The following is a 129395-nucleotide window of genomic DNA, read 5'->3' as shown; positions in this document are numbered from 1 at the left end:
CGTTCCCTTCATCCCACTGCCGAGGTGCTGGAGGGTTTGGGAGAGGGCAGGGGACCTGCAGAGTCAACACAATTTTATTGGCAGGGATTTGGGGACATGATTTTACTGCGTGGATGTCAAAACAAGACAGGCAGTTGGGGATGTTTTTCTTCTAACTAGGGTTCTGTGTGGACTGGTCTTTAACTGTTCCAAGCGTTTCTAAATAAGAGCAATAGGAAAAACAGGAACCAGCCTAACTTAAAGATTTAGGTTCTAAAGTATTTTTAAGCAAACACAGCTGTTTGTTTAAAATCCTCATACAGAGCACCGTGGTGGAACTGCATGGACTTGGAAGTCAGGTTTAAACCTTAACTTGACTGCTTCATGTTAAGCCAGAGCATGTCCCCTAACCTCTCTGAGAACGTGTCCTCGCCTGGACAGTGATAGTCCAGCCCCCTAGGCTATCTGGAGTGGGTGAGGTAACGCCCTCCGTACATGGCCGGGCCCACGGGAGGTGCCGCATACGTGGATGGTGTGAGTAAAGTGAGGTGTGTGGACGAAAAGAGACTGAACCGTGGGCACCTAGTGCTCTGCTAGTGCTCTGATCTGGGAGGAACTGTGGACCCAGAATTTGCAGGTGTTAATTTTTTGAGCACAACTTTTGAAAAGCCATCAACCTAGAGTCAGATCTTTCTGGTGGACTGATTACTGTGTTTGAATGACACCACCCTTAGGGCAGAAAGTGAAGAGGAACTAAAAAGCCTCTTGATGAAAGCGGAAGAGGAGAGTGAAAAAGTTGGCTTAAAGCTCAACATTCAGAAAACGAAGATCATGGCATCCCATCACTTCATGGGAAATAGATGGGGAAATAGTGGAAACAGTGGTAGAATTTATTTTCTTGGGCTCCAAAATCACTGCAGATGGTGATTGCAGCGATGAAATTAAAAGACGCTTACTCCTTGGAAGGAAAGTTACGACCAACCTAGATAGCATATTGAAAAGCAGAGACATTACTTTGCCAACAAAGGTCTGTCTAGTCAAGGCTATGGTTTTTCCATTGGTCAGGTATGGATGTGAGAGTTGGACTGTGAAGAAAGCTGAGCACTGAAGAATTGATGCTTTTGAACTGTGGTGTTGGAGAAGAGACTTGAGAGTCCCTTGGACTGCAGGGAGATCCAACCAATACATCCTAAAGGAGATCAGTCCTGGGTGTTCTTTGGAAGGACTGATGCTGAAGCTGAAACTCCAATACTTTGGCCACCTGATGCGAAGAATTGACTCATTGGAAAAGACGATGCTGGGAGGCATTGGGGGCAGGAGGAGAAGGGGACGACAGAGGATGAGATGGCTGGATGGCATCACTGACTCGATGGACGTGAGTCTGAGTGAACTCCGGGAGTTTGTGATGGACAGGGAGGCCTGGTGTGCTGTGATTCATGGGGTCGCAAAGTCGGACACGACTGAGCGACTGAACTGAACTGAAACACTGAAAGAGAGGCACGTAAGCACATGGACGGGTCTTCACTGTGCCTGGGCTGGACAGCAGTCCTGTCATTGCTGAAGCAGGAGAGGCTGGGAGCCAGCTCCTGTTTTATGAGGAGAAATGCTGGACTGGATGAGTTATAAGCTGGAATTAAGACAGGAGGGAGAAACATCAACCTCAGATGTGCAGATGATACCACTCTAATGGCAGAAAGCAAAGAGGAACTAAAGAGTTTCTTGATGAGGGTGAAGGAACAGAGTGAAAGAGCCAGCTTAAAACTAAATATTAAAAAAATTAAGATCATGGCATGTGGCCCCATTGATGGCAAATAGAAGGGGGAAAGGTAGGAAGTAGTGACAAGATTTCCTCTCCTTGGGCTCTAAAATCATTGCAGATGGTGACTGCAGCCATGAAGTCAAGAAACAAGTGCTTCTTGGCAGGAAAGCTATGACCTAGACTGTGTTGAAAAGCAGAGACGTTACTTTGCCAACGAAGGTCCATGTAGTCAGGGCTGTGTTCTCCCCAGTGGTCACGTATGGTTGTGAGAGCTGGACCATAAAGAAGGCAGAGCACCAAAGAATTGATGCCTTTGAACTGTGGTGCTGGAGAAGACTCCTGAAAGTCCCTTGGACAGCAAGGAGATCAGTCAATCTTAAGGGAAAGCAACTCTAAATACTCATTGGAAGGACTGATGCTGAAGCTGAAACTCCAGTATTTTGGTCATCTGATTCGCACAGACAACTCACTGGAAAGGTCCCTGATGCTGGGAAAGATCGAGGGCAGAAGAGGCGTCAGAATGAGATGGTTGGATGGCATCACCGATGCAATGAACATGAACTTGGGCAAACTTCAGGAGATGGTGAGAACAGGGAGGCCTGGCATGCTGCAGTCCATAGAGTTGCAAAGAGTCAGCCACGACTGGACGACTGAATGACAGAACTGAGGTGGGGAAGGAAGGGAGCGTCTCTTAAGGTCATGTGGCCAGTTGGCTGCAGAACTGGAAAAGCAAACCCACATTTCTTGATACTGTGGTCACCAAGCTCGGGGCCATACTATAAAAATACTTTTGGAAGGCAAATTTAACAAACGAGTCAAGTTCTTGGCATGTGGTTCTGTGGAGTGACTGGGTTCACTTTTTAGAAGAGGTGGAGCCCCGTTGTTTCACTGGGTGGTTCTGAGCTGCTAGGAGGGTTCCCTGCAGGCTGCCCCAGTGGAAGGAAAGTGTTGATACTAACAAAGCTTAGGAAACTGGAAAAACTAGTCCAAAGATTATCAGCTCAGTGGGATTTCTCGGTGAGATTCCTGAGTGTGTCTGCATGGAAACACCAGTTCACTTTGAGCTTCTCAGAGAGTTGGTTGAGATGGCAGCTGGGTCACAAACTACCATTTAGACTCTCATAAAGAAGGGAAGTGGGACGCTTGGGGTACTGCAGTATTTAACACAGTGTTTCTCAAATATTTCAGCCCCAAGACTCCTTTACATTGTGAAAAATGGTGGCAGACCCCAAAGAACTCTTGCTTATATGCAACTTGCCTACTGATACTTAACCATCTTAGCAAAACTGGTCAACTTTAGAAGCTCCATTAATTCACCTGAAATAAATCTATTACATATTAGCATAGATAACCCTATAACAAGTGTTAAGTCTGAGGAGAGCAGCACTGCTTTGCATTTTTGCACACCTCTGCATTTCTGGATTCTCACGTCTGCTTCTGCATTCAGTCGACTGTGATGTCCCATGTTGTGCGGCCCTGGGAGACTCCACCATGCACTCTTGAATGAGTGGAAAAGGCAAATGACATCAGTTTTGTGAGAGTGTTTCAGCTTCACAAATCCTTTGAGTCTCATAGGGAGCCTTGGTGTCTCTAGACTGCAGTTAGAAAATTCTGATTGAATCTTGAAGATGGGAGAAAAATCCTACTTATAATGGGAAGGGGCCTGACCCTGAGTTACAATGAGAGACCCCAAATTTGGCCCACACCTCACAGAAAGCAAACTCAAGAAAGTTCAGTCAGGTTATTTCTGAGACTCCTAACTGTAAATTCTAGGTGTGGCTGCACTTTAACTGAATGGAAACCAAGTGCCCGCCATGTCCAGGTCCCAGTGGGTATCAGGATGGTCCCTGCAATCTAGGGACTTCATGTCCACTTGATGGGGAAGAGGGGTGACCAAAGGGCAGGGCCAAGTCTCTTGATCGGATTCGGCCTGCAGTGTGCAGGTGGGGAGTCAGGGGCCAGTTCTCAGGCCCATCAGAGGAGAGACCACGGTTCCGTTTATTCCCTCCCTCCTGGACCAGCGTGTTGGGTGGTGCTGCCCTCTGTTCTTATCTGCACCCACTTCCCGTTACCTGATTGCAGCAATTGCTTCTTCCCTCAACACGGAGTTCAGCAAGTTCAGACTCCACTGCTGACCGGCCTGAACTGTGGATTTCCCAGGCCCTCCCCAGCCTCTGCTGCACTAGCCCTCATCTGTCCTCCCACCCTGGGCACTGCTGGCTCTGAACCCAGGCCTCCGGCTCGGGGGTCCCTCCCCTTTCCCCTCAGCTTCCATAGCACTCGACTCTCCTCTGCAGTTGAGCTTTTTAAAGTGCTCTTAACCCACCTTCCTCCCATTCTTACTACTCTATCCTTACTGTTCACTGGCTGCCAATCCTCTACCTACGCTATCCTGGAAAATACTTTATTCACCCCACTGTTCTCAGCAGCCCCTTCATTTCTGTTCATTCACAACCAGCCTTACTGAATGAACAGTATATACCCACTGCCTTCAGGGCATCACTGTATGTCCTGTAAACCTCTGTGTACTCTGTCCCTCTTACTCCTTGGTTTTTCCTTTTAACATGTATTTGCATTTTCTATCAGAATGTGGGTTCCATAGAAGCAGGGACTTGAAAGCTTTATTTCCTGCCACCTCTCCAGCTCCTCCATCACTGCCTGGCAGCTGTGAGCCCTCAGATGTTCACTGCCTCGTCTTCCCCAGTCGTACCGTGAATTCCTGAGGATGGAGTTTTGTTTCGCTCCTGTTAGGTCCTCAGTGCTGGCACCCAGTAGGTGCACAATACCTACCTTAGTAGTAAAGGAATCCAGGTGTCAGGCTAATTGTTTTCTAAAAGTTTGGTAGATATTGTTTGCATACCATCTTTAGGACCTGGTCCTTCTTGCTGTTACTTCACACCTGGGCTTCGGCCGTAGCCTTTGTTAAAGCTCTGCAGCTGAAAATCCCTCCTGCGTGCCTGCACCAGATAACTCCCCCCCCCCCCCCCCCACACACACACACAACATTCTGATACTGTTTCTCTGCTCAGGAACTTTCAATGGCTCCCCACTGTAGTGGCTGTAAGGTCTGAACAGGTGGTGTTGCAAAGCTCATCATCACTAAGCTGGCCCTTCAGAACAGTGGAACAAAGTTTCCCGTTGGCAGCACATACTGCTTCTTACCTCCTGGGGCACAAAAGTTTATGTTGTTCTCAATAGAGACTTTATCTACTATAACATAGCTCCAGTCATTGCACTGTAGTTTAGATCATGTATAACAATGTTTCTAGAGGAAAATATGCTCAGATTTTCCCTCTGGGGAGCCAGGCACACACCCTGTCTCATGGTGAATTCTCCCTCAAGGCTAACACCCATCATCCTCAGGGGTGTGACAGCAGCTATTAAAACCCACCTGCCATTCCCAGCTCTCTCAATTCCAATTCCACCATGAAACCTCTAGGATGAAATCCTTTCCCCCCATTCTAACCCAAAGTGACAGCTCTCCTCTGAAGTCTAGTCTGCTAATCTGACAGCTATTTCATCCTGTATTTTTTTATTCCTCACAAGTGTGTCTTTGATGAGACTGAAAGCTCCTGGATGGGAAAAACTATCCTAGAGTCTGTGGCACAGGAATTAACACCCATTGCTTCCTAGAAGGCACATGGAGGCAAGTCAGAGGAGTCTGGGCTTCATAACGGCTGATTCTGCTCCACTTCTTCAAAGTATCCTACAGCCGTGCTCTCAAGAGGCCTCCCTGGGCATGTGTGCTAAGGTCTGCAACAGCAAATGGCCCAAAGCAGGAATGAGTCAGTGCAAAATGACCTCAGGTTTGACAGCATTACTGTTACTGTTTATCATATACCTGTAGGAGCCGGGTGATTTGCAAACATCTCTTTCATCCTCACAACTATTAAGAGGAAACTGGGGGCTCTGAGACACTGTGATGTGATTTTTCCAGACTCTCAAAAGCTTTTAAGGGGTGGTGCCAGGGTTTCAAAGCTAGCAATTGAACCAAAGCCTGTCTGATTCCAGAGCAGGTTGAGAAGGTGATCCAGAGCAACCTTCTGCCTCACCAGGCAGGCAGGGTGGACTGTGCCTGCCTGGGGGGAAACTGAGGCTTCTTTCTTCTCATGTATTTTCTAAAACTGCTAGATCAAAGGGATCCCACTAATCTTTCCCAGAGCGAGAAGGCCCGTTTTGTCTCAGTGATCACGTGAAGAGCCCCCCTCCCAGATGGTGCCTTCAGATCCTAAGCCCACGTTCTCTGGTCATCACCAGGCCGGTTTCCAGCTCCTGGAAAAACAACTTAAAGCTTGAGTCAGACACCCCATGTGCTACTCAAGGATCTTCCCTGCAACACTTTATAATAAGAGATAGTAAACGTGAATGCCTATCAACAGCAGAGTGGTCAAATTATAGTATGCCAGTGATGGAGTGCTCCGTGGTTGTGAAATGACAGAAGATCTAAGTATGCTGTTAAGAGAGAAAAGGCAATTTACATACATGTGTGTTCCACAGGCAAAGACAATTCACTGAAAGACATTTATTCATTCAACAAATATTTGTTAACCATTTTAAGGTATCAAGAAACTTAGTAACCTGTAAGGGGTGGGTCTGAGGGGGGAAATGGTAACTTGTACTTTCTGGCAAGCTTCTGTGCATTAAAAAAACCCCACAAAACTCCACAGGCATTACTTTGTATAAAGTCAAAATAAGTTTGGGAAAACAAGAAGAAATATCTAACAGGTACTTGACTAGAAAGGGACAGAGCTATACAGAACTCACCAGTAACTTACATTTCCCCCCTGCAGTTCTACAAAGGAGGATGGCAGTAGGTGCAACCTATTTTTAGTGCAGGTAGGAATTTACTCTAAACCCGGAAAAAAAAAAAAACCAACCCACCCTAGGGCTGATGATAAACTGAATACCGCTTAACGTCGGCGGCCCAGGTCTTCCTACCACACAATCTGCAGAAGTTTTATCTGTAGGTGGGGTGCAACTGAAGCTGAGGGCGCTGCTGCTATCGATCTTAAGGGTGCATCTTACACACACGGGGACATTCATCTCGCAGGCCAGGGTCAAGCTGGAAAGCGACCTGGAATCTGGAACCTCTCGGCCCGCTTTACCAACGGGGCATCTCAGGCCCCAAGAGGTCGCGGGGCTCGGCTGTGATTGCCCCAGCGCTGCCGTCGAAGGCTACACTGCTCACACGGTAAACTTACACGGCTAAAACGTCCGGTTAAACTCCCACAGCCTCCAGCCGCCCTGGGCGTCCAGTCCACGGGCCCCGGGACACGGTGGGGGGCCCGGAGCCAGCACCTCGTAGGAGGTTGTCCAGGCAGATGGGGGCGGAGTGTCCCGGGTCCCCAGTCCCGAGACGCCTGGAGCTCGGCGTAAGCCCCGCCCCGCCCGGTCACTGCGTGCCAGTCGGTCCCTCTCCGCAGCGCTTGCGGGTCTTGAAGATGAAGCGGCAGCAGCAGGTCCACCCCGGGCCACGGCCGGTCTTGCCCGGCACTCCGGCATTCTTGCAGCTAAGGCCTGGCCGCAGCTGCGCTCTCGGAGCCCCCAGCGCAGCAGGCCGCGGACGGCGGGCGGGCGGCGGCGGTGGCGGCGACGGTCGCTAAAGAGACACCAGCAAGACGAGCCCGCGCCCGCGGTACCCCGACAGGGCGCAGGCGCCGTGCGCGAGCGCGGAGAGGGCGCGGCCGGCCGCCACTGCGGCTGCGCGGAGGCGGGACCAGGCGCTGCGCCTGCGCAGTGGCGGGGCGGGGCGTGAAGGAGCGAGGCGGCGGCAGCGGCGGCCGCTGCCGAGGAGGAGGAGGAGGAGGAGGAGGAGGAGGAGGGGGAGGAGGAGGAGGAGGAGGGGGAGCGGAGGGAGGTGTTTCTGTCAGTTCCGGCTGTTTGTTCGGGAAGTGGATCCGCCGCTGCCGGAGCAGCCCGGAGGGAGCCGCGGATCCCGAGGCCAGCACCGACCCCGCCCGCCCGCCCTCGCGCGCGCGCGCGCGCGCCTCCCCCGCCGCCATGGCCCGGGACTACGACCACCTCTTCAAGCTGCTCATCATCGGCGACAGCGGTGAGGGCCGCTGCGGCCGGAGGCGGCGTGGGCCCTGCCGGGCGCGGCCCGCAGGGGCCTCGGGGAGGGCAGGCGGCTGGGCGGGCGGGGAGGTGCCGGCCCGCGCCGGGCGGCCGGGCGGGGCGGCCGGGCGGCCCCAGGGACGCGCGGAGGGGCTCCGTGGCGCGCCGGGGTGAGGCCGGGGCGCGGGGCCGCGGTGTGGAGGGGCCGGGTGCGCGGGGCTCGGGTCCGGGCTCCCGATCCGCTCGCCGCGCCGACCCCTCTGCCCCACGTGTGACCTTGGTCCAGTCGCGCGATCCTCTGGAGTTGGAAGGAGCCGGGTTCGAGTCTCGGGACTACCAGCTTCCTCACCCTGACCTTGGGCGAGTTGTTTCGCCTTTCCGAACCTGGGTTCTCTCTTCTGAGAGGTGGGGACTTGCCTCGCTGGGTAGTGCATGAGTCTTGGGTGAGATGAAGCTGGAAAAGTGCTTCGTACAGGACCTGGCGGAAAGGGAGCTCCTGGTGTGTGGTTGTCAGTAGTGTTTGTAAGCCTGGGTTTCTTCCTGGGGAAAGTCGGGCGGGGGTTGGGGGGGTTAATCTCAGAACCTGCCTCATGGGATTCCTGTGAAGTTTAAATGAAGTAAGACAGGTAAAGCACTTCGCGCCGGGTCTGGCACATTCTTGCTGAATTATTCTCTCTGTGGGATTCCCTGTCTTCATCTGTAAAATGGAGCAGCAGTGGGATCCGCCTCGCTGGGCTGATGGAGTGTTGTTCAAGATAATACGCGCGCAGTGTGCAACCGGGCACATAGCGCTCCCTGTGTGTTTGCTGTTGCACACTGCTGGACAGAGCTGGAGGTGGGTCAGCCAACATTACAAAAAAGCGGACCCTCCTTTAGAGCTCCTAAGTCCCTCTCCAGTGCCTGGCACCCTGTCGGTGCCTAATATGTATGTATTGAATGAATGGATATCCAACATCTTCAGAAAAGATAGGCTTGTTTCTGAGAAAGGGTGGAGGGTTGTAGAGGTGTTTGGAGTGTGGCAAGTAAGCAGGTTTATGGGGTGACCAAGAGGTCAGGGAGGCAGGCCCTGGGAGGTTTATAGGAGCATAGCTGAGGTGCTGGGGTTTTACGATGGGGAAGGAGGCTTGGGAACGTGCCAGATTTACAGACCAAACCTGAGTTGAGTGCTGACAACGGTATCATGTGACTGGAGGCAGAGGCCAGGTTGGTGGTGGAGCCCATGGATTGTTAGGGAAAGCGGGGACCAAATGGAGGGGTTGTTAGGCCTTGAAGTGGGACCGTTGTGTCAGAGGCCAGGCAGAAGCAGGCAAGTGGCTGGGTTGTGGTCTCACAGTGGAGATGGATTGCGACGTGTCTGGTGATTTGGATCAGGTGAAGGATGGCTGAGGTTTCTGTGGTTGCCCATGGGAGGGAAAAAAGTTTAAGGGCTAATGAGGGAGATGAAGAGTAGCTGTGGCCAGGGGAGCATGGATTCATCCTGGTGTGAATGAGAGAAACCCAGACCAGCTGTGTAGCCTCGAGACCAGCACGGCCTTGGGCGTTTCCCAGGGTCCTGGCACGCTTATGCCTTTCGTGCTTCGTTCTCAGCCCTCACCTCGGTTCTGGAGGAGCTGGCACCAGGGTGATTTTCTGCCCTTTTGGAGTTAAGGTCAGCTTACCACGCTCAAGGTCCCTATCCCTTTGCAAGAGGCCTGGGGCCTGTGTGCAGCCCCACAAAAATGGAAGGCATAAGCTTAGCCAGAAGATGCACCTTCTCCCAGTGAAACCCAGGCCGTGGTTTGGGCCTTCTTTCTCACCATACATTCTTCCTGATGTGTTGATTTTTCACTCTGAAGTTAGTTGTGGGAGAAGATTCCCTGGGTCAAGATTTATGGATCTGGCTTCCTGGTTAGTCAGAGCCTATAGGGTGTGTTGACTAGAGGAGATGTAGGCTTTGCAGTTTAACGTTCCCTGACAGTGGGCTGACACTCAAAGCCCAGTGGTTATGAGGCTGGGAGCTGGTAGCCTTGGAAGTTCAGGCTAAGCTCTGGCAGCTGAGCAAGGTAGACTGGCGTCTCGCCCTCCCCTGAATATGGTTTCTTATGTGATGCTTCCTTAAGGGTTTTCAAATGATTTCATAGACACTCTCTCATTTGGTTCTTACCCATTGCTTGTGTGGTTTGTCAAATAAGGAAACTGAGGCTCAGAGTAGCTGACTAGTCGACTTGCCCCAAGTTGCACAGCTCCTCAGAGGTAAAGCCAGGAGGTTTTTTTGTTTTTTGTCAACAGAGACCAAAATAGTTTAATAATAAACTTGTTGTTGTTTAGTTGCTAAGTGTCCGACTCTGCTACCCCATGGACTGTAGCCCACCAGGCTTCTCTGACCATGGGATTCTCCAGGCAAGAACACTGGAGTGGGCTGCCATGCCCTCCTCCAGGGCAAAGCCAGGAGGTAATGCACATGGTGCGTTATAAACAGCTGGTGTCAGGCCTGGCAGACAGTAGGCCCTCGATGAATGCTAGTCCCTTTCTGTAGAAATCCAGAGCTCTTCTTCCCACTCTGCCACATTGTACTTGCTTCTGGAATACAGCCCCTCAGCTTTTGCATCTCTTCTGTGCCTAAGGTTGTACACAGCCTCTCAGGGGCTTCTGACATTGGCTCTATAACAGCATTTCGTCCGGTCCAGGGGGCCGACCAAACTCATTCTTAGAACCTGCAGGCTGTGTTGAAGATCAAGTTAAAGCCTCTGATTCCACAGCTGAGTGAACTATGGCTCAGAGAGGGAAGTGATTTGTCTGAGGTTGTACAGTGAGTTAGCCACTGAGCCAGGATTCAAGCTGAGCACGCTTTACTCAAAGATCTTGGGGTCTTCAACAGTAGAGAACTGGAGCGAGGAGGAGTGAAGGAGCTGGAGCACATGGGAGGAGCACGGCCAAGGTGGGGCCTGTGGTGGAGGCTTTGAGGACAGAGCATCTGTGCAGGGCGAGGGGCAGAAGCGGGGAGGGCTGGGGTTTGGTGGAGACGGAGAGTGGTGGGTCCGTTTTTTACAGAATGAGTCTGTGTCTCCCCGCTTCCAGAAGGCATCAAGGGCCGGGCTTATACTCCCTGTGGGGTCGAGGGTGATGGGCTGGGGTGGCCGTGGGGAGGTTGTTGACTTCGGCTGAGGTGAAGGCCAATAGGCACCCTGCACTTTCCTGCTTCTGTGGATGCTGCGTGTGTTCCCAAGGCTGCCTCTTCAGGGACATTTAGGAAACGCGTTTCTCAGGGTGGGTTTCCCTTCCTTCCAGAGGGACCAGCCAGGCCAGAGGTGGGTGTTGGCCTGAAGCAGCAGTTGACGGGGTGACTGTAGTGGTTTTGAGCAGCTCTGCAGATGAGCTTGGGGTGAATGAAGCCCCACCCTTTCCCCTCCCCCACCCCCCAAGGCCAGGCTGGGGGGGACGCTGCTGCTTTCTTGCTTCGTGCAGAGGGTGTACCCCGATCCCTTAGGCCTTTGCTCCCACTTCCCCCCCCAGAGTTTGAACACCCGCGCCTGGGCTCCTCTTCCTGCTGCAGCCGTAGCGTCAGGTGGCATGGCTGTCTGTGATCGGCCCTGGTTTAGTCACAAGTTCACTGAACAGTGTTCTGTTGGTGCCTACTAAATGCTGGGCCCGGCTTCAGCCCCAGAGCCATGCAGGGCGAATGAGGTGGGATCCCCTTCCTGGAGGAACTCGTGGCCTAGACACAAGGTTTTCGCTGAGTAAGCGGACCAGGAGGCTCCGGGAGGAAGCAGGGAGCCCGTAGGGTGGTGGCTGGGGGCAGAGCGCTGCCGCGAGGGGCCGGCCCGGGATCTGCTCCCCCCCCTCCCCCCGCCCCGGCCCAGCCGACAGGAAGCCTCGCGGGGGCAGCGATGAGGAAGTGGGCCCGGAGTGCACAGGCGCTGAGTGGTGGGCCTGGGGCTGAAGCACCTGTCTGCTCAGAGCAGCGCTGGCCTGCCTCCTGGACAGTCCAAGCCTGGTTTGCTCCGTGAGGCCGACCGGTTCTTCTGGGCATCCCTGGGCGACTCACCCACTGGAAGAGGTCCCCAGAGGAGATGGTCAGAGAGGATGCCTAGGTCAGCTGGGGAAGGGGCAGAGGCCACACCTTCTGCGGGTTTGGGGAGCACACACACACACACATATGCACAGTTAGCTCTGAACTGGACGTGCAGGGGCACTGTCTGAGACTCCGGGTGAGGAGCTTTTCACGTCTAGCTTTCAGCAGTGCTGCTAAAACTCCTTAACAGGAGTGAGACAGAGGAGCCACTTTGGGTCTCTTTATTTATTTAAAATATTATTTACTTGGCTGCGCCGGATCTTAGTTGGGGCATGTGGGATCCCCTACTAGGGATCGAACCTGTGGCCCCTGTATTGGGATTGCGGAGTGTTAGCCCCTGGGCCACCAGGGAAATTCCCAGGTCTTTTTATTATTCCACTTCCTGAAGCAGACGCAGGAAGACTCCCAGAGCAGCATGTATCTGCAGGACTCAGATCCAGCACCGCCCCCCAGCCCTGCCAAGGCACTGAGACCCGTGTGTAGGTCTTGGAGCCTCGGGTGCCTCGTCTTCAGAGATGCAGCCGGGCTCGCGGGCATGTGTGCGCAGGCTTCCTTTTGTGCTTGGCTGACCCCGCGGGCCTCGAGGGCGGGACAGGTGTACCTGGGGGCTCATGCTGCCGGCTGTGGGTGTTGATGGGATTTCAACAATCCTGCCCATCCTTGGAATAGGAGAGGCTGTGGTAAGTGAAACGGTGTGAGTACTGTGAGCTGCCAGACTGAGGAGTGTCAGGCGGATGCCCCCTCCCCACCAGTGGCATTGGCCAGCGGGAGAGTGGCCAGCAGTGGCTTTGAGTTGTCTGGGCCTCCCTTTCCTCGCCTGCAAACCAGCCCTGATGGTCTCCAGGGTGCTTTGCAGCCGTGCAGCCCCCGTCTCACCAAGCTGAAGCGCTGCATGTGATGTGTTCTCCGGACGGTGTTCTGGACACACCTTGGGGACAGGAGCACTGGGTCGGCCTTCCTCAGCCTCATTCCTGTTGTTGGGTCTCCTTGAGGGGTTGCTGGAGCCGGGCGTGGACCCCTTCCTCGTCTCTGGCTTGGGGGCAGCTTGGGGCTCACCCTGAGTTGGAGGGCAAGGTCAGAGGTGGAGAGGGAGGGGTGTTCCAGTGGGAGGCTGGCTGGCTGGGGAGGGAGGTGGGCGCTGTCATGCGTCTGGAGAGCCGGGCCCCGGGCTGTCTCCCTGAATCGGGGACCCAGGCCGCCTCTCACCCCCTGCCCTCTCCCCTGCAGGTGTCGGCAAGAGCAGCTTACTGTTACGTTTCGCAGACAACACTTTCTCAGGTGAGTGTGCCCCTGGGGTGCTGCTGGGTGTTTTGGTTTTAAATCCTTTCCCCTGGTGCCGGTATACCCTGGTCTCTGCCTCAGCAGATTTAAGGGGGGAGTGGTGAGTAGCTTAGAAATCTCTCTAGTCAGTCTGTCTCCAGCTATCTTCTTGAAAAACAAAAAAAGCAGTTGCAGACGCATCATTTTTCTACTCAGGGTCTTTTTTTGTGCCCCAACATTGAAAAAAGAAAGAAAAAAAAACCCTGACGCTTAGCACATGCCCATATAAAGAGTCGAACAGCAAGATTGAATGGCAAGAAGAGAGAAAGCTGCTCCCGGCCTGCCCCGCACTGACGCTCAGGGTCTCCCCTCACCCCACCTGCAGTGGGCGGCCGCTGGCCTCCTCCCAGCACGTTGGGGATCGTCCTTGCACGTCGACTCGCAGCCTGTGGTTCTTTCGAGTGGCTGTGCAGCTTCCTGGGCCGTGCAGGGGTGCACGTGCTTGATCAACACTGTTCTTGACGCACGCTTGCTTGCTTTCTGGTAGCCTCTCTCAAATGGTGCCGTGTTTTTCGGGACACTGTGTTTATTCCTGTGTAGAAGCGGAGTTACAAGGTCAGGGGGTACGTGCTTTTCAGGTTTTCACAGGTCTTGCCAGTTGGCCTTTCACACCTGCGCGAAGCTGAAGGGCTCAGAAGAGCCCCTTGTCAGTGCAGATCGCCGCTGGGTCTCAGTGGTCTTCATGTTTGCTCAGCTGATGGGCGGAAAGTGCTGCCCGCTTGATCTTGCTTCCCCGATCCCGGTGGGCCGCGTTTTCTTTGCTGGAGCTCATCGGTTCGGTGCAGAGGCTTCAGGTTGGCCTGGCCTCTCTGACCGCGGACTGAAGGAATGCCCTGCGATGCCGTGGAGGGAAGTGGTTACCTGGCAGGCACCTCTCTCTCGGGGGAGAGGTGGGTTTCTCCTGACAGCAGTGGTGTGACATTGGAAAGAGTTGGCTTCTTTGCATCACTGTGAGCGTGATGCTCCTCCTCTTTAAAAGAGGAGCTGACGACCATCCCTGCCATGCAGAGTTATTGAGAGGAGGGCCCGGGACTAAGTGGCCTCTCAGGAGACATCGCTGGTTTGTGCTTGCTGTTCAGGAATGGCAGCCACTGGGCACTTGCCATTGTGCTGGGAAACCTCCCCTCTGCCCTGTCAGCTCGGCGCTTTCAAAGGGCTCTCTGCTGCAGCCTGTCTCCTCTTCTCCACTCTTATTACCAGCTCAGACCATGGTTGGTTCTCACCTGAGGCATCCCAGCAGCTCCTGCCCACCCATGCCAGGCTGCTGAACTCCTCTCGTCTCTAGCAGGGTCTCTTCTGTTTAAAAACCTCAGTGGACTTCTCTTAAGCGAGCCGAGCTCATAGCAAGGTCTCTCTGCTTTAGGACCACGGACACTCTGGGCCCTGCAGTTCTTTGTTGGGGAGGCTGTTCTGTGCCCCCGTCCTCCACCCCCGGCCCAGCTGTGACATGTGATGTTTCCAGGCATTACCAGGCATCCCGGGGGGCGGGGAGGGGAGGCCTGAACCACCGCCTGCTGAAAACCGCTGGCCTTCACACTGTCCCTAGCCCCCTCTCCAGCTTCCTTCCTCCTGCTGTCTCGTCCTCCTTTGTGTCTTCGCCAGCTCGCTCGCTTGCTCAGCGGTCAGCCGTGTTTCACAGGCCCACGGCGCTGGGTACTGGGCCGCTCTCGGCGGAACCCGGTCCCCGCAGAACCAGAGGCCGCCTTGGTCTCTGTGCTTCTGCCTCCGCCCTTTCCTCTGTGAGGATGTCCTTCCCCGGCCTGGTCGCAGCCTTGGAAATTGTACCTGTTCTTTCAGGCCAGGCCCAAATGTGACTTCTGCCCCAGAGCCTTCCTTGAGCTCCGTCCGACTCAGCTTTGGCCTTTCCTGGCCACTGTCCACTCTTGATGCAGTCTGTGTGTGTGTCTTGTCTGCGGCCCCGGGTGAGCATGTGGGCTCCTCCTAGCAGCGGTCCTCAGTGTTTTGGGCACCAGGGACCAGTCTTATGGAAGACGGTTTTCCCACAGGCTGGGCGGGGTGGGGCTTAGGGTTTCAGGATGATTCAAGCGCATTACCTATATTGTGCACTTTCATTCTATTATTATGACATCAACTCCACCTCAGATCATCGGGCATTAGATGTTGGAGGCTGGGGACACCTGCTTCCTAGCATTCGGGCCTTTGAAAGCCTGGATGAGACTGTTCTGTTGCCAGAAATTCTCTCTGGCACCATCTTTCACACAGATGCCCCTGGAGAGCTATTTACAATGCCGCTCATGCTTGGGTTAAACCCTTCAATGCCTCCCTGTCACACACAAGAGTAAGTCCAAGCTCTTGAAAACGGCGCAAAAGCCGAGAGCTGGCCTGGAACCCCCACCCCAACCTGCCTCCCAACGTGTGCTCAACCTCACATCATCTCCACCCCGCCCCCGACACACACACCCACCACACACACACACACACACATTCATTGCAAAAGCCGAGAGCTGGCCTGGAACCCCCACCCCAACCTGCCTCCCGACGTGTGCTCAACCTCACATCATCCCCCCCCACACACCCATTGCAAAAGCTGAGAGCTGACCTGGAACACCCCCCCCCAGCCCCCGCCTCCTGACGTGTGCTCAACCTCACATCACCCCCACCCCCACACACGCACACACACCGCACACATACACACACACACACACATATGCACCATTGCTATTTCTGCTGCTGTCTCTTCTGCCTGGAGCAGTTTTTCAAATTGCAGGTCATGACTTGTCTGTGTGTGTTTTTTAAATCGGGGTATAGTTGATTGCCTTTGCTGTGTTTCAGGTGTCCAGCAGCATGAATCAGCCACACATACACATAGATCACTCTTTAGGCTCTTTTCTAGGCTGTTGCAGAGTACTGAGTGGAATTCCTGTGCTATACAGTAGGTTCTTGTTAGTCATCTATTTTGTATATAACAGGGAGTGTATGACTTGTTTATGTTTTAGAAAGTTAATTTTGTGGGTTGTTTAAAATGTTTGGAATGGAGTAGGAAAGAGAAACCCAGAGTGTGTCGTGGTCCCCCACGGTCCCCGGGCAACTCTGGTGGAGCGTTTCCCGCCACAGTCATGGCCCCTCTCTCATTTCCTCTTGGAGGAAATGGTGGGTTCATTGCTCTTGAAACTGTCTTCTGTATCACTTTGTTTCATTGTAGCCTGTCTCCTGCCCTCACCTTGGGGCTCAGACTGTTTTGTCCAGGGCTGTGTCCTCCAGGCACTTGGAGTGAGCTGGGCGGGGTGGAGCCCAGGGTCACCTGGGCTGTCGAGGATGCAGTCTGACCGGGGTGGCCCTGGGTCGTGCTAACGTCCCTGTGTGTGCAGGCAGTTACATCACCACTATCGGAGTGGATTTCAAGATTCGCACTGTGGAGATCAACGGGGAGAAAGTGAAGCTGCAGATCTGGGACACGGCTGGGCAGGAGCGCTTCCGCACCATCACCTCCACGTGAGTCAGGCTGGCCCAGCCCGCTCTGACCCCCTGCCCCCTCTTAGACCACCCCCCCCGGCAGGCCCCCCACCTCCACATAGATCCCCGGTCCCCACTCAGACCCCTGGCCCCCGACATTGGGAAATGGCTCTGGGCGCCCCCAAGGCTGTGGGGAGGTGCGCTCCTGGCCGAGTGCGGCTCTTCCCCTTGAAGACCCGAGAAGCAGACGGGGCGCGTGCAGTCCCGCCCGTGGTGGGCAGTAGCCTCACTCCTCCCTCTGGGGCTGGCAGGGCCGCGTGCGTCAGTCAGTGGAGCCTCTGGTTCCTTTGTCTTTATTTTTATTTTTTAAAGATTTATGTATTTATTGATTTATTTTGCCTGCGCTGGGTCTTGGTTGCGGTATGTGGACTTCGCCTTCTGTGGAGCACGGGCTCAGTGCTTGGGGCTTCGTGGACCATGGGATCGAACCCGTGTCCCTGAGATTGGAAGGCAGAGCCTTAACCAGTGGACCCCCAGGGAAGTCCCTCCTTTGTCTTTAAAATGGGGTCGCAGAGCTGGCGCTGGCCTCGCCAGGCGCTCAGACACTCAGGCAGAGAGGGTACTCTGGTTCAGCGGCAGCGTGCCTGCTGGAGGGGCCAGCTCTGTCACCACCCTGACGTGGAGGGGGCGTCTCTCTGTTGGGGGTCTGGAAGGAGCACTGGTAGGTGGGAGGCTGTTGGGCGGCCCTCTCCTTTGCCTCCCAAAGCTGTTGACTGGGGACCCGGCGCACCCTGGAGTCTTCCCTGCTGGCTCAGATGGTAAAGAATCCGCCTGCAGTGAAGGAGACCTGGGTTCATGCAGTCCCTGGTCAGGAAGATGCCCTGGAGGAGGAAATGGCAACCCACTCCTGTATTCTTGCCTGGGAAATGCCAGGCACAGAGGAGCCTGGTGGGTTACAGTCCATGGGGTTGCAAGAGCCGGACATGACTGAGCGACAAACAGACCCAGCTCGCCCTGAGGGTCGCCCTCCTTTGTTGCCGCAGGACCTTTGTGTCTCCGCTGTAAACGGGCGGAAAGCTGGCTGGAGCCCCCGATTGTGTACTGGGTCCTGCGGAGTGGCTCTCGGTTCTTGGGCTGTTACTGGAACAGGTTCTGGGGAAGAACAGGACTTTGAAGGCAGGCGGTTCGGAATTTACATTTCTGCCCCCTGTGTGACCTTGGGCAAGTTGCCTAAAGTCTCCGTTGTTTAGTTTCCTGGGGGGCTTGTCTTTGGGGTTTGCATTAATGCGAGGTCCCATGTGCTTGGGCTTCATGTAGAAGATTCCGTGGAGCTCCCTGCGGTTGGTGTTCTCATCACCCGAGTTATATGGATGGGGGAGCTTCTGAGGGGTGTGTGCAGAGTAGGAGCCGGGCCCAGCCCGGAGTGGCTGCTGCTCCTCTTGGCCTCTCCTCTGCCTCCCCCAGCGGGTCCCGTGGTGGGGGGCTCTCGGGGAGGCACCACCAAGTTTCCTCTCCTCCCTGCGAGGTGGAGGCGGGCGGCCCCCAGGCTGGCCGCCCATCGGGGCTGCTGAGCATCCCAGGGGTGCTAAGTGTGGGGGTGAAGAGCCCCCAGGGTGGTGGCTGGGAGTACGGGGGATCCCGGGGGTGCCAGCTGGGGGTGTGGGGGTGACAGACCGGTGGGTGGGTGGCCCTGGGGGCTTGGGGGCTGGAGCCTGAGCTGCCCTGGAGCAGGAGGGGGTCCGGTCACTGGGCCAGCCCTGAGATGAGCACACGCGCCATGGACCATGCCTCCCTGAGAGCCTGGGGGGTCCCCAGTCCTGGGGGCTTCGCAGGGCAGGTCTATGCAGCCTCCTCCCGATGAGCTCGTGAGCCCCCTTGTGTCAGCGGCTGCTAGCAAGGTCCGAGCTGAGGGGCAGCTGGAGTCAAGGCTCCCAGGGTAGTTGGACGACGTGCGCCTGGGCCGCCCGAGCTTCCAGGCCTGAATGAGACCAGGACCTCTTGTCGGTGTCGCGAGGTATGGGCACTGACCAGGAGTCCTCCTCTAGGCCGGGACTGTCGCCAAGGACTGTGGCTGCTTCATCTCGTTTAATCCTAGTAAAGAGTCTTGTGGTTCTCTCCAATGCACGGACAAGAAAAGTGAGTCCCGCAGAGGGTGGAGGGACCTGGCTTGGTCAGTTAGGCAGGAGTTGAATTGAGGTCTGCCCGATGCCAAGTCTCTTGCCTTTAACTCAGCTGTCCCCCAGCCGTTTTGGCCCCAGCAACCAACTTCATGGAAGGTGGTTCTTCCTCGGTCTGGGGGTAGGGGGGTGGCCTGGGGACGGTTCGAGCACGTGACGTATGTTTTTTAAGTTTATTCATTTATTTGGCCGGGTCAGGTCTTCACTGCGGCATTCGAACTCTCAGTTGTGGCATGTGAGATCTAGTTCCCTGACCAGGGATCGAACCCGGGCCTCCTGCATTGGGAGCACAGGCTCAGCCACTGGACCAGCAGGGACGTGCGGCACGTGACATTTACTGTGCTTTATTTCTAATCTAATGCCGCCGCTGATCTGACAGGAGGTGCTGGTCTGTGACCCAGAGGTTGGGGACCCGCGCTTTAATGGATCCATGGCCCCGCCCTCTGCTGGCCCCCCACCCTCAGGGACCAGGGCTGAGCCAGCGGCAGATGCTGTGGTGGCTCCTATGGGTTAAAACCAGCCGAGAACGCTGGGCCTGTGGCTACAAGAGATGCTCCAGGCCAGGCAGCGGGCTGGGGTCAGCTCCCTCCAGGGCAGCAGGAAGGGGCTGAACTGCCTCCTTCATCCTTTGGGGGGACTGGAATTCCTCGGCCACCTGAGGGCAAGCTGGGTTTGTCCCAGGAGGCTGGAGGAGGGGTGTGCTGCACTCGGGAGGCTGCGGGGTGTTGCTGAGGGAAGGAGCTGGGAAGAGGTCAGGGGTGGGGCAGTCTGGGGGCAATAGCGTGGCCCTTGCTGATTCAGGGCTCTAAAAGAGAAACTAAAACTGCATCCTGTCTGCCCACTGAGAATGAACGCCGTTGTCCCCTCACCGATTCTTGCCTGTGGCGGCTGGGGTTCGCTGACCCTGAGCGGTGTGGCTGGGGGCGCGGGTCGGGTGGTGGTGGGAGAGGCCAAGGCAGGGAAGGCCCGGCCCGGGTCATGGCTGCCGGCAGCCCCTTCACCAAGCCTCCTGTCCTAGCGGGGATGTGGTGGCTGCCTGTCTGTGGTAGCGGGTGAGCGGAGAGCATCGCGGTCGTGTTGGCACAGAGCCAAGCTGTGGCACGTGGACATGGTGCCTGATGGTGGGGGAGTGACAGGCCCAGCGGCCCGGCACCTGAGCTCCACGACCCAGGCTGGTCTCCCTCCGCCGTTTCTTGGCATCCTGGGTTGTCTCAACAGAGGAGGGTTGGGAAGCACGGTCCACTGTTCCCATGTCCGTTGCTGGCGGGAGACAGTTGTCGCCCTCCTCTCCCTGTTTCCTGGCTTGCTCTCCTGCACCTGCTCAGGTGGGCGACCCCCAGGTGGACCCAGGTGATGATCTGGGAGGAAGGGGGGCAGGGTGTGGATGGCTTGATTGTTCGGGCTGCCCAGGGCAGGGCTTTGTCCCCAGGAAGGCAGAGCTGTGGGCGGACGAAGCCCCAGCGGATGTCAGCCAGGGTCCCAGAGTGGAGAGCGGGTGGCTCTCCCGCCCTGGTGGCCAGCCCAGGGGAGCTGCCCTCACTGCCCTTGGTTTTCTTCTGCCCGCTTCTGGGGCCCAGAGTGTCACTGAAGGACTGTTAATGGTGATGATAAAGAGCTGGTCCTTGTGAAAACATGTATTGTCACCTTAGTCATACAGCCACCCCCAGAGTTACCTCCTGGTACCCCCATTTTACAGTTGAGGGAACCAAGGTGCCATGAGGTGTGTGCAGTAACCTTCCCAGGTCCACACCGCCTTCCAGAGGCGGAGCTTGGTTAACTTTGTCATGTGATGGGGCTGTGAGGAGTGTGCCAGAGCGCTGCTGGGCGCGGCTGAAAACGCAGGGCACGTGCGGCCTGGCCGGCTCCGTCTTCACGGGGCCTGTGTTGCTTCAGGACCGCCACCGGGGAGGGCCTGCTGTCCTGCGGGCCCAGGAGGTGGAGGCGCTTCGGGCTGGCCCAGGGAGGCCACTGTCCACCCGTGAGCCCGTCTCTTATGGGCAGGGGGTCTTCCCCTCCCTCTCAGAGGCTCCTGTGAGTGAGTGTCTCCGTGTGCCAGGTGAGGCGACGTGTTGGCCGCTGGGTCGGAGCTGGCTCTCTGGAGGACCATGAGGCCTGTGCTCCCCGCCTGTCCCCCTGAACTTTTGAGGCAGCCCCTCCTGCCTGAAGCCCTTCCCGCTGACCTCAGACCCAGCCTGGACGCGCCTGGAGTGGCAGGAGGGCAGGTGCCTGCCCATCCCCTGGGGTGTGAACAGACCTTGGCAGGCCTCACAAGTGGCACCTGTCCTTGAAATAGCATTTTAGTAAGACAGGTTTGAGGACAGAAAAACTTTCTTGGATGTCAAAGAGCACGGTGATAATATGCTGTCGAATGTAAACCTTGCCTGAGTATTCTCTTTTTGTGTTTATTTACCTGGCTATGCCAGGTCTTGGTTGCGGCGCAGGAGACCTTTAGTTGTAGCAGTCGGGTCGTAGTTGCTGCTGGTGGGATCTAGTTCCCTGACCAGGGATCGAACCCTGGTCCCCTGCACTGGGAGCTCCGAGTCTCAGGCGCTGAACCATCAGGGAACGCCCCACTGCCTGAACTTGAAAAAGGAAACAACTTAAGTTTCATGCCGTCAGCTGCCTCTGAACAATCTGGCTGACCCCGCAGGGCGGGGCGCTCCTTACGCACTGCGCCCGGGGAGCAGGGTGAGCGGCAGTGCTGACCAGGCCCCGAAGTCCAGCTTGAGGCCTCTGGGCCTGGGGTGATGGGCCCTTGCCTTCCCCACCCGCTGTCCGGGTGCAGGCCGGCGGGTCCTGCGAAGGGGCTGCCCTTATTTACGCCGTAGCTCTGACGCCGACCCTGGTCCCACAGGTATTATCGGGGGACCCATGGGGTCATCGTGGTCTACGACGTCACCAGCGCTGAATCCTTCGTCAACGTGAAGCGGTGGCTTCATGAAATCAACCAAAACTGTGATGACGTGTGCCGGATCCTAGGTGAGGCCGGGTGGCCAGTGGGCGGGGCGGGGTGGCCAGTGGGCGGGGAGGGGGCGGGGTGGCCAGTGGGCGGGGCAGCCCGGGGCGGTGGGCTGACTCTGCCTTGCCTTCCAGTGGGGAATAAGAACGACGACCCCGAGCGCAAGGTGGTGGAGACGGAAGACGCCTACAAGTTCGCTGGGCAGATGGGGATCCAGTTGTTTGAGACCAGCGCCAAGGAGAATGTCAACGTGGAAGAGGTGAGGCCCGCGCCGGAAGGGCTGGGAGCGCAGGCACGCTCCCCCCCACCGCCCCGACTCTGCCTTGGCCGCCAGGGCGGGTAGCCCACAGCATCATCGTAGTGGCCACTGATCGAGTGCCCTCTGTGTGCACCAGGCTCCGTGCCCGGGCATCCCCCTGCCGGGGCTACCTCGCACCTTAGCAGTCCTGAGGGAGAGGCTGCCTCAGATATGGGCCTGCCCCCACAGCCGGGCGCACGTCCACTCAGTCCTCCCCGCCCTGCAGTGTCCCCTCTCCCCACTCTCTGGCTTTCTTTCCCTGGGCCTTGGCCTGCAGAGCAGCTTGCTTTGCTGTGGCCTCCAGAGCTGGTGAGTGTCCAGGCCGGCCCCGGGTACACCCCAGGCAGGCTGAGCGCCACATATGCCGGGGCTGCTGGAAGCGCTTGAGAGCGTTTGGGAAGGTCCTGCCTGTGGGGTTGGAGCCCAGGGGTCCAGGGGGCTGATCCCCCCTGCGTCCTGGGACACAAGCCGCCCAGCAGTGGGGACCCTGGGCCCCTGTGTCCGGCTGGGGTCACACTGTGGGCTTTTCCCCCGGGGGCCTGCAGCGGGGCCCTGAGCCTTTTCCAGGCTCCCCGTTCTCGTGTAGGTTGGGGTGGGGTGAGGCCTGCCTCCTAGGTTGTACTTGATTCCTTCCCCAGGAGTGGAGGGAGCTGGGGGGGAGGTTCTCAGTGGGATGTGCGGTGAGGTGGTGTGGAGTGGGCAGACTCTGGTTCGACACCAGTGCAGGGGCACCTTTATCTGTGTTGTCCGAGGTGTCAGCTGAAGGAAAGGAGCTCTGTCCTTTCACAGAAAGGCTGGAAAATCCCTGAGGCTGACTTCCCTGAGACACAGCTCAGAGGTCTTTGATGCTTTTCCTTTCTGACCTCTGTAGTTCACCGCCTTCTAGATGGGGCTTGAAGACAGATGTGCAGAAACAGCCCCCAGTGGACTGGAAGGCTGGGCCCGGGGAGGTGGGAGGGGCTGCGTTGACCAGCATGAGGGGGGCGCAGCTGTGACAGGGCCTCCTCCCCAGTCTGAGGCCGCCCTGCCTTCTTCACCCTCATAGATGTTCAACTGCATCACAGAGCTGGTCCTCCGGGCAAAGAAGGACAACCTAGCAAAACAGCAGCAGCAACAACAGAATGACGTGGTGAAGCTCACGAAGAACAGTAAACGGAAGAAACGCTGCTGCTAATGCCCCCAGCCCATTGCAGAGACTGCGCTGCTGCCGTGCCCCCCGCCCCGGGCCGGGGGCTCCTCTCCTGGGGGACAGTCTCAGTTCCGTGCCGTTATTTAAAGAATTCTCTCCACGTTTTTGTACTGGGAGGCGCCGTCGGGACTTCCTCTCCCCCGAGTGCCAAGAAGGTGTGGGACGGCCTGCTCTTCCCTTCCGGCGCCCCTGTCCCCCGGCTGAGCGCCCGGGCTGGCGGGGACGCTGCCAGCCAAGCGGACTGATTAACCGGAGTCTGTACATAGTGTATATCGCTTTAACCAGCGCGCCACCCTCGTCCCGCTCCGGCTTTTGCCTCCTTCGTGCCAGCCTGCTGCGACACCCCCTCCCCTCCCCACCCTACCCCGACTTACCGCCAGCAGCTTCCGGAGAGGACAGGATCACGTTCTAGAACAAGTACCTTTTGCCAACCTGGGGTGGTGCCGTGGGCTCCACGGGACTCGTTCTCTCTCACTGGCATCAGCGTCTCCATCCCCGCTTGGAGGGCTGGCCCCCACCCCTCCCCATCCCGCCTCGTCACCGCTCCGGCAGCTGGGGGATCCCGCCTTGAGGTGGGCCCCGGGATCCCCCTGGAGGTCTGGCCCTTCGCTTCCAGAGGAGGGATCACTCCTGCCCTCTGGCCCACAGATTTCTTGTCCTGCCTTCCAGACGCCTCAGCTACAACCCGGGGGAGCCATGGCTTCTGACTTATTTATACCAACCTGTTTGGGTTCCAACAGAAAGGTAGGGGTGTGTTTGTGCACAGATGGGCTTGCCATTGGGCGTCTGCTAAGGAGCGTCATTTTAACAGATAAAAGTGAAGCCAAATCAAATGAATTAAGTTCCTCATACTTTTTTCTCTCTTCCTGAGGCTTGGTTGCACAGCAGCAAAAGTTGCAGCCGCCTTACTCTGGGTCCAGTGTTTTTAGAAAAAATGGCTTCCTGTTGCCACGGAGCTGGGCTCCTGGCCATTTGTTGGTGGGAAAGGAGGGGCCTCCCTTGGAGTCACGGGTCTCCAGTGAGCACCCGGCACCCCTCAGTGTGGGGGAGCGGGTGTCGGGCCGCTGGGTCCTGGGGATGGTGCCTCTGAGCTGGATGTAGGCGGCCTTGGGGTGCTCTGGGCCTGGGGAGGCGGGGCTGGGGGTTGGCAGCACAAAGGCAGCATGAGAACTTCTTGGCGGGTGGCAGGGAATGGCCGCCTGGGCTGGGCGCCAGCCATGACTCGCGCTGGTGCCCTTGGAGGAACCCCCAGGGTCTTTTGCACTTGGTTATGGTCAGCCTATCTCCCCTTCGAGGCACTTCATTCACCTTTCCCCTAAAAGATCATGTAACCTGGGAATAATTTATTTCAGCACCATGATGTGTTCTATTAGATTTCCTTTCCTAGGAGATTTCCAGGTCAAGCCCTGATTGGACAATCACATCACAGATTCACTGCAGATTTCCCATGTCACTGTTGGTGGGTTTTTAATCAGTAAAAACTGGGGGTTTCGTCTGACCTGCCTCCACTTCCCCCAAGACTGCTGAAAGCCCGCGGTTCTGGGTGACCGGCCTTCCTCACTCTGGAGCCACGGGACGAGGTGGGGGTGCTCCGGGCCTGGGGAGGTGGGGCTGGGGGCTGGCAGTAGGCAGCCGTCGGGTTGGGTGCTCGGGGCCATAGCGCGGTCTCAGTCTTCAGGACTGTCCCAGCCACCCCGGGTCCCTGGAGGGTGTGGAGAATCGGGGCTCGGCCCTGAGCGTTCCGGTGACGCTGGTGTGGCAGAGCTCGCAGATTTAGGCAATAAGGGGTGGGGGGTCCTACAAGTTTCCAGCGCAGGCGAGAAGCCTCCGTGGCTTCCGGCTGCTGGACACCCAGACCCAGGTTGGGGGGAAGATTCGGTGATGGCAGCGTGCCCGTCCGCAGAGTGTCTCACGCATGAATGGGGGGTGGGGGTGGGGGTGGGGGGGAACTCAGGGCTGGACCAGCGTTCTGGTGGACCTGATGTGAACTTCCTGTCAAACAACAACACTTTTAAATGGTTTGCTAGGATTATTTCTGTATTGAAAGTTTCTAATTATGCTTTTTAAAAAAAATACTAAAAATAAAGGTTCAAGCTGCCAAATTTTCTTGCAGGGTCTGTTTGCTCTCCTCCAGCTGTGCCCCGGGTGGGCCTGGCTGCTCCCCACCTGTTGTGTCCAGCCCTTGTCTGTTCTGGTCTGAGTCCCGCACAGGTGTCCATCGAGGCCCAAGGACACTTTCAGAAGCCAGGGTGGCTCTGTACGTGAAAGGTGGGGCCAGGTTGAGCTCCCCGCTCTGACTGCAGCACACACGGTAAGACGCCAGGGAGCTGTAGTGCTGGCCGGGACCCCAGGGCCAGGGTGGATGTGGCACCTTGGGTCACAGCTCACGAAATAGCTGTCACTGATGCCTGCCTTCACCCTCCAGGTGGGGTGTGTGTGTGTGTGCCCCTTCCTGGCTGAATCCACTGACTTGGTACCAATGTATGAGGTTACCTCCCAGGGGCGTGGGGGACTCTGCCTTTGCATAACCAGCCAGTGGATCGAAACTGTACTCTGCCTTCTGCCCAGACACTGCCCCAGGTACCCAGTGACTGAGGCAGGAAGCTCTGTAGAAATTCATTTTATTCTTAGACTATTTTCAAAAGAAGCAGTGGTGTGCTGTTTTTCTAAAAATATGCCTTTATAGATTCATATATAATATGTATATTATAAAATCCATACATGTATTTACATGGTTGCTACATACAAAATTACAGCACTGTGTCTGTACAGCACTGTGTCTGTACATATCTGTAGGTACATTCTTTCCACTCATCCCTGCTGTGCTTTCCCCGTGAGGGAGGGAGATGATCCTTGTAAAGCAGCTTGAGGGCGGCCTCAGCCCGGTGCCTCTGAGTCCGAGTCGGGGCCTCAGCAGAGAAGGTGAAGCGGTTGCTGAGGACTAGCAGGAGTCGGAGGTCGCTGGGGTGACCTTCCGTGGGCCTGGTGGGCAGTTTCTAGAGGCGTCCACCCTGTGGAGCCAACGCTGCCTGGCGGCATGGCTGAGCGCAGACCCCTTTGGAGCCGTCCTGTGGCCTGTGGCGGAGCCAAGAACTTAGGTATGCGGGGGGCCGGGGGCTGGAGCTCCACCTTCTGCCTGGCACCGGGAAGGGGAGAGGGCTGAGCCCGCAGAGTGCCCTGCCGAGGAGGAAGGCCTGCAGCAACACGCGGGGAGGCAGGCCTTGCTTCCTCTGAGGCTGGGGACGGCCTCAGCCGTGGCTGGGCCCGCTATGGCCAGAAGAGCCAGCTGTCAGGCCCACAGGCCGGGGCTCCAGGCCCGGGGGTGCATGCACACGGGTGAGGGGCTGCCTCCTGGGCCGGGGCTGTGGGAAGAGGGGTCCAGGCCCGGGCCTGGTGCCCAGCAGGACGAGGCCCCCGTGGTGGGCAGCCGGGGCCTCAGGGGCACGCAGAGTGGGTCTCCGCTTCTCTCCCCGATCCAGAGCAGAAGGGCAGCGGTGCCTGGAGCCGGGCACAGCAGCCGCTCTGAAAGCCTGAGCCCCGCCCCGCGGCAGTGGACCCCAGGACGGGCCCGGCAGTGGGGACATGCCCCGGTGAGAGCCGCCTTCAGAGGCGGCGGGGCCTCTTGAGGACGCGGCCCCCGGGCGAGTGGGCAGTGCGGCCACTGAGCCCGGCCCAGCGCGGCGGGCACATGTGCTGCCCTGGGCCCCGGCCCACGCCCCCATTTGAGTCGGTGTCAGTGTGCCCGTCCTCGCTGGCCTGACTCCTCCCAGTTTAAATCTTCCTGAAGAACGAGAAGAGCCGTTTGCCTTCGGTGGTGCTGGGCTCGTCCCCACGCCCCAGGCCCGGGGCCCGGGAGAGGGTGGCAGGAGGCCGGCTGCGTTCCTTCAGGTGCGTGTCCATCAGCTGCCGGTCAATGACCCTGTGCATGTCATCCTGCGGGCAGACGGGTGGGGTGAGGATGCTGACCCGGCGCGGGACAGGCTAGGGAGGTGGTGGAGCGGGGCAGCACGAGAGGAGAGGATGGCAGGGACGTGAGCGAGCGGCTGCAGCCACAGCTGCCCTGACTCGAGACCAAGAAGCACCGCGCGGCTGCGCAGCCCGCCCTCCCGGCCTCCCAGGGCCTGGCTGGCTGCGCGGTGTCACTCCAGGGCCGACCCGGGACCAGCTGTGTCCCTGTGGCCCCGGGAGCAGCCGCCACTGGTGTCTGGCCGTCGCCCCCAGCCCTGCTCAGCCTGCGGGCAGCCCCCTCGACCCTGCTCCCTGTGTGTCTCGGGGCCAAGTGCTCCTCTCTCACCTGGTCCCCCTCCCGCAGCCCCAGGGTGGCCTCGGCCACCACCAGCCCTCCAGCCTCACAGCCTGGCCTTGGGGCTTTTCTTGCCCCTCTGCCCCCTTCAGACTCCTGCCAGCCCGAGCTGCCGGCGCCCATGCGCCCCTGGCAGGCCCGCGTGCAAGATTGAGGCTCCCTGGTGTGTCCTTGCCGACCACCATCCACGCTCAGCCCCCACGGATGGGCCCCTGTTTGGTGGAGGCTGGGGCGTCGCCACGTTCAAGGCTTGTCGTGCTCCAGCCTCAGTGCTTCCTCAGTGAGGCCGCCGCACCTCTCCCTACGGCGAGCTAACTACAGAGGAGATGTTCCCTCCACCCAGACTTCGCCTCACAGAACCAGCTCTTACCCCACGGCAGCTGCTGGACAGAGCAGCTCTGCTCTCCTCGCTGGACTGAGTCTGTGCAGGACAGAGCCACTAACAGACCATGAAAAGTCCTGGTTTAGAAACAAGCAGCCCAGTCTAGTAACATCAGCCAGAAACACAAGCATCTGCCCAGCTGCTTTACCCTAAAGGCGGGGGGTGGGCTCCGGGATGTCCTAGTGAAAAGACCGAGCCGCGGGCTGAACGCTGGAGCGAGTCAGCTGCCGCATCTGCGGGCACACACGCGGAGGCCGCGCAGGGCGGTTGTTCCTGAGGCCGGAGCAGCCGGTCCCTTGGTGAGCACAGGAAGTGGGCTGGCGGGGCCGCTGGCTGACCAGCTTGTCCATCACCTCCCACACACTCGCCCAAGCTCGCGGTCACTCAGACGTCTCGGCAAGTTTCCTGAGCGTGTCACCAGGCGGCGGCGGGCAGACCCCTCGCTCACGGCCCGCTCTCCTGCCTTCCTCCCCGCCCCTTCTTTCTTCACATACAACTTCCCTCCTACACCCACTCCTCGTCAAGTGCCACGGTCCTCACTTCGAAGGTCCCAGTGTCAAATCCTCGGCCCAGTGCTCTGTTCTTGGGACGCTGCCATAAGATCTACATTAAATGCAACTTTAGGAATGTCACAGGGTCCTTCAGAGATAAACCCTTTCAAAGCTGCCAGTGTTTTTTCTGGTACACTGCAAACTGCATTTTTTTAGACTGTAAGATTCAGCAAAGGAATTCCATGAAATCTATCACGTCAAAACTTGATACACACACAAGATGCTAGTAACTCCATGCTAGGTCACGTCTATAAAACAGCCCACTTGTGAGGAGGTGGAACCAAGAAACCAGCGTCAGCCGGGTCACCCTGTCAGGCCTGGGCCACGTGCTGCTGCGCTCGCGCTCACGGACGTGCCGGTGGAGGGAGGGGGAGGCCAGGGCGCGATGGCATGGCACACTGGACGAGATGACGCTGGCACCGACACGACATGGTGACCACAAGGGAGGTGGCGGGGCGGGACCATGATGGCGGGAGAGGAGAGGGGAGGGGATGAGGGCTTGAGCTCACCTCAAAGGCAGGAGGGGTGTACAACTAAAGCTGTTGATACGGGAACTGAGAAAGGCCACTAGATCAGAAACCAAAGGAGCCAGATAGTAAAAAGCCCTGAGGAAGCAAACTGTAGCCGAGAGAAAAGAGAAGAACAGACGCAGTGAGCCAGGACACGGTGCGCTGGGAGGCGGGGAGCAGCTCTTGGGGTGGGGGGACCCCGGCGCACCTGCAGCCAGCCGGGCAGGGCCCTGCCTGGGAAAGCTGCAGGGGCCTTTTCATCTGTCCAGTTGGGCTTTCTTGGGGAGAAACATGAATGGTTACACCCATATCCTGAAATTGTACTTCTGTAATCTCATTAACAAAAAGCAAGTCGTGGCCCTGGCCCAGTGGGGAGCGCGTCGGGGCCTGGGACAGGGCAGGCTGACTGGACCCTGACACCCGTGGTGCTAGAGACGGACACGCTGACTCACTTTCCCCAGACCTGCACCAGGATGGTGCTGTGTGGAAGAAGGAAGCTGGCCTGAGAAAGGGAAGAGCAGCGGCCGCTAACAACCCAAGGGTGCCTGAACGACATGCATCCAGTAATGAATGAATTTCCAGTCAGTCATACAGGGCTTCCTGGGCCCTCAGTGTTGACAGCAGTATCTTTAGAGCTAATTTCAACAAAGCCAAGGCAAGCGGCTGAAGGAGGCCCCTGTTCAAGCCTGGAGGTCGGCACAGCCGGGTTCCTCGCTCTTGAGAGCAGCTTCCTCCAGGCACTCAGGGCCTGGGGCCTGGAACCCTGACTCTCACCCAGTGAAGACGGATCACTGCTCACCTGCACACACAGGACCCTCCAGTAACAAACCCATCCTTACACTCAGCCTGGGTTCACAGACTCCTTTACCTGCCAAGCCTCAAGCTGCTGCGAGAGGTTCAGTTTTTGCTGAATGGCATCCAGCAGCTGGCTGTTGAGAGACATCATGTCCATCTTGCACTTGGCGAGTTCCAGCTCCACAGCGTTCTTCCTGGAAACACACAAGCTGGGGTGAGTGCCGACACCCTGTGCCAGAGCATCAGGTCCTCTGCCTGGGGCACCCAGCGTCCATGGGATAAGGAAACAGTCTCTGACCCCAGACTCACAACAAACAGTAACTGTAACTACAGTGTTACTTCTAGAGGCCTGGAAAATTGTGTAACATGCTTTCATACACATTTTCTCAACTTTCATAAACAAGCTGTAGGTGAAAGGATTATCTGACCACTATCTTAAAGTGATTAAGAGAGGAGGATACTTAAATCAGGACTGGAACCCAGAGATCAAAGACCTCTTATAGCACTAAGGGGCTGCTGCCTTCATCTTTCCCCCAAAAGACCAGTCCCCATGGAAGTTGGACTTAACCCATTGGTGCCTCCTTTCCACTAGCAACCCCCTCTTTTGAGGGTGTGTGCACTGGCAGCCACACAGTGCTGCACAGCTCAGCTAATCACTGTAGCCAATAATTAGGGGACTCATGGCAAATTATATGATGGAATACAGTCACCTCCCAGTAACAACCACAATGTTGAATATTTACTGACAGTGGGGAAACACTCGTGATTTATGCTGAGTGTAAAAAAGAACCAAGAGACAAGGTCACGTATGATACTAGCTTTGTACAAGAAAACCTGCTGGTGTATATTTGAAGGTCACACTCAAAAATGTCTACTTGGTTCTCTTGGGATGATGACCATTGATGAGTAATTGCTCCCACACTTCTGCATTTTGTATTTGCACATTTTGATGTGTTTTACATACTTTGTTCACTTTCCCCAGCATTCCTAAACCATGGTGGTTCAGTGCAAAAGGTAACTTTGCAGGGATGCCAGGTAATGGGAATAAAGTGGCAGAGCCTTAGCTGGGCACCTTCTATAAGGTGGCAGTGGTTGTCCAGCTGCCAAAAGAGTATTTAGTCCTTCAGGGACTGATACCTTTCACATTAAAAGGGCAAAACTAAGACGGCTCTCATCACCCAGGGCCATAGACCAATGTGCATGGCCTTGTGAGGACCCACCCTCAGAGGCTGCCCAGCCCCCGTCAAAGCCAAGCTTGACCAGAAGGCAGTAGGGGTGAACCGTTCGGGCTACCCCGCGACCAGCGCTTCCTCTGTGGCCTCAAGTCCACCGAGCAGTTGGTTACCTCCCTCGACACCCTGGGGCTCCAGGCTGGAGCCCCGCCCACCCATCCCGGACTCTCCAGGCCGCTTAGAGCGGGTCCGCTCACAGCGGGTCCACCCACCCGCACTGCGGCTGCCTGGACAGGAGCCGAGCCTGGCCAATGAGCGCCGGGGTCTCAAATGCCGCAAGCTGCTCCCGTGACGGCCGCTGCCATTGGCTGGTCGCGAAGGCAGAAATACTTGCCTGGCGCCGGTTGCCACGGACGCCCGGAGGGCCCACCCCACGGTCCTGGAAGTCAGAGCAAACCCCCGGCGCCCCGCGGCAGGGAATCCTCCTGAGCTTACAGGCGTCTCCCGGCAGGTGGCGCCAGGAGCAGCCTGAAGACCTCGGAATCTGCTGACTAACGCCGCTGCCGGAGGGGCACAGGTCCAGCGACAGATGCGGCCCGACGGGCACAGACGGGAACCCTTTCCTTCCGGAAAGCCCTCGAGCTGGGCCCACCTTGGGGGCCTAGGTGTCAGTCACAGCCTGGGACGGCACCCTCGGAACGTTTGCTCACTAGGGCATCTTTGGAGCTTATCATTCACGAGAAAGCACAAAACAAGGAAAAAGCTGTAGAAGCCCCTGATCAATACATTAATCAGTTTTAAAAAGGAATATTCCAAAGGGTTAGGCGAATTCCTTGTGTAAATGAAACCAATAGCAACTGAGCCCTCTGGCTGTGTAAGGCAGATGCCAGCCCGGGATTTCTTTTCACTGAGGACCTTTCACCTGAAAGGAGATACAATTGTTAACTTTTCTGAACACCTTAAGGTTTTTGCTGTCCAGTGAAGAGAGGGAAGTTATTCTTCTTGGGGCCGAGTCTCACCCTTATTGCATATTAGAATCATGGGGTGGGAGCTGCCCCAAACCCAGACTGAAGGTTCAGACTGAAGAATTGTTCTGGATAGGGCCCTGGGGTTGGGGGCGGGGAAGATTCTAAAATGCAGCCAAGATAAGAGATGACATATAAAACTCTTACTGCTGCTGCTAAGTCACTCCAGTCCTGTCCAACTCTGTGCGACCCCATAGACGGCAGCCCACCAGGCTCCCCTGTCTCTGGGATTCTCGGCCCTACACAAATGTATGGTTGTCCCACATTTCAATGATTCCTTAGGTCTCGTCTGAATTCTGTATACCCAGAATTTCATTTGTGAGGGACAGAAAAAGAACCCTCCTGGAGTGATCTAACACTCTAAGGGCAGGGCCAGGAAGGACAGGTCCTCACTCCAAAACCCTTCCTACTCAGGAGGGAGAACTCACAAATCTGATCAGTCAGACCCCAGGAGGCTGACTTGGCCTCCGTGGGCAGCAGGCAAGGGCATGCATTTCAAGGTTCCACGGAGACTTGTAACTTCCTGTCACCCGGGTGTTGGAGCTAGGCGCACTCATTTTAATGGAGGGGACGGGACAACTTGTTTCTTCTGCTCTCCTACACCCTGGCACTTTCTCTGGCTGTATCCCCCACCTCCTGCGCAGATGACAGAGGGTGGTCAGAGCCTGATGGCCAGCTCTCTTGCTTCTCCAGCTGAGAGAAGCTGACAAACCAGACTCTGCTTCTAACTTACTGGGTTTCCACAACTAGCACCCTAATTTTACCATTTTACTCCCTAGTTGTTTGACACAATTTCACCCTTTGTTATTCGTAATAGTATGGTCTCACTCCAAAATACCACACTGCTATTCAACAACACAGGAGACAACGCTACACATGGATATCACCAGATGGTCAATACCGAAATCAGACTGATTATGTTCTGTGCAGTCAAAGATGGAGAAACTATACAGTCAGCAAAAACAAGACCAGGGGCTGACTGTGGTTCAGATCATGAACTCCTTATTGCAAAATTCAGACTTAAATTGAAAAAAATAGGGAAAACCACTGTGCCATTAAGGTACAACCTAAATCAAGTCCCTTACAGTGGAAGTGACAAACAGGTTCAAGGGATTAGATCTGATAGACAGAGGGCCTGAAGAACTATGGACAGAGGTTCATAATGTTATATAGAAGGTGGTGATCAGGACCCTCCCCAAGAAGAAGAAATGCAAAAAGGCAAACTGGTTGTCTGAGGAGGCCTTGCAAATAGCTGAGAAAAGAGAAGCGAAAGGCAAAGGAGAAAAGGAAAGATAAACCCATCCAAATGCAGACTTCTAAAGAACAGCAAGGAGAGATAAAGAAAGCCTTCCTAAGTGAACAATACAAAGAAATAGAGGAAATTAATAGAGTGGGAAAGACTAGAGATCGCTTCAAGAAAATTAGAGACACCAAGGGAACATTTTATGCAAAGGCTGGCACAATGGACAGAAATGGTATGGACCTAACAGAAGCAGAAGATATTAAGAAGAGGTGGGAAGAATACAAAGAAGAACTATACAAAAAAGATCTTAATGACGCAGATAATCAGGATAGTGTGATCACCCACCTAGAGCCAGACATCTTGGAGTGCGAAGTCAAGTGGGCCTTAGGAAGCATCACTATGAACAAAGCTAGTGGAGGTAATGGAATTCCAGTTGAGCTATTTCAAATCCTAAATGATGATGCTGTCAAAGTGCTGCACTCAATACGCCAGCAAATTTGGAAAATGCAGCATTGGCCATAGGACTGGAAAAGGTCAGTTTTCATTCCAATCCCCCAAAAAGGCAATGCCAAAGAATGTTCAAACTACCATACAATTGTGCTCATCTCACACACTAGCAAAATAATGCTCAAAATTCTCCAAGCCAGGCTTCAACAGTACATGAACCATGAACTTCCAGGTGTTCAAGCTGGATTTAGAAAAGGCAGAGGAACCAGAGATCAAATTGCCAACATCCGTTGGATCACAGAGAAAGCAAGAGAGTTCCAGAAAAACATCTACTTCTCGTTCACTGACTACACTAAAGCCTTTGACTGTATGAATAGCAGCAACCTGTGGAAAATTCTTCAAGAGATAGGAATACCAGGCCACCTTACCTGCCTCCTGTGAAACCTGTATGCAGGTCAAGAAGCAACAGTTAGAACCGGACATGGACTGGTTCCAAATTAAGAAAGGAGTACATCAAGGCTGTATATTGTCACCCTGCTTATTTAACTTATATGCAGAGTACATCATGAGAAATGCTGGGCTGGATGAAGCATGAGCTGGAATCAAGATTGCTGGGAGAAATATCAATAACCTCGGATATGCTGATGACACCATCCTTATGGCAGAAAGTGAAGAGGAACTAAAGAGCCTCTTGATGAGGTGAGAGAGAAGCGTGAAAAAGCTGGCTTAAAACTCAACATTCAAAAACCAAAGATAATGGCATCCGGTCCCATCATTTCATGGCAAATAGTTGGGGGAACAATGGAAACAGTGACAGACTTAATTTTCTTGGGCTCTAAAATCACTGCAGACTGTGACCGAAGTCATGAAATTAAAAGACTCTTGCTCCTTGGAAGAAAAGCTATGACAAACCTAGACAGCATATTAAAAAGCAGAGACATTCCTTTGCTGACAAAGCTCTATATAATCAAAGCTATGGTTTTTCCATCTGGTCCCATCACTTCATGGGAAATAGATGGGGAAATAGTGGAAACAGTGGCAGACTTTATTTTTTGGGGTTCCAAAATCACTGTAGATGGTGATTGCAGCCATGAAATTAAAAGGCGCTTACTCTTTGGAAGGAAAGTTATGAGCAACCTAGATAGCATATTCAAAAGCAGAGATATTACTTTGCTAACAAAGGTCCGTCTAGTCAAGGCTATGGTTTTTCCAGTGGTCAGGTATGGATGTGAGAGTTGGACTGTGAAGAAAGCTGAGCGCCGAAGAATTGATGCTTTTGAACTGTGCTTTTGGAGAAGACCCTTGAGAGTCCCTTGGACTGCAAGGAGATCAAACCACTCAATCCTAAAGGGAATCAATCCTGAATATTCCTTGGAAGGACTGATGCTGAAGTTCCAATACTTTGGCCACCTGATGTGAAGAGCTGCCTCATTGGAAAAGACCCTGATGCTGGGAAAGACTGAGGGCAGGAGAAGGGGACGACAGAGAATGAGATGGTTGGATGGCATCACCGACTTGATGGACATGAGTTTGAGCAAACTCTGGGAGATGGTGATGGACAGGGAAGCCTGGCGTGCTGCAGTCCATGGGTTGCAAAGAGTCAGACACCACTGAGCAACTGAACAAAAATTCAAGTATTCAGTAAGTACATCCATTGGAGAAGACTCTTGAGAGTCCCTTGGACTGCAAGGAGATCCAACCAGTCCATCCTAAAGGAAATCAGTCCTGAATATTCATTGGAAGGACTGATGCTGAAGCTGAAACTCCAATACTTTGGCCACCTGATGTGAAGAACTGACTCACTAGAAAAGACCCTGATGCTGGAAAAGATTGAGGGTGGGAGGAGAAGGGGACAACAGAGGATGAGATGGTTGGATGGCATCACCGACTGGATGGACATGAGTTTGAGTGAACTCTGGGAGTTGGTGATGGACAGGGAGGGCTGATGTGCTGCAGTTCTTGGGGTCGCAAAGAGTCGGACACGACTGAGCTGAACTACAATCATCAGCAATGGCAAAGATAGTGTAGGTTTGTGATTCTTACCGAGGATAATTCGAAAATGAACTGGAAATTGAAAGACAACTTGATAGGAGATTCTGACCAGACAGAAAAGGGGACCCAAAAGTAAAACCAAAATGGAAGTGATGGAAATGACTGAAGAGAACAGAAGGGAGGGGACAATGGTATATGAAAATGCAAAGGGGAAGATGTGGGGAATTTTAAAGTCAGAAATTAAAATGTCGTATTATTTCTTAAAAAAGTCAAATAGTATCTATTTACAAATTCTTTTAAATAAGCTCCTTTTAGCTTTCTGACAAGTAGCCCTGAGGTAAGGGGAAAGGAGCCTGAGACTGATGTGAAGGCCAGTGATCAGCACTGGCTGTGACGCTGGGGAAATGCCCTCATTTGTAAAATTGGGATTAAAAAGCTCTACTTCTTGCTGTGGCTAGGAGATTAACGGACGCTTTGTAAGCAGTAAAGTGATGCACAAATGTTGTTATTAATGTGCTATAAAGCCTGCAAAGCAGACGCAATTTCAGTACTTTAGTACCCTTTATCTCCTTAGACTCAATAAACAGGACAGATTGAATGTGTGACAAAGATAATTTTCAGGAGGATGGGAAATAAATATGGTCTTTGCCTTTGTACTGCCAAATATTTTGAATGTACAAGAATGCGTTTATGCATTTCTTCTCTGCCAGAGAAAGCCCAAAACATCATTTAAAAATGACCCAGTTTACTAGAAATTAATAAAGACAAAGAAAAATGTTCAGTGACACTCTGGGGATGCAGTCAAACTCAGAATGTAGGAAAACTATGAATTAAAAAGAGCCAGTTTCTTCAATAAATGCAAATAGAAAAAAAAAAAAGTGGAAAGAGTTACAACCTTTTGGGACATAACAACAGAGTATGGTGGACTTTGGTGTCTGATTCTTATCGAGTATGAAAAGACATTTATGATAAGGGACAACTGGGGAAATTTGAACATTGGATACTAGATGATATTAAGAAATTGAAGTTTTTTCGTGGTGATATTTCTGGCGTGTGTTTTACAATAAAGAGTCTTTCTCTGGTAGAGATTTCTGTGAAAATGTTTACAGATGAGATAATATGTCTTGCCATCCACCTTAACATGGCCCAGAAGGGGAGAGGGAGGAAATGGATGGCTACAGATGAAGCCACACTGGCCATGCAGTTCATCAGCGCTGAGACTGAGAGGGAGGGAGGTCGGAATTCGTCTTATGTTTTCTACTTTCGTTTATGCTTGAAAATGTCTATGATGAAGAGTAAAACAAAAACAACAACAAAAATTATGTGTGTGTGTGTGTGTGTGTATATAAAATGAGATTGGCCCACTCCAGTATTTTTGCCTGGAGCATTCCATGGACAGAGGAGCCTGGTGGGCTACAGTCTATGGGGTTGAAAAGAGTCGTACGAGACTGAAGCAACTGAGCACACATAATGAAACTGGAATGCTGAGATATAAGTGAAAACAAACAAAAAAACCCACGTAGAGAGCATCATCTCACTGATTTTTTAAAAAGTCCACAAAAACTGTATTGCATATACACCTGCATACACATATGTAAAAAATCTGCAAAAAATGCATACCCGACTTTTAACAGTAGTGTCTGTCTGGGAAGAAGAATGGGATGGGGAGTGAGAAATTCCAGAGTAGCAGGGAAACTCTGAGTTTTATGTTCTTCTGTTCGATTTAACACCTGAGACTGAGCACATTCTCGTGTTACTAATGCCTGCAGTTAAACAAGTTGTGCCTACTCACTTTGCAATGGCCTCGTCTCGGTCCCTGATGGCCTTCTGAAGCCGCTCCTCTGGCTCCTTGTCCTCAGATGTCACTCTGAGTCGGTCTCTCTCCTCCTTCAGGGCAGTCATCTCCACGCTCAGCAGTGTCACCTAATGGGAGACGAAGGGGATGAACACGCGCACCACTGCTGCCGGCCTGGGGTGTCTCCCTCCCGAGGGAGAAGAGAATAGCCCCAGACGGGCTCAGGGCCTGTGTGCAGGGCAGGCTGGTGACTTCCCGCTGCCCCCTGCTCCAGGAGGGGCCCAGACACGAGGCTGGAGCTCGGTGGACGGGGGCGCTCAGTCCTGAGCTGCAGCCGGGGCCTGGTCCCCCTGCACACACCACGGCACTTCCTTCACCTGCAGGCACTCCCTGGGAGCTGCTGAGTGAAGGCCACATGTGCACCAGGGCCCTGGAACACATTTAGGGGGATAAGGACTCAAGTTTTGTTTCCAATCATCTTCCACTCAACGTGGACACTGCCCTGTGCCCCACAGGGGCCCTGGCTGGCCCCAGAGCCTGGGACCTGGTTCCCATTTCTGTGACAGCACTAGACGCAGCCTGGCTTTCCCATCTTCTTCCTTCGGCTCCCCAGGTCAAGGCCACAGGGAATTTGGGCAGAAAAACATCGTCACCTTTCACTTCAAGCCTCTTACCTTCTGTATGGTCCATGCCTCTGTGAATGGCATCAGAGTCCACTCACAGGGAGTCAACCTTCGGTGGTGAGGTGCCCCTCCTGGTGGCTCCCTCGGTGACCAGAGTTCATCCCACCCTCTGCACACAGCGACCTCTCGCACACCTTGTGCTCTGCCATGGCGAGAAGCATGTCCTATCCATCTGTGTGTCTCAGAGCCTGACCAGAAACAATGCTTAATCCCCAAGTGCCTGTGCAGTGGACGGTTGTCATTTGGGGGCTTGTCAAGCACCCAGAATTCCTTCCCATCTGGGGCATCCCTAGTTGCATGAGCCTTGGCAGGAGGCAGAGCATGCCCACCCACTAAGGAAGCCAAAGGAAGAGACCTTTCCTAGGTACCTGGGCCCCTACCTGGGGCTGCAGCTCTCGGGGGTTCAGCAAAGCCCCTGGCCAGAGGGAGATTACTGCAAGGACAGCACATGGTTTTGTCACCCCACTTCCCATGGCTCCTTCCTGTTTTGGAGCTCAGTTCTCCAGCCGCCTATTGATTCTGTGACGCTTCAGATTTAATTCCAGTATATTATTTTTCTGCTCAAGTTAAGCAGAGAGAGTTTCAGTTGTCTGCAACCAGAAACCGTGGCTGGTAGAGCTTTTAATAAATATTTGTTGAATGAATGGAAGGCGGGGAACCCTCCTTCTCACAGTCGATAGAATCAGACTGGAGTCAGGATGCCTGACCCTGCCCTCTTATTAACTATTACACATGCCTTTGACATTTTTCCAAGGAAGGATCCATCTATGCAGATCTGTCCCTCCCACAAAGGCAAAGACATCACCTTTCTGCCCTTTGAGGCCTAGATCTAATCACCTTGACAGTGAAGCTGAGCAAAGGCCCCAGGACTAAGGCTGAAGATCAAGCTTCTCTTGAGATACCTTGGGCTCTATAAGCTGAGACAACAGAGGTGCCAACCCCCCAGGGTAGCAGCCACTCAGGAGCAAATCAGAGGACACACACCAGTGATGAGGGATATGGGACAACTTGTCACTATATGCAGTGGACTTTGCACTCTCAGGTGCATGGGAGGGAATATCAGGGCCTGGAGCTCTGTGCGTCCATGATGGGGACAGCTCCAGTGATGAGCCTCAGGGTGCTGGGCATCCGCAGAGGCCAGGGCGTGCAGGTGCAGTGAGCTCTGAGGCAGACAAGGCATCAGGTGAGAAGCCCAGCCTCACCCTATTCTTAGCAGGTTTTGCAGCCTGGTGAGCCAGAACCTAGGACCCAGAAAGCACCTGGCAGAGACAGCCAGCCCTCCTCAGACCAAATGAGCCCTGACATGGCCTCGAGCCAGCCAGGTGTTCTGCCAGCTGAGTTGGCAACAGATAAAACTACATGCTAGGCAGGAAATGCCAACATGTCGTAGTCTCCAGATAAAACTCTATAAGAACTTTTTGCTGTGGCCTGGAAAACCTGACCAAGGTAGAGACTGCCAGCTTAGGAGTGACAAAGGATTTACCCTGAGTTGCACGTGAGTTTGATAAAAAGCAGGAATAAAAGGAACTATTCCCCGCCATCAAGTTGTTGGGAGGATCAAATGAAATAAATAACATCAAGGGCCCAGCTCAGACTGTAAGCGCCACCCCTTCTCTCCCCACCATGGAGGACCTTCCAGTTAACGGCTAGTTTATCTGCTGGCTTAGGTTACAGCCACCCCTAAATCCACTCTTCCCCATTAAGCTGGGTGTCCTTGAAATTGAACAGCTTCAAAGGAAACATCCTGAGGTCATACATCCAGGGCTGACAATCATTTGAGTGCCTGCTCTAGGTAAGGCGCTGCACGCACTAGATGCTTCAAGAGAAGACGGAGAGGCGTGCCCGCCCTGGAGCCTATCCATGCAGGTGGCCCACTAGGGCTGGACGGGGAAGGAGCAGGGAGGGTAACCGTGACAAAGCAGGGCCGCGGGCTCCCTGAGCAAGGGAGGCAGGCGCGTTTCAAGGAGGAAGTGAAACCTGATCAGGAACTTGAAGGATGAGGAGGGCTGTGTGTGCAGGGGTCTTCCAGGGACAGAGAAAGACTGGGAGAAAAGACCCAGCTGTGGGAATGCAAGGGCAGCCCGTGCCATGCCCATCTGGAACCTACGTTTAATTCTGCTAAAGCAGAGGTGGTGAAAAAGAAACAATAGGAGCAGAGGCTGGACGGTGGGACGCAGCCAGACCATGGGGCCATGAGGGTTTGAGAATATTGTAAGGGGTGTCCCACCTTCAAGCCGTGCTTCAGAAGATCACTCTAGACCATCTGAAGGGTGAGTGGCTGGGGAAGTGATGACCAAAGGCAAGGTGTGAAAGAATGAAGTTTTGAGGGGGACAGTGGCTGGGAGGATGGAGGAGACAGAACGTGCTGAGATTTCAGAGGGGGCACCCAGACCTCATCAGTGAGAGCCTCAGCTGCTCCCGGTTCACGCTCCACTGATGTTCACGTCCCTGGAGTAACTGGAATGTACTTCAGTCAAGCATAAAGGAGCCAAATGATGGGGTGGGACTGTTCTCTTACGGTGCCTCCCAGGACCTGGTGTACTGCCTGGGAGAACTACTTGTCATGTTGCCCGGCAGGTCCTCCTGCCTCCGGGCAGTAGCTCCAGACCCCATGGCCAGCCCTCCCTGGGGAGCTGCAGGGATGGGGCAGAGGGCACTGGGCACAGCCAGCAAGGGCAGGAGCAAGTCTGCAGGTCTGGCTACGGGGCTTTGCCTCAAACAGGTGATGATTAATTAAACCTGGGCTCTCTTTTTAGAATTTGGGTAGGCTTCTGAGGGGTGGGGAACTGTGGGCACTTCACCATCAAGGTCCCATACACCTTTTACCTCTGGCCTCATTTCCAGGAGAGAAGAGAACACCCAGGCAGGAAAACAGTGGGAGTGGAGGTGGGACCATCCGTTGGTGAGGCCAGACCTCAGTCCCATGTCACCTGTCTGAGCCGGGCTCTCCAAAGGGTACGAAGCTGGTCTGACTCCCCTCATCTTACATCCACCTGAGCCTCTCAGGGTCTCGGGGCACAGGCACGTGCTGAGCTAACTGCAGGAGGAACCCCTGCCTGCCCTGACGGCTGCCATTTCCATGGCCCTGGCAACTCCCCCTGCATCACCCACTGCCCTGGGATTCGGTGTTCCTCCCAAGGGACGCTCCTGGATGACGCACCTTGGCTGAGAGGTCTGCGGCTCTGACTGAGCCTGTGAGGCCCGAGGAGCCCTGGCAGAGGCCCAACTCTGTATCTTATGTGGGACTGAATGTAACCATCTGCTTGATGGGTTTTTTTTTTTTGAAAGGGAATCCATAGGAATTGACCTAAATCAGTTCTCAGTTGAAATTTTAAGGAAAATTCTCTGGTATTAATATTAACTGTTCCACAGTAGACTCTCAGCAACCTCTCCCTTATGTTTCTGGGTCAAATAAGGCCCTCTCGGGCTTCTAGAAGCAACAAAGTGGCTTTTATTAATCCAAATAACTTTAAGGCCCACTTTCTTTTGCATTTTATTCTTCCCGTTTGGAAGGTATGATCCCTCCTGCTGCCAAACCCTCTGGCCAAATGACCACCAGAGGGTTTTAGGTTTTAGGCACAAGAGTGTTTCTGGCTGCCCAAACCTACTCTCCAGGGCTTGGTCAGGAACAAGATACAGCTTTCAGTAGCATCCTTCTGCCCTTCTTATCTGGTCACTCACAAAAAGACGAGAGCAGTGATGGCTTGTCTCCCAGTATCTTCCAAGAGAATAATACCAGGAAGTCTAATGGGTACAACCTGAAGGCAAAAGTTTATTTCTACAAGTTTCTTTACATTTAAGAAATACTGAATGAAGTGAAAGCCCGGCTTAAATTCCATCTTTCAGCAACCTCTTCCTGTAGCAGGAAGGGAGGACTAGCTTTGGACAAGGAAAGAAGGGGGCGGGGTTTAAAGGGATACCTGTCTGGTGTCCCCCGCAAAGGGGACAGAACCTCCATACAGGACTCCAGCCAAAAGGAAGAGCTTCTATCTATCTCCTAGGTAGACTTCTAGAAGCTCCTTTTTGGGTGGGGCCGCTCCTAAGCCCTTTAAAACTTTTCAGATGAGAATACAGATGTCCTTCTCCAGTGTTCTTGAGAGATGAGCTCACGATCAAACAGGAAGGGACAGCAAGAGCGGCAGGTAAGTGCCTCAAAAGCTGAAAAATAGGCTGGCAGAGGTAACAGCACTCACAAAGAGAGTTCAGGCCCTCAAGGGATCAACTGTCCCCTGGTTTGCAAACTTCCTGCACAGAAGCTGCTGGACAAACATCTAAATGTGTCTTGGGAGCTGTGGCACTCTAACTATCAGAGTCCACCCGGTTATTCACGCTCTGTAGAAGGCCGGGAGTCCTGGAGGAAATGGAGGGCTATCTTAGTTGTGGCGGGATCTTTTTAGTTGTGGCATAAGGGATCTATTTCCCTGACCAGGGAGCAAACCCAGGCCCCTTGCATTGGTGCATACAGTCTTAGCAATTGGACCACCAGGGAAGTCCCTTGGCTATTCTCATTCCTATCGATTTCACTGTGGTCTAAACCTGAGGACTGACTTCTTTTGAAGACACCCAGCTCATCTCAGCTTCAGGTCACTACTCCTGAGGGTCTGTCCATCAGAAGAGAGCCCTTCTCAGAGACATGGAGAGGGGGACTCACGGGGGTCCCAGGGAGCAGGAGCCCCTGCACACCCTGCACTGGGCTGAGGACGGGGCGCTCACCTGACTGTGCAGCCGCTGCAGCTCTTCCAGGCTTTGCCTCAGTTTACCCCTCTCTCCCTCCATGAGTTCCCTCAGGGCTCTCGAATCCTCACTGGTCTGCCTTATCTGTTCTTCTAAGGAGTCATCGTCAATTCTCCGGGCGCTCTGACAGCGGAAGAGTCAGCCAGCCAAGCAGAGAGGCGGTGAGAGTGGAAGGAAGTGGGGAGATGGTTAGTGGGAGAGATGAAGATGGGAGGGGAGCAGGGAGACGGTTCAGTTTGGGGAAGAGCAAGGTAGGGGGGATGGGAGGAAAAAAGAGAAGCAGAAGGAAGAAACAGAAGGTTAGAGAAAAGAGGCTGTCTTGCTCAGTGTCAATGTGCAGACAATAACTAGAAGTTTGTTTTGTTTTAGCCTTTGGAGAAGGAAAACTGCGCGCGCCAAGAGCACGCCTCCCTGCGCCAGCTCGCTCTCCCGCTGGCCCGGCCTCCGCACCACAGTGCGCCCCACGAACCACCTCGGCAGGACAGCCACCCTTTCACCTAGCTTCACCCAATACGGGGAGAGAGACGCAGCCATCCTGCAGGAGGAGGTACCTGTTAAGAAACAATAGCCCGCGAGCTGTGGGTGTAAATGGAGGGGGAATCTGGCAGGAATCTGACACGAAGCTGGAAGGCCTGTCTGCCCATGAGAACGTTCCTCTTCTGCACCAGAGGAGCCACGTCTGGAATTCTAAAGGGCCCGGCTGTCGACCGTCTCAACTTTCTGTGCTCACGTCTAGCCTTTGAGCAGAAGCTTCAGATCTTTTAAGTTTGCCTATTCACGGTTACCTCCACCACCAGGACCAGTGGACAACAGAAGAACAACTTGCAGTTTTTACCAGGATCCAAATTTCTATGTTCACAGCCTCCCGGGAAAGCGCTCACACTTGAGGCCCCGAGGCCTCATCCGCACCCTGAGCCTGCAGGGAGGGACTCTGGGGGCTGATCAGACCCTGTGCCTGCTCCCCTGTGGGAATTGCGCTCCGACAAGGGATCAGAAGGCATTCTTGTAGACTTTATTAGGTTCCGGGTTCCAGGGCCAACCTCACCCTCTGGACTTGGTTTCAGCCTCCAGGCCCTGTGGAGCCTGGAACACTCAGTGTGGCCTCTTACCGTAGGCTCCATGCCGTCCACGATGCTCTGGATCAGTCTCTTGAGCTCATTCAGGGCAGTGCGCAAGCTGCCGGCTGGCACGTCCTTGGCGGACGATGTCTCTGAAGACTCATCCATCGAGGAGTCTGTGGAGACGGCCGAGTCAGCGCTGTCGTTTCCACGCAGGTGTGAGCAGAGATAGCGGACCTGGCAATAGGCTTCCCAGAGCTGCAGTCTCAGCTGCCGGCAAAGAGTTACTTTGGTTAGGGGCTCCAGAGAAAATGGCCAGCGGCCATCTGTTTCTAGTATACGAATCCGAGAATCTAGTTCTAGGAAGTGTTTTTTTTTAATTACTTGTCCCAAGAAACATATAGTTATTCTGGGCCCCGTACAATTGCGTGTGCTTAGTTGCTCAGTTGTGTCCGACTCTGCGACCTTATGGACTGTAGCCTGCCAGGTTTCTCTGTCCATGGGATTCTCCAGGCAAGAACACTGGGGTGGGTAGCCATTTCCTTCTCTCCTACAACTGCACAGTTCTTATATCCTCTGCCCTCAGGTCCCTCCCAGTTGCACATAAAGTACTTCTTGATATAGTCAGTTACTTTTGGAGGAAGTCCCCATATAATTAGGGGAATGAGTGGTTATAGGTAATATGAAAAGAAGCCGATTAGGTGAATCATGAATGTTCCAGAACCCTGTGTCAATACCAGAGTTCTGAGGCTGATTAGTCAACAAGCATTTCCTAAAAGGCCGCCTCAGGACACCTCCAGCCAGCAGGCCGAGAGGCTCGCACATGTGCAGACCACGGCAACCTAGGCGTGGGGTGAGCGGGAGGGCCGGGGGCACGCCAGCACCTGCTCTCTCTCCTGCTCCAGCTCCTCAGCCTCCATGCTCTGTTCTATCTCGGACAGCAGGGACGCGCTGGCGGCGGCAGAGCTCTGCAGGCTCCTCTCCTCGGTCAGCTCCTCCACCTTCACCTGCAGCTGCCGGTAGGAGAGCCGCACCTCCTGCAGCTCCAGCTGGCTCTGGTGCAGCTTTCGGGGAGACAGCAAAGGGGGGTGAGGGGGCCGATACCCAGCTGACAAACCCACCCCGAACCTGACCATGCTTCTGGAACCCGCCACCAATTTACAGGAAAACACGTGGGGAGGAGCAAGCTAGATGGCACTCAGGGTATGCGGTTGGTAAAATCCAAATGTGGGAAACTACAGGACAAACAGTCCAGCTTATTCAGTAGGTAAATGTCAAAAAGGAAAAGACAAAAGGGGAGCCTACAGATTAAAAGAGACTTAAGAGACATATGACCTGACTGCCACATGCAGGCACATTTTAATTTGTATCTTGCCTCAAAAGCAAAATATGAAAAACAATTATGATATTAAGATAACTGAAAACTTGAATACTGACTAGATAGCTGATGATATTAAAGAAATATGGCTGAATTTTCTAGGTGTACTAGTCCTGTGTTTATGTTTTTTAAAGTTCTTATCTGTAAAGTATTCTTTACTTACAGAGGAAATTACAAAAATTCTGGGATTTACTTCAAAATAATATGAGAGGGGTGCAAGTGGATGTCATGAAGATAGGGTGGGGCTGGCCAGGGATGAATGGTGCGTAGATCTGGACAGTGGGGTACATGGGGTGTCACTGTACTATTCTGAGTTTGTCTGAAATTCTCCAGAATAAAAAGTTGCACACACAAACCTACAGGCATACAAAATAAGGCACCATTAGACTCTCACCAGAATGGCTAAGAAAAATAATAGTAACAGAATAATAATATCAGGTTTTGATGACAATGTAAAATAACTAGGATTCTCACTGCTGGTGGGAATGGAAGATGAAGTGCACCTCTGGAAAACTGTTCGGCAAGTTTCTAGGGAGTGAAATTCACATGTATCCTTTGATGCAGGTATTCCACTCATAGGTGCAGACCCAGTAATAAATGACTGAAAATGTACATGAAAGACAAACAGGGCGTTCACAGCAGCATTATCCACAAAAGCCACACACGGGAACAATCTGAACACCAATAAAAACAGAATGGATATGTTCACATCCTGCAATACTGTACAGCACGCCACAAAGAATGCCAAAGAGCACACTGCTTCTCTCTGCCACAACGGGGGTGAACTTTTCAGACACTGATGTTCAGCAAAAGCCAGACACAAAACTATTTATAATGTACGATTCTCTTTATAAAAGGTTCCAAAACTTGAGATAAAAGTTAGAAGAGAGGTTTGCTTTTGAGGAAGAAGCAGTGCGTTGACTGGGAGGGGGCAGGAGGAAGATTTGTGGGTGCTGACAATGGGTTGTCTTGACCTGGATGGTGGTTACACAGGTACCGATAAAAGCTTCAGTGGGCTATACACCTAAGGTCTGTATGCTTTACTATATGCACGCTGTACTTTGCTGAAAACGTCAAGGGGAAAAGGGTTGTTTGGAAAGGAACTAGAGGTGGAATCTGAAGCAACATCTGGGCAGTAATACCAAGAGTTCCCAAACTCAGAAGAGAGGCAGTCTCACCCTACTCACGGATTACAGGTAAGGCCCTAGCGGGGGACAGATTTTAGGAGCACATGTGTGATAAGATTTCCACAGCACATGTGGCTCAGAGGAGGAGAGCGACGCCAGTGTAGAGAGGGGACGGCAACGCAGGCATCACGACTCATGGGCCAGGGCGCCTTCCGTCCTCCGCTGCCACTACCTCACCCCTCTCTGCACGCTCTGTGGCCCCTTCCCTGGGGAGTCCAAACAGGACATTTGCCACCTGATGAGGTTATCACTGCTGAATGTACAGGGAGACTCCACCACGGCTGCTAAACGCCACCCTCTTCCTGGTGCACTCCACCGCTGCACGTACTTTCGCCACAACAGCCCCGAACCGCAGACTCAGTCTGTTGGCTAACTCTACTGTGTACGGGAGCAGTTTCCTACTGCTCACCCCTGTCCCCCGACTGAAAACATACTTTGGGAGGTGGGGGTGGGGAGAAGAACTTCCAGGGATTTAAATTTAGTTAATCCTTTAATAAAATAGTATGTTCGGTCACCACTGTTCATTAGAAAGAGGGAACGCTGTACTTTCTTTTCCAGACTGTCATCGAGGTAGGTCTGTGGCTCCTGCAGAGATGCAGAGCCCCAGGGGCAGCAGGCAGCAACTTGAAGCTCTGACAAATGGAGCAAGGTGCCTTGCAGAGCCTTCAGCTATCTCTCTGGGTGCCCTGGGAGCCTCTCCTCTGCTGGTCAGTATCAGAGAACATTTGGCTAATGGCACCAGTGGTCTGGGTGTGCCTTAACTAGGAAGGATTTGGAGCCTGGCTGCTCACAGAATGACAAAGGACTTGGCAAGCCTGCCCTGCATGGTTCCAATGGGTCAGCAATACCTGCTGGTCCAGTGGGAACTCCTCCAGCTCTGGTTTTGAAGAAACTCAGAAAGAAGAAATTAGGTTGATTTTTTTTTTTTTTAAGATATGCCTAGGAAGCCTTTGGCACAATTACAAACAGCATATTAAATTGACAAAATGCTTTGCAATTATTTTCTAGACAACTTCCATATACATCTCAGCAGGGGAAGTTCAGCACTGACAAGTACAAGTTCTTAGGCACTGGAACAACATTAGTTCAATTACTCACACACACTCAAAGGTGCTTAATTACTTGTAACAGCAAGAGAACAAACACACCAGGACAGGTCTGCCCTCTCTGGTCAATAATTGATCCATAAATCAGAAAAACCAAACCAAAGAAGAGTCTATTAAATACAAGAGCCTTTTAACATAAGAAATATCACCCTTTATAGAATAAAGATGAAACTAAATGTAATTTATATGTGTGACTGAGGAAGACACCAAATGCCTTGTGTTTGAACAGTATGTAAGTTCAGGCTTACAACACTCATGCCCTTAAAGTGGGCAGAGGTCAGGGCACTCTCTCCGTCTTACGCTGAGGGAACTGAGATGGCTGATATTAAGTGATGTGCCTAATGGCACATACCCAGAGTCAACGAGGTCTAGATTCCAGGTCATTTGCTTCCTGGGTCCCTACATGGAGCAGGGCCTGCGTTCTCTGCTGATGAAAGCCACCCACTCCTTGGGACCAGGCCCCTGCACACATCTGTAAGACGCTCACTGGGTATGAAACACAGCAGTTAAGTGGCCCTCTTGAGGGACAAATCCTTTACTGGGTATTAAGAGTTTAGCAAAATGCCTGCTTTTTAAATTTCCTGGGCCCTCAATAATCATTTTTATCCCTCTCAGACTGAAAAAAAATATCAGAGCTGGATTTGATCAGTGTTTTAAAAATCTGTTTTTGACAGTAGAACCCCAATTACAGAGTGAGCCGGATCAAAGGGGGCTATTCTGCTTGTGGCAGCCTGTTGCCCCGCCCGCTCAGCCATTCTCTCATCCTGTGTCTGAGGAAAAGGATTAAAACCAGGGGATTAGAAACATTCCAAGGCCACTAGAGTCTGACTTAGGGCCATTCACCTGCTCCCTGAGCGAGCTGAAATTTCTATTTCTGTATCAGTACAGGCCGTTTCAGCAACAGAACTAATTAGCAACACCTTAAAGAGAGTTTTATATGACTAGAGGAGGAAAAAAAATTACAAATAGTTGGGAAAGAAGAGATTTCAGTCCATAAATGCAGCTTTTCCCAATGCAGAGATCCCAAGGTGGGACCTCCCTGACCTGATGCAGGCGTTGCACTCCCTTTCTTGAAGAAGCCCAATCAGGAGGCAGCGCATGTGCAGGGGGGCGAGGATGTGAACGAGGTGCGACTGGGGACTCTGGCCACCGGAGAACATACAGCCCACGTGCCAGCCAAGCACTACACAGTCCACACTGGTCCTGGCTCTTCCTCACCCCCAGGTCTCCCATTCTTGATCTGAAATAAGGACTTCTCACTTGTGAATTCATGTTGAACAGAAGTTTGTTTGTTTGTTTAGGCAGGGCCATTTCCTCATTTTTCTGTACTTCTTCCTTCTCCTCTCCATACTCTACCTCGGAGAGTACCTCTCCATACTCAACCCTCAGGAGAGCACCCGATGGGGTAATAAACGCTGTTGAGACACTGACTTGGAGAGGCAAGTGATACACAGGAAGCCATCACTGAGAACCAAGTAAAGCAGGCAGGAGGGCCCCCTTCTGGATTCTACCCAGGACTCACTACACTACTTAGGACAGAGAGTTCACCTTTCTTAGCCTCAGTTTTAGAACATCTGCAAAAACACTCTGTTCTGTGCAGATCAGCCAACAAATGTCCATGGCTATTATCACCATAAAGTTTAAAATAAGAGCAAACTCCTTTCCATTTTGAAAACTGATGTGAAGCTTTAGCCAGCATCATTTTCTGTTCCACACTTACTGAGGCCCCTCTTTACACAAAGTTCCGAGCTGAAGGTATAAAACACACAAAAAATGTTAATTTGCCCTTAAAGAGGCTAATCACTCAGAGGGCTGTTTAACTGGTCCTGGTATCACATGACCTTAGCCTAAGATGTCTCCTCATCCTACGACCCAGGGCTTTCCTCAACAGCCGACTGCTGAGCCCAGGGGCCTTCTGCAACCTGGTCTCTGGGCAGGGACCCACGTGGCACAGGACTATCCCTGGCTGGCCACCCGCACGCGAACAGCACTGCTGCGATCGGCTCTGCTCCCTGGCACACTCGGAGGACACCCCAGGGAAGCAGGGCCCGGAGCCATGGGCCCAGTGCTCCCAGGTCAGCGTGGCGAAGCGTTCTTGGCAGCAGATGCTGCACTGTTTCTGGGGAGGCTGAGTGTTTAAGGGGTTGTTTCCTGTCAAGTGTGAGCTTTGGGATTTGGCTGAGGCCTGGTGGCAGTTCCCAAATAAGGACAAATATAGCCATGAAACAATTTCTTTTAGCAAGGAGAAAAAAGAGGCTAATTAGGCTCATAGAGGGGTTGGCCTGTGCCTTCGCTAGCAACTGGCAGAATCAGGATATGTCCTGCTGTGCTTGGTGGGCAGCTTCTGGGCTTCTTCTCGGGTAGGGCGCACTGAAGACAGGGGCTGGGGAAGCAGCTGCAGAGAGCACCATGAGTCCAGCCCACAGCCACGGGTCCCCCACAGACTCCACCAACCCCAGGAGGCAGAACAGCATTGCGGGGGCTCCAGTCACGCTAACAGCCTGGAAAGAACTCCGTGAAACTGCTCCTGCGGCCAGTGGCTCAGAACAAACTGGAAGGACGACCTGCTGGAGCAATGCACTGGTTCTTGGCAGAGAAAGAGCAGCCAGTTAGCCACACCTGAGGAGACCATATCCAGCCTGAGGAGAGGCCTCAGCGTCGCCCACTGCCCGTGCACTAGCCCCACCTTGGGGTCGGGCGGCCGAGCGTGCCCAGCCCTGAGCCCGCCCTCCGCCCCCACACCTGGAGGTCCTTGTCGTGGCCCTGCCTCTCCAGGATCAACACCCGGTCCTGCAGTTCCTCCACTGTCCCCTGGAGCAGGTCGTTCTCCTCCAAGGTGGCGCTGAGACGGTGCTCCAGCTCCCGCTTCCGATCCGACAGCATCTTGATCTGAAAGTGGGGAGAGTGCCACAGGGCAGTGTGGGGTTACACCCGGGCTGACGAGTAGGGCACGAGCGACCAGCCCCGGAACACGAAGGCAGGCGTCTCTCCAGCGCTCTGCCCCAGGGCCCCCACGCCGGACAGAACAGCTGTGAACTCTCCAGCTGAGGAGGAAACCCCTCCCCTTTGTAAACCAGTCTGGGAAGGGGTGGGAGTTAAGCTTTGGGAAAGCTGGAATGTGGGGTGCCAGGTAGAGGCAAGGAAGGTTAGTGCTCTGGAAATTCCACAGATAACACAGAGAAGAGCTCCACCTTGCTGCCCACAACATTTTTTTTTTTTTTTTGGCTGTGTCATGCAGCATGCAGGATCTTAGTTCCTTGACCAGGGATCAAACCTGTGCCCCTCTGCAGTGGAAGTGTGCAGTCTTAACCACCAGACCGCCGGGGAAGTCCCCTGCCTACGACTTTACTCCAACCCAACAGCTGGAGGGGTAGTGGAACCTAACCTGTAGGACCCTTCTCTCAAGTCCTGATCCTAAGACAAGGCCCAGGACAGCCCCTGGGGCCACCACACTCTCATATTCTTATCTCTCTCCTCTGTCCTTCCCCCACTGCTGGCAGGTCTGGCACTCAAGGTCACAGCTCAGACCCAGGGCCCCAGGTGAATGCGGAAGCCCCAGGATACAGAAAACACAACAGTGTTTTCTGCCCCTGCCCTGGGAGGGAACAGGACACTGACAAGTAAATCACTGATTTTACTCAAGGTATCTTCTGCTTCAGCAAGAAACTTGTGAATAGAAGCCATCTCTCTCCTTTTGTTAAACAGGCTGATATGTTTGTATGCCGAGTATCTAGCCAGCCGCAAGAGAGATATAGACTTTCTTTCAGGAAGGTCTGTTTGTCTCTTCTGTTTCAGTGAGAAAACAGGAAAAGAGGAAAGATGCCAAGTCTTCTGTGGCCTCAAGGTTTGCAGGGTGAGAGCCACCCAGCATGCCCCCAGGCCAGCGATGCTCCAGCCCAGGAACTCTGCCCTGCTCAGGGGGCTACAGGAACCTTCCCGAGTCCCCTCAATTGCCAGTGGCCTTGGGGGACTTCTGGAGTCCTGCAGGTCCCCCGGCTCCTCCCATTATCAGTTCCCTGCTAGACTGATCTCTCACCCCATTTCTTGTGAGTATTCTCCTGGCGTGGCTTAGATGTGCTCCACGCTCTCTAGTCTAGCATGATGACAGTTCGTAAGGGGACCAACCACAGATCGCTCCCAGGAGAGACCTGGAAATGAACGTCCCAAGTCCTCTGAAACCTGCCTCCCCTCCGCTCTTTGGCTGTTTTCACTCTCTGCACTAGAATTCTTGCTCAGAGGGCATGACTCTTCCCTGGCCACCTCCCCTCCATTGGATGGGATGCCGTCCTGGGGAAAGGAAGTATGAGGCCTTTGTCCAGAGGGCTCAGGTATCTGGCCAAACAAAGGAACACGGTCTCTCAGGTGTGCACCCAGGGAAGGACCGACAGAGCAGCCCTGTGAATGGCCCAGGCTTCTCCACACTGATGCCACGCTGCCCACAGGAAGGGAGCTCTTACTCTAGCTGGGTTTCATTTAAGTGCCCTCTGACCTTCACATTTTCCTTCCTGTGGATCACCTTTGGTTCCCAAGTTCCATTCAGTCAAGTCATGAGGTAATCTGGTTCTGATATACAACCCCGCCCCTTAACAGAAAACAAACAAACAAACTCAGAAGTTCAGAGCTATGTGAAGTGACTTACTGGAAATAAACAATTTCATAGCTCGGCTTTTATATGTAAAAGTGTTATTAGATGAAGTAGGGAATTGGCATTAGATAGCCAACTCCCTCACCAGATTCTACACACCCTGAAACCTGGGACCCAACCTGGCCACAAACATTCCTGGGCATGACCCTGTATCACGAGGGTCTAGGCAGACAGGCAACTTGAGGGAGCTGGACCTTGGCAGAGGTGGCTGAACAGCACGCCATGCACACAGACCATCACAGACAGGCATGCCAAACCCACCAGCACCAACCACTTACTTCAAGGACCTGCTGCTCGATGCCCGTAGGAATTCCAAGGGAAGGGAGGGAGGGAGGGAGTGAGAGCCAGGAGAAAAGAGAAGATATTGACAGACTTTAGGAAAAACCTCTGCGTCATGTATGAAGCAGGGTGGCAGCCGTCTTGGCCTCCTGGGTCTGACCACGCGGGCTGGTTCTTTTACCAAGGTGGTGGCGCTGGACTGTCCCTCAAAATATAACTCAGTCAAAGGGCTGTTGTTCAGACACTTGGCTGAGGGGTCTCGGGAGCAGAGGAGGTGGAAGCCTCCCCAGCACAGAGGCCCCCTTCGGGCTGGTGATGTGACCCTTCCCTGCTCCTCACCTCCCCACAAGCTGCTTCTCACAGATTGGTCCCCTCAGTGCTACTTCCCCCGTCTGGCTTGCACAGGGCCACAGACCCCGCCTGGCCTCTCATATGCTTTCAATAGCACTACTTTCTTCTAAACACCACACAGAGTGCTTTCCATGTGTTAACTCATCAAATCCTCTCATCAACACTATGAAGTAGATTACTTCAACCCAATGAAGTAGATATTACTCTCGGTTTATAGGTAAGAATAATAGGTCCTATTTAGAGGGACTGAACTGAGCCCAAATGGAACGGATTCTCTTTCCAATCTTCCATTTAGGATGTTTTGGGAGGGATCAACATATCCAGTAAAAAGTAGGTCATCCCTAATTTCAGCACACTCAGCAGTAACTCTGAGCAACCTTACTTCTCTAGACAACAGGCTCCCCAGAGAAACCTGGTCGAGCAATCCCCATTCAGTTTCTCACAGACATCTCTCTCCAGAGATGTTAGATAGGGCAGATTTTTGTTCAGAGGACTCCGTGTCTAAAAGGCCAGGCACAGCTCCTGCAATAAGAAAAGCCCTTCCGCCCAACATGGCTTCTCGGGGAGGCTGACCTCGGCCTGAAGGCTTTCGAGCCGGATGATGTGCTGGTTGGTTGAGGAGTTTTTCTCCCGAAAGTCTTCTCTGAGGGCGTGTACTTGCATGGAGAGTTGTCTCTCAACTTCTGATGCCTGTAAGCAAAAGAGACCATGGGGCTGATTCAGAGCTTGTACAAAGGAAGGCTGTTCAGAATTTTGCCTTTCATTTCTCAAGCATCTCCTTGCAACTCTATTCTACAGGAAGTACAGACGAGAAAGAACCGGTTTCCTACGCCGTTCGCTTTGTTCTCTCATGCCCAAACAAGACTAACCCCTATCCCTACCTAAAGCATGAATGACTCTGTCTAGGTCTAAGACCACTTCGCTAATCAGAGGAAACAGGCCTAGAAAATAGTAAGTTCTCAAATGTTAGTTAGTATCATTATGACTCTGCACACAGCAGAAGCTCCACAAACATCTACTAAATTGAGAGACAGTCTCAGTATTTTACAAGAAAGAATAAGACCAATCAAGATACCTAAACCTTAGAAATTCCTTTATCTCACCCATCCATTTCCTTAGTGGGGGCCAGGCAAATAATCTATCTTACTCCCAGTCAGTGTGGGCACTATTTAAAATACCCTGTCATGTCTGTTAAGATTTTTGCTGTTCATTTCTCAAGGATGTTTTCTGCACCTCTCGATTCTCTGGGGAGTGCTGGCCGAGGGGCTCCTCTCCCACCCTAATCTGTTTATTCTCTAACATGGAAACCCAGCAAACACCAACTACCATTCAGTGTATTGGTGTCACCTTCTCTCGAATATGCAGAAGAATGTTTTGAAAGAATGTGCCCTTGGAAAGATCCAAGCCCTGTCACCCTCTCTGAGGGCCTGGCCAGCTCAGCCCACAGCAGAGAGCCCTGAGTGCTGCCCTGGGGAAGGTGGCCACAAGACAGGGTAACTCACTGCCTCAGTGCTTCTCGGAGGCCAAACAGGGTCAGTAAGCTTTATGGGTTCTCAGGGGAGATCACAGCGTGCAGAAATGGTGAGGGAAGGCTTTCAGAGGAGGCGAGTGGTAATAATCTTGAAATGGTAGGTGAGCTGTTCAATGAGGCTCTCACAGTAATGGTCACACGTTCAATGGTTCCTTTTATCTTCAAGTGCTATGTAATCAATTGTTCATCTTTTTTTGGTCCCATAGATTCAACAAACATGCCCCCCTCCCTGCCCCCAGACTACAGAGCCACAAGAATCAACCCACAGTGCTAATTTTTAAACAATTATAAGACACACAGCAAAAGAAAAGTCAGACCATCTCTTTTTTTCTTATTCTAATTTTAGCTTTAGACACTACCGCTTATTTCTGAATCACTTAGAAACACAGTATTAGTTGCTCCTGCCTAAAAATAACATGACTATTATTTACCAAGTGCTTACCATGTGCCAAGAACTGTGCTAAATGCTTTATCTTAATTGTCACAACCAAAGTGGGGCCTATCACCCTCACCCAAGGCAACAAGCTCAGGGAGGTGATGGAACTTGCCCCACATCTCAGTGAACTACAGCATCAGAATGGTCAATTTCGGGTTATCTTACTCTGAAATTGTCTTCCCTGGTGGCTGAGACAGTAAAGCATCTGTCTGCAATGCAGGAGACCCAGGTTCGATCCCTGGGTTGCGAAGATCCCCTGGAGAAGGAAATGGCAGCCCACTGCAGTATTCCTGCCTGGAAAATCCCACGGACGGCGGAGCCTGGTAGGCTACTGTCCATGGGGTTGCAAAGAATCGGACACGACTGAGCAACTTCACTTTTACTTTCTATTCTGAAATTAAGACTTTAATACTACCTTCTTATGCTGCACTCAATATGCCAGCAAATTTGGAAAACTCAGCAGTGGCCACAGGACTGGAAAAGGTCAGTGTTCATTCCAATCCCTAAGAAAGGCAACGCCAAAGAATGCTCAAACTACCACACAACTGCACTCATCTCACATGCTAGTAAAGTAATGCTCCAAATTCTCCAAGCCAGACTTCAGCAATATGTGAACTGTGAACTTCCTGATGTTCAAGCTGGTTTTAGAAAAGGCAGAGGAACCAGAGATCAAATTGCCAACATCCACTGGATCATGCAAAAGGCAAGAGAGTTCCAGAAAAACATCTATTTCTGCTTTATTTACTATGCCAAAGCCTTTGACTGTGTGGATCACAATAAACTGTGGAAAATTCTGAGAGAGATGGGAATACCAGACCACCTGACCTGCCTCTTGAGAAATCTGTATGCAGGTCAGGAAGCAACAGTTAGAACTGGACATGGAACAACAGACTGGTTCCAAATAGGAAAAGGAGTACGTCAAGGCTGTATATTGTCGCCCTGCTTATCTAACTTCTATGCAGAGTACATCACGAGAAATGCTGGACTGGAAGAAACACAAGCTGGAATCAAGATTGCCGGGAGAAATATCAATAACCTCAGATATGCAGATGACACCACCCTTATGGCAGAAAGTGAAGAGGAACTAAAAAGCCTGTTGATGAAAGTGAAAGAGGAGAGTGAAAAAGTTGGCTTAAAGCTCAACATTCAGAAAGTGAAGATCATGGCATCTGTTCCCATCACTGCATGGGAAATAGATGGGGAAACAGTGGAAACAGTGTCAGACTTTATTTTTTTGGGCTCCAAAATCACTGCAGATGGTGACTGCAGCCATGAAATTAAAAGACGCTTACTCCTTGGAAGAAAAGTTATGAGCAACCTAGATAGCATATTCAAAAGCAGAGACATTACTTTTCCGACTAAGGTCCGTCTAGTCAAGGCTATGGTTTTTCCTGTGGTCATGTATGGATGTGAGAGTTGGACTGTGAAGAAGGCTGAGCGCTGAAGAATTGATGCATTTGAATTGTGGTGTTGGAGAAGACTTTTGAGAGTCCCTTGGACTGCAAGGAGATCCAACCAGGCAATTCTGAAGGAGAACAGCCCTGGGATTTCTTTGGAAGGAATGATGCTAAAGCTGAAACTCCAGTACTTTGGCCACCTCATGCAAAGAGTTGACTCATTGCAAAAGACCCTGATGCTGGGAGGGATTGGGGGCAGGAGGAGAAGGGGACGACAGAGGATGAGATGGCTGGATGGCATCACTGACTCGATGGACGTGAGTCTGAGTGAACTCCAGAAGTTGGTGATGGACAGGGAGGCCTGGTGTGCTGTGGTTCATGGGGTCGCAAAGAGTAGGACACGACTGAGCAACTGAACTGAACTGAATACAGTACCTTGAAGTAGTTTTTCCTATTTCCATCACTCACTATTGAAACCAACTTTATGAGTCCAATTTAGACTTTTTTCTTTTTTTTTTTTAATACTAAGCAATTTTATTTATGATTCTTGATTTCTTTGAATAGAATTTAGGGCCCATAAAGAAAATTTCCTCTTATAAATGCTGCAGTTTGTTCACCTACATCAAATTCAGTTGACTATCAGAGTTTCAAATATGCTGGAGATTACAAAGCACTGGGTAATTTAGGCAGCTGGGACCTTATTCTGAGCATCACCATCTTGACATGAATCATGAGACAACCGAGCCTAAGAGATGCACTGGGGACCACAAATAAGCCCAGTTATCAGAAAGGCTCCTGTAGACAGTCTCCTCTCAAAGCAACCTTCCTAGAAATAAAATTTGTCTCTTCCCTCCAGGAATCATGACACCAGAGTCTCAGCTCTTAACCACTATGTCAAAATGTCTCTTTAAAATGTCTGACTCCTCAGATGTGCCCAAGGATATACTGTTGATGAAGGCTTTTAACCTATAGCTCTCTTTTGAATGTCCAACCGCCCAAAGAAGCAGGAATTTCTGGCCTCATTTTGCAGACAAGGAGGTGGAGGCCGAGAGAGAGTGGCACTGCCCTGGCCCTCCTGGTTCTGTGCTCGCCCACAACACCCTGGCCACCTCCAGCCAGGTGGCCAGTCACCAGTCTGTGATGGTTATGGAGGGGAACACACCGGTCAGACACATAAGCACCATTTGCAAGGAGCTAATGCACCTTCCAAAATATATTATTTCCTTCTCTTTCAGAAATGGAAACTGGCACAGATACTTTAGATCTAACAGAATGAACATTAGCTGTTTCTGCACATGAATGAAATAATGATGGCTGAAGTTTGTCTGTAACTCTAATGTTCTAAATTCTTTCTAAATAAAGTATCAGAAAGATTATAAAGTCAATTTTACTTCTATAATGAACACAGCACACTGGTGCTTCTCAGTGCTGGAGCCGGGATTTGTACCCAGATCTGCAGCTCCTACCCTTACATTCTCAGCCCCAACACACAGCACTCCCTTTCTACTCTCTTTTGCTCCCTCTCAAAAGAGCTTACAAAATGAAAGTGATATCAGAGCAACAACCTTGAATTTATTCTAATTTAAGACAAAGGGTGAATTATTAAAAACCATTTGTAATTTACTACAGTTGAAAACTGTTGCATTACGACATGAATTTAAAAATAATTAAATTTATTTTTCAATTTCCTATTTTTATTTATTTATATTTTTTGGCCACACCACGTGGGATCTTAGTTCCATCAGTTCAGTTCAGTTCAGTTGCTCAGTCGTGTCCGACTCTTTGCAACCCCATGAACCACAGCACACCAGGCCTCCCTGTCCATCACCAACTCCCGGAGTTCACTCAGACTCACATCCATCGAGTCAGTGATGCCATCCAGCCATCTCATCCTCTGTCGTCCCCTTCTCCTCCTGCCCCCAATCCCTCCCAGCATCAGGGTCTTTTGCAATGAGTCAACTCTTTGCATGAGGTGGCCAAAGTACTGGAGTTTCAGCTTTAGCATCATTCCTTCCAAAGAAATCCCAGGGCTGTTCTCCTTCAGAATTGCCTGGTTGGATCTCCTTGCAGTCCAAGGGACTCTCAAGAGTCTTCTCCAACACCACAATTCAAATGCATCAATTCTTCAGCGCTCAGCCTTCTTCACAGTCCAACTCTCACATCCATACATGACCACAGGAAAAACCATAGCCTTGACTAGACGGACCTTAGTCGGAAAAGTAATGTCTCTGCTTTTGAATATGCTATCTAGGTTGCTCATAACTTTTCTTCCAAGGAGTAAGCGTCTTTTAATTTCATGGCTGCAGTCACCATCTGCAGTGATTTTGGAGCCCAAAAAAATAAAGTCTGACACTGTTTCCACTGTTTCCCCATCTATTTCCCATGAAGTGATCAGACTGGATGCCATGATCTTAGTTTTCTGAATGTTGAGCTTTAAGCCAACTTTTTCACTCTCCTCTTTCACTTTCATCAACAGGCTTTTTAGTTCCTCTTCACTTTCTGCCATAAGGGTGGTGTCATCTGCATATCTGAGGTTGATATTTCTCCCGGCAATCTTGATTCCAGCTTGTGTTTCTTCCAGTCCAGCGTTTCTCATGATGTACTCTGCATAGAAGTTAGATAAGCAGGGCGACAATATACAGCCTTGACGTACTCCTTTTCCTATTTGGAACCAGTCTGTTGTTCCATGTCCTGTTCTAACTGTTGCTTCCTGACCAGGGATCAAACCTGTGTTCCCTGCAGTGGAAGTGCATAGTCTTAAACAATGGACTGCCAGGGAAGTCCCTATTTTTCAATTTTCAATTTCTGTAACAGAACCCCATTGCAGAATATGGGTTTGTTTTCAAAGTACATTTTGTTGATTTCTCCCCAATCTTTCTGTGTGTATGTACACACTTCTCTGTGTGTGTACAATTAAATTATTCATGATCATATTGCCTATATAAATTTTTCTTTTTTCACTTAGCATCAAAACATCTGATATCGAAAACAAACATCAGGTATCAAAAACATTTTTCCATGTTATTTATTATTATGTGTTTGTGTGCACTAAGCTGCTTCAGTCGTGTCCAATTCTTTGCGAACCTATGAACTGTAGCCTTCCAGGCTCCTCATGTCCACGGGTTGCCATGCTCTTCTCCAGGGGATCTTCCTAACCCAGGGATCGAACCTGTGTCTATTGCATCTACTGCATTGGCTGGTGGATTCTTTACCACTAGCGCCACCTGGGAAGCCCAATTATTTATTATTACACTTCTTAGTGATCACTTTAAATGGCTTCATAATATTCCATCAAGAAGATAAGTTATGATTTCCTCTAGCACTCCCCTATTGTTAGGCATATGGGATTTTCCCAGATTGTGCAATTATAATGAATACATGTCACTGTGATTGTGGTAGTAGAGCTTTCCTACTAACAGAAGTAGAATGGAAAGCCTGAGTTTTCCAGTGGAATGCAAAAAACTGAAAAAAGTAGATGATTATAGTTTAGAAGAGGAAATCTACACCAATTTGAACCAAAGATGGGTTTATGATTAGCCTATGCTTAACTGGAAATTTCAATTAACCAAAAGTCTCTATTTTCTTATTTTCAAGGTCTTATTGTTCTTGATTAAAACTTTCAAATTTGTAATGGATGCCATCAGCCTACTTGAGAGTATATTATATGATAAGTCTCCTTTTTACCATCTTGGGTATTTATAATACTAAAAGCAATGGCCAGCAGATGACACCACCCTTATTATGGCAGAAAGTGAAGAGGAACTAAAAAGCCTCTTGATGAAAGTGAGAGAGGAGAGTGAAAAAGTTGGCTTAAAGCTCAACATTCAGAAAACTAAGATCATGGCATCTGGTCCTATCACTTCATGGCAAATAGATGGGGAAACAGTGGAAACGGTGTCAAACTTAATTTTGGGGGGCTCCAAAATCACTGCAGATAGTGACTGCAGCCATGAAATTAAAAGACGCTTACTCCTTGGAGGGAAAGTTATGACCAACCTAGATAGCATATTCAAAAGCAGAGACATTACTTTGCTAACAAAGATCCATAAAGGCTATGGTTTGTCCAGTGTTCATGTATGGATGTGAGAGTTGGACTGTGAAGAAAGCTGAGCGCCGAAGAATTGATGCTTTTGAACTGTGGTACTGGAGAAGACTCTTGAGAGTCCCTTGGACTGCAAGGAGGTCCAACCAATACATTCTAAAGGAGATCAGTCCTGGGTGTTCATTGGAAGGACTGATGGTGAAGCTGAAACTCCAATACTTTGGCCACCTCATGCAAAGAGTTGACTCATTGGAAAAGACCCTGATGCTGGGAGGCATTGGGGGCAGGAGGAGAAGGGGACGACAGAAGATGAGATGGCTGGATGGCATCACCGACCCGACGGATGTGACTTTGAGTAAACTCTGGGAGTTGGTGATGGACAGGGAGGCCTGGCGTGCTGTGGTTCATGGGGTTGCAAAGAGTTGGACACAACTGAGTGACTGAACTGAACTGAAGTAAATGCAAAAATGTATGGTAGTCTCTTGTTCTCACTAGGCTTCAGTGTACCAATTCCTCCCAAAGCCTTCCAAAAATAAAACTCAGAACTTAAGTTTGTTATGTATTTACATTTTACTACAGTTCAGTTCAGTCACTCAGTCATGTCCGACTCTTTGTGACCCCATGAATCACAGCACGCCAGGCCTCCCTGTCCATCACCAACTCCCAGAGTCTACCCAAACTCATGTCCATCGAGTCAGTGATGCCATCCAGCCATCTCATCCTCTGTCGTCCCCTTCTCCTCCTGCCCCCAATGCCTCCCAGCATCAGAGTCTTTTCCAATGAGTCAACTCTTCGCATCAGGTAGCCAAAGTATTGGAGTTTCAGCTTCACCATCAGTCCTTCCAATGACCACCCAGGACTGATCTCCTTTAGGATGGACTGGTTGGACCTCCTTACAGTCCAAGGGACTCTCAAGAGTCTTCTCCAACACCACAGTTCAAAAGCATCAATTCTTCGGTGCTCAGCTTTCTTCACAGTCCAACTCTCACATCCATACATAAACACTGGAAAAACCATAGCCTTGACTAGATGGACCTTTGTTGGCAAAGTAATGTCTCTGCTTTTGAATATGCTATCTAGGTTGCTCATAACTTTCCTTCCAAGGAGTAAGCGTCTTTTAATTTCATGGCTGCAATCACCATCTGCAGTGATTCTGGAGCCCCCAAAATAAAGTCTGACACTGTTTCCACTGTTTCCCCATCTATTTGCCATGAAGTGATGGGACCGGATGTCATGATCTTAGTTTTCTGAATGTTGAGCTTTAAGCCGACATTTTACTCTCCTCTTTCACTTTCATTAAGAGGGTTTTTAGTTCCTCTTCACTTTCTGCCATAAGGGTGGTATCATCTGCATATCTGAGTTTATTGATATTTCTCCCAGCAATCTTGATTCCAGCTTGTGTTTCTTCCAGTCCAGCGTTTCTCATGATGTACTCTGCATAGAAGTTAAATAAGCAGGGTGACAATATACAGCCTTGACGTACTCCTTTTCCTATTTGGAACTGGTCTGTTGTTCCATGTCCAGTTCTAACTGTTGCTTCCTGACCTGCATACAGATTTCTCAAGAGGCAGGTCAACTCTTTCAGAATTTTCCACAGTTTATTGTGATCCACACAGTCAAAGGCTTTGGCATAGTCAATAAAGCAGAAACAGATCTTTTCTGGAACGCTCTTGCTTTTTCGATGATCCAGCAGATGTTGGCAATTTGATCTCTGATTCCTCTGCCTTTTCTAAAACCAGCTTGAACATCTGAAGTTCACGGTTCATGTATTGCTAAAGTCTGGCTTGGAGAATTTGGAGCATTACTTTACTAGCATGAGAGATGAGTGCAATTGTGTGGTAGTTTGAACATTCTATGGCATTGCCTTTCTTTGGGATTGGAATGAAAACTGACCTTTTCCAGTCCTGTGGCCACTGCTGAGTTTTCCAAATTTGCTGGCATATTGAGTGCAACACTTTTACAGCATCATCTTTCAGGATTTGAAATAGCTCAACTGGAACTCCATCACCTCCACTAGCTTTCTTCATAGTGATGCTTTCTAAAGCCCATTTGACTTCACATTCCAGGATGTCTGGCTCTAGGTGAGTGATCACACCATCATGATTATCTGGGTCATGAAGATCTTTTTTGTACAGCTCTTCTGTGTACTCTTGCCACCTCTCCTTAATATCTTCTGCTTCTGTTAGTTAGATTTTTACCAATACCTTTCCAAAGGGAAGGTTTCATTTCTGGTAATATGTTAGGTTAGGTTACTTGGACTGACCTTCCTACTGAAAACAGCTAAAAATACTGGATAAAATGGAAAAGACTTCTTAAAAGTGTCAAGGAGCTGACAAGATAGTGATGGAATCATAAGAATGCTTCACACAGGCACATTATTACAACCAACCAATGGAACACAAACAGTAAGAAATAAACCTAACTTCACCACAAATGAACCGCAAAACCACAAGTGAAGCAGGTGGAGAAGAAAATAACTTAGCTAAATGACTTTGGAAAACAATCCTTTGACTGTGTACTATAAGGTTCAGGAAGAAAGAACTACACAGAGCTATTGAACTGTAGGTCATAACTTGCTTCTCACAGATGTATGGGTTAGCAATTCTAACATTACTGTGTTTAACAGAATTGAACAAATAAGTAAATATATCATGGATAATGAGAACCAGGTTCTCCTGTGGAGAAAGAGTTACAAATAAGGAAAGAGGGAAGGCTAACATGAACCTTGTGGTACTAGATTAGAATTGAAGACATCAGAACGAACTTATGGTGTTCAGCGCGCGCACGCACACACACACACACACACACATAAGTGGAAGGATTGAGAAAATGATTATATGCATCTGTTTATGAATGAGGTAAGTTTCTACACACTCATTCCCTAATTCTGTCTTCTGAGAGGACCTAAAAGTAACAACATCTTAGTGTACACATTGGATTCTATACACTAATCTCTAAGAAATGAACCAAACAAAGCTCCTTGGAGAAATGGCTTGTTTCAGGGTCAGGGGAGGAAAAAATACAAGATGAGCTTAAACCATCTTAGGATGCCAGAAAGAAAGGAAGTGCTCAATAAATGAGAGAGGTACACTGAATAGACATAGAACTCAACTTGAAGGAGCTCCCAATGGCTAAGGCTGGGACCATTTGATCAATGAAACAAATAACGACGGTAATGGATTAAAATGCACAGAATAAATATTCATGAGTCCACAATGATAAGTAAATAATTGGATACATTAGTTAATGAGGGAAAAGAGGCAGCTCTTCCTTACAGAGAATTCCAACTAATAAATACAGAAGGAATGCTGCAAACAGAAAGTCACCAGCAGGCAAGTGTCACAGCAGTAACTGCTGCAGGCAAGAGCTAGAGGATGCACACTAATAACTGGTGGCAAAAATTCGACAAGAAACGGGGTATTTATACAGTCTCAAAGTATCTCCCTGTAAGGCTTACTAATCACAAAGAAAAGAGTAACTTCACAGTGGAGAAGCCTGGCAGATACTACCTTAGAAGTTAATGTCATCAGTTACAAAAAATGTCAAACATGACGTGTCCTCAGTATGAACACTGAGAAGGGCACAACTGCACCTCTGTGCTACCTTGCAAAATGGCATAACCTAATCATGACAAAACATTAGACAAACCCCAAACTGAGGGACTTTCTATAAAATAACCCATCATTACTCTTTAAAACTACCAACTTCAGGAAAAACAAATCTAGACTGAAGAACTGTCAGAGATTGAAGGAGACAAAACAAACATGACATTTAAATACAACATGGGAGGTTGAACTGGATCCTGGGCCAAAAAAGGACAAAGGTGGGAAAGCTGGCAAAATCCCAGCAGGTATGTGGATTAGCTAATACTGCCTCAATGCTGGTTTCAATAACTACTATGGTTACATAAAGGAGATTCCCTGGTGGCTCAGATGGTAAAGTGTCTGCCTGCAATGTGGGAGACCTGGGTTCAATCCCTGGGTCGGGAAGACCCCCTGGAGAAGGAAATGGCAACCCACTCCAGTACTCATGCCTGGAAAATTCCATGGATGGTCACCTGGTGGGCTACAGTCCATGGGGTCGCAAATAGTTGGGCACGACTGAGCGACTTCACTCACTCATGGTTACATAAAGATGTTAGCATTAGGGGAAACTAGAAGAAGGGTATATGAGAATCTCTACTTTTTCCTAACTTCCCTGTAAGGCTAACATTGTTTAACAACAACAATTAAAAAATACCTGATTGGTAGTGCCCCTAGACACTTTGTAGGAGAAAACGAGTTATCTCTGAAGGATGGTAATGTCATTCAAGATAAAATAATCTCCATAAATAATGTTCTAATAAAAATAAGCAGATTATAGTAAAACAAAACAAAAATACACATGGAAACAAAGATTCATGAGCAAGAACCAGCATAAGCAGCAACAGAAACAGATTCACAATGACTTCAGATCCTAGAATAATCAGTTACAGATTATAAGACAACTGTGATTGTGTTTAGATAAATAAAAGGCATGATTAAAAATATCTCTATACAACCAACCAGTCTGAAAATGGCACAAGATGTCTAGCGATAAAAAACAATCCTTTTAGTTCACATAGTGCCCTGGACACATACCTCCAGCAGAACACATACTCCATTTTGTTACAGTGATTACAGTTGCCCATTTGCATCTTCCCCCTCACCACATTTTAAGCTTTTTAAGACAGGGGGTGACAGTGTCTAGTTCATTTTTGTATTGCCAGTGGATAGCACAATGCCTGGCATATGATAAGTACTCAAAAAATACCTGAACTAAGTTTATCTCTTTCATGGCTGTCGGAAATTGCCCTTGAGCGAGTAAAAAGGAATCAAGTCTAAATGTATAGTAATATAGCTACCATGGGATGAAAAAAGAGTGTAAATCTCCAAAGAACCAGAGGAGACACACACACCCCCAAATTAAAGTCAAAATGTTAACAAAGTTTATTCAGCTTTTAGAGTGGCTAGATTTATGCTACAAACTAGGGATACAATAGCGAGGAAGAGAGAAAGTGTTAGTCTCTCAGTGTCAGTCAGTGTCTTATCTTTGTAACCCATGGACTGTAGCCCATGAGGCTCCTCTGTTCATGGCATTCTCCAGGCAAAATACTGGAGTGGGTAGCCATTCTCTTCCTCCAGGGGATCTTCCAGACTCAGGGATCGAACCTGGGTCTCCTGCACTGCAGGCAGATTCTTTACTGTCTGAGCCAGATCTGGTCTCTAAAACTCTCAGAGCTGGAACCTTACTAGAAAAAAGAAACCAGTTACTGAACGCCATCACTGCACACACGAGGAACCTGAGGCCCAGGAGGAATCCATAAGGATCACATAACAAGTAACTGAAAGGTAAAACAAGTGAGATACCAATTTAAGGAGAAGGACTTTTGAAAGGATGGAAAAACAAATCACAAGAAACAGGAACTTAAATTTTAATAGCAAGGTAGTTGACAGAGAAAGGTTAGAGACTGAGAAAACAAAACCAAACCTGATGCTGGTTAATATTCAAAGAAAAACAGTTTCTTTTCCTGGTCTCTCATCTTGGATTTCAACTAGTTTGAAGTATAATTTACTATTTTAACCTCTCTTCTGCTAGACTTTGAGCCCTAGTATCCACAACATTATTTAGTACATCACTGGTTCTTAAAACATCTTTGCACAATGAGTGGTATATATTTTATCAGAAAATCGGTTTTCCTATCAGGTTCTATTTTTCACTTTACAATACAGAATATCCTCTCTAGACTATGCAAACCACTACTTTTTTTTTTTGGCCAAAGCAAATACAGAAACAAATATCTAACAATTCTTTCAAGTGAAAAATTCAAGATTTTAACAAAATGAAGATAAATTTCATGTTGATCAAGCTTTTCTTTTTATTTTAGCTTAATGGGAATCTTAGTTTTCCTAAGCAACCCAAAGTTCCATACCTATTACAGGTAGATATTTGCCAGTCTAATCATGCTGGGTTATTGGGTTCTTGCAAATTTATGGTGTTACATGACAACGGTGTGGCTATAGACACTTGCTATACTATTTTGCTAATTAACACTCTCTTAGTGCAGGTATGTGATGCAGACAGATGAGACTCACTTTGTACTCAAGACCTGTAGAACAATGTTCACTGCAGCATTGTTTGTAAAAGACTAGAGGCAACCAAAGTGTCCACCATTAGCAGACTGCATGTATCAGTGCAATCAAATGCTAATCTACCTGCACTGATATGATAGGCAAGAATTCTACCAGTGAGTCACCCATGCATCAAGATTACTTTGCCTTAATGTGGAAAGATTTCAACAATGTAACATATTTTAAAAAGCATATTTGATCCTATTTATATGAAATTATGTGTATGCTTATTTAGTTGCACACATGAATAGAAGAATGCCTGGAAAGCTGTTCACCAAAATACGATCAGAAATTACTTCTAGGGCATGATATTCCTAGCAATGTTTGCCTTGGAAAAGAATTTTTTTGTAAAGTTGAAATATTCAACTGTAGTATGTATTATCTTTAATAATGAGGGAAAATAAAGTTATTTATTTAAAAATAGATAAATTCATAAAATATCAACCTAGGGACAAAGGTAAAAGGAAAAAAGTATAGCATTAACATCAAATAAAGATCAGAAATTTTAGTAATAACGAGGCTGGGGAGAGTGATACAACAATTATAACAAACCTCAGACAGCATAAGCTTAGAAAGACGGAGGGGGAAGAGTATTTTATTTTTTAAAGTTTGAAAATTTACAAAGTTTCATGTCCCTATGAAGTATACAAAAAATACAAGACACAATCTCCACCCTCAAGCAACGGAAGGAGAAGGAGGTGAACGTTCATGAAGAAAGCCAATACAAAGTACAGGATACTGGCACGCACTGACACATGGCATGAGGGACAAAGAGACCACTCAAGACAAAGTATGGCAGAGGTCTTAGGGAAGACGTCTTAAGGAAGGCCAAGCATGCAGTGAGTGATCTGGAGAAAACTATACAGCCACTGTACCCCAGTTTCTTCATCTGAAAAATGGTGAGTAAAAGATCTACCTTAGCATTAAGATGAAATAATGTTAGGGAACCATGGACTGAAACCTTCTGCCCTGACCAGGGATGAAAACAACCACTTGCACAAGTTGTCTCTCATGGGAAGTTTCCAATAAGAAACAAGAAAATGACAAGCTGCTGCCAACCCGAAGAATTTGGGAGGGGCCGAAAAGAGGGAGGAGATGCCGGGCTATAGTATGTCCTGCCAACCTCCCGGAAACTCTCATGCTGGAATCTGGCTTCACCGGGAGACTCGCGTGCCACCTGGTAAAGCCCTGAGTCAGACCATACATGGACACAAGCAAGGTGATGGGGCAGTGACAACCCAGAAATTAACCCCTCCTCCATAAAACCCGAGACTGTGAACCAAGAGGCAGAGCAGTCCTGGGTCCCCTGACCTTGCTGCTCTCCTCTCAAGTGGCCCCTTTCCAATAGTGTCTTGCTTCATCAGCAAGTGTGTCTCCTTGGATAATTCATTTCCAAGTGTTAGACAAAGCCCCTCTTGGGGCCTGGAAGGCATCCCTCTCTAGTCACAGTAATGTAGATAAAACGTTCAGTACAGACAAAATATATAATAAGTTATAGTTATTACTCTTATCTATGATTAAGTAAAAACTCCAAACAGAATTCTGACATGTGCTCAAAGGAAAGCATGCAATTTCAAAGTTGAAACCTCAGAGACTACCTGGTCCTGACCCCTAATTTGGTGATTGATGAAACGGAGGCCTGGGTCAACAGAGTGAGGCTTTTGATGTGATCTGAGTGAACCAAAGTAAGGTCTTGCCTAAGACCACACATGACTACCGTTTTCAGTTTCTTTCCATTTCAATACCATTTTTTTCTTCTTTTAGACAATAACAAAGAGTCACATATTAGATGCTTTTCAAGGATGCCAAAAACTCATCCTCTAGAATGAAGAAAGTCTGATGCCACTACCAGTGCGTATTACTCACGAGAGGGAATGCCTGCTTACATGAGACGCGTGGAAAGCTGCTCCTTGACATTTAGAAGGCGCACACCCACTAGATAGGGGCCATGTCTAATTCTGTTTGAACGAACTTTAAAAGTAGAGCACAATAACAGTTTTATTGTCATCCTTTTAATCACTGTCAAAACGTAATCCCTCAATATCAAAGGCCAGCAACTCTGGCAGCACAGGCTTTTAATTGAAAAAGAGAAAAGGATAAACATCAGCCTGCTTTTGTTTCTGGAGGAGGGCCTTTACTCCATGTCAGATCCCTACTGCTCGTTAAGTAAAAAATATTTCATAAGTCAGAGAAAAGGATTTTACATTTTTAAATGTCCTGCTGCTGCTGCTGCTAATAAGTCGCTTCAGTCGTATCCGACTCTGTGAGACCCCATAGACGGCAGCCCACCAGGCTCCTCCGTCCCTGGGATTCTCCAGGCAAGAACACTGGAGCGGGTTGCCATTTCCTTCTCCAAAGCATGAAAGTGAAAAGTGAAAGTGAAGTCGCTCAGTCGCGTCCGACTCCTAGCGACCCCATGGACTGCAGCTTACCAGGCTCCTCCATCCATGGGACTTTCCAGGCAAGAATACTGGAGTGGGGTGCCATTGCCTTCTCCATTTAAATGTCATATGAGGACCGATACCAGAAAACAAGCCCTCTGCTAAGTCACTTCAGTTGTGTCCGACTCTGTGTGACCCCAGAGGGCAGCCCACCAGGCTCCCCCGTCCCTGGGATTCTCCAGGCAAGAACACTGGAGTGGGTTGCCATTTCCTTCTCCAATGCAGGAAAGTGAAAAGTGAAAGTGAAGTCGCTCAGTCGTGCCCGACCCTCAGCGACCCCATGGACTGCAGCCTTCCAGGCTCCTCTGTCCATGGGATTTTCCAGGCAAGAGTACTGGAGTGGGGTGCCACTGCCTTCTCCGAAAGAAGCCCTGGATATCCCCAATACACTGGACTCACAATCAGAGCTTTTGATTCACGCAGAGCTTTTTTTTTTTCTTTTTTTAAAACCAAAATGACACAATCCTCTGTGTTCACTTGACGCCCTGGTGCTTTGCACTAACTCCAACATGGATCAAACACTTGCTTTCTATGCTTTTAATTGAGGATACAGAGATGAATAAGACTCAACTCTGTGGAAAAACTGTCTTCCAAATTCAGGCTCTGAAAAGAAAAGTTTTTCTTCTCTACCAATTACAGTATTGTGCAACCTCAAGCAAAACTTCGCAATGCTTTGCGCCTCAGTTTCCTCACTTGCAAAATTAGGATAAACCCGAACCCGGGTCTCCCGCATTGCAGGCAGAGGCTTTATCGTCTGAGCCACCAGGGAAGCCAGGACAAAGTGTAGCTCTCCTAATTGGTGGTCACTTCCCACCAACATAAAACAAAATTATTGGGTTTAAACGTGAAAGAGGGCAGGTCTCAACAGCCTAAGAAAATGCGGCAGAGACTGATGGTGAGAAGGACAGCCCGAATTGAGGCAGAAAATCTAGGCTCTCTTTCACCCATGGATGTGGTGTGGTGATCACAGAGAAACCTCAAAGGTCTCAGCGGTAAAGGGGGTGAGGACATGGACCTGAAGAATGACTATCCAGCTAAACTGAGGAATTGCACTGTCTACAAGAACATGTCTATGATGGAACAGGCTTCCCTGTTCCCTCAGGGTCGAAAACACCGTGAGCACTGCAGATTTCCCAGAATTTGAAATGTTTACACTTTCAAAAGATTACATGGAGGTACTTGGAAGAGAAACTGAGAACCTTTTCATAATAAACAGGAAGGCTGAGGGGGAAGACAGATACTTTGAATGACATTCTACTTAAATTTTAATTTAGGTCAGTGATAGGAATGGGCTGGGCTAAGTAAACACTAGGAGTCGTTCACAGAAGACCAGTGGTGTCCCAGGGACACACTCAGGATTCCCTCAGAAAATAACTGTCATGGCTAATCCTAATAAAGAAAATTCTAGTATTTTTAATGCTTTTTATTTCTTTTGGTCATATGACCCACCAGGGGATTCATCTAGACCTTAAGAAAGGTTGGAATGTTCCAATGTTACTGTTTGGAGCTGGAGAAGGATTAAGGAAAATCTGCTCTCCTAATTGGTGGTCTGCAGATGGTCACTGCAGCCATGAAATTAAAAGACGCTTACTCCTTGAAAGAAATGTTATGACCAACCTAGATAGTATATTCAAAAGCAGAGACATTACTTTGCTGACTAAGGTCCGTCTAGTCAAGGCTATGGTTTTCCCTGTGGTCAGGTATGGATGTGAGAGTTGGACTGTGAAGAAGGCTGAGCGCTGAAGAATTGATGTGTTTGAACTGTGGTGTTGGAGAAGACTCTTGAGAGTCCCTTGGAGATCCAACCAGTCCATTCTGAAGGAGATCAACCGTGGGATTTCTTTGGAAGGAATGATGCTAAAGCTGAAGCTCCAGTACTTTGGACACCTCATGCGAACAGTTGACTCATTGGAAAAAGACTCTGATGCTGGGAGAGATTGGGGGCAGGAGGAGAAGGGGACAACCCAGGATGAGATGGCTGGATGGCATCACGGACTCGATGGACGTGAGTCTGAGTGAACTCCGGGAGTTGGTGATGGACATGGAGGCCTGGCGTGCTGCGATTCATGGGGTCGCAAAGAGTCAGACATGACTGAGCGACTGAACTGAACTGAAATGAATTGGTGGTCACTTCCCACCAACATAAAAACAAAATTATCAGTCTTCCCGAGTAGCTCAGTGAAGAATCGCCTGCCAATGTAGGAGACATGGGTTCGATCTCTGGTCTGGAAAGACCCCATGCCGCAGAGCAACTAAGCCTGGGCACGGCTAGCCTGCCTGCCTACAGCCCGTGCTCCGCAGCAAGAGAAGCCAGCACAAGGCGAAGCTCAAGCACTGCAACTAGCGAACAGCCCCCACTCTGCAACTAAAGAAAGCCTGCACAGAAATGAAGACCCAACACAGACAAGAAATAAAATTATTTTTAAAATTATCAATCAAACTATATATTTTCCTTTTTTCTCTGTACATGCCCCTATGGTTCTGCTTATGGCATGCTCCCTTTTTTGGAATATCTTTCCTTGAAAATTTTCCCCTGATAAATTCTTAACCTTAATGACCCAGTTCAAAGGTGATCCTTACATCACTTTCATAATCTCCTAAGTTAAAATGACTACATTATTTGCAGTCCTGTAATAATGCTCTTTTGAGTATTAATACTCTTTTCTGTTTGCTTACTACATAGTCTGTTTATTTGTTTACATATGTGTTTTCTTTCTTACACTGTGAAGGACTTAAGGATAGGAATTGTATCTCATATTCATCTTTGTTTGCCTACAAACATACACAGCATAGTAGGTACTCAAATGTTTACTGTATGAGATAAAATCTGAATACCTTAAGTGTGTACTTTTTGAGATGGTCAAGCTAAGGTTGGAGGAAATACAAGTGGGATTAAGCTAAATCCCAGAAGTGTCCCTTTAGCAAATTCCCAGCAGGATCACCAGGTAATTAATGAGATAATTCCCTTTGATTTAAATAGTCCATCCTCAGGAAAGGGCACTCTTTCCCCATAGGTCATCACCATGACTCAGGCGGATTTACTTCCACTTTGATGTAAATTACCCGTGACTGATCTGAGGATTTGCTGGCTGGTGCTTCTACCTATACCTTCAGTCTGTCTCTGTGTGTGGAATCTAATACTCAGAACCCACAACTTCTTCCCCGCACCTTCTATAAACCTCACAAAAGTCCTTTCTTTTATAAAGTTACTATTGATTGATAGGAAATAGGTTCGAATTAAGTCCTTTGCGGAGCTTGTCATTAAGTAGGCACTCCCAAGAGAACATTTGGGGGCTTCCCAAGTGGCACAGTGGTAAAGAACCTGCCTGCCGATGCAGGAGACACAAGAGATGTGGGTTCAGACACAACCAAGCACACATGCACACTTGGGCTTCATATTAAAATTTATTTCTTCATCCTGAAGAGAAGCTCATGTTCTGTTAGTTTGCACTGAATGCAACAAACTAAACCTGAAGAAAAGGAAGATAATGAGCATTTACTAAGCACTTTCCATGTCCGAGCACCGCTCCAGATAATATACATTCTATCTTAACAACGCTATGGGATATATCCTGTTAACTCATTTACAGAATGAAGAAAGTGAAGCTAAATGAGATTATGTTATATAGTTGGACACTTGATTAGTAAATGACTGAGCTAGTATTCAAACGCAAGTCTGATGTCAAAGTTAATAAAAATGTCACTCTATAGCCACACGCACAGGAAAAGACCCCTCAGACTGACCTGGGTTAGGCTTACCCCTCCACATGTCCAGCTAGATCACTGATTGCATCTCAAACTCAACGGGCATGAAAACTGAACCCCCAATTCTAGGGCCTCCACCAAACATGCTTCTCCTGCGTCTCCCCTTTCTCAGCAGATGGCAACTCCATTCTTAGGAGTTTTAGCTCTACACAAAGGCATTAGCCCACACTCCTCCTTTTTTCACTTCTACCCACATCCAATCCATGTACAAATCCTGTGGGCTGTACCTCTGAAGTTTACCTCAGAGGGTTGTTATGAGCATGAATGAGCTGATGTTTTTTAAAGCATTGTTAGAACAGTGCTCAGCATAAACATCATGAGTACTTATGGAGCAAAAGAAATACCCAGCATCCTACCGTTACTCTTTGTCCCCACTCTACCACTCTAGGTTTGGCCAGCATCATTGCCCACCTGGACTACCGACTGCAGAAGTCATCACCTAAGCAGTCTCCCTGCTTCCAGCCTTGTCCTCCTAGAGCCTACTCTCCAAGCAGCAATCTTTTAAAAACCCAAGTCACATTATGTCACTGCTTAAAAGCATCTAGAAGTTTTCCATCTTACTCAGAATAAAATGTAACAAAGTCCTTACCATGGCTTATAAGACTCTACCCTCTTCACGGATCACAGCCTTGTGGCGAAGGGGCTTGTGTAACTCAATGAGTCATGCTGTGCAGGGCCACCCAAGACGGACGGGTCATAGAGAAGAGTTCTGACAAAAATGTGGTCCACTGGAGGAGGGAATGGCAACCCTCTTGAGTATTCTTGCCACAAGAACCCCATGAACAGCATGAAAAAGCAAAAAGATAGGACACTGGAAAATGAGCCCCCCAGTCAGAAGGTGTCCAACATGCTACTGGGGAAGAGGGGAGGGCAATTAGTAATCACTCCAGTAAGAATGAAGAGGCTGGGCCAGAGCGGGAACTTCTTTCTTGAGGCTCAGCTGTGGATGTGTCTGGTGGTGAAAGTAAAGGTGGATGCTGTAAAAAACAATATTGTAAAGGAACCTGGAATGTTAGGTCAACAAATTAAGGTAAATTGGGTGGGATCAAGCAGGAGATGGCAACAGGGAACACTGACATCTTAGGGATTAATGAACTAAAATGGACGGCAATGGGCAAATTTAATTCCAATGACCATTATATCTACTACTGTGGGCAAGAACCTTTTAGAAGGAATGGTGTAGCCCTCATAGTCAACAAAAGAGGATGAAATGCAGTACTTGGCTGCAATCTCAAAAAGAAAAAAAAAAGAATGATCTCAGTTCATTTCCAAGGCAAACCATTCAACATCATAGCAATCCAAGTCTATGCCCCAATCACTAATGCTGAAGAAGCTGAACGGTTGGTTCTATGAAGACCTAAAACAACTTCTAGAACTAACACACACACACACACACACACACACACACACACACACACACACACACAAAGATGCCCTTTTCACATAGGGGACTGGTGCAAAAGTAGGATATCAAGAGATAACTGGAGTAACAGGAAAGTTTGGTCTTAGAGTACAAAATGAAGCAGAGCAAAGGCTAGCAGAGTTTTGCTAAGAGAACACACTGGTCACAGCAAACACTCTCTTCTGACAACACAAGACACAACTTTACACATGGACATCACCATATGGTCAATATTGAAATCAGGTTGATTATCCTTTTTGCAGCCAAAGATGGAGAAGCTCTAGACAATCAGCAAAATAAGACTGGGAGCTGACTGTGGCTCAGATCATGAACTCCTTATTGCCAAATTCAGACTTAAATTGAAGAAAGCAGACCAATAGACCATTCAGATATGACCTAAATCAAATCCCTTCTGATTATACAGTGGAAGTGAGAAATAGATTTAAGGGACTAGATCTGATAGACAGAGTACCTGATGAACTATGGAGAGAGGTTTGTGACACTGTACAGGAGACAGGGATAAAGACCATCCCCAAGAAAAAGAAATGCAAAAAAGCAAAATGGCTGTCTGAGGAGGCCTTGCAAATAGCTGTGAAAATAAGAGAAGCGAAAGCAAAGGAGAAAAGGAAAGATATACCCATTTGAATGCAGAGTTCCAAAGAATAGCAAGGACAGATAAGAGAGCCTTCCTCAGTTATCAGTGCAAAGAAATAGAGGAAAAAAAATAGAATGGAGATCTCTTCAAGAAAATTAGAGATACCAAGGGAACATTTCATGCAAACATGGGCTCAATAAAGGACAGAAATGATATGGACCTAACAGAAGCAGAAGATATTAAGAAGAGGTGGCAAGAATACACAGAAGAACTGTACAAAAAAGATTTTCATGACCCAGATAATCACTTGTATAAATTCAGGTGTTCTTCCTCTGCTACAAACTAACTGTTCACATCTTTTGCTCATTTTTCTATTGGATTGGTTGTTAGTTTCTTTTAAATTGATTTACTTACATCAAAGCTATCAACCTTTGCTCTGTCATATGTGGTGCAAATACTTTCTGTCAATCCTCATTTATCTCTTCACTTAATCTATAGCTTGTTTTTCAACTTGATTGTAATTTAATTGACAGGTAACACTGTGTAAATTTAAGGTAAACAGCATGTTGATTTGATATCCTTATATAAAGCAAAATGACTACCACCTTAACATTAACTAACACCTCCGTCCATGATGCTGGGAAAGACTGAAGGTAAGAGGAGAAGGGAGCAGCAGAGGATGAGTTGGTTAGATAGTATCATCATCTCAATGGACATGAATGTGAGCAAACTCTGGGAGATACAGTGGAGGCGACAAATAGGTTCCAGGGATTAGATCTGGTAGACAGAGTGCCTGAAGATCTATGGACTGAGGTTCATACTCTATAGTAGGCAGTGACAAAAACCATCTCCAAGAAAAAGAAATGCAAGAAGGGAAAATGGTTGTTTGAGAAGGCTTTACAAATAGCTGAGGAAAGAATAGAAGTGAAAGGCAAGGGAGAAGGGGAAAGATATACACATCTGAATGCAGAGTTAAAGAGAATAGCGAGGAGAGATAAGAAGGCCTTCCTCAATGAACAACACAAAGAAATAGAGGAAAACAATAGAACGGCAAAGACTAGAGATCTCTTTAATAAAACTGGAGACCTCAAGGGAACATTTCACACAAGGATGAACATGCTAAAGGACAAACAGTAAGGAATGAACAGAAGCAGAAGAGAACAAGAGGTGGAAAGAATACACAGATACACAAAATACACAAGAATACAAAAATGGTCTTAATGACTCGGATAACCATGATGGTATGGTCACTCACCTAGAGCCAGACATCCTGGAATGTGAAGTCAAGTGGGCCTTAGAAAGCATCACTATGGACAAAGCTAGTGGAGGTGATGGCATTCCAGATGAGCTGTTTAAAATCCTAAAAGATGACACTGTTAAAGTGCTGCATTCAATATGTCAGCAAATTTGGAAAACTCGGCAGTGGCCAGAGGAATGGAAAAGGTCAGTTTTCTTTCCAATCCCCCAAAAAGGCAATGCCAAAAAATGTTCAAACTACCATACAATTGTGCTCATTTCACATGCTATTAAGGTTATGCTCAAAATCCTTTAAGCTAAGCTTCAGCACTATGTGAACCAGAACTTCCAGATGGTCAAGCTGGGTTTAGAAAAGGCAGAAGAATCAGAGATCAAATTGCCAATATTCATTGGATCATACAGAAAGGAAGAGAGTTCCAGGAAAACATCTACTGCTTCATTGACTATGCTAAAGCCTTTGACTGTGTGGATCCCAACAAACTGTGGAAAAAGAGATTGAAGAGATGAGAATATTCTTAAAGAGATGAGAATATTGTCTCCTGAGAAACCAATATGTGGGTCAAGAAGCAACAGTTGGAACCTAACATGAATCAACTGACTGGTTTAAAATTGGGAAAGGAGTACCTCAAGGCTGTACACCTTGCTTATTTAACTTCTATGCAGAGTACATCATGTGAAACACTGGGCTGGATGAATTACAAGCTGGAATCAAGGCTACCGGGAGAAGTATCAACAACATCATATATGCAAATAATACCATCCTAATGACAGGAAGTGAAGAGGAACTAAAGAGATTCTCAATGAGGGGTAATGAGGAGAGTGAAAAGCTAACTTAAAACTTAACATTCAAAAAACTAAGATCATGCTATCCAGTCCCATCACTTCATGGCAAATAGATGAGGAAAAAGTGAAAACAGTAACAGACTTTATTTTCTTGGGCTCCAAAGTCACTGGACAGTGACTGCAGCCATGAAATTAAAAGACACTTGCTCCTTGGAAGGAAAGCTATGACAAACCTAGACAATGTATAAAAAAGCAGAGACATCACTTTGCCGATAAAGGTCCGTATAGTCAAAGCTACAGATTTTCTCATCATCATGTACAGATGCGAGAGGTGGACCATAAAGAAGGCTGAGTGGCAAAGAATTGATACTTTTGAACTGTGGTGCTGGAGAAGACTCTTGAGAGTCCCTTGGACAATAAGGAGATCAAACCAGTCAACTGTAAAGGAAATTAACCCTGAATATTCAATGGAAGGACTGATGCTGAAGCTAAAGTGCCAATACTTTGGCCACCTGATGCAAAGAGCAGAGTCACTGGAACAGACCCTGATGCTGGGAAAGAGTGAAGGCAAAAGGGGAAGCGGCAGCAGAGGAGACGATTAGATAGCATCACCGACTCCAATGGACATGAATCTGAGCAAACCCTGGGGAGACAGTGAAGGATGGGGGGCTGTTGTGCTACAGTCCATGAGGTCACAAGGAGCTGGACATGATTAAGCGACCAAACACAGGAACAACATAAGACTCTATGAGATTCCTTTCCCCACCTGCCCTCTGCTCTTTCACCCCCCGTATTACAGGATGAGTTGTTTTCAGCAGGAAAATATTAAGAATTTTAAATCTTTCATTTGAGTAAAATTGATGCAATATGAGTCAAGTCTATTTTACCCTTATACATAATTACTTACCAGTAGTCACAAACGATCAATAGTCACAAAAATATTTATAAATGAAATATAAAAGCCTTCTCCTGCCTCAGATTCATGTTATCGGTTATGCCCATTTTGCAAAAACTATTCAAATGGAATTCAAGCATAACTACATTCCCTTATGGGAAAAAATCCACAGCAAGATTTTTTTAAAAAATATTTCCTACTAAATGTCAAACACGGAAACGTGGAAGAGCAGGGTTTACATTTTGGAGACAGCAGCTAAGTGGTCAGGTAATCTCCCATTGGACATTCCACCAGTAAATTTGGACATTTGTTGATGAAAATACATCTCACATCTTGCCTAAGATTATATATCATCTGATGGTTGCCATGGAAATAGCAGTAATGCTAATAAGGATTAGCCCCATAGGGTTTTACCACTGGGTACAGGATTATTTTCTGTGAAGTCCCTGGGGAAGCAATACAGATACTACGTGGGGATAAAAAACTGGTGAAATTTAAGTAGTGAAGCCCAAACCCTTCCTCCAAATTAGAGCCAATCCATTCCCTACCCGGATAATACCTACAGCTTTATCACCTAAGTTCCGAGCCTCTTTAGATCCTACATTCTCCACAGTCTTTCCTAACAAACCTCAGCTCTCAACTCTCAGTCTGTCTTTTGATTCACATTCTTTAATGGCCTACATACCATAATTTACTTATCTAATGATAGTGTTTTGCCTGGTTTCCCAGACACAAACTGAATCAACAGTTCCTGAGTGCATGCTCTCCACCAGGCAAGGTACTGTCACGTGAATGATTTCCTTAAGTCCTTATAATGATACCTGTTAGGCACGTATCATTAACCCACTATTTAGATGAGGAAACCAAACTCTGGAGAGGTTAAGTGATTTCCCCAGTACAAGTTTATTTCCTCAAAACAATCATTACTGTTTGACTATAGGCTCCTCAAGGAAAGGGAGGCTTGCCTCTTGCCACTTCTCCAAGGGCTTGGCTCACAACAGGCAATCAGTTGGCCAAAAGTGACTTGAAGAAAATCAACAGATTAAAAAAGAAAATCAACAGAGGAAAAAAATAAATAAAAAGGACTACCCTGGATATAAACAAGTGGAGAGGCAGACACTGCTGGGGCTTCTGTTTGTTTGTTTTTTAAGAAATCAAACATACTGAAAGATTTCTAATAATGTCCATTTACTATTTTGAAAAAAATAAAAGATCTTATATAAAGCTATATTCTATGAACATACTGTTTGCTCTTGATCACTTGCGAGATCTATTGCAATACATTTTTTATTACTAATAGTGTAATGAGGTTAATATGTCATTTCTTCAAAAAAATTTCAATAGTAAATTCAAAATGTTCACATATTTTCATGACTAGAAAAAAGAAAAGGTATTAGAGCTAGAGCTTGTCCTCGGGACTAATTAAACACGTGTCTTGGTGGACAAAAGGTTAAGAAGCAAAGAGCACTGGGGCAGGGATCGGCTGCCGCTGGACTCCTTTCCTAGCTGGATGAACATAAGCAACTCAGGTGAGCAATCTGGCCTCCGTCTCCTCAGGCCTTCCAGCACAGGGACGAGCTCACTCTGCCAACGGCCAAACTGTCCTCCAGGGACAATGAGGTGTTACTTTGTGTTCTGAGTTGGCATCTGGTCTATTTTCTTGTTTCTCCAAGATGGTGAGAGAGCAAGAGGAGCTTACTGCTTCTGGAAACTGCCAAGGGTGTTGGCTTCATGAAAATGGAACCCATAAGCTTTAAAGTTGACTCAGTGTTCTCCTTCTGAGAAAAACAGAAGGTCAGAGGATGAGCCTCTTTCAAAAACTTCAGATTAAGAAAAACAGAAATTTATTATGGAAAGTTGGCTACAAAAAATGTCTATGATTTTAAACAAAGAAAGTTGTTCCAAGTGAGTGTCTACTTCTCAGGAACAGTTAAGAGATCAAAAGCATATCTCATTTTCTCAGCCATTAAATACATAATAAAGCCCCATTTCCTACTTCTCCAATGTGTTGGAAAATCTATGAGTTAATGTTTGCTAAAGCTTTCGGGTATAAGGTGCTATCTCACAGCTAAGCACTATTCCATTTAAACTTGTTTCTGTTTCTTTTCTGTCATCTCCCATGCTATCTGGGATGGAATGATGGAGATGATTAACTAACCGCAGTCTAATAAGCCTGAAAATTCTTCAGAGCAGGGAAGCTTAAAAATATAGAAATGAAAATTAGGGCCCATTTAGACTGAGGCTCATTTAAATGTCGGAATAATTATTCCAAACCGAAAACAATCCAAATAACCTGTCACCTGAGAGATTCCAGATGGAGGAGAAAGTGCTATAAAAATTAAAATGATCATAATCACTAACACATCTAACATATGAAGGAAGAGCAGAAATCCAAAATGGCAGTAATTCCAAATAACGTCGTAATCCAATACTATTCCAACACACTTACTAAACATCCTCCACAGGAAAGGTAAGATGTTAGGCACTGATTAGGATGCAGCTACATTCAAGGAAGGACATGAAACAGGCAAATGAACAAACACATTTCACATCTGCCAAAGCAAAAATAGCAACATAGAAGCACATATATTAAAACATTCAATTGATAGAACTTAAGTTCTGGAAAGTGAACCCTCAAAAAAAGCATACTGAATCAATGTATTTATACATTTGGTCATGGATAATTACGATTTCTATACAATGAGATGCAACAGTTCTAAGTTTCCTTCCAATCAGCCATAATTACTACATAAACTCACATGAGTGGGTATTAGAAAGCATGACAGAAGTACACTTCTAGATGGACCTAGAGAGTATCATACTAAGTGAAGAAAGCCGGAGAAAGACAAATATTATATGATATCACTTCTATGCAGAATCTAAATAACAGTTCAAATGAACTTATTTATTTATAAAACAGAATGGACTCACAGACAGAGAGAACAAACTTATGGTTACCAAAGGGGAAGCAGAGAATGGGGGAGGGGGGATAAATTAGAAAGAAGAAAAAGGAAAAATACATTACCAGATTAACTTGAGGGAAAAAACAAGTCTGATGCTCACAATACAAGGAACTGGTTATATTCCTGATTCTATAGTTTGCTGCCAACTGAACAAAGTGTAGCTAGTTTATACTGTAAAATTAAACTAGAATAAAAGCTAGTAAATTCATAAAAGTCCTGAAATCATCTTCCACGGTTACACTTTCTGATCCATTAATTTTACTTCTAGGAATCTATCTTTAAGAATAATCAGAGAAGCCATCAAAGCTTTACGTACCAAGCAATTCCCTATGGGTATATCCTATAGGAATACGTGTTTCTGTCCACAAGAACGGATATCCAAGATTGCTTATAACAGCATTATTTGTTAACAGCTAAAACCCATAAACAACAATTAACCAGAAAAATAAGCATGTTATATATTCACACAGCAGAATGCAATACACCAAAGCAAGTGAATTACCTAAGATACATGTATCAACACAGATGAACTAGAACAAAATGTTAAGCAAAAGAAGTTAGACACAAAATAATTCATGCTGTATGATTCCATTGGTGGAAAATCCCCAAACAGGCAAAACAAAACAGGATTATTTATGGATTCACACTTAGCAAGTAAAACTCACAAGAAAGTAAAGGTAAGGAACGATCACCACCAAAGTCTGGGGAATGGCTGCTCTGTACGGAGGGTGGGGTGTGCTTATGCTGGGGCTTGTAAGACCTAGAGCATGGAGCTCAGTTAAGCCAGGCTGATTCCTGATCACCAGCAATGATGAGATAATAAATGAAAAGTTTGCTGACCCCTGAGTCCTTTCAAAGAAATTTGCATGTGAAGCCAAATTCTAGTTTGGGAGTTTCATGGATGTCCTTATATGCCAACTAGAGTCACATGTCGTGGTCTCTCTAGGGATCAATTGCCCAGAACCAGAAACTTCTGTTCCAGCCCAGCATTCCCACTCCAGGGAAGGAGACCCACCACAAGGCTGCAGCTCTCAAACCCCTCTGTGTTTAGTTAACTCTAGTATCAAAACTTTATGCCTTGATTGTATTTCACATGTTCCCAAACCTGTACTCATTAAAAGACAATTCTTGGTTTGTCAGGCAATCTTATTCATTATGGTTAAAGTCTTCCTAATCTCATTTTTAGAGATAAAATACAATTTATGTTAGTTTAAAAGTAATATTGGTTCATTTTCCAACATCACAACACTAGGTTATATGAACCAAAACCGTATGGCCAAAGGAAACCACAGGAAACATTTGAAAATTTAGTTGGTGATGTGCTATTTTCGTCAAAATGCTCAGTGACCACAAAGGATGAGAAACTGTGTTCCAGTATTTGGTGGTGTGGAAAGCAGAATCTTTCAAAAGTCAATGCCTGACTGTTTATAATAGCCAAGACACGGAAGCAACCTAAATGTCCATCAACAGAGAAATAAAGAAGATGTGGTACATACATACAATGGAATATTACACAGACATTAGAAAGAATGAAATAATGTCATCTGCAGCAACACGAATGGACCTAGAGACTGTCATACTGAGTGAAGTCAGACCGAGAAGCAGAAACAACACATGACATCCCTTACACACAGAATCTAAAAAGTCATGATACAAACGAACTTACCTTACACAACAGAAACAGACTCACAGACCTAGAGAACAAACTTATGGTTGCCAAGGGTAAGGATGGGGGGAAGGGATAGTTAGGGAGTTTGGGATGGACATGTACACACTGCTATATTCAAAATGGTTAACCAACAAGGTCCTACTATATAGCACAAGGAACTTTGATCAATGTTATGAGGCAGGCTGGATGGGAGGGGAGTTTGGGGGAGAATGGATACATGTACGTGGATGGTTGAGTCCCTCTGCTATCCACCTGAAACTTTCACAACATTATTAATTGACTATACTCCATACAAATAAAAATTTAATAAAGAAAAAGTCAATGCCTGAAAACTCCACAGATTACATGTCATGTCAAAAGTGAGACAACAAAACTGAATAACAGGGGATCTCACATTATCATCGTAAGTGCACATCTTCTAGTAAAAAATGTTTGATTTGAATCCAGCAAGCTGCAATACATAACCTCCAGTTAGTAGGATATGCCAGGGAATAGAAGAATGATTTAAATGTCATTATGAGGAAGCAACCAGACACATTCAGAGGCTGAAATTTTCTACAGGACAACTGGCCCAGTTTCTTCAACATGTCAGTGGAAAAGAGGAATTGCACTAGAATAACACTTAAGGGACCAGACATATTAGAACAAACATAATGCATGATCCTGGATTGGATCCTGATTTGCAAACCAAGAGTAAAAGAACATCTTTGGAGATTAATTGGGAAAATCTGAATATGAGCTTGAAGTTAAGATAAAGAAAAGTTACTGCAGTAAAAAGGCATAGGTCATTAATTTAAAAAGGAGGTTACAAAACAATACATGCAGCATATGATTTGGTTTAAAAAAGTATAGATGAAATTTACATATACCTAGCAAAAGGTTCCTAAAGATTTACACTAAGCTATTACAATGGTGCTCTCTGGAAGGTGGACATGTGATGTTTTTATTTTTTCATTATTCCACTTATCTCTATTTTCTAATTTTCTTCAGGTTACATGCACTGCTTTTGTAATAATTAAAAACTAAGTTAAATAACAGCTGCCAATGGCCAGGGGAATTCCCTGGTCCAGTGGTTAAGAATCTGCCTGCCAACGCAGGGAACATGGGTTCAATCCCTGGTCCAGGAAGACTCCACGCCTACTGAGCCCACACGCCCTAGAGCCCATCCTCTGCAACAAGAGAAGCCACCACAAGAAGCCTGCGCACCGCAACTAAAGAAAGCCTGCACACAGCAGCAGTCACAAAAATAAATAAATCTTTAGGAAAAAACTGTCAATGGCCAGGAAGAATTCCAAGAAGACAGAGGAGTAAGACCTGAGCTCACCTCCTTTATAAGCACACTAAAATCACAACTATTCAGAGAGAACCTATTGATGAGAAAAAGACCTGAACCTTCCAGAAAAGACCTTTCACAGCTAAAGGTAAGAAGGAACCACAAGAAGGTGAGTAGGAGGGGCAGAGTGGAAATATAGCTAAGACCCAAACCATCGAGCGGGTGACCCACAAACGGGAGAGTAACTACAGTTTCAGAGGTTCTCCCCAAGAGCGAGGGGTCTGAGCCCCACGTCAGGCTCTCCAGCCTGGGGGTCCTGCGCCAGGAAGATGAGTCCCCAGGATGTTTGGCTTTGAAGGCCAGTGGGGTTTACTTTTAGGGGACCCAGAGGGCTGTGGGAAATAGAGGCTCCAGTCTTAAAGGGTGCACATAGAATCCCACCTGCTCCAGGACCCAAGGCAGATGCAGCAATTTGAAAGGAGCCTGAGCCAGACACACCTGCTGAACTTGTGGAGTCCCCCAAGAGGCAGGGGGCAACTGCAGCTCACAGTGGGGACAGACACTGGTGGCAGCCATTTTGGGAGCTTGTTCTACCCCATGGACACTGGTACTGGCAAGAATCATTCTGTCAAAAGACTAACGGATAAAGATGATGTGATAGATACACACGTGCACACAGCAATACCACTCAGTCATAAAAAAGAATGAAATTTCCCCATTTGCAACAACATAAATGAACCTGGAGGGTATTATTCGCAAGTGAAGAGAGTGATAAGGGATTAATCTCTAAAACATACAAACAGCTCATGCAAATCTAAGTGTAAAAACCTAATAACCCAATAAAAAAATGGGCAGAAGATCCAAATAGACATTTCTCCAAAGAAGACAGACAGCCAAAAAGCACATGAAAAGAAGCTCAACATCGCTAATTATCAAATCAATGCAAATCAAAACTACAGTGAGGTAGTACAAGGTAGTACCAGAGGTATCACCTTACACTGGTCAGAAAGGTCATCATCAGAAACTCACGAACAATAAATGCTGGAGAGGATGTACAGGAAAGGGAACCCTCCTACACTGTTGGTGGGAATGTAATTGGTGCAGTCACTCTGGAGAACACTATGGAAATCTAAGGAATCCAAATTGGAAAAGAAGTAAAGCTGTCACTGTTTGTAGATGACATGATACTGTACATAGAAATTCTAAAGATGCCACCAGAGAACTACTAGAGCTAATCAATGAATTTAGTAAAGTCACAGGATACAAAATTAATACACAGAAATCTCTTGCATTGCTATGCAGTAAAAAAAACAAAGATCAGAAAGAGAAATTAAGAAAACATTTACTACTGCAACAACAACAAAATACCTAGGAATAAACCTCAAGTCTCTTTTAATCTTTTTTCGTTTTTTTTTCCTCATGCTTTTTTTTTTTTTTTTTAAACTTTATTTTTTAAGTATTTATTTGGCTGTGCTGGGCATGCGGGTTCTTCAATCTTTAGTTGCAGGATATGGGATCTAGTTCCCTGACCAGGGATCAAACCCGGGGCCCCCTGCATTGGGAGTGCAGAGTCTTAGCCACTGGACCACCAGGGAAGTCCCTATTTTTTATTTTATCTTTAATTTTGGGGTATAGTTGATTTACAATGTTGTGTTCATTTCAGGTATATGGCAAAGTTTATCAGTTTGGATTTGTCTAATCACTTCCTCATAAAATCAATTAACTTGCTCCTCTAAGATAGGGCTGGCAAATTTTCCTTAAAGGTCCAGACAGGAAATACTTTAAGCTTTGTGCGCCACTTACTACCTCTGTCATATACTCTTTTTTGCTTCCTGGTTTATTTCTGTCTTGTTCTAACAATTCTTTAAAAATGCAATACTTCTGTTGTAAAGCTATGTTTTTCCCCTTGAAATAACCAAATAATCTTGTGGGGTGATATTTCCAGTTCTCCATCTACCTTTCACCTAATAATTATCATATGTAGATGGTTTTTGCCTGGATCAGATATTTTATTAGGAGTTGAAATGGTGATTCACTAATTATATCATTACTTCTCCAAATACTAGCTGGCATTCTTACATAAAAAAAGAGCATACCCTCTTTACCTAGAGTTATTCAGTTACCTTAAAACAGTTGCTACCAGAAAAATGGTCAGTTATTTCCTTCTATCAGTACTTAAAGTAAGCAGCTGATATTAGAGTAATTTTTAAGACGGTCAATTGTGGGATGGGGGAAGCTTCTCTTTTCTGAGGACTCATGGATTTTTACATATTCATGCGAATAAATCAACTGCAGCCATTATTCTCCCTGATGCTCTGTCGCAACTTCAGCCAGTGCAGGTCCTTTCAAACTGCCTTCAGTGTCCTTTGACACAACTCCATTCGCTTGTTTGATTTAAACTGAAGTACACATATAATTGGGGCTTCCCTGGTGGCTCAGAGGATAAAGCGTCTGCTTGAAATGCAGGAGACATGGGTTCAATCCCTGGGTTGGGAAGATCCCCTGGAGAAGGAAATAGCAACCCACTCCAGTATTCTTGCCTGGAGAATCCCACGGACAGAGGAGCCTGGCGGGCTACAGTCCACGGGGTCACAAAGAGTCGGACACGACTGAGTGACTTCACTTCACACATATAATTATTCCATTAGATTCTGCAAAGCTTTCTTGTTTCTAGCACAAAATGATTTCTCAGGCTTACCCTGTTGAGTTCCTACTCCAGACTTGGAATTTCTCTTTTTCTCCAAGAAGCCCTGGTTCCTTCTAGTGGGGAATGATATAGGAAGTAAAATCTGTGCATTAGGGGTACTCATTACTACTAGCATTTGATTAATTTAGGTTCTTCTGCAGAAAGAGCTAGGAAAAAAAATACATGATGAACTTCACTTGTCTTGTATCTTCTGATTTATGTTTATCTATCTGTCCTCATGTCTGATTTTTCTGATACTAACTCCTTGCCTGATTCTTCTTCACAGCAGTCCTCATACCCATTCTCTTGCTCATCTCACGCATGCTGTAACTGTTAAAGCCATCTCCTGCTAAATACTGAAGTGCTACTGTTTTGTCCCTGCATTATATGACATTGCATGACTCTGACCATGAATCACATTAAGCAAAAATGAAGGGATATTGCCATTAAAGTAATGTGTAGCAACATTTATTTGCTGAGCACTAATTTTAGAATGCCACATCTGTCTTAATTATTTACCTGAGAAAACAGATCGATTTATAAAACCAAATTTTGTTTTCTATATCATCATCAAATTTTATAGATTTCTGAGCTTTAAGGGCACTGTGATTGGCACCAGAGATATAAACGAGTCAAAGACAGTCTTTAGCATGAGTTGTATCAACACATACACTGCTCTTTAATAAGCCAGGAAGTATCCTAACAATCTTGTAAGGTGTATAGTATGATTCTAGCTATGTTTTTAATAATCCCTATTTTTTGTCCACATGAGAAAAATGTGCAGTTGCAAACCCTGAATCTCAGTCAACACAGCTAGTAATCAACAGAAACAAAGTAAACCCAGACTCATCTAGTACCAAACCCTGAATCCACCTCACTATGCCACATTGTCTCCTAGAAGGGGTGATGACGGATGAAACACGCCCTAACTGCAGCATGGCTTAGTTTTTGCTTTCATTCCACACCACCTTTCAGACACTGACTGTACCACTGAGGTGGAAGAAAGTGCTTATCTGAGAGGTTCCTCCAGCGGCTTTGTGTCATTCTAACAGGGTATCCCAGAGACTCTATTCTGCTTAATGCCTTTACTGATGAAGGAATTAAGAAACTTGTAACACTGGCTGCTGATAATCAAGTAGGCAAGAACAGCTGTTACCAATCCTAGTTTCATATCAGAAATAGTAATTCTCATCCTTGGTTACACACTATAATCACCTGCTTAAAAAAAAAAAAAAAAAAAAAACTCGTGACGCACAAGTCACATCCCAGAGCAGCTAAATAAGAATCTCTGGGGGGTGAGACCCAAGAATCAGAATTCAGTGCAAAAGCTGCCTGGGTGATCCTTACGTGCAATCAGGGATGAGAATTAGCTTTAGCATACAAGAATAGGATTCACTAAGCGACTTTGATAAATGGAGGGTAGGAGTGAGAAGGTTCCAATCCAAAAATGATGAGACCAAACGAAATGGATAGACAACAAACAGCATTTTGAAGTCAGCAAGGAATAAGCATGAAAAGCAGTGTTTCTAAGAATTTACAGTCTCCATTCAAAGGCACTTTGATTAAAGGAGAGATTGCTATTTCTCTAGCCTGGTTCAGGAAAGTTAGAATTCTCACCCGTAAGGCTCCAAAGCCTATGCTCTACAAGTCACACGATCCCCAGCAGTAACAGCTGTCACTAATTGAGTACCTGTTATGAGCCAAATGTTTTAGTTTCTAAACAACTTTATGAAATAGGTCTCTATTTTACAGAAGATGGATAAAAAAAGATAGCTTACATTTATTACTAAACAAGTCATCTGGACGAGTAACACCCAACTGTGATCCTGGGGGCACCGAATTGCTATTCCAGTGCACACAAAGCACTGCCTATAGACAAAATACCTCATGTCATTAAATGCTGTTGTGATAAGAGAATATATATATATCCTTCTAGAAGTATCACTAATTCTGTATCATTTTTACTCTTTTTAGCGACCTGCAGATACTAAAATAAACTCTACTATCATGTGAGAGCATACAATTTTAAAAAATATTAAGAAGGGGTCCTCCTGTGTTGAAACTGGAACTCTCAGGCACTGCTTGTGGGAATATAAAATTATACACGCCTCTTTGAAAAGCAGTTTGGCAGTTACTTAAAAAGTTACACAGAGATATATCATAATAATTCCACTCAAGAGAAATGAAACAAACATCCACACAAAGACTTATACATGAATCAAATTCATGATCAAAGCAGCACTATTCATAATGGTTGAAAACTAGAAACAATACAAAGATCTATCAACTGATGAACCAATAAACAAAATATAGTATAATCATACAATTGAATACTATTCAGCAGTAAAAAGGAACTAACTACTGATATGTGGTACAATGATAGTGAACCTCACAGACATTATGCTAAAGAGCCAGACACAAAAACTACCTGCTGTCTGATTCTATTTATACAAAATATCCAGGAAAGGTTATCAGGACAGATCAAAAGCAGATTAGTGTTTGCCTGGGGCTGAGGGGGGGAATGGGAGTGGGGGTGGTAACCAACTGCAAAAGGTCAGGAGAAAACTTTTGCGGGGGCAGGGGTATAGACATGTTCTAAAACCAGATCACAGTGATGGTGGCACAATTCTGTAAATCTGCTAAAAATAACTGAAGTTTATACTTACAATGAGTGAATTTTACACTGTAAATTATACATCAATGAAAGTGAAAGTCACTCAGTCGTATCCAACTCTTTTCGAGAGTTGGATATACAGTCCATGAAATTCTCCAGGCCAGAATACTGGCGTGGGTAGCCTTTCCCTTTTCCATGGTATCTTCCTAACCCTGGAATCAGAACCCAGGTCTCCCGCATTGCAGGCGGATTCTTTACCACTGAGCCACTAGGGAAGCCCAAGAACACTGGAGTGGGCAGCCTCTCCCTTCTCCAGCGAATCTTTCTGACCCAGGAATCGAACAAGGGTCTCTAGCACTGCAGGCGAATTCTTTGCCAACTGAGCTATCAGGGAAGCCCTATATCTCAAAAAGGTTATTCAAAAATATTGTAGAAGGTCACTGGATTAGAGTTGTAAAAGAGGAGGGTCATCATACTGAAAGACTGGGAACCAGCGATATAGACAATAGGGAAGGAATTCAGCAAGAGTGAGGGTGCGTAAACGAAGTAAAACAGAAATTCTCTGGGTAAAAATTTTTAGTAAGAGTTATATTTACTATACACTTGAACCACAGAACTAAGTAGTATATGCCTATTTGACTTGTGAATGTTGTCTTATACTCATTCTATTTCATCAAGGTGCTCGGCCTCCTGCAGGAGATGCCCTGAACACACAGCCCTCGACTCAACAGAATCAAGGACATGAATGAACCGGAACAGACGACAAAAAAGAAGTGACAGAAGTGCTAAAGTGCTCTTGGTGGTCAGTAGGAGGAGAGATTAAAACAGGTGAGGAACGAACAGCAAAGGCCTTATGAAGGAAGCAGTGACTCAGTTTGGCCTTAAGGCCTGGGGAAATTCCAACAGGTGGCAACGGGAGGAGAGTGTGAGGTGGGAAAGCACAGGGCATTCTCAGGAAACACGCTAGTCCAGTCAAGGCACAGGGCATAGAGAGGGAATGGGAGATGAGGCTGGAAACGTGTAGGTCCAGATGGTACAGGGCTCGAATGCCATGCCAAGGAGCCTCAACTTTATATAGTTGGCAAAGGGGAGTTCCCAGAAGGCAATGAGTTATTCAGAACTTCCATGGAAGAAGGTAATCTGATAAAAGGAAAAAATTAAGGGGCAGAGCAGAAATGCAAGATAAAGGTGTGATTACTGCCTAAAGTTCAACAAAGGATGTGGCAGTATAGAAAGGAGGGGGCAGATTCTTTGATCCCAGGAAGGAGGGGAGGTTCATGCTGAATTACAATTCATCTCTTGAGAGCTTCTGCTTTGTCATTTTTTCCAATGCTTTTGGGATCTGTCTCTCTCTCCCACTGGCAGTTAGAGTCCGTTACTAACATCTTTGGCAGTCTGTGTTTCAGAAGACACATTTTTTCATTCACTTTGTTTTTCCCCAAAGGATTCTATTTGGCAAATAAATTCCTTTCACTTTAAGGAATGACTTTTTAATTCATTTCTGCCAGTTTTTAAATAGGATGTTAATTTTGAAAAACTGGCCTCAATCCTATGCTATGCTCAACTTCAATCTGGTTTTTGAAGAATAAGTCAAATATTTAAATAGACTGCAAGGCTTTGAATCGACTCTAAATAAAAACTGGTATGCTTTCTGTAGAGTTCCTATTAAACACTGAAGTTCCTTTTCAATAATCTGTCTGTATACAGACTGCATAAAAGAAAACACTACTGCATAAGTAAAGAGAATCAATTTTACTGCAGAGTTTAAACTCTGTGTTTTACAGACTTTTTATAACACACATGTGCATAAACCACAGCTTTTCTTGCTCTGTGACCTTAGATGAGTCACGTCCTCTTAAGGCCCTAATTGTTTCCTCAAGTGTAAGATCAAAGAATCATACAGTAGAAGCTAAGCAACGGGTTAAGCCTGACCTTCAAAATTGTAGTAAGAAGGAATTCTCACCATCTTAAAACATTATTCTAGAAATCTGAAGTCAAAGTGGTAACTACCTATGCTTTCAGTTTTCAGATCAATAAACCTTTTCAGGATTGTGGCCTTGTATGTGGCACTATACCAAGCACTGCTGGGATAAAAATCAGTTAAAGACACAGTCTCTGCCTTCATACTGTCTAAAGCCCAGCAGGAAAACAAACATCATCATTGTGAGATTAAATGGCAAAAAAATATAGACCTCAGGCTTTATCATTTAGATAAACTGAGTCTGAGAAAGAGCATCACAGGTCAGTGCCCCTAACCTTTGAGGACAAGTTAATGTTTATCCTCTGTCGGCAGCTCTCCCTTAGGAGGGAAGAGGCTGTGTGGAGCATGAGCGAGAACAGAAGGTCTTCTGTGCACAGTTTATAACTTTGTTAGTTTTATTTCTGTGAAATTATTATGGAATAAAGATCTTAAGTGATGAGGTATATCCCAAATTCAGTTAATACCTCACTTCCTTAATTTATATAATATTAGAAAATACAAAACTGACATCTATTACTTAAGTCTTATCATGAATCTAGAGAGAAGGCCATATGCTAAAACACCTGTGACATCATGGTTACGTCTTCCCTGCACTCTGAGCCTGACCACAGCAATGTCATAGTGGAAAGAATGACTGGTATCCATAGAAACATCACCAGACTGGGACCACGTAAAAAGCTGTAACCTAGCAACTGATGACGAGAGGTGTGTGTAGGGGGAATTCTTCCAGTTCAGCAAATGATAAACATGCAACACTGAATGCAACTAATAATACTAGGGCAGTGTGGAAAATCTGACAGATCTGTAGAGAACTGGGAATGTCAGGCTTCTTTTTAAAAAAGCAACTTGTACCATGCTGCTTAATTTTAAACAGGAAAAGCATGTAAACACCTCCTCACTGCCTATAGTATCAGTTGTGTGCATGGAAAGTACCTTACACGTCATGACCAGAATGGAAAATGCATTTTGTAGTGGCACCAATCATTTCAACCTCTATCTCTCATTATACAGAGGCAATGAATTTTGTTGAGAGGAGAAACCATCCCTGGTCTCAGAGAAGGATGGATGTGTTCTATATGTAAAGAAGGCAACATTACAAAGCTCCCAGATTCCCCATATACCACATAAATGTGAGAATGTTTCCCTTAGGCATTTTCTTTTCAATAGAGATCACATAAATATCTATATACATGGATATTTAGAGAGTGGAAGAAACATCTAGTTCAATCCCTCATTTTACAGTCACAGTCTGAGACCCAGAGTGAAATTTTTTTTAAGCTCAGAAAGTTAGTGACAGAGCATGGGCTAGAACTGAGGTCTTCTGTCTTCCATGCCAACCCTTTCCATTAAAGGAGAATTCCTTTTTTTTTTTTTTTCGTTCATGTCTAAAGAGGAACATCATTTGGGTTTTATCAGAAGGAAAAAAAAAAAAACCACTGGGATCTTAGGGTTAATCTATTATAACAGTTAATGTTACCCTATTTAATATAAAAATGAATGTGTGTCATAGCTCAGTCAGTAAAGAATCTGCCTGCAATGCAGAAGACCTGTGTTTGATCCCCCGGTTGGGAAGATCCCCTGGAGAAGGAAATAGCAACCCACTCCAGTATTCTTGCTTGGAGAATTCCATGGACAGAGGAGCCTGGCAGGCTACAGTCCATGGGGTCCCAAGAGTCCGACACAACTTAGAAACTAAACCACCATACTACCCTAGAGCAATTTGAAAAACATATCCTTTTTCTTTGGAAATTCTATTCCAGGTTATAGCTTCAAAGGAATTTATTCAAATCTGTGATTATCAGAGATATTGCCTGAGTACAAAAGACCAACAGTTTCTCTATTTGGAACAAAATGGTATACATGGCACTGTTACAATGGTCTGCCAACCCACTCAGCTTCCTTAACTACTTACTAATGGATTAGTGAGTTACAAATCATGTTATAATATACAGGTGAAAAAACATTTTTTACAAGTAAAATATTAAGCAGAACTTTAATACATGAAACATAAAACCACTCAGATTGAAATGGAAATGGAGGAGGGGACAGGAATCCACCAGCGAAATGTCCCTTTCAGCTCTTCCTTCCTTCAAACTATTCTGAGGTACCTCTTGGAAACCTATGGCTCCTCTGATCACAGTTTGAGAACCACTGATCTAAACCAATGGCTGTCCAAGTTACGAGCGTGGTGTGGGAGTGGGTTTCCCCCCTCTCCATATGCCGTCCCATATACAATCTTATAAGAAGCCTCGATAAACAGATACAGATAAGGGTAACCTCTTATCAATATGAAATATTTTATAAATTTAACTAAGATTTAAAAGATCATTAAAAATAACTAGGTCTTTAAAAAATTTTAAATTGGAGGATAAGGATGATAGTACTAGCTTTACTCCGTATCAATGTAATTGTGGATTCAGCTTTTATTTTAAAGCACTGAAGTAGTTACAAATGCTACCAGTTTCTACACAGTTCATCTTACAACAGTGTCATATTATTCAGTTAACGGAGAGGGCACAAAGGCAAGGTAAGCTGGCAGAACAACCTGAGACACCAATGGTCTTTCACTCATTTAATGTGGTGTTCATCTTAGAGAGCACATGATGTGTATTCTGGTAATGACTCTGCAAAGTGTGACAAAATCTTAAAAACAGTCAAATTTGAGGAATCTCCAAAACGACGTTTTACAAACATTTTCTAGTCTAGTCCAGCTAGACTGGAAGTTCTTTTTCAGTTCTAAAAATTATGAGAATACTGGATCATTGTCCTGGACGCCAATGAAGAACAATGGAGAAGACACTGTCACAGTTAAAACATTATCAGCTTTTCTGCTGATTATGTTTACTCACTGAATACAGATACATTATTTTTCAAGGCAACAATATTTAGGGACCAGACCTGTGGGTCAGCCAGCACAGGTAACAAAAGAGTGCATAGTTTGTGGCCATTTTTTGTTTTCTCTGCCAGTAAAGGCCAACCTTACTATCACCTGCAATCATTTGCCAGGTATAAAACTTAGAGGCCTCACCTCACATCAGGCAGGGGCAGCTCATTTAACTCTGTTTCCATCACTCCAACACAACACACTTATCTGTCTACAGAGACCAAGGGAACCCAGGTTAAAAAAAAAAGCTGACTACCAACGTACTAAGTCAAATCTAGCAGCATTAAGAAAACCTACTCCCACAGTGATTCATCTAAATCTTGGGCCTGGCAACACCCCAAACTTAGACTTAACGTGCCAGAACCTCTGGCTCTCCTCTTTTGAAAAAGATAATCAAAACACGATATAGTTGTAACTAACAGAATCAACCTAAGATTCCTGAATCAGGCACAGTTCTCTCTGGATAAATAATTAAGATCAGTCTCAAATAATCAAGATACGAATCTACCCATTAAGAACACCCATATGCTGAACGAACAAGCGATTACCACCTTAATGTGTTTAACCTACTAATTAGCAATAGTACCAATCTGGAAAAAGCTGAAAATGCTGTCTTCACAGAGAGCTCCTATAGGCAAAAACCTCTTTTCTTTTCTAGCTGAAGCGAGCCTCTTAACAAATCCTTCTCAATCTTCATAGTACCTCCTTGATAAACACAACCTGCTGAAAGTGGACCCTAAACCTCTGGATTCATTTTACTCAGTGACTCTGAAGTTACGGGGCATCCAAAACAACATACAGCAAATATCAACAGCAACAATAAAAACAAGCCAGTGAGATGGAAATACATGTGAAAAGGGTTTTGTTTCTGATTGACCACCTCTCCTAGAAAAAGTACAAAAACCAATCTTAACATCACTAGTTAATCCATAACCACTTTAAAGCCTTGAGCAATTCACTGAACTTCCGATGATCAGTTTCCTTATCTGTCAAATAAAGAATAACTGCTATCAGTTTCATCACAGAGTGGTAATGAGACCTGAGGAGGTCCCATATGTGTCCTTCTGGAAGTCTGAATTACTGTTGTCTGGTTGGGAAATAATTTTGTCTTCAAAACTTCTTTCATGGATAAGCTGACTAAAAACTGCCATGTCTTTTTTTTATACAACACAAAACCGGTAAATGAAACAGACTCTAAGAAGAAGACAAGTAAAATACAGGCCCCTACTCCCAAAAGCCCATTCAATAATTAAAACTACTTTTGATGAGCAGCTGTTCATCTGTAAAGTGTTCACTGTAAAGTGTTCTAGAAACAAGCATGGTTGTGTGTCACCAGGCAGAGCCACAACAGTCACGATTTTAAAGCCTTTAACCCTGAGAAAGAAATCTGGGAGAAATTTGCTTCAAAAAGTACACGGATGCAGAGCTGCTAATCCCAAATGAGCTGTTTAAAGGACAGGGATCTGTTTACTCTTCAGGGGAAAATTAGTCTTTTCAGGAAGATTAGCTCCAGCTACTGTGCAGCCTACCTTCTTTGTGTGTGGATAAGACATTAGAGGCAGACTGAGGAATACAGCTTAGAATAGGCAGAAGACAGACAAAGCACCTGTTTGCACCAACTTCCTCCTACTCATGTCATGCCACAGACACCAACTCAGAAGAGGGGTTCTCCTAGCGGCTGAGAGTGTGGGGGACAAACGAGAAGAGGGGGGTCATAGAGCGTAGAAGTCAGGGCTAGACGGGATGAGAACTCATCTGAATACAGCTTCAGTCACTCTGAATAACTTCTTGGGGACAGTCAACAGAAGGCACTATAAAAGAGAGCCTCAGGCCCTGAGAGTGCACAGATGACTGTGGGAAATTTAATGCAGTATTTCACCTCAGTACAACAGAATTCTCACTGTTCCACTTCTATGAAACCAACATGGATATTCAAAGGGTAGCTCAAACTTCATCCAACAGTAATTATTTGATTTTATATTCCAACCTTTCCTCTAGCCTTTGGTCTCTCAATTTAATGATGCCACCATTCCGTAGGGAGCCCAAGACGAAAATCCAGGAGTCATTTTTTTTCTTAACTCCCTTTCTCACATCCGTCCGTTCCATTCAAAACTCTTGGCTGGTTCTACCTTCTAAACATACACCCTATCTAACCCTTCTCATCACCTCTATAACCAAAGTGACCATCAACTCTCCACTGGAGAGTGGCTTCTTCCCTGACCTCTAAGCTTCTGCTGCTGGCCCCTATAATCCGTTCTCCAAAGGTAGCTAGAGTAAAATTTTTAAATAGTTATCGATCAGGTCTTGATACTCCTCTGCCAAAAGCAGATCACTGGCTTCGCAGCACACTGAATAAAACCCCAAATCTGTATCATGGCAGGAAAGGGCCTACATCATCTGGCCACTGACTACTCCCCTTTGACCTCATCTTCCTAAGCCAACGGCACCACAGTCACATCAGCCTGCCTTCCATTTATTCCTAGGCTGGAGAAGGTGTGGAGAAAAGGGAACCTTCGACACCACTGGTGGGAACGTAAACTGGTGCAGCTGCTAAGGAAAACACTGTGGAAGTTCCTTAAAACTAGAATTACCAATCCCACTCTTGGACATATATCCGGACAAAACTGTTTAATTCAAAAGGATAATGCACCTTTATGTTCACAGCAGCCTTGTTCACAATAGCCATGACATGGAAGCAGCTTAAATGTCCATCAACAGATGAATGGATAAAGAAGATGTGGTACAGCCCAGAAATAAACCCACGTACCTACCGTCAATTAATCTTCGACAAACAAGGCAAGAATATAGAATGGAAAAAAACAGTCTCTTCAGCAAGTGGTGTTGGGAAAGCTGGCCACTTGCCGGTAAATCACTGAAGTTACAACATATCCTCTCAACATACACAAAAATAAAGACCTAAACATAAGACATGACACCATAAAACTCCTATAAGAGATCATAGGCCAAACATTCTCTCACATAAATTATACCAATGTTTTCTTAGGTCAGTCTCACAAGGCAACGGAAATAAAACCAAAAAATCTGCACAGCAATGGACACATACCATAGAGAAAATGAAAAGGCAGCCTATAGAATGGGGGAAAATATTTGCAAATGATGTGACCAACAGGGGCTTAATTTCCAAAATATACAAATAGCTTATACAACTCAATGACAAAAAAACAAACAACCCAACTGAAAAATGGGGAGCAGACCTAACTAGACATTTCTACAAAGAAGAAACAAAGGCTTCCCAGGTGGCTCAGTGGTAAAGAATCCACCTACAATGCAGGAGACACAGGTTCAATCTCTGGATTGGGAAGATCCCCTAGAGAAGGAATGGCAACCCACTCCAGTATTCCTGCCTGGGAAATCCCATGACCGAGGAGCCTGGTGGGCTACAGTCCATGAAAGGGTCACAAAGAATCAGACATGACTTACTGACTGAACAACAACAAAGGTATCCTTAGGATATACGCAGCAATGTCGATACTAAGTGCTACAGGATAAACCTAACTCGACTCCCAGGAGGGTCAATTTTACACAAATATTTTTGAAAAGAGATTTGACTAGTAGACAAAACAGTTTTAACATGCTGATAAGTTCTGGGGAAACTTCATATTCTTCCATCCTCTCAAATTAGAGAATCAACATTGGACTAGACGCAGAAATCTCATCTTCATGATGAGGATATGATGGTTACCATTTATTGAGCGCTCACTATATGCTAGACATCATAGTTAGAGTGTACATACATTACCTCATTCTGTCCTCATAACATCAGAAAATAGTAATAATACTACTGTTTCCATTATACAGAGGACAAAACTAAGATTTTAAAACGTGGAAAAACTTTCCCATACTCACCAAGCTAGTAAATAGCATAGTTGGTATCTGGTCCCAGGGCTGTCTGGGCTCCAAAGCCTGTGACCTTGATTGCTACCTCAGAAATTTGAAACTGAGGCAAAGGAACCCTCATCAGTCTTAAACTGGAAGAACCTTAAGTAAGCCACATATCTTTTGGTCCCTCCAGTTTTTCTCAGCTATAAAATTAGGACAATTCCCATCCCTTCCATCATCATAACGTGGCCAAAAGCTTATGAGATATATATCATAGCATTCTATTTTAGAGCTGAAAAGAATCTTGGTCATACAAACACCTGAATATGAATGTTTATGGCAGCCTTATTTATAAAAGCTAAAAAGTGGAAACAACCCAAATGTCCATTTATTAATGAATCAATAAACAAAATACGTTGTATCCATGCAATGGAATATTCTTCAACCATAAAAACGAGGTTTTGATACACACTACAGTGTGGGTGTACCTTGAAAACATTATACTAAGGGAAAGAAGTCAGCCACAGAAGGCCACATATGTATGATCCTATTTACATGAAATGTCTAGAATAGACAAACCCAACGAGATAAAAAGTAGATGACTGGTTTTCAGGTGTCAGGGCGTGGGATGGGGATTAGGAGGAGCGAGGAATAACTGCTAATGGGCACAGGCTTCCTTTGAGAGGTGTGAGATGTTCTATAATTAGAGAGTGGTGATGGTGAAATTGTACTGTTAAAAGGCACATATTATGGTATATGAATCCTATCTCAACAAACAAACATTAAAAAAAACCATGGAGGCCATGGCAGCGAAGGAAATACATTTTAAAATACTTTGGAAGAATAAATCAACTATACTTCAACAAAAAAAATACTCTGGACAAAGCATCACGGAAATATCAACACATTTTAGATACCATACATTTCATGCTAATAAAAACACATTATTCACTCTGTAAGACAAGCATGGCCTTCTACCACTTTTGCTGGTTGTTAACCTGTTCTGAGAGAATCTTAATTCACTTCAAAGTACTCCACTCCTCTAGTTCCTGAATACTCAGTTAATAAAATGATAATAAAATGCAATCTAAACTGGCTGCTGATGGAAACCCAAGGGGCTTGGCCTGCTTAAAGAGAGAAAGGAAAAAAGCCACGAAACTCACCAAGGGCCTACATTCAAGGCCAGAGAAGACAACAAGAATCTAGATCTAGTGGAAATGCTATCCTCCCATATTCTTCTGGGAACCACTTATCAGAATTGTCTATGGAAAAATTAGGCAGAGGAGTCTCACCTATAAAAATACTACCTTAGTAAAATAACCATCAGCACCGAAACAAATTCTTGAACTTCATATTCTGCTTAACCTAAACATATTATCTCATTTCGATTTCAACAGTACTTGCATTAGATACAACTTTTTACTCCCATTTCAAAGATAAGGAGAGGAAGTAATAAACAAGGTCACCCAGTAAAGAAGCAGAGTCAAGATTCAACACGCACCCGAATTCTAAGTTCAGGGCTCTCCCTACGTTATGTTAAACTTGCTTTCTCCCACCACCTATCTTTCACCGGATCAAAAAGCAGACTTGAGGCGGCTTCTGCTCATGTCACTTTGTAACATGAACTCAGCTCCCAATAAATAATTTCCTCTTAAATTGTCCTGGTTTGTCGTCTTCCTTTCATAAGTCTCCATAAGAAACATTAATTCAGAATAAGTATTAAATGTTTTTGAACAAATAAATCAATCTGGCCAGGTTGACCTGGTCAATCTTTAATGAAAGGACTTCCCTGGTTGTCCAGGGTTCCTGGCCAATGCCGGGAACACTGGTTCAATTCCTGGTTCAAGAACCAAGATCACACATGCTGCAGAGCAACCAAGTCTTCACGCCGTAACAGCTACAGTCTGCACGCCCTAAGCCACCATGGTGAGAAGCCTGAGCACTGCAAGTGGAGAGTAGCCCCCGCTCGCCACAACTAGGGAAAGCCCATGCGGCAGCGAAGACCCAGCACAGCCACAAATCAATGATTTGAAAAATTTTCTCATGAATGATGGATGAAGTCTCAAAACCTATAAAATCTTAAAAGGATAGAGATTCCCTTCCCAGTTGCTGAAAAAGGTTTTAGAACTGACTCTGAAAGGCTCCTGAGCTGGCCCTATAATGACTTCCTGAAGAACTGTCCAGCCCTTCCTTTCCAGCCAATCAAATGGCAGTCTGATTCCCCAGCGAGAAGCTTGCAGGCAGCTCCACCACCACCTGAACTCTCACCTTCCCATACATTCTGAGAGCTCCTGTGACTCGCTCTTTCCCAAGCTTTTGGCATCTCTCCGCTTCGGTCTCTCCCCTGCCCTCTCTAGCCCCCGGCGCCCTTGGTTCCATCCTCTCCTCCTGTTGCCTCTCCTCCTTCCTCTCCCTTTCTCTAGTGGTAGCATTTACTTCGTACTTCCTGGTGAGGCACGAGGTTTAGACCAGTCTCAGGGTCCCCATGCCCCTGGAGGAGGGCATGGCAACCTTCCAGTATTCTTGCCTGGAGAATCCCCATGAACAGAGGAGCCTGGTGGGATACAGCCCACGGGGTTTCGAAGAGTTGGACACGACTGAGCGACTAAGCACAGCACAAGGTCCCCATGAGAAGCAACTAAGATACAACCTAGTGAAATAACTTCACATGCTGCTCTAGCTGAGCCTTTCCCAGAGGCCTAAGTAACAAACACTAAGCATGCGGACAAGGGCAGTGTTCTCCTAAGAGCATCTGTGCTTAGGGATGCGATCAGAGTAGAAGTTCTTTTTTCCTCTAAAACAAGTAACTGAACTCGTTTTATTTTCAATACATAAGAAGGCACGAGGTATAAAAGTAAATCCAGCTCTTAATTTTCAAAAGTAAGTGTCTTTAGAGACCAGGGCATTAACAACATTCCTGTATTTGTTAAAAGGTGTGCTCGTATTTAAGTTAGATTTCCACCTACTCAGCTCTCATACTCCTTCTTTGCATTGATTTTACAATCTTGACTTTGATTAATTAATACTTCTATGACACCACACTATAAAGGTACAAATAAAGAAGTTCTACTTAATGTAGAAATAAAGAGAACACATTTTATATATACAGCTACACATACCTCCTTTCATATTTAAATAATAAGAAATGTACATTCACAATGAAAATCATTTGCTCTAGAAATTTTCCCTAAGCTTTTCAGTTTAAAGATGGCACCATTTGGACCTTCCTGGTGGTCCAGTGGTTAAGAATCCACCTGCCAATTCAGAGTACACGGGTTCCATCCCTGGTCCAGAAGATCACACACGCCATGGAGCAACTAAGCCCAAATGTCATGGCTACTGAGCCCATGGGTCACAACTACTGAAGCCTGGGCACCTAGAGCCCATGCTCCACAAGAGAAACCTGCACACTGCAGCTAGAGGGTAGCCCCTGCTCGCTGAGACTGGAGAAAGTCCAAGCACAGCAACCGAGACCCAGGGAAGCCAAACATAGATCAATTAATTAATTTTTAAAAAAAGAAAAGAAAAATGGCAAATTTATTATTTTTTAAAGATGGCACCATTTAATATCCAAACTAAATGCATTAATATAATTTTACCAGTGGCAGACTTTCTCTAGGTAAAAGAATCACAGACTTGTAGAGCTATAAGGAACATCAAATCATTAATGAGATAGACTCCCAAGTTAAATGACTGCCAAAAGCTCACAGTTGGCCGGTGACAAGCAAGGGTCTTCACTCCTGGCGTCTAGTTCACCCCAGTTGAAATTCTCAGAGGTGAAAAACACTTGACTTACCGGTATCAATACGAAAGGCAACAAAAAAGAGAACTACTCTTACCATATATATGATGACATTAAACAGAAGCTCTGTTTCAACTTTTAGTATTTTATACCACAAATTCTTTTTTTCTAATACCATAAGTTCTTAACTCGTGACTCACCCTGCTGAGTTGGTCCAATAACCTTTGGTTCTGTTCTGATAACTCCTGGACGGCCCGTGTTTTCTCTCGATCTGCTTCCCGTAGATGAACCTGCTGCCTCTCCAGCTCATCCTGAAGCTGCTTCACATCACTTTCCAGCTCAGACACACGCCCTTCCCACTCGCCTTCTCGGTTCTCAAATCGTCTTCTTAGTTCGTGCTTCTCTTGTTCTAAGTGCTGGGTGAAAATGAAGAGGATTTTTAAACTGTTAAAAAATTCCAGAGTCGTTAATTTTTTTTCTCTTTTCACACTCTTCTAACTTTTCTTTTTCCTAGTCAGTAAGCACAACAAAACACTCTGCCACGTAGGACAAGTTGCCCATTTCACAGCTGCAAAAATATCCCTTTCAGCCAGAGTAGGGAAGGCTAACTTCACAAAGAGAACGCCATTCCTACTGAAATACTTAATGTTATTATGTTTATTCCTGTCCTTGGACATGGGGGTTCTAGACTTAGGAACTCACCTGAAATTTAGCAAGTCATCTATTAATCAGTGAAATATACATTTAAGCAACTTAAAGCAAGCCCTTGAGAAAGTTTCTTTTGCTGTCATCTGTTATGCTTGGCATAATACCAGGCACTTAGAATTTTCAGAGACAGAAAGGACTTCAGAGATCCTCCAGATCAACCACTTCTTCTTAAAATGAAGCCACAGAAGAGATTCTGCAACCAGCTTAAGGTCTGTTCTAGCAAATGCTCCCATTTGGGAGCTGGGATTGGGGTCTCTCTCACTTGACTGTTTAATGCTCAAAATCACAACTCAATAAATATTTGCTGCTCTATATAGCACTGCATTTCAAAATCATTAAGCAAGTTCAGGCCTACTTTTATTAAATCATGGCCTACAATCCTTGCATATTTATTTCTGATTCATTCATTCCTGAGTGCCTGTTATAGGTTAGTCATTGAAATAATGTTGAGCAAAAGAGACCTGGTCTTTCCATTTATGGGGTTTCCACTCTAGTGAGAGGTTGATTAAAGTATTATGTTGTACAGTGTGACAAATGGTATACAGGAAAAGTACAGATGGTTTGAAGGAGCAACAACAGAAAAGAACTCTTTTGGGGTTGAAGGAAATAAGAACATCTTTTTGTTTCTCTAAGATAAATACAAATGCCTCTTTTTAGAGGCAAGTATGTTCTCCTACTTAAAAAGCATGGTATGAGGACTTCACTGGTGGTCCAGTGGTTAAGAATCCACCTTGTAATACAGGCTGATGTGGGTTTGATCCCCGGTCCAAGAACTAAGATCCCACAGGCCTCGGAACGGAGCGACTAAGCCTCCATGACACACTGACTGACCCGTCCCACAACTAGAGAGCCCATGCAACACAACACAACAAAAGATCCCACCTGCTGCAACTAAGGCCTGATGCAGCCAAATAAATAGATTTTTTAAAAAATAAACAATAAAAAAAGCATAGCAAGTACCAAAAAACCAAGTAAATACCTCAGAGTATATGAGATGCATATGAGAAGTAAAGCAATGGTCCTCAACTTTTGCTGTCAGAAAATCTCTGGTATAATTGTTCAAAATATATCCTAAACACTAATTCCAGACTATGATTCAGTAAAGAATGGGATGAGGCCTAGGAAGGCATCTGTCTATCTACCCATTCATCTATTTAGGTTCTATTGGAAATTGTGATGCACTACAGGCTGACTATCAAGCACTGAGATTGTTTCAACAAGCTAAGATGAGCAATTGCATCTTCTCCTTCAGCGTACTCAGACTCACCTTGTGAATCTACACTCTTATTCTATCCAAGTTCTCACCTTTCAAATATTTTTTAGGATGCCTCTTTTGGAAAGCCTTAAGGGGCAGTGTATAGTTATACAAGAAAATCAGTCTCATTATTCCACATCTGAGATGTGCCTAAAAAAAGATTTTTCTCTCAAGAGATGGACTTATACTTCTCAGCATGAAAATTTTGTTCTATGCTTCCTTCATTTTGCTAAACTTCCAAAAATGGGGATGTTTTAGTCACTATACAAACTTCAGAAAGATGAGATGCAAAAGTAAGTGGTAATTACAATTCTAAAATTGTGATACTTGGTTTTATTGAGTTTTTCCAAAATGCAAAAGACTGAGCAGAAGGCAACAGCAAGAACTCAGTAATCACAGTATTACTGAGAGGCCAGATAAATTAGGCTTGTGTTCTAAAAGAACAGAGAGACTTAAAAATATTCCACAAACAGCTGTTAGTGAACAGCCCAACTAAGCAACTAAAACAATCTAATCCACATGCAGGAAGTGAGGCAGAGTTGAGGACAAGTGGCGCTGATCAATCTATTCTGTCCTTACATTTCTTCCTAATCCAGGTTTCCCAACACTCTGGGAAAAAAATCAAGACTTTCCTACTAATGAACATACAGAACTTAGCCTTCTGTCTATTCTGAGAAAAGAAAGGTTTCTCCTAGAATTACATTTTCAATGAAGTGCTAAATTAACCAATAAACTCTAGGAAGAATATCAGAAAGTGTAGCGGTCAGGCTCTGTCCATGCTATTCCCTGCTTCTTGGGGTTACACTGTACTTCAAAAGGTAATATCTACACCTGAAACTAATATAATGCTGTATGTCAATTATACCTCAATAAGAAATTGAAAAAAGTTAATGTCAAAACTGTCAAGGTCATCAAAAACAAGAGAAGTCTAAGAAATTGATACAGGAAAAAAGAGACTAAGAAGATACAGAAACTAAATGTAAGGGTATCATGAAACAGAACAAGACATTTGGCAAAGACTAAAGAAATCTACATGCTAAGTCGTGTCTGACTCTTTGCGATCCCATGGACTATACAGTCCATGGAATTCTCTAGGCCAGAATACTTTCCCTTCTCCAGGGGATCTTCCCAACCCAGGGATCGAACCCAGGTCTCCCGCATTGCAGGCAGATTCTTTACCAGCTGAGCCGCAAGAAAAGCCGAAAGAAATCTAATTAAACTAAATGAAAAAGTTAAAGTGTTAGTTGCTCAGTCGTGTTGGACTCTTTGCAAGCCCAGGGATTGTACCCTGCCAGGCTCCTGTGTCCATGGAATTCTCCAGGCAAGAATACTGGGCTGGGTAGCCATTCCCTTCTCCAGGGGATCTTCCTGACCCAGGGATGGAACCCGGGTTTCCTGTATTGCAGGCAGAGTCTTCACCATCTGAGCTACCAAGAAAGCCTCATAGCTAATAATAATGTATTAGTATTGATTTACTAATTATGGCAAGTACTGGGGGGAGGGCATATGGAAACTCTGTCCCATCTTTCCAATTTTTCTGTAAATCTAAAACCATTCTAAAAACAGTTTATTTAAAACTCTAAGAAGTTAGTATCACTAGCTCACCTAAAATTGGTTGTTAGAGAAATGGACTTCTGCCACGAACCAAAAAAGCATATTATTCTCCTAAGTCCAGGATATGGTTCTTGAAAAATACAAAGAAAAAAAAAATACTATTTAAGTGGATCAAGCACTGAATGCAAATAAGGACTCCTGCATTTGCTTACCTAAATCTACTACCCAATTATGTAATCATTTTCACCTTACCTTTTTTTAACAAAAAAGTTTAACAAGAACATTTATTCTTTTTTTTTTGGCCGTACTGAACAGTATGTGGAACTTCCCCAACCAAGTATCAAACCTGGACCCCTGCACTGGCAGATTCTTAACCACTGGGCCACCAGGGAAGTCCCAACATACTTGTTTTGCCTCTTAAAAAAAAAAAAGTAGTGCTAGAATCATTAGAATTGGACTAGGGAAGAGGGAAGAAAATGTAACCTAGGGAAGAGACTACCTCTGCATTAAGAGAGAATTCACTCTTACCTGGAATGGGGGAAAAAGAGAATCCGGGGCTTTAAAAACATATTTTTAAAAAACTAAATAAAGATTAAATCTCTGAAGAAAAAAGTATATAAATGTAAGTTAGTGCCTTAGATCATAGCATACATAACATAAAATTTATCACCTTATCCATTTTTAAGTGTACCGTTAGTTCAGTAGCCCTGAGTCCGTTCATACTGTTGTGCAACTAACTTCCAGAAATTAAAAATAAACCTTTAACACTTGAGTTCATATGCTGACATGAGAGGAGTGAAGATTTTTAAAAATAGTTTAATAAGAGTTTTAAACTATTTTAATATTGTCTATCAAGTCAATAGCAAAAAGTCAAATGTGATTTATTCTTCTACAGTATAACCTTTCTTGTTACAGAATTGGAAAATCTTTTTCCTTTGGTGAAGACATGTATAAAGGTTCCAAGTGGAACCCAGGATGTGTTTAACTACATATTCAGGATTACCCTTGAAAACTATCACTCATCAAACCAACTGATATGATGTTCAAGACAGCTGTCTCTTTAATCAAGTCTCTCACTGAAGGGATTTCAAATCACAAGCATACATCTCTGCAGTAGTACTTCTATTTAGAGTCTGTAATCTAATCTCTTTTTAAAAAAAAGACACCCTTTTAGTCTGAGATGTCTACTTCAAGTGAAAATCAAACAATTCAATTCATTGGGTTGCTTTTTGGCAATCTACATACAGGTTTCACAAACCACTTTTCAGAGAGGTATCTCAGGAGTTCGCCGACTGGCAGACCTAGTTAACAGGCCAACTGAACTCCAGGGCACTCACTGGTTTCCTTTTTTTCCTCTCTTATTTATTTTTGATATGTTGTTGGACTACAGACATACTTACTAGAGAAAAATTTCTGAATCTACACTCTGACCATTTGACCAGTAGCAGTGATATGGAACCAGGCAATGGTCAATTTCAAACCGTATTCAGGGTTGTACTATTCTCTTGTAACAAGAATAAAAAGAACTCACTGCCACCAAACTGGGAGACAATATTAAATGCATAGACAGAAAAAGATAAGCTCATCGCCACTGCCACAGATGCACCTCCCCATCTTCACTTAAGAAAAAAAGACTCTCTAAAAACTTTTTTAGAAGTGGTGGCCACCTGTATCAGTTTCAAGGCCCTTTTCTAGTTAAGGGCAAGAAAACAGAAGCAAAAGACTTTGGTCCAGAGAATTGGCAGAAATCTTACAGATATTTTAAGGGGTATTTATAACAATGGTTAAAGTTATATGGTTCTCACAAGTTGCATTTGGCCATCCAAATGCATGTGTGAGACCCAGAACAGAAACAAAAGTACTGTTTAAATACATATATATACTGAAGTCCAAATCAAATCACAACTATCACATGTTGAGCCCAGGCTCACCTGATTTCTGCAGTGGAACCATATTTCCTAATCCGTGAGTATCTGAAGGCTATATAAAGCTCCTTTAGGGGCACTTGTTTCCCACCATTCTGAGCTGAGGGGAAGTTAAGACAAGGGCATGTGGAAGCCCTTAACTCCAAAGCTAAAAAGCTTTAGGCTAACACCCTGATTAGCGATTAACTACCTCTCTGAAAACCTGGAGCATATTTTAAATGCTTTCCGACTCTGTAGTATCTGTGTGCAGGCATCACCTTAGTGCTGTATAAATTAGTCATACTGTAAGCTCTATTTTAGATGCTGTGTACAGTACATATATAGAACGGCCTACAGCGTTTGGGGCCGTGCATGGACCCATTTGCTGTGAGCAGGGTTAGAAAGCCAGGTGTGTTCAAAGAATGCCCTCGTCTGATAACCCCAAACCCTCCATGCTACCCACCTCCCAGGTGGTTTTCTGTTAAGACAAGATAAGCAAGGAATGGGGTGAGGTGGGTGACTGCCTGGCTCCCGAAGCTACCCAGAGTCGGTGGGAGGGTACCTGAGCTCCCCCCTCTCCTGCTTCCCACCTATCCCAGGAGGGACGTCCTCACCTCCAGCTTATCAGTCAGTTCCTTGTGCATCTGTTCGTACTGCCGGCTCATGTCCTGATTCCTCTCGAGCAATGCCTTGCCCAGTCGGGCCGCCAAGACCAGATCCTTCTCCTTCTGCCGGATCACTGACAGCAGCTCGGGATCCTGGGCGGGCGGCGGCTGCAGTCCGGCCGCCTCGGCTGGAGGCCCGGGCTCGGCCTGAGGATGCTCCCCGGGCTCGGACGGCCGTTCCCCAGCCGCCAGCAGCGCCAGCTCCTCCTCTAACGCCAGTTCCAACTCCCCGCGGCCCCCGGGGAAGGAGATGAGGGCAGCGGCGGTGGCGGTGGCTGGATTCCCGACTGCGTCCACGGCCGCGGCGGGCAGCTCCATGCAGCAGGCGCTGTCCGGCTCGGCGGGTGCTGAAGCGCGGCCGGCCAAGCCCAGGCAGAAGGCGGACATGGCCCGCGCGCGCCGAGCCCGCAGCGGTGCGGCCCGGCCGGCGCGCGCCAGGCTGCAGGGGGGAGGGGCCCCGCCGCGCCGCCCCGCGCCTCGCCTCACGCCGCGGCACGCGCCCCTCGGGTCTCCGCGAGCCCTGGGCGCGGCGCGCGCCGGCCCGCCCCGCCCCCTCGCCGGCGGCACGCGCCCCCTCCCCCCGCCCCCGGGCTCAGCTGCTCGGCGAGCGTCGGGGAGGAGGAGGGGGGGGGGTGGCAAAGGGAAGGCTGAGGAAGGGAAGACTGCGGGGACGCGAAGCGGGAGGGGAAGTTGCGGGGAGGAAAGCCGCCCTCGCCGCCGCCGCCGGGTTTTCAGCCACCCTGTTGCTGCTGCTCCCGCTGCCGCCGCCGGCCGGGCAGCGCCTCACCGGGCGGGCTGCGCTCCGCTGTCGCTGCGACGCTCGCTGCTGCTGCCGGCGGCCGCTCTCTGCAGCCGCGCTCCATGTCCCTCAGCTCGGCGGCAGCCCCAGCAGCAGCAGCGGCGGCGACGGCGGCTGCTGCAGGCGCCGAGGCGGCGGCTCCACATCGCGCACCGCGCGGCCGGGCGACCTCCTTCCTGCTTGCCTCAGCTCTCTCCAGTTCCACCGGGCCGGCCGCGCCGCGCCCCGCCCCGGGCTTCCGGCCGCGCCCCCTCTCCCCGCCCCTTGCCGGCGCCTGACGCGCACGGGCACCTGTTCGCCGCGCCCGCGCGCGATTCGCCGGTCCGTGGGTCTCCTCAGCGGCGCCCAGGTGGCGCCGGCAGCCTTAACCCCTGCGCTGCCTCACGCCCGGGGGCGGCTGCGTGCGCAGCCAGCGGAGACGGCCGGCTCATCCGTAACGGTCCGGGCGGCTCCTCGGCGCGGCCACGCCCCCGGCCTCGCGTCCACCTCGCGGTGTGGCTCCGCCCCCGGCACGCTCACCTCGGGGTGTGGCCTCGCGCGCACCTCCGAGAACGGCCCCGCCCCCAGCCTCGTTCTCACCTCAAGGCCTGGCCCCGCCCTCGACCTCTCGGAATTCTGGACTGCTGAGCTTCTCTGGGTGCGATGGGTCTCAGTCTTAGGTGCTTGGTCTCCAAAGGGGACTGAGGACGTTTCTCCAAGACGGGTGGCCAAGCCCGACGGAGACTTGCTGCCACGGACTGTGGGTCTGAGCCCCCGCGAGAGCTAAGCAGTCAGGAGAGGGAGCCCTAGAAAGCAATAGAAGGGACGACTTCAGAAATCCAGCGTCTCAGTGATGATGACTCAGGGATATAAGAAACTAGAAGCCTCGGAGATCAGCAGCTCCGAAAGAAAGGGGTGCTGTTGAGAAATAACGGGGGGAAAATGCTCACAAATGGGAATGCGAAGCAAAGACCCTCCTTAATAACTTCTGTTTATTAGGCACTTAGTGTGTGCCATGCCTCGTGCTCTATAGGCATTATCTTAGATAATCCTCACAAGAATCTTAAAAGTCAGTACTGTCACTCTTATCATTTTACAGAGAAGGAAACTGAGGCCCTGAGATACAGAATCAGATCTAGGCAGACTGACTCCAGGGTTCACGTATATACCATTATTTACTTTCCTCACATACAAGTCTTAAGGAAGATAAGTAGTAATTTGTGACCAAGATAGCCTGGGTCAGTATCCACGGTTCTATCAGGAAAGCTACCTGCAATGATCAAATCAAGGACTAAAGAGCCTAATGGGTGATTCCAGTCAGTTCTTGCTTTGACTTCATCGGTGATGCTCCGTCTCCTGTTTTCAGAAACAACCCCATCTGAGGCTAGAATTTGTCCTTGTTCTTTCCCTTTTCTTATGGACAACAATCCATTTTTGAGTTAGATCACTGTTTGATCCTTTTCATCACAGTGAGATGGAAATTTTCAGGACACCAATTGGCTAAAATGAGTCAAATGGTTTCTCATGGCTTTTTCTCTTATTAAAGTCAAAGCCTAAACAAAACTCCGGTACATACATCACTTTTTACCTTCCAACTGAAGGTGTGAAACCTGAAGGTCCTGAGCCTTGGGGATGACTCTGTTCACTAGTTGACTGAAAAGGAGACAGACAATAGAAGGCTTCACACATCTTAGAACCAAGTTTTGAAAGTTGACGGTGGTATCATTCCAACAATATATTGTTCTAGCAGTTGAGCAGAAATAGTGGGTCCATGGTGAGACCCACCTGCAAATCCCTTTTGTCTTTTTTGATCAGGAAAGAAGTTGCTCCTGAAAATAGATTAGGGACACACATATCAAGAACAAACAAAATCCTAATCAAAAGGGGTTTCAGGTATTTATTTTTCCTTGAAGCAGACTTGCAGCCTATCTCTCCCCAGAGGTTTTTGTCTTGCCTTCCTTAAGCTCGATGGTCCTACTCTATTAGACTTGCCTGTTACTGTGAGAATGAACTTTTACAATGCTAACTCTCATTTCTGAAGAACATTCCTCACAATGTTCCCCTGCCTAATCTGACTAGGAAGCAATCATTTTCTACTACAACTTTGGCCCTAAAGTACCATCTTCCTGTGAATAGTCAAAGGAGACCAGCCCAAGTTTGGAGAACTATTTAGAATAGTGGTTCTTACCCTTTTTACTCTCAGAACCTCTTTACACTCTTAAAAATCATTGAAGATCTCAAAAATCTTTAGTTTATATTGGTTTAGATAGTGGTATTTACTGTATTAAAATTAAAACTGAAAATTTTTAATTCTTATTTTAAATACTTATAATAAACCTATTAAATGTTAACATAATATAGTTAATAAAAGATATATATTCCCAAGTTTATTTTTTTAAGCTTTTTATTTTGTATTGGGGTATAGCCAATTAATAAACAATGTTGTGATAGTTTCAGGTGAACAGCAAAGGGACTTAGCCATACATATATGTGTATCTATTCTCCCCCAAACTTCCCTCCCATTAAGGCAATTCCCAAATTTAAAAAGTGAGCAAAGAGGAATGGCATTATTTTTCATTTTTATAAAATCTCTTTAATGTTTGACTTAACAGTAGAAAATGGATTTTTATATCTGCCTCTCCATTCAATGTAGTGATGTTTGTTTTGGTTGAAATACATGAAGAATTGCTCTTGGTTACTAAGCCTTGCATTTTTATCATTTTTATATTCCTTTATCATATATTTGCATCACTGTTGCTTTTGGTGTCTGGATATTCTGGTGAACTTAGGTAAGACCCATCTTAACCTGCCATGGATGGATTTCCACATTAAAGTGCTGCCACATCCCTAAGAGCAAAGCATGAAATATTCTTTCTTAGGAATCCTGATATCTCCAAATGTGATAACACTCATCAAATTTCCTCAAGTTATTTATTTTTATTAGCCTCCTGATCTGCAAAAACTGGAAAGTGTAGAAGACAAAACATTCCAGAAAATTTGTTTTTGAAAAGTCAAGTGTGGAAGAAATATGAGGAGCTGGCAAAACATGTGATAAAGCAGTTCTACACTTGGTATTTTCATTCAGCAATTATAAGTGCGTATGCATTTTTTTAAGTTTTATATTTTATTTATGAACTAGTAGTGGGAACATAAAATTCTCAAAAATTCCTAAAATGTTACCCAAAAGCTTTTTATATTTTTTGGAGACGAATTAACTCAACATTTTGCAAAATGTGGTATGTGTACCTCTAGGGATTCTCAACTTGATTTTTAAGGGAAAAACATTTAGTGGCTGATGCTCAGTAGCATCAGTCTTTAGCAGGTGCCATGCCCTGCCTGGTGTAGGAGTGGGCTTTCTCTGCTACCTGTCACTGTGCCCCAGCTCACCTTGATGGGACCTCCTACCCAGCCTCTCTCATTTCTAGGTCCTTATCTTGGCAGACCCCTCACATGTTTCCCTTCACCCTGCTAGGGTCCTCTCCGGGGCTTCAACCCCACCTCACACTCCCTTTCCTCCTTTTCCCTCAGCTTGTTATTTAAAAGATTTCATAAATGTACAGCACTTAAAATGGTGCCTGGCACATGGTAGGCACAGTGTGGGTGCTTGATAAATAAATAAATGCATAAAATAACTGAGCATAGGGAATTTCCTGGCAGTCCAGTGGTTAGGACTCCGTGCTTCCACTGCAGGGAGCGTTGGTTCAGACCCCTGCTGGGGGAACTAAGATCCTGCATGTTGTGTGGTGAGGCCAAAAAAAAGTCTGTGTGCTTTTATATATATATATATATATATATATATATATATATATATATATATATATATTTACTTACATGGCTGTGCCAAGTCTTAGTTGCGGCATGAGGGATCTTTTAGTAGTGGCATGTGGGATCCAGTCTCCAGACAAGGGATCGAACCCTGGTTCCCTGCTCTGGGAGTGAGGAGTCTTAGCTACTGGACTACCAGATAATCCCTGTATGCTTTTTATTATCACTATGAGATGGTAATTCTAGACAATGTCAATGGCAATACACTCTCACCTCGCCCCCCCCCCCCCACTTGGCATCCCACTGACAGTATTTGACAAAATTGATCAAGGAACGCTTCATGACTTTGGCCCTTAAAGGACATAGGGGACTCCATGGGCAAAGATGAAAGGCAAGTAGAGAGAACCGCTTCTCCAAAGACACAGGAGGCAGGAAGTTGTGTTGGAGAAGAACCAAGCAGGGAGAATGGAGTTGCAAAGGTAAAGACAGGCTGGCACTGACTTGCAGAAGAAGGAAAGATGCCATTTACTGAGTGCCTGCTGTGGGAGGCCAAAGGGTTAGCTTGCTTAAACTTTACAGTCACCTTTCCAGATGGGTATTATCATCTCCATTTTATAGATGTGGAAACAGGTTCTGAGAAGATCAGGGTCTTGCCCTGAAACTAGTAAAGGGCAGAGTTGGTATGTGAGCAGAGTTTAGATTGCTTATAAAACCTGTGGTCTTTCCACCTATGTAGCCTTGAATGCTAACCCCAAGACAACAGAGGGCTATTGGTGATTTTAAAATTGTGAAGTGTCCTGAATAAAGCTGTAGCTCAGGAAGACCCACCTGGCGCTGGTATTAAGGACAAGGTCATGGTGGGAGCTGGGAACCAGCGAGAACAGTTAAGATGCAGCTGGAAGAGTCTAGATGAAAGGGATTAAAGAAATAGGGAAATCCAGGAAAGAAGTCAGAGAGGTTATAAAAAAAAGAACTGCTAGTGGAGCTTCCCTGGTGGTTCAGTGGTAAAGAATCCACCTGCCAATGCAGGAGACACGGGTTCGACCCCTAGTGAGGAAAGACCCCACATGCTGCAAAGCAGCTAAGCCCACGTGCCACTACTATTGAGCCTGGGCCCTAGAGCCCGTACTCCTTAACAAGAGAAACCACCGCAATGAGAAGCCTGCGCACTGCAACTAGAGAGTAACCCGCGGTTGGTGCAACTAGAGAAAAGCCCACACAGCAGCAGAAACCCAGCAGAGCCGAACATAAATAAAGTTTAAAAAATAATAACAAAGAAGACCTGCTAGGATTTGGAGACTGATTGGAGATTAGGGAGTGCGAGTGAGGAAAAAGGAGGGTGCAGAAATGCCTCTGAGGTTCCTAACTGGGGCAATAGAATGATGGTGCTATTGCCAGAAACAAGAAAGCCAAAAGAAAGAGAATTCCACAACCAGGCCCTTGGATTTGGCTGTGGCCGAGGACGTCTGGCCTGCACAGGGAAATAAGGCAAGCACGTAATCAGCATAAACACAGCAGTTGTAAGAGTGAGTTGTGGAGATGTTGGTCAGGAATTGTATCAGTGGGCTTGAAAATGAAAAGAGATTCCTCAACTGAAAGAAACCTTCTTAAAGAAAGCTACACTGGATGGAAGAGAAGGGCTAGAGTACTTGACAGGAGGAAAAGGCTTGTTCCCTGTGGTTGGAAAAGCATTAGTCAAGGCCAGGAGACAGGAAACAGCTGATCATGGCTCCATGCCTGTGGGAATGGAAGCGCCTGTCATTTCCTGGACCCTCTTCCCCATCTTCCCCAATTCCCATCTGGAAGCAAAGAGCACTGGACTTCTCTTCTCAACTGCCCACTCCACCCATCCAGCCACAGTCTAGTAAAGGAAAGGATTAGGGAGAGAAGCAGGCCTCCTGATGGGTTTAGAAAATAATTGCACAGAAGAAAGCCGTATGCAGGTTTCATTATACATTTGCATTTAGAAAAACCAAGAATTTGCAAAGGCTTATATTCAATAAGGTATATAAAATCACCCAATTAAAAGAAAAGAAGATGGCAAGGACTCAAAAACTGGTTACAGAATTTAAGTTAATTGAAGAAAAACCAAGTAATACGTCAAAGGTATAAATCTGCATTTCCCTGGGGTCTCAATTGAGTGATTCGGCTTTTTTTTAGTAAGTGGGTCAGAAAACTGCTAATCCTATAACGATTTTCTTCAGCGGCATTCAACTGGTACATATGTTTCTTGCAGATCTTAAAAAAAAAAAAAAGTATGTTAAGATTGCTAAAGTTGTTGTTAACCCAATATAAAATTACCTTATTTATCCACCATGAATAATGTATTTATTTTCTTGATTGAAAGTCGATCCTTTTAATTGGCAAGTAGTGACAGTATTGTTTGTGGTTTTACTTTGAAGTGTGTTTTGTGTTGCACAACTCTACCATAAAGCTGATATAGTGATATTATATAATAGTCTCAAACAGAATGAAAGTTAACAAGACAAACCACTGCACTACATGAAGACAGATATAGAAGCTGATACACTGGTTTTGTGGAGACAGCTCAGGTTTAAAAACACAAGTCATGAGTCAGCATGAAAGAGCTTTTTTTTTTTCAGTTCTGATAAAATTCACATAAAAATTACCATTTTGACCATGTTTAAGTGTATAATTCAAAAGCATTTAATACATCATAGTGCTGTGCAACCATCACTACCATCCAACCACAGGACTCTTTTCATACTGCAAAACTGAAACTCTGTACCCATTAAAAACTAACTCCCCATTCCCTTCTCTCCTCAGCCTCTTGGGAACCGCCACTGCACCTTCTGTCTCTATGAATTTGACAATTCTAGGTAACTCATACAATTGGAGTCAGACAGTGTCTGTCTTTTTTGTGAGCGCCTTCTTTCACTTTAGCATAATGTCCTCGAGGTTCATTCAGGTGGTAGCAAAGACCAAATAACATTCCATTGTTTCTATGTCACATTTTGTTTACCCCTTTCTTCATTAGTTGACAGATGGGTTGCTTCCACCTTTGAGCTATTGTGAATAACTCTGCTATGGACATGAGTGTACAAACATCTCTTCGAGTTCTTGCTTTCATTTCTTTAGAGCATTATCCAGAAGTGGACTTGCCAGATCATATGGTAACCCTATTTTTAATTTTTTGAGGAACTGTCATACTGTTTTCCACGTTGATGCGAGAGCTATTTTTAAGTCATCTGTTGTTGAGATGTACTTATTCATTCTTTCACTCTCCTTTCAACAAATATTACTGAGGACTTGCCTCATATAATGGTTGAGCTAGGCTCTGTGAAGTTTATCAATAAGACTTATCTGGTGGTATAAAAGAGATCTCTGAAATAAATATGGGGCTTTCTAGGTGGCTCAGTGGTAAAGAATCCGCCTGCCAAGCAGGAAACACAATTTCAATCCCTGGGTCTGGAAGATCCCCTGGTAAAGGAAATGGCAACCCACTCCAGTATTCTTGCCTGGGATATCCCATGGACAGAGGAGCCTGGCAGGCTACAGTCCATGGGGCCACAAAGAGATGGACACACAACTTAAGAGACTGGACAACAACAATATGAAATAAATATATCAAATGTACCAAAATAGACACAGTGACTCCTAAGCCAGAGCAAGCCTTGGATTCAGAGTTTCAACACAATTTCAAAAAATGCCTAATGGAAGAGAAGTTGCTCTATTTGAAAGCATGGAAAAAAAGAGCATCACAGAAATAAATATGGAGAGTCCTATTCAAATATGGTTCAGCAATGGACCAGTATTATTGAGTCATTGGCAAGACAGGCAGCTGCTACTGCTGCTGCTAAGTTGTTCCAGTCGTGTCCGACTCTGTGTGACCCCATAGATGGCAGCCTACCAGGCTCCACCATCCCTGGGATTCTCCAGGCAAGAATACTGGAGTGGGATGCTATTTCCTTCTCCAATGCATGAAAGTGAAAAGTGAAAGTGAAGTCACTCAGTCGTGTCCAACTCTTCGAGACCCCACAGACTGCAGCCCACCAGGCTCCTCCGTCCATGGGATTTTCCAGGCAAGAGTACTGGAGTGGGCTGCCATTGCCTTCTCCAAAGACAGGCAGAGTGCATCTCAAAAACCAGACCGAGGAATGCTCTTTTAGCTCATGCACCTAATTCTCTTTGTTTTAATTATATGCTCTTTAAGCTGTGATCTGATTGTAATATGCTTTTTCTGCCTATATAGGGAGAGTGCTTTTGGGTATGTGAACCTCAGCATCGTGGTCTTTGAGAGCTTACATTTCTCATTGTAAATCAATAATTTGGCATCCCGGCTTTCAACATTGGACTTAATAATCTTAATTAATGTGAGTCCAATTCTAAAATACAAACCTACTCTTGATGTGCTGGCAAAGGTCAGATTTCTGAGCCTTTTAGACAATAGACCAGGGACGGGTCATAGATGCCTCTGAACCCTGGTTTTCCTACTTGAAAATGAAGTTTTAAAATGATGTTTATCCAATAGGCCAAGACACAGAAACAACCTAAATGCCCATCAACAGATGAATGGATAAAGAAGATGTGGTGCATATATACAACGGAATATTATTCAGCCATAAAAAGGAAACAATGCCATTTGCAACAACATAGATGGATCTAGAGGTTATCATACTAAGTGAAGTCAGACAGAGAAAGATACCATATGATATAATTTATATGTGGAATCTAAAATATAACACAAATGAACCTATCTATAAGATAGAAACAGACTCTCAGACATAGAGAACAGACCTATGGTTGCCGGAGGGGAGAGGCAGTGGGAGAGGGATGGCTTGGGAGTTTGGGATTAGCAGATGCAAGCCACTATATATGAAATGGATAAACAGCAAGGTCCTACTGCATAGCACAGGGAATTATATTCAGTATCTTGTGGTAAACTGAATCACTTTGCTGTATAGCAGAAATTAACACAATACTGTAAATCAACTATACTTCAATAAAAAAAATAGTGCTTACATTATGGAGTTGTTGATCAAATGTTGATCTTGATATTGATGGGAAATTCTTCAAGGCATTACTACTGTATGAGTTTTCTTGGTAGACAAAATCTGACCTCATAGCGCACATTTGCTTCTTTTCTGTTGGAATCTGCATAACTCTTACTCTCAAAGCACAAGCCAACTTGTGAAGGATTTATTTGAACTGTCTATTCTTAACACTTCCTTTGATGCCCCTCCCTCTGTTTCCTCATATCCCACATTCCCAGGATTTCGTGCTCTGGCAAGACAAAGCCAGCACCCCCACAGGCAGCACCCCATGCTCTGGCTGTCACACAACCCAACTTGCATGTTCACAAGGACTGGTCGCTACAGCCAATATAAGAACTTGACTGATGCCAGTGAAGTCACAACTGATAATGTCAATGCTTTAACATTCAAAGGAACACTCTCAAATTGTAGAATTTAATTGGCTGAAATTGGCCAATAGGGAAAAAAGAAAACTTTGGGTCATATGAGGCCTGTTTGGTGCCACCTCTCAAGTCTACAATTTTCTCCACTGTCCTTTTAAAGAATTCTGGGCCATTACAGCAAGAAAACTTTTGCTCTTGTGTGAATGCAAGGGGTTTTATGAGATTTATAGGACTTTGGGTGAGACTAGGGAAATTCTTGCACTAAATTAGGGCTTTTCAGGTGTGGGTGAGCTGCTGAATAGTAACTATAAGGTAGTTTGGGGCAGGTACAGAAGAATAACATGAAATGGAGCTGGTCTGAGCCTAGGACATTGTTTCCTTTGGAGCAAACTAGACTTGGTCCAGGGGACCTCAAGCAAAGAGATGGACTAGCCACCATTCACTTTGCTACTTTCTAATCATGAGTCAGCACTCCATGCTAAATCTAATGGATGGTTCAGAGAATCACAAAACATGGTTAAACAATTGGTAAATAGGACTTACAAAGAAAATGTGAGTAAAGAGAAGTATTTAACCAGAGATAGGTGATATTAATAACATAGCCTGTGTTATTTTACTGAAGGTTGGTTGTTATCAGTCAAGGTTCTCCAGGAAAACAGAACCAATAAGGTGATATATATATATATATATATAGCGAGAGAGAGAGAGAGAGAAACATTATAGCAATTGGCTCACATGATTATGGTGGTCGAAAAATCCCACAGTCTGTCTATATGCCTTCTGGAGAAGCAGGAAAGCTGGTGGTGCAATTGAGTCCAAGGTCAAAAGCTCAAGAAAGGGGGTTGGGGGTGTGATGGGGCTGCTGGTGTTAGTCTCATTCCAAGTCTGAAGACCTGAGAAACAGAAGCAAAAATGTTCAATGGCAGAAGATGAAAGTCCCAACTTAGGCAGAAACAACACAAAACAAGCAAATAGAGCCTTGCTCCGCCTTTTTATTCTGTTCAGGCTCTCAGTGAATTGGAGAGGACTAACTTTTGAGGCTGATTGTTCTTTGCAGAGGGCATTCTTGGGAGTGTCCAGCATAATTATCTGGTATTATTTCAAATGATGATTAAAAGTGAGTCTTTTGTGGTAGGGAGTGCTTTCTGTTAATTATCTTATTTATTTATTTTAAGCCTCCTTCCCAACTTCTGTGGTTCAGTTCTGCTTATTTTAGGAACCCATTAATGTATTCAGTATCAATTACCACTTGCACACAGCTCTGTGTGGGTGAGTTGCAGAGCTGAGAAATTCGTTAAGAAAATGAGTTCTGTTTTTTTAAGTTTACTTTTATCACTTTCTCATTTCAGCTGGCTACCTGGCGGGGGGGGGGGGGGGTGGGGGCGGGGGTGAAGAAAAGCTAAAAGACACCTGATGCCACTTTTAACTTTCGGCTTGAGTCATATAGATTGGATTTAACTTTAATGAAAATAGAGGAAATAAACTCTGAATGTATGTGCTCGTCCAAATTTATAGGTCTTAGCCAAGAAGCCTGAGTTATTTTTAAAAATTCATAAAGAATGCACTTTTCATGCTTGCTGTTTGAAATCTCAGGTATCATTTAGCCTAAAACACGCAGGCACACAAAATGATGTACTATTAGATTCTTGGCCAATTTTTTTAAAACTCCACTCAACCTCCCCTCCCAGTGTCTACCTCTCCCTGGTAGGCCCCTGCTTTCCCCCATCTTTGCAAAGACACCCTCACCCGCTCCAGTATGGTAATGAGCTGGCCCCCTGCCTGCCTCGTAACCTTATTTTCTTTCATCACAGAGGCTGTGTCTCAAAGTCCTGTTTGTGATTAACTAACCTGGGTGGTTAGGATAACAAAAGGTGAAACAGTTCAAGCAGCAAGTGGGAAATTTCCCTTACAGATGGTTTCTTTCCCTTTGGTGGAAAACCCAGAAATGACTGGATGGCATATACGACTCATTATGGGATCGGTAAGCCAGCACGGAATTGCATCATGTTTGCTTTGCATCTTTCCTCACTTCTTCTCTCTTTTTTTCCAAATCGTCACCTCCTGTAGGCTTTTACCTCCTAAATGAAGTGTCAGCCCTTTAATCCTTTTCTCAGTTTCTGTTTTCTAGAGGAACCTGGCTAACTAAGTAGAACCAAGGAAAAGAATCTTTGATTAAGGGAAGGTCCATAATATCAGGCCTCTAGGTGCTTAGGAGGAAGGCAGTAAGATTGTTCTTATAGTTGAGTCACTAAGTCACATCTGACTCTCTGGGACCCCACTGGACTGTAGCCCACCAGGCTCCTCTGTCCATGGGATTCTCCAGGCAAGAATACTGGAGTGGGTTGCCATTTTCTTCTCTACGGGATCTTCCTGACGCAGGGTTCGAACCCACATCTCTTGTGTCTCCTGCATTGGCAGGTGGGTTCTTTACCATGAATCCCACTGGGAGGCTCTTGTAAGACTGTAGAAAACACCAAAAAGGAAGATCCTAAAGGCACATTTTCCTAACTTAACACTTCCGTTGAAGCATTCCTCCACAACTGGAGAAAAAAAGGGAATGTGGCCTACTCAAATGTCACAGTGACACAGAGGTGGTTAAGGCCGAAGGAATTCAGAACTTAAGGGTAGAAATTTCATAAAGCTTTCCTTCCTGTAAGCTACAGTGTTAGTTTTTCTTCCACCCATCCTCTATAGAGCACCTGTTGTGTGTCGGGAACCCCACAAGCTGCTGAAGAAATAGCAGTGGAGAGATAGTGATTCTGGTCCTCAAGGAACTCACTTTCAGCAGGGAAGACAGAAAGGACACATACAAGTGAAAAGTGCAGGATTAAAGGGGAGAATTTTTTAGGGGCTTTTGGTGTCAAGAAACAGATGGTCTTCTATTACCACAAGCATATAAATGGAAATGGGGAAGGCAGAAAACTCAAAAGGATGCCTCATGAGAACCCAGATAAAAGCACACAATTCAGCTTCCCTGCATGTATGGAAACTGGATCTTGTTGGGTTTCTGAATGCCTAGATTGTAGGCAGAAACTGTAAGGCCCTTCAGATCCAGTGCAGTGATCCCAGCTTTATTATTTCATGAATAAGTCCCTGAGACTTCCCTGGTGGTCCAGTGGTTGAGACTCCATGCTCCCAATGCTGGGGGCCAGGGTTTGATCCCTGGTCAGGGAACTAGATGCCACATGCCGCAACTAAGACTTTGCATAGCTGCAACTAGAGATCCCACAAGCTGCGACTAAGACCCAGTGCAGCCAAATAAATAAATATAAATAAACATTAAAGCAAACAAACAGACCTCAAAATAGAGAGGGCTAATCAAGTTAGACATTTCCTTCTTTCTCACACTCTTGTCCATAGGTAGGAGTTGGTCCAAGGTGTCTGCTCCAGGAAGCTGAAACGGGACCCAGGTTCCTTCTGTGTTGTTGCCCTGCCATACCGGGTGGGTATTGTCTTTATCTACATGGTGCAAGCTGGCTCTCCAGCAGAGCATCAGCATTTGACCCTGTGGGAAGGAAGGAAGGGGAGGAACTGAGTGGGCAAGCCGCTGAAGTGGCCTACTTCACTTCCAGTCGTTCTGCTGTTAAGAACTAGTCACCTGACCAATTCCAGTGCAACGGAGGCAAAGAAACCATCTCTAGCTGGGCTAAAACCCCTGGATTGGGGGGTGGGTACTATTACTAAAAGGAAGAAAGCGAGAATAGAAACTGGATAAGATTGCCAGAATTAGAGCATAATAATCCCAGTTGGAGAAGACTCTTGAGAGTCCCTTGGACTGCAAGAAGATCCAACCAGTCCATCCTAAAGAAGATCAGTCCTGGGTGTTCATTGGAAGGACTGATGCTAAAGCTGAAACTCCAATACTTTGGCCACCTCATGCAAAGAGTTGACTCATTGGAAAAGACCCTGATTCTGGGAGGCATTGGGGGCAGGAGGAGAAGGGGACGACAGAGGATGAGATGGCTGGATGGCATCACCGACTCAATGGACATAAGTTTGGGTGAACTCCTGGAGTTGGTGATGGACAGGGAGGCCTGGCGTGCTGCGACTCACGGGGTCGCAAAGAGTCGGATACGACTGAGCAACTGAACTGAAATGAAGTGAACTGAACTGAATCCTAGTTATCTTTGAATTTCTGATAAACAACTGTTTTTAGTGTAAGTATGTCCCATTTGGACATACTCATTGTTTATCTGAAAATTATTTATTCGGTTCAGTTCGGTTCAGTCGCTCAGTCGTGTCCGACTCTTTGCGACCCCATGAATCGCAGCATTATCGGGTATCTGCAATTCCAAGCAGGCCGCGTGTCCCGTATTTTGTCTGTCAACGCTAACAGTAGGGCACAAGGAGTGTTGTCACTTTGTCACTGGTGCGGTCTTTTTGCATCGGTTACAAGTGAGCCATTAAGGCAACTCAGGTCCAAGGGGAGCGATTAGAACATCTCTTGATGAGGGAGTGACAAGGTTACATTGCAAAACAGTATGTGGCAGACACGGTCGTAGCCATCGTCGGAAAACACAGTTCACCTTGTTTTATATCATTTGAGCAAATCAAATGTCACCCCTCTTAAACGTTAGTTTCATCTTGCGCTTGCACCAAGTCTTCTAAAAGTCACTCGACCCACCCTGGGTTCTCTCCCAGGAATCCTAACTCAGAAATAGGAGGGAAGGAAGCGGAAAGAGACCAAGCGGCGGAGCCAAGTGGTGTGCTCCTTTGCGCAGGGCTCTGGAGGACAAGCTCATGAGCTGCTGTCGAATTCTCGAGACCCACCCCTGGATTCCTCCTTTGATAAATTTCAATAGTTCAGCTTTTCCTTTGATGCCACAAAATGCCTCCAGCATCCTTTCATTAACTTCCTCTTCTCTCTCATCCAGTTTTTCTTCTTTGGTTTACACTAACCACAGGATACTTCTTTTAATTGCCATCAAAATTTGACAAGCAAGGGATTTCCCTGCTGCCCAGTGGGACATTGGAAGACTCGGGGCTTCCAATGCAGGGGGCATAGGTTCAATCTCTGGTCAGGGAACTAAGATCCCGCCTGGGGCACAGTGTGGCCAAAAAAAGTTTTTTTTTAAAGTGAGACATTGCATACAGCCAAATTTAACCTTAAAAGAGGTAAAAGAACAGCAATTCTTTGGGAGGATGTCATTTCTTCTGAGGCGTCTATAAAAGATTTCACTTCTGTCAGCAACAGGATTGAATGTGTCACCATGATTTATATTTTACTGTTGTTGTTGCTGTTCAAAGAAACTACCCACTGTCTGTGTTATAAATAAGTAAATCAGAGGCATAGATATTTGGTGACAGCTATCACTTCAGTATTAGTAAAGTAGAATTTGCATACATTTCCTCTACAGGACTGGCCAAGGAAAAACTGACCAGTGGGAACTTTAATCACTTTTCTCTCCAATCTGACAAAGGAGAAGAACAAAAAAGGCAGTGGGGAGCAAGAAAAATGGAAAGAGAATTAACAGTCCAGTGTACAAACTGAATAATCACATTGGGATATAGAAGCATCAAAAGTGAGAAAATACTAAGGAGATATTTTCAGGTAAAGGGTCCTGATGTTCAGGAAACAGCCTCCCAGTCTTAGCTGGGAGGTTTACAAGAGAAAAAAAGAGAAACTAATAGGAGAGTTTTGGATAAGAAAGACTTGGAGGAATACTTCTTGACACCTGAGAGGTATATAGTTCAATGAGTAAACGAGAGTGGCTGTGGATCTTTACCTCTGGGGAGTTGCGAGAAAATAACAAGTTGCTGGTATTCGTTTGGGACGGACCGGGCGAGCTGATCAGAGCCTTCAGAGTCCTCTGAGTCCTCCTCGGAGTTTCTCAGGGTTTTGCGCCCCTCCTCATTTAAACTGCTCTCTTCAGGCGTGTCACAGCACAGCACCTCCTCTCCCTGACCTCCCTTCTCTGCTCTCCTCGGCTCCCTGGAGAGCAAAGCTTCTGCAGACCACTAGAATGACTTGTAATGTCTTTTGAAGCACAGGCCACAAGCTTCTGGATGCCTGGCGCCCTTCAGAAAAGCTATTAAAAGAATCACAACAACATATATATGGAATTTAGATGATGACCCTCTATGCGAGACAGCAAAAGAGACACAGATGTATAGAACGGACTTTTAGACTCTGTGGGAGAGGGAGAGGGTGGGATGATTTGGGAGAATGGCATTGAAACATGTATACTATCAGGTAAGAAACGAATCGCCAGTCTATGTTCGATACAGGATACAGGATGCTTGGGGCTGGTGCACAGGGATGATTCAGAGAGATGGTATGGGGTGGGAGGTGTGAGGGGGGTTCAGGATTGGGAACTCATGTACACCCGTGGCTGATTCATGTCAATGTATGGCAAAACCAATACAGTATTGTAAAGCAAAATAAAGTAAAAATAAAAATTACCAAAAAAAGAATAAAAATAAAAAATAAACTGCAAAAAAAAAAAAAAAAGAATCACAACATTCTCAGAAGTGTGACCGACCTAACAATGTCACCACAAAACGTGCTAATCATGTGGAACAGGAGCAATCAGATTCGTGGCTGGCTCTCGTGAAATGGAAACGTGACACTTCAGCGGCTGCCAGGTGGTGCTTAAATAAAACTAGGGCACTTCACCTTGAAAGCTTTCAGGAAGTGCTGGGAAGCTGTGTCCTGTAAAAAGAGAAATAAGTGATTTTAAAAGCCCCGGCCTCTGCGTGGGAGTGGTTTGGTGCCATGTTGAGTGATGTCGGAGTCTAGCGCTGTTGAATACTTGGATTGGGGCTAGTGGGATGGTGGAACTGATGTCATAATTTTAATTAAGTTGTATTCACTTCAAATTTTTAAATCGAGGTCAAAGTCACACAACAAAAAAGTAAACATTTAAAAATGAACAACTCCATGGTGGGCTTCCCAGGTGGCCCTAGTGGTAAAGAACCCTCCTGCTAATGCAGGTTAGACATAAGAGCTGCGGGTTCGATCCCTGGGTTGGGAAGAGCCCTTGGAGGAGCCTACGGCAACCCACTCCAGTGTTCTTGCCTGGAGAATCCCATGGACAGAGGAGCCTGGTAGGCTGCAGCCTATGGGGTTGCAGAGTCAGACACGACTGAAGTGACTTGGCACAGCATATACTGTTGTGCTGCTGCTGCTGCTGCTAAGTTGCTTCAGTCGTGTCCGACTCTACGAGACCCCATAGACGGCAGCCCACCAGGCTCCCCCGTCCCTGGGATTCTCCAGGCAAGAATACTGGAGTTTCAGCCACCTCCATCAAGTTTCAAAACATTTCATCACCCCCACCAAAGACCTCATATCCTTTAAGTAAGTACTCCTCACTCTCCCCTCCCCCTTGATACTTGAGTCAAGTATCAAGTCAAATTGATACTTGACTCCACTATTGGAAAAACTTTTAAATATGTTTGGAATTCCTTGGGTCTATGAATCTACTTTTTCAACTCTACATTTTTGAAATCTAACCAGAGGCGTAGAGGCTTTACTGACAGTTCAGTAGTTAAGACTTCGCCTTCCAAAGCTAGGGTGCAGCTCCCTGGTGGGGGAGTGGAGATCCCACAGACCTCATAGCCAAAAACTCAGAACATAAGCAACAGAAGTAGTATTGTAACAAACTCAGTAAAGACTTTAAAAATGGTCCATATAAAAAAATGTTTTAAAAGATAAAATAAATACAGAACAATAATTTCCAATTCAAACTTACCATCTCAGGAATTTCTTGGTGGTCCAGCAGTTAGGACTCTGTGCTTTCATTGCTGGGGCCCAGGTTCAGTCCCTGGTCAGGGAATGAAGATCCCAGAAACCATAGAGTATGACCAAAAACAACAAATGCATCATCTCAACTGAGGTACACTACAAAATAAGAAAAAATGTAAGAGATCTTATTAATCTTTAAAAAATATATATTGATTAACAATGAAATAATACTATTTTAGAAATACTAAGTTTAATAAAATGTATTGCTAAAGTTATTTTCAGCTTTTTTTATTCTTTTCATGTGGCTACTAGAAAATTTTAAATTATGCACGTGGGAAAAAAATAATGCATGTGACTGACATTTATTTCTACTGGACAATAACTCAAACTAGATACTATCAGAAAACTTTTTAACTACCTACTGTGAACTTTTTTTTTTTTTTGGCCACTCCTCAAGCAGCATGACAGATCCTGGCTCCCCAACCAGGGATCAAACCTGTGCCTCCTGCAGTGGAAGCACGGAGTCCCAACCACTGAACCTCCAGGGAAGCCCCCACCATGAACTTTTATATATAATTTTGCTATCCTGTGAAAAAGTAGGTTAGAAACAATGTTTGCAGTTTTATTGACCTTTCCTTAGACTTTAGCCTGGACCAGAATTGGTTACCAGCTAAGCTGTGGGAATTCTGTGAAGGTTTCCTCCTCTCCTGCAAATTACTGATGCTCATATGAAGTCAGAATCATTGGGAAATGTCTGATGATACAATCACCAAAATATTTTAGTGAGGAAAAATAAGGGATGCTTTCTGGCCTTCCTGCTTTTTTATGACATACATATTGATATACACTCTCAGTTTTGAATGAACTAAAAGTATGCACTTTTCTGCTATTGAGAACAGAAAATAAGCACTCATTTATGTATATTCATTCATCAGCATATTGAGTGGACACTATGTGCGCTGTGTTTGCTGCTGCCTGTTTAGGAATAAAAACCAAACAAGGTGCCTGTCCTTGAATGAAGCTTACGTTCCAGTGAAAAGAGACAGAAACCAATGAATAAGATAAGCACCAACTCTGACATGTTCTGTGGGAAAAAAAATGATTATCAATGTATCAATATAATGACTTAATAAAGAGCAACTTTATCAAATAGCAGGGAGTGTGTGTGTGTGTGTGTGTGTGTGTGTGTACTATGTGTCCAATTTAGGTAACTAGGCAATCTCTCTGAGATGACAATTAACATTTGAAGAAAAAGGAGTTAGCCACACAAATAGCCATGGGAAGAGCAGTCCAAGCAGAAGGCACACTCTGCAAAGCAAAGGGCTTGAGGTGTGTTTGAGGAACAGAAAGGAAGTCATATGAGGAGGATGTGGTGAGCAAAAGAAGACATCTACATTTTATTTTATGGGTAATGGGGAGCCTTTGGTGGTTTTAGAGCAAAAGAGTAACAGATGCTTTTTTCCCTTTTTCATACAGATGATCCAGCGGTAGCATCAATGGACAGCTGACCCTGTTCTATAATTGCCAGAAAGAAGAACTGATCGGTTTGGATAGATGTCCTCCAGTATTCAGTAGTATTTTAGTTAATACGGCTATATACCAAGACACTTTGAATGTATACTATTTGCACCAAGGGCCCAAGGACCACCTCCCCTGCCCCCTGCTACTAGGAGATAATTCATCAAAAGTTATGTCCAACTCTTTTCAATCCCATAGACTGTAGCCCCCCAGGCTCCTCTGTCCATAAAGATTCTCCAGGCAAGAATACTGGAGTGGATTGCCATGCCCTCCTCCAGGAGATCTTTCCAACCCAGGGATCAAACCCAGGTCTCCCTCATTTCAGGCAGATTCTTTACCCATTGAGCCACCTGGGAAGCCCAAAAGGAAAGACAAGATCAGTCAAATAAGTCAAACCCAAAACAAGGCATAGGGACTTCCCTGGTGGTCCAGTGGTTAAGAATCCACCTTCCAATGCAGGGGATACAGGTTCAATAAATAGCAGATGAGGGTATGGTGAGCTATATTGGGTTGGGTTCCCCACGAAGCTCATTCTGAGACAAGGATTCAAGGGCAGGTAGTTTATTCTGGAGATGATTCCAGGAAGCACAGTAGGGAGGATGGAAAGGGAGACACAGAAAAGAAGAGGGACAATAAGGGGCATGTGGCAAGCGAGTTATTGCTATGGGCAACTGGAGCTCAGCATCAGGGCAGGGGGCACTGGCAGGCTGCAGAGAACAAGCCACACGTTATCTCCATGGAAGGAGAGGAAGCTGGGATATTCATCTACCAACTCCATCCATCACTGGGTGGGGCCGTTTCTAGAGACAGAAAATCCTTGCGACTTCTGGGCCATCCTGCTTGCTGGCCAGGTGTCCTTCCACAGCCAGAACAAAGCCCTCATTCAGAGAGTCACAGGCGTAGCAACGAGCATCTTTCTGTGTACAGAGGTTAGGACTGAGGGGCCCTGGGCAGGACCCCAGCAGCATCTACTACACAGGATCAAGCATAGAGGAAGTTATCACATAGTCTCATTTCTGGCACCATTTCCAGTCCTCATTCTTGTTTTTCTTTCTCTCCCTTCTCTCCCACTTACAATTTATGCAATCTGGCTGTGTTTTATGTATCCTTGTAAGCTGCCTTAAATCTTTTTTTGGAACACAGCAGCGCATAAATAAATAAACACTAGCAAGGTTTAACATTTTCCCTTTATTTATTGACCATTTTTCCTTCTGTGAACTTTTGGATCAGGGCCTCTTTTACTTGCTTCTAGCATTGTGCAGGGCATATTGAAGGCATCTGATTATTGTTCTGTCGAGCAGCACAAAGATATGCGGTGGGTTTATAAACGGACTCTGTGACCAGAAACAGAGGCATAGGACTCTCTGGTCCTTGATTTCTTGAACCCAGAGCTTAAAATATTGCCTGCACATAGCAGATGCTCAGCCAATGTCTGTTAAACGAAAGAATGGGACTTGGAACACCTATATCCATAAGGGTTCCCATGGATTACCATTTAGAAATCCATCAACATTCTGGAATTGTGTGTTTTCTAAGGGCAAAATTGCCTTTATCATGTGGATGCACTTATTTTCATGAGTGTAATAAGCTGGGAGGCAGGAACTAAAGATAGATCTAGAGATGGTGTTTTAAAGTGTATATCCAGCAGGCTCTGTGCATCTCAGAACAACCTTTGGTAACTCAAATGCAGCCTGTTTGTGAACCCGATCTTTGCTTGTAGGTGTCCTGCCAAACTGTTCTCATAACACTCCTATTGAGAAACTGCGTTCCCCAGGAAACTCAGATGCTAGAAACTGAGTGACTGCTTTATATCTCATGAATCAGAAATTGTTGGACTTCCCTGATGGTCCAGTGGCTAAGACTCACATTCCCAATGTAGAGGGCCCAGGTTCGATCCCTGGTCAGGGAACTAGATGCTGCAACTGAAGATCCTGCATGCTGCAACTAAGACTCAGCACAGAGAAAGGAAGGAAGGGAAGAAAGAAACAGGAAAGAAAGAAGCTGTTGTTTGTGGGTTATAGGCATGCAGGTATCTGGATTGGGTTTTTCTTGGACTATCACATCTCCCCTCCTTTTTTATTTTTGGCTGTGACATTTCCCCAGTAGTTTTAATAAAACACTAGGTAGAATTTAAAGTGTAGCCCCTGAAAGACAAATTTTTTTCCACTTAACAGATCAGCATTACCCATAAGTAGGTTACTTCTAGGAAGCTCCGTTTTCATATAGATCTTAGCAAAGGAGGAGAAATAGTTTGGCACTTCTTTTATTTATGTGTGTTTAAATTAAGATATAATTTGAATAACATAAAGTTCATACTCTTTTTGATAAGTAAGAAGTGGATTTGTTTAGAGAGAAACACACTCCACGGACAGAGTATGGGCCATCACAGAGGGCAAGTCTGGCAGCCAAGTTCACCCTTTTCAAAGTGAATGAACCAGTGAGTGCGTGCTCAGTCGCTCAGTCGTGGCCGACTCTGTGCGACCCCATGGACTGTAGCCCGCCAGGCTCCTCTGTCCATGGGATTCTCCAGGCAAGAATCCTGGAGGGGGGTTGCCATGCTCTCCTCCAGGAGTTCTTCCCGACCAGGGGGTAGTACTCACATCTGCCTGCATCTCCTGCCCTGTAGGCAGTGGTTTTTAGTATATTCACTAGGTTACGCAACTATCACCACTATCTAATTCCAGAACTGCTCCTTTGCCCCCCAAAGACTCCAATACTCATTAGCAGTCACTTCCTATTCCCCGGTCTTCCCAGCTTCTGGCAACCACTCATCTCTATGGATTTGTCTATTTTAGACATTTCCTATAAATGGAGTCATATGATATGTCGCCTTTCCAATCTGGCTTCTTTCGCTTACCAGAATGATCTTAAGTTGCACCATGTTGTGCCACGTATCAACACTTCCTTTTTCATGGCTGAAGAATATTCCACTGGTGTATGGCTATACCACACTTCGTTTATCCATTCATCCATGGACAGACACTCGGCCGTTTCTACTTTTTGGCTA

The 129395-nt window shown here is 46.7% G+C and overlaps 2 protein-coding genes and 2 non-coding genes across 4 annotated transcripts; 2 read left to right on the top strand and 2 right to left on the bottom strand.

Annotated features, from left to right (window-relative positions):
* The first annotated feature begins 7708 nt into the window (after nt 1–7708).
* Nucleotides 7709–25109, top strand: RAB35 (RAB35, member RAS oncogene family). Its single transcript, XM_052654548.1, has 6 exons — nt 7709–7790; nt 13071–13121; nt 16493–16616; nt 21609–21733; nt 21848–21972; nt 23057–25109. Exons 1-6 carry the CDS (start codon nt 7739–7741, stop codon nt 23183–23185), a joined length of 606 nt encoding a protein of 201 aa, XP_052510508.1. The 5' UTR covers nt 7709–7738; the 3' UTR covers nt 23186–25109.
* Nucleotides 25110–26784: 1675 nt separating this feature from the next.
* BICDL1 (BICD family like cargo adaptor 1) lies at nt 26785–107653 on the bottom strand. Its single transcript, XM_052654853.1, has 11 exons — nt 107216–107653; nt 101381–101596; nt 53409–53525; nt 52484–52495; nt 50303–50449; nt 44774–44953; nt 43941–44159; nt 42811–42954; nt 37412–37542; nt 29814–29934; nt 26785–27133 (listed from the first exon to the last, which is right to left on the bottom strand). Exons 1-11 carry the CDS (start codon nt 107651–107653, stop codon nt 26972–26974), a joined length of 1887 nt encoding a protein of 628 aa, XP_052510813.1. The 3' UTR covers nt 26785–26971.
* On the bottom strand, nt 84955–85028 carry TRNAG-CCC (transfer RNA glycine (anticodon CCC)). The gene has a single exon. It is a non-coding gene; the product is annotated as a tRNA-Gly (tRNA).
* A 20572-nt stretch (nt 107654–128225) lies between the features above and the next one.
* On the top strand, nt 128226–128297 carry TRNAG-CCC (transfer RNA glycine (anticodon CCC)). Its single transcript has one exon. It is a non-coding gene; the product is annotated as a tRNA-Gly (tRNA).
* The last annotated feature ends 1098 nt before the right edge of the window (nt 128298–129395 follow it).

Source organism: Budorcas taxicolor, chromosome 17 (assembly GCF_023091745.1).
Source record: "Budorcas taxicolor isolate Tak-1 chromosome 17, Takin1.1, whole genome shotgun sequence".
Taxonomy (NCBI): domain Eukaryota; kingdom Metazoa; phylum Chordata; class Mammalia; order Artiodactyla; family Bovidae; genus Budorcas; species Budorcas taxicolor.
The sequence above is the reverse complement of the archived record's forward strand: the minus strand, read 5'-3'. Positions and strand labels throughout refer to the sequence as shown.

Coding starts and splice junctions, on each gene's coding strand:
- RAB35 (XM_052654548.1), top strand. CDS start 7,739: ATGGCCCGGGACTACGACCACCTCTTCAAGCTGCTCATCATCGGCGAC. Junction 21,734..21,847: donor TGACGTGTGCCGGATCCTAG/GTGAGGCCGGGT, acceptor CTTGCCTTCCAG/TGGGGAATAAGAACGACGAC. Junction 21,973..23,056: donor AGAATGTCAACGTGGAAGAG/GTGAGGCCCGCG, acceptor TCACCCTCATAG/ATGTTCAACTGCATCACAGA.
- BICDL1 (XM_052654853.1), bottom strand. CDS start 107,653: ATGTCCGCCTTCTGCCTGGGCTTGGCCGGCCGCGCTTCAGCACCCGCC. Junction 44,954..50,302: donor GCCACGACAAGGACCTCCAG/GTGTGGGGGCGG, acceptor TCTCCCCGAAAG/CTGCACCAGAGCCAGCTGGA. Junction 27,134..29,813: donor AGCAGCTTGAGGCTTGGCAG/GTAAAGGAGTCT, acceptor GTCTGCCCGCAG/GATGACATGCACAGGGTCAT.